Source organism: Oncorhynchus clarkii, chromosome 15 (genome assembly GCF_045791955.1).
Source record: "Oncorhynchus clarkii lewisi isolate Uvic-CL-2024 chromosome 15, UVic_Ocla_1.0, whole genome shotgun sequence".
NCBI lineage: Eukaryota > Metazoa > Chordata > Actinopteri > Salmoniformes > Salmonidae > Oncorhynchus > Oncorhynchus clarkii.
This window is the reverse complement of record NC_092161.1, coordinates 20,167,140-20,295,318: the sequence shown is the minus strand read 5'-3', so window position 1 is coordinate 20,295,318 and position 128,179 is coordinate 20,167,140. Positions and strand designations below refer to the sequence as shown.

Below are 128,179 nucleotides of genomic sequence, written 5' to 3'. Positions count from 1 at the left end.
TTGTGCGGAAAGCCTCGCGATACTGCCGGGCACGCGCCCCGCCATATATATTGGGGTGTCCAACTTTTTTACTGTTACACTTTCTTACTTGTGGGCCAGGTTGGACAGTATCCAGTGGAAAATGTCGCAGTATTCTGGAAAGGTAAGCAGCATCTGGGTCAACCTGCATTCACACAGCATCAGGTTGGCTAACACTGGGACATTACTGACTGGACAGGGATCCCTTGGAAAAGAGTTCTTCCGACCTCAACAGGACTGCCTGGTTAGAGAGAACTCCAGTCAATAAACACATAGGTTTGGGAGTGTATGCATTTCCAGGTATTTAGTGCAGGTGTGACTTTGGTTTGGTTTGGAAGTGGAACATTTACTTTTCTCATACCATCATGAGGTTAGGTATTCAACAAACAGGTGTTTTTTTGTTTTTCAATTCAACACTCAATAAAATGTGGAGGCAATCCCTGGTGAACATTTTTAGATTTAGAGATTATTCTAATCAGAGCAATTACTCAGTTTGTCTTGCTAGGAGAAATACAGTTAAATCTGTTACAGGAGTTGAAAGCGAATGAATGTCATATTGTATCGTGAATATTTGGAGAAAGTTTTGAGTGCATTCTGATTCTGCTCCTAGTTCTACCGTCAATCTTGTGTTTGAGCAAGCAAGGTCTAGGAAAATTGTATTTATTTATTTTATTTTGAATAAACTATCAATGGCAGGTAGGGATAATTAGTTGGTGGCTGGCCAATAGGAGTAGACATAGCATAGTCTTGTATCCATACTTCTAGCCAACTGCAAGCCAACTCTAATCTTCTATTCTAGTCTTCTATTCATCTATAGTTGGCTTCAGCATATATACTGTACAGATCAGTGGAGGCTGCTAACGGGAGGATGGCTCATAATAATGACTGGAACGGAGCAAATGAAATGGCATCAAACACATGGAAACGTGGAATCAAACACATGGAAACGTGGAATCAAACACATGGAAACGTGGAATCAAACACATGGAAACGTGGAATCAAACACATGGAAACGTGGAATCAAACACATGGAAACGTGGAATCAAACACATGGAAACGTGGAATCAAACACATGGAAACAAATACATGTGTTTGATGTATTTGATACCATTCCACCTATTCCGCTGCAGTCATTACCATGAACCCATCCTCCCCAATTAAGGTGTCACCAGACTCCTGCGCTATGGACACAAGTCTGCATGACAAAATGTATTTATATACTGAACTGACTACACCACGCCAACACATACAAATCCACACCTACACTCCAGTGACAAAGTATCCACATGTCCGTCCAGCCTCTAGCCTGGGATCCAAAACGCTTTGCTCTGGACCATTTCACTACGTTTTGAGTCATGAACTGGATGCAATATAGTTAAATTGAGCAATTGAGTTTGTATCCCACCAGGACTTAGGTTCAAATATGATTTAAAATCTTTCAAACACTTTAAGCATTTGCTTTAACCTATCTGGAGTGCCAGGTGGGTTTGCACTTTTGCAACATTTATATTGGTTAAATTGCAACAGAAAAGCTCAATCAAACCCACTGAATCTATAATGATGACAAATAGTATCTGAACCCAGGTTTGTTGGATACCACACTATCCTACCTCCAACTCCCCACACTAACTAATGAACTATGGTGTTAACCTCCTCCTGTCCACCCACCCACCGATCACAGATCACCTTCTACGAGGGAAAATGCTTCACTGGCAGGCAGCTGGAGGTCAGGGGCGACTGTGATAACTTCCAGGACCGTGGCTTCATGAACCGCGTCAACTCCATCCGTGTGGAGAGCGGCGCCTTCCGCTGCTTCGACCACCCCGACTTCAAGGGACAGCAGTACATCCTGGAGCACGGCGAATACCCAGAGTTCCAGCGTTGGAACAGCCACAACGACCACATGGGCTCCTGTAAGCCCATCAAGATGGTGAGAGACGGGGCTAAGGGTTAAGAATCGAAAGGATAGGGGTTAGAGGTTAAGATGATAGCTAGTGAGGATGAGGAGAAGTTGATGTTATACAGACATTTTCTGCTTTAACTTAAAGATACTTTAGATCAATACGGGGGGTGAATGACCAAAGCACAGTTTGGGTGTAGTGTTGTCAATTTGTAAACGGACCTCAAATGTAATCTCCTCTCTTCTTGTCTCTCATCTTCTTCATTATAACAAAACTTGTGTTTTCTCCAATCCTCTCCTGTGTCCTGCAGCACGGTGAGCACTACAGAATGGAGCTGTTCGAGGCCTGTAACTTCTCCGGCCAGTGTGTAGAGATCTGTGATGACTGCCCCTTCCTGCAGAGCCGTGGCCTCAGCAAGAACTGCATCAACTCCATCAAGGTCTATGGAGACGGAGCGTAAGTAGTACACCTCTAGCCTAAGTTTCAGACTGCAATCACACACACACGCACTGACAAACACACAGGCACTGACAAACACACACATGCAGGGGCGCACAAAAACAGACACACACAGCAATTGGCAAAACGCAGAGATGAATTCATAGTGATTCAACTTTTGGATCTATTTTTGTTGAGCCAAGACATCCAACCTTTTAGCATATGTTATGGTGTTAATTAAGTTGGCACATAATTGGAACACAGATGCTAATGATCTAGCTGGTAAATCATAGACACTGCTGAAATTCTAAATAACTTTAACACCACTAATCACACCTGTGGTCCCAACAGTTGTTTTCCAGGAGGGAGTTAAATATTAAAGGGGAAGTTCAGGATTTTACAGCTTGATGTTAGATGTTTCCTCATTACTGTTATTCCATCTGCTCTAAGTGTGTGAAGTGAGCAGGTGTGTGACCATTTCTAACCTGTGTGTGTTTCCTTCTGTAGCTGGGTGATGTATGAGGAGCCTAACTTCCGCGGCCGCATGTACATCGTGGAGAGAGGAGACTACTGCAGTCACAACGAGTGGCAGGCCCAGAACCCCAACATCCAGTCCATCCGTAGGGTGGTCAACTACTTCTAAACCTCTTCTCCTATCCTGCCCCAGACCTCGACCCTGGCATGGACAGTGACTTTTACCATTACCGCTCTAGAAATGTTCAATAAAAAAAGACACCCCCAAAAAAATCACACAAATTTATTTTGATCAAAGACTTGGCGTGTTCTCCTTCTGTGAGTTACTATGAAGTGTATGAGGGTCTATACAGAGCAGTGGTTTTCAACCTGGGGTACTAGTACAATTCTGAAAATATAGTTCATCAAGCAACCAATTACTTCACACTGGAGAAGTTAAGCTACACTAAAGCTACCCTTAAGACAAATATACACTGAACAAAAATATAAACGCAACATGCAACAATTTCAATTTTTTTACTGAGTTACAGTTTTTATAAGGAAATCAGTCAATTGAAATAAATTCATTAGGCCCTAATGATTTCACATGAGTGGAAATACAGATATGCAGCTCTTGGTCACAGATAAAGTGGTGCAAAAAAGTATTTAGTCAGCCACCAATTGTGCATGTTCTCCCACTTAAAAAGATGAGAGAGGCCTGTAATTTTCATCATAGGTACACTTGAACTATGACAGACAAAATTAGAAAATAAAATCCAGAAAATCACATTATAGGATTTTTAATGAATTTATTTGCAAATTATGGTGGAAAATAAGTATTTGGTCAATAACAAAAGTTTATCTCAATACTTTGTTATATACCCTTTGTTGGCAATGACAGAGGTCAAACGTTTTCTGTAAGTCTTCACAAGGTTTTCACACACTGTTGCTGGTATTTTGGCCCATTCCTCCATGCAGATCTCCTCTAGAGCAATGATGTTTTGGGGCTGTTGCTGGGCAACACGGACTTTCAACTCCCTCCAAAGATTTTCTATGGGGTTGAGATCTGGAGACTGGCAAGGCCACTCCAGGACCTTGAAATGCTTCTTATGAAGCCACTCCTTCGTTGCCCGGGCGGTGTGTTTGGGATCATTGTCATGCTGAAAGACGCAGCCACGTTTCATCTTCAATGCCCTTGCTGATGGATTATACCCCATTTATACCCCATTCATTCTTTCCTTTACACGGATCAGTCGTCCTGGTCCCTTTGCAGAAAAACAGCCCCAAAGCATGATGTTTCCACCCCCATGCTTCACAGTAGGTATGGTGTTCTTTGGATGCAACTCAGCATTCTTTGTCCTCCAAACACGACGAGTTGAGTTTTTACCAAAAGGTTATATTTTGGTTTCATCTGACCATATGACATTCTCCCAATCTTCTTCTGGATCATCCAAATGCTCTCTAGCAAACTTCAGACGGGCCTGGACATGTACTGGCTTAAGCAGGGGGACACGTCTGGCACTGCAGGATTTGAGTCCCTGGCGGCGTAGTGTGTTACTGATGGTAGGCTTTGTTACTTTGGTCCCAGCTCTCTGCAGGTCATTCACTAGGTCCCCCCGTGTGGTTCTGGGATTTTTGCTCACCGTTCTTGTTGTCATTTTGACCACACGGGGTGAGATCTTGCGTGGAGCCCCAGATCGAGGGAGATTATCAGTGGTCTTGTATGTCTTCCATTTCCTAATAATTGCTCCCACAGTTGATTTCTTCAAACCAAGCTGCTTACCTATTGCAGATTCAGTCTTCCCAGCCTGGTGCAGGTCTACAATTGTGTTTCTGGTGTCCTTTGACAGCTCTTTGGTCTTGGCCATAGTGGAGTTTGGAGTGTGACTGTTTGAGGTTGTGGACAGGCGTTTTTTATACTAATAACAAGTTCAAACTGGTGCCATTAATACAGGTAACGAGTGGAAGACAGAGGAGCCTCTTAAAGAAGAAGTTACAGGTCTGTGAGAGCCAGAAATCTTGCTTGTTTGTAGGTGACCAAATACTTATTTTCCACCATAATTTGCAAATAAAGTAATTAAAAATCCTACAATGTGATTTTCTGTTTTTTGAAAATTACAGGCCTCTCATCTTTTTAAGTGGGAGAAGTTTTAATTATTATTATTTTTTTTACCTTTATTTAACTAGGCAAGTCAGTTAAGAACAAATTCTTATTTTCAATGACAGCCTAGGAACAGTGGGTTAACTGCCTGTTCAGGGGCAGAACGACAGATTTGTACATTGTCAGCTCGGGGGTTTGAACTTGCAACCTTTCGGTTACTAGTCCAACGCTCTACCCACTAGGCTACCCTTGCACAATTGGTTGCTGACTAAATACTTTTTTGCCCCACTGTACCTTTAAAAAAAGGTAGGGGAAAACCAGTCAAATCAAATCAAATCAAATCAAATCAAATTTTTATTTGTCACATACACATGGTTAGCAGATGTTAATGCGAGTGTAGCGAAATGCTTGTGCTTCTAGTTCCGACAATGCAGTAATAACAAGTAATCTAACTAACAATTCCAAACTACTGTCTTGTACACAGTGTAAGGGGATAAAGAATATGTACATAAGGATATATGAATGAGTGATGGTACAGAGCAGCATAGGCAAGATACAGTAGATGGTATCGGGTACAGTATGTACAAATGAGATGAGTATGTAAACAAAGTGGCATAGTATAGTATAAAGTGGCTAGTGATACATGTATTACATAAGGATACCGTCGATGATATAGAGTACAGTATATACGTATGCGTATGAGATGAATAATGTAGGGTAAGTAACATTTATATAAGGTAGCATTGTTTAAAGTGGCTAGTGATATATTTACATCATTTCCCATCAATTCCCATTATTAAAGTGGCTGGAGTTGAGTCAGTGTCAGTGTGTTGGCAGCAGCCACTCAGTGTTAGTGGTGGCTGTTTAACAGTCTGATGGCCTTGAGATAGAAGCTGTTTTTCAGTCTCTCGGTCCCAGCTTTGATGCACCTGTACTGACCTCGCCTTCTGGATGATAGCGGGGTGAACAGGCAGTGGCTCGGGTGGTTGATGTCCTTGATGGCCTTCCTGTGACATCGGGTGGTGTAGGTGTCCTGGAGGGCAGGTAGTTTGCCCCCGGTGATGCGTTGTGCAGACCTCACTACCCTCTGGAGAGCCTTACGGTTGAGGGCGGTGCAAATGCAGTCAGTATCTGGTGTGACCACCATTTGCCTCATGCAGCGCAACACATCTCCTTCGCATAGAGTGGATCAGACTGTTGATTGTGGCTTGTGGAATGTTGTCCCACTCCTCTTCAATGTGGGCTTTGCGAAGTTGCTGGATTTTGGCGGGAACTGGAACACACTGTCCTGTTTTTGTTTGTATTTATTAGGATCCCCATTACTTCCTGCCAAGGCAGCGGCTACTCTTCCTGGGGTCCAGCAGCATTAAGGCAGTTATATACAATTTAAAATACATGACATTTCATAACATTTTACCCAATAAATGTGCTGTTCCCTCAGGCCACTACTCCACTATCACATATTTACAATACAACTTGATGTGTACGTGTGTAGTGTGTGTCTTATCATGTGTATGTGTGTCTGTGCCTATGTGTGTGTTTTCACATTCCCCACTGTTCCATAAGGTGTATTTGTATCCATTTTTAAAATCTGATTCTACTGCTTGTATCAGTTAGCTGATGTGGTAGAGAGGTCCATGTAGTCATGGCTCTATGTAGTACAGTGCACCTCCCATAGTCTGTTCTTGACTTTGGGACTGTGAAGAGAACTTTGGTGGCATGTATTGTAGGGTATGCATGTTTGTCCGAGCTGTGTGCTAGTAGTTTAAACAGACACCTCGGTGCATTCAGTATGTCAACACTTCTTACAAAAACAAGTAGTGATGAAGTCACTTTCCTCTACTTTGAGCCATGAGAGATTTAAATGCATACTATTAATATTAGCTCTCCGTGTACATTTAAGGGCCAGCCGTGCTGCCCTGTTCTGAGCCAATTGTAATTTTCTGAGGTCTCTCTGTGGCACGACTGAACAGTAGTCCAGGTGCAACAAAACTAGAGCCTGTAGGACCTGCCTTCTTGATAGTGTTGTTAAAGACTTCTCCCCATCTTAGCTACTGTTGCCTCAACATGTTTTGACAATGACCATTTACAATCCAGTGTTACTCCAAACAGTTTAGTCACCTCAACTTGCTATATTTCCACATTATTTATTACAAGATTTAGTTGAGGTTTAGGGTTTAGTGAATGATTTCTCCCAAATACAATGCTTTTAGTTTTCAAAATATTATTCCTTACCACCCATTCTGAAACTAACTACAGCTCTTTGTTACATGCACTGATTTCACTAGCTGCAGTAGCTGACGTGTATAGTGTTGAGTCATCCGCATACATAGACACATTGGCTTACTCAAGGCCAGTGGCATGCCATTAGTAAAAAGTAAGGGGCCTAGACAGCTGCCCTGGGGAATTCCTGATTCTACCTGGATTATGTTGGAGGCTTCCATTTAAGAACACCCTCTGTGTTCTGATAGACAAAACTCTTTATCCACAATAAAGCAGGGGTGTAAAGCCGTAACACATACATTTTTCTATCAGCAGACTATGATCGATAATGTCTAAAGCCGCATGGAAGTCTAACAAAACAGCACCGACAATCTTTTATCATCAATTTCTCTCAGCCAATCATCAGTCATTTGTGTATGTGCTGTGCTTGTTGAATGTCATTCTCAATAAGCATGCTGAGTCTGTCAATTTGTTGACAGTAAAGTAGCATCGTCTCTGGTCAAACAAAAATCCAAAAGTTTACTAAGGGTTGGTAACAGGCTGATTGATCGATTATTTGAGCCAGTAATGGGGGCTTTACTATTCCCCGGAAGCAGAATTACTTTTGCTTCCCTCCAGGCCTGAGTGCACACACTTTCTAGTAGCCTTAGTTTGAAGATATGGCAAATAGGAGTGGCAATATTGTCAACTATTCTCCTCAGTAATTGTGCATCCAAGTTGTCAGACCCTGTCATATATCTTAGTTTCATAGTGTAGTTTCTTCTTTTTATTCAGTTTAGTCACATGATTTCTCAATTTGCAGGACGCTTGCCAATCTTCTGTATTTACACATCAACATAGGAATCACTACAAAACTCTTATACACTATATTAGGCCTAGCCTTTGTAACTTTGGTTTTCCTAGATATGGCTACTATATTGTGATCACTACATCCGATGGATTTGGACACTGCTTTAAAGCAAATTTCTGCAGCATTGGTGTTACGAATCCCTTTTGGCCCGACAGTCTAGGGGGGGATGGTAATGAGACCCGTAACATATCTCATGCAAATTATAGTTGTGACAAAGTGTGAACGAAATAACCACGACAACTGAAATAATACCGTCAAACTCAGGGTTTATTTATAAACACACGGTAATGGGGGGAGCAGGAAAAGGGGCTGAGCTGGACCCAAGGAAAGACAATAAATATGCAAAAACACCCCTAAGCTAGACTAGCCTACTTTAACAGCTAACTAACTAACCAAAAATACAGTGGGTGGTCCGCCCAGTTCTAACTAGTGTATTTAACAAAGTTCACCTACGGGTAGTGTATGCCCATGGGCAACTTGTCTTGGTTTCTCCCTTTTCCCACCAGCAACAAACACCATAACCAAAACAATACTCACAAGAGATGACAAAGTGATTTGGAGGTGCTCCAACAAAAGAGAGGTTAAGACACAAAGAGAGTCGAAAAACAGATCTACAAACATGGCATTTACAAAGAGATTGAGCTACTGAAATCTATGAAGAACAGAGATCTACAAACATGGCATTTACAAAGAGATTGAGCTCTAGAGCAAACAAATGATTTAGTTTTTAAACCATGGGGAAGGAACTGTGATAGGGTAGGAAACAGGAGGAGGTGTGTCTTCTGATTAATGGGTTGATTGTTGACTGATTGGGGAGTGATGATTTTCACCTGTGAGGGGAGACGGAGAGAAAATAAACACACACAGGATACACACACACACACAGGATAATGGTATCCGTAACAATTAGTAAAGATGTGATCAATACATGTTGATGATTTAATTCCTGTGCTGTTTGTAACTACTCTGGTAGGTTGACTGATAACCTTAACCAGGTTGGAGGCACTGGTAACAGTTAAGTTTTTGGGCAGCTTGATGAAGCCAGACAATATTTATATCACCATGAAAATATACCTCTGTTGATATCACATACATTATCAAGCATTTCACACGTTATCCAGATACTGACTGTTAGCACTTGGTGGTCTACTGCAGGTTCCCACCAGAATGGGCTTTAGGTGAGGCAGATGAACATGTAGCCATATTACTTCAACAGTATTCAACACAAGATCCTCTCTAAGCTTTACATGAATGTGGTTCTGAATTTAAAATGGAAACACCTACCCATTTGGCATTTCTGTCTTTTCTGTAATGTTATAACCATGTATTGTTACCACTGTATCATCAAATGTATTATCTAAGTGAGTTGTGCATGTCTATCCAGAGCATCCCAAACATGCTCAATGGGTGACATGTCTGGTGCAGGCCATGGAAGAACTGGGACATTTTTAGCTTCCAGAAATTGTGTACAGACCCTTGTGACATGGTGCCATGCATTATCATGCTGAAACATGAGGTGACGGCGGCAGATGAATGGCACGACAATGGAGCAGGTCAAGACCCTGGTGAGGATGATGAGCTTCCCTGAGACAGTTTCTGATTTCTGACAGGTTGTGCAAAAAGTTTCAGCAGCTGTCCGGGTGGTTGGTCTCAGATGATCCCCCAGATGAAGAAGCCGGATGTAGAGGTCCTGGGCTGGCATGGTTATGCGTGGATGCACTGACAAATTCTCTAAAATGATGTTGGAGGTGGCTTATGGTAGAGAACATTCATTTATCTGTCTACAACTGGTAGACATTCCTGCAGTCAGCATGCCAATTGCACACTCCCTCAAAACATGAGACATCTGTGGCATTGTGGTGTGACAAAACTGCATATTTTAGAGTGGTCATTTATTGTCCCAAGGACAATATGCCACACACGTCAGGTGGATGGATTATCTTTGCAAAGGAGAAATGCTCACTAACAGGGACATAAACAAAATTGTGCAGAACATTCGAGAGAAATAAGCTTTGAACATTTCTGGGATTTTTTTGTTTCAGCTCATGAAACATGGGAACAACATTTTACATGTTGCGTTTTATATTTTGGTTCAGCGTAGTTTACTTAACTAAAGTGACTTTGTAAAAAAATTGTTCCCTACCGCCACACTACTTAGTGATAGATATGATAATTTAAATCTCAAATGTCAGACTATAAATTGCAAGAAAAGCTCACTGGAGATATGTTAACAGAATGTGTAATTTAGCCTATTAAAAACTAAGTGCAGTCATCTATTGTCATATTGGCAATCAAACTCCATAGAATATATATTTTTAATATAAAAAACATTAAATCAAACTTAATCAAATTCCATTAAAAAGGGATCTCAAACATAAACCAGAGCATATACAAAAGTAGAACAATATTTTACACAAGCAACCAAAAATCCCTTTACCATACAATTATAGGCCTCAAATTCTAAATTCTGTGTTGAAATCTCAAACATGAACCTTCAAATAATCAAATGTGTCCTCTGTAGCTATTAAGCATAGAGCAATAACAATGTTTATCTACTAAATCTTAATTTGTTAAATCCTCTTGTCTTTAATCCATGTCAGTTTATTTCCTTACAAATTATAGTCAACCAGCTTCAAACGTTTGTGTTATTAAACTCAATTAATAACACTTTAGTACAAAAACAGAAGATACAATTTTCAATATATTGCTTGTGGAGGAGAGAAAAACAAACCTAATTTGGGGCCTAAAAAGACTCAAATCAAACACCACACATACACAAGTGGAAGTGCTTTCAAAATGGCTGCTGGCTGGACAGTACTTTAGCTGGAGGAGGCACAGTTCTTGTAGAGGTAGGACTTCATCTTGTCTATGACCTCGCTCTCCTCCTCCAGGGTCAGGTCCAGGTAGTCCTCTTCGTGTATAGGGATGTCCTCCAGGACCTCATTCACCAGGTCGACGTCCGTAGGGGCCTCCCCTTGGCTCCCAGAACCTGGAAACACCATTGGCAACAGTGTCATGTTCAATTAGGGCTCTCCTTTGCCGATTTGGGTATAAAAGGCATCCTGGAGCCTTAAGTATCAGCAGCATATAGACACTGAATACCTCTTTCTCACATACGTCTTAATTGTATTCCCACAGTAATATGCGTGTGCATCCATCTGTCTATCTGCTTGCCTATATGCTTCTGTGTGTACATACGTGCGTGCATGCGAGTCCTACCTGCGGACTCGTAGGTGGTGCTGGGCTCCTCGGACAGTGAGGAGGCGGGAGAGGGGGACAGCAGTTCTGGGGGCAGCACCACCTGGTTGTCAAAACCTGGGTATGTCAGCTATGGCGAGGAAGGGATTTAGGCACCATCTACATACACCACTGTGATAAGCAGACTTTTTACATAGACATAGTGACTAGAGAGAGAAAGAGGTAGAGGCTTGTTACCTGCTCAACCTTTGATTGACTTATGGGGAGCTCTGTGTTGTTGGTTCTAGCAGCAGAATCTAGAAGCATCTAGAGGAAACAAGAAAACAAGGATAAAGTGGAGGGGAAAAAACACATATTAGCAAAGTACGCTAGCTAGCTCCTACACTCTTCTGCTAGCTAATGTAAGGTTGCTTCATGGCTCTGGTTATGGTAACATGTGTTTTTGCAGTGGCGATGACAGTCTCTCACCCTGTAGGCTCCGTCCATGTCTCCGTCTGTCTGAAGGAGGGCCCAGGCAGCATCTTTCTTGGAGTAACCCAGCGCTCTGAGGGTAGCCAGGCCCTCCACACACATCCTCCTCTTCTCACTCTCCTTCTGTTTCATCTCCTCCCTCTCCTGACAGGGACAGACAAAACCATAGAATTACACTCAATATGGCCAACGGTCCAACCATCATGGGACACTGACTTGAATGGGAATGTTTGTTTTAGTAATTATATTTCTATGACTAAAACAGCTCTGATAACTTAAGCAACATGTCCTAATAGCACCTATATCAAGTGAGTTGACACCTTTATTCCACTATGAGACTTACTCATAGAAATATAGGACATCCCCATTCAAGTAAACGTTGTGTAGTTCTATTGCTATGGGGACACACCTGTCTCCTATGGGTGATGTGCAGCGTGGCCTCGCCTACGTTGCCATGGCAGGCCCTCAGACCCAGACGGGCTTCCTGTTCAGAGAACCCCAGATCCTTCAGCACTTTTATCTCCCCTGGGTCCAGACACAGACGCTCATAGAGATCTTGCGCCTAGAACACAGCAGGGGTTAAAGGTAGAATCAGTAATATTACATCATTATACAGACGTCCATACAGATCCTCCACCTAGAACACAGCAGGGGTTAAAGGTAGAATCAGTAATATTACATCATTATACAGGCGTCCATACAGATCCTCCACCTAGAACATGTCAGGACACAAGAGGATCTGGAAACAGGGCTATAATGATGTACTACACCTGCTTAAGCTTCTGTGTGGCCTGGCGCTCGTTACCAACCATGTGCGCCAGTATGCTCTGCAGGAGGTACAGCCTGAGGAACAGCACCTCCTCTCCTCTGGTGTTTCCCTAAAAACAAAATCAATTCATTAAATTAAGTACATTCAAACGATTGTGAAATTCAGATCTACATTAGTGTCTAGTGCGTCGGTTGTTTGTGAACGAAGTCATAGACCAGTGCCATAGACCACCTTGATCTTCATGAGCCTCTGCTGCTGGTCTCCGTAGCAATTGTGGAAGCAGTCCTCGGCAATCTGCAGCCTCCGCTTGCCATCATCCAGATAGGACAGGGCCTCCAAGGCTCGGTAGCACCACACGATGTCCAGCTGCAGTACTGCATAGTTGTCCACTGTGTTCAAGAGCTTGGAGCCACACTTACTGTAGAGACACACAAGATAATCAATGTGTTTGACAGGATCTAATTCCTCATGGACAGGAGCACGTAACATACACTCCCCTCTGTATGTATTTGGACAGCAAAGCTAAAAATATTGGCCCTACACTCCAGCATTTTGGATTTGAGATCAAATGTTTCATCTGAGGAGACAGAACAGAATGTCACCTTTTATTTGAGGGTATTTTCATACATATCTGTTTTACCATTTAAAAAACAAAGCACTTTCTATATCTAGTCCCCCCATTTGAAGATGTCATCAGTATTTGGACAACAATCACTAAGTCTATTAAAGTAGTCAAAATATTAGTATTTGGTCCCATATTCCAAGCACGCAATGACTGCTTCAAGCTTATGACTTTACAAACTTGGATAAATTTACAGCTTGTTTTGGTTGTGTTTCAGATTATGTTTTGCCCAATAAGAAGTGTATTTTGAAGCTGCAAATGCATCCAATGAGTGTGTAGCATCACAAGCTTGATGTGGTCCTTGCATGCTAAGAATATGGGACCAAATACTAAACTTTTTACAACTTTAATACAGTATCAGTGAATTTTGTCCAAATACTTGCTTTCCTTTCTCAAAAGGTAAAACATATGTTTGAAAATACCCTCAAAAAAGGTGACATTCTATACTGTCACCACAGATGAAACATTTGATTTCAAATCCAAAACGCTGGAGTTTAGAAACAAATTTGTTATTTTTGCGTCGCTGTCCAAATACATACAGAGGAGAGTGTACATGGTACCGTAGTCCTCAGTCTAGTATATTTTCTAACACATCTCCCCCCCAGAACTCTATGGAGCTATTACGCAAGACTTTAGTTCTGGATTTCCATGATTACATGGGATCAGACTGAGCAATGTGAGGCACAGAATCACTAATCTTGATCACATAAGTAAGTAGTTATTTGAGATGCAAGGTGATTTCGTGGTGGAACGTAGAGTAGAGCTGGGACAATAAATGGAAAATGAGCGACAGACCACTTATCACAGGCATTTTTATATTGTTCATTACGATAAGTAGCCTATAGTAGAGAAATGAAATAAGTTTGCTAATATAGGTGATTGTTAATGGGACAATTAATGGCTACAACCATCAAACTAGTAGTATTTCAAATCAAATCTTATTGGTCGCATACACATATTTAGCAGATGTTATTGCAGGTGTAGCGAAATGCTTGGATAATAAATGAATAATATTATTTTCCCCCATATTACCTAACTCTTAACAGAGTACTGTACATTCAAAATGCAATCAAATAGTCATACAACAATACAATGATCTAACATGCCAATCATACAAACATATTTGAATCAGAAATGGACTGGGTGTTTTGATGTGATTAAGAGGAAGGTTTTTTTTTTACACAAACTGGTCGTCAGCTTGCACCAGGTGGCCCAGAGCAGTTTCATACTGTTTCCTCTTCATCAGAGCACGGCCTTTCTCATGGAACCCCATGGCTAAAATCAGAGCCTTAGGACAACAATCACACAGCATTAGAAATAGTCAGTGGAGTTTGAATTCACACAGGACATGGCTAGAACCATACTTACCATTCAAGCCATAAGTTGTGTGAGCTTGCCACCCACTCATACTGCTTACCATGACAGTTATGAATATAATATTGGTAATATGTTCATTAGTCCTTTGTCTAGACTACCTTTTTTTTACTGTGAGGTATTTTCAGGGGGTTCCCCTTCTGATCAGCAATCTCTAGGAATGGAGTCGTGGCTGGATCATCGGTGCCATCTAAAATGACAGCCAAACCACAGAACAACCATAAAATAACACTCCTAAAATAACACTTAAATACAGAGAGTTGTGATTGGAGTTCTACACAGTACGAGGGTCTAACTGAAAGGATCTGGAAGCCTAACATGACAACCAAGTCACAGAACATCCAAAAAAATACTATTCATGTAGCATTGTGATAACATTGTTATTGTGTTTAAAAGCAGTGAGGGTCTAACTAACCTCTCTCTGATAGGATCTGGAAGCCCCTCTGGGTTCTCTGGACACTCTGGTCCTGCGTTTTCTTCTCCTCCTCCACCTCCAACATCTGTTTCTTGCTCTCTGGCACGCTCACCCGCAGAACCATCATCTTACTTTTGTTCTTCACATTCTGTTCATCCAGACGCTTCTCTGTAAAGAGAAACTATTTCAATGCAAAGTTGAAATGACCAAACATTGATTAGATGAGTGTTGTGGCAACTAAACGGAAACGTACCAGGAGTCAGTGTCTTCCCTTTAAAAATTAACTGGATGTATTTAAGTCCATATTGTTCAGTAATCCTATACAAAAGTAGAAAAAAAAGTAGCACCTTTCAATTTGTGACTTTGGTAGACATAATAATATGAGATTTAAGTGACAGGGCATCTTCACTTCACATTATAAAAGACTGACATTGCACTGGCCATTTTCACTTACCTATCCATGATATCTTGAGCAAGGACATCCAGTTGTGTCTCCAAATAGTTATTCTTCTTGGTATACTAAAGGAATGGGTAACAATGTGGAATTACTTCATTTTCTGTAGGCTGTGTCAGGGCAAACACACCCACCCACATACCTTTTTCAAGTCTTTAGGCAGAAAGAGTTCCACACATGTCTCTCCGTAGGTCTTGTTCCCCATTCCACTCTTTACTGCCTGGGATCGGAGGCTCTCCAAGGCACTGGCCACTTCAGACACAGAGATGCACACAATGGGGGCATAGTTCACTGCAAGCTCCTGCAATGACAACAGTGACAGACAGAGTAACAAATTATCCCTATCTCACAAAGGTGACTCATAGTCAGGTCACAGACCAACGAGCTCAATGAACATCAATACATTTTGAATGGCTATAACTGTTGGTCACCTAGCAAACTAACTTTACCTGAAGAGATTGCTGTCCTGCCTCGCTGTCCTCTGTTGTGTAAGGTGGATTCCTGAGCTGAATATTACCTTGATTTAAAAGATTTACCAGCTTTTCCTGAATATGTAGCTCCGCCATTCTCGAAACGGTGGAAAAACATGTAAGGAAAAGTGAAAGTGAACAGCCAACAAAAAGGGGAATTCCACAGAATGAGTAGAGACAAAATTACGTTGCACTAGTTACGCAGTCGCAGAAGACTACACCAACGACTAGCTAGCTACATCCATTGTTGTTTTCGGTTTCTTTCAAGATATAACAAATTAATGACTCACGTTTGAAGTGCTGTTAACATTGTCGCCGTATTGTTCTGATAGGAACATTTCTGAACCGAGAATGTTGTTTATCTTCTCTTTCACACTAGGATAAGTCACGTGGGCCAATTTGTCATCGCTCTAAAAACACAGAGAACTTCTGGAAAGTGGTTATGTTTCACTATATTGGCTCGCTCCAATATATTTGTATCACTCCTCGGCGGAGGAATACATCCGATGTGAGGATTTACTCCAGTGGACACCTGTGTCACGGCTGGGGTCTGCCCCTATATATAAACCCCATGGCCGCATCACACGACTGACATCAATCAACAATAGAGTCAATCATTGGCCAGAAGTTCATCAACAGAGCCACTCACAACCCATCAAATACAAAAAATACAATAATTTGTGTGTGTATGAAAATGTGTAGATATATGTGAATGCACTCCTTAGCGCCCCCACCCCTCTGCCCCTGCACAGTTGTGAGCTATAATTTTAATGAAGTTTTATATCCCTTATTTTAAATGTTTTACTTCTATTTTATTTTTAAAGTAAAACACCACGAACTCATGTTGGGAAAAGAAAAAAAGGCGAAACTAATCTACGCCCGTTCTGATAAAAACCTTAGGGCATCTAGCCTCGAGGGATGCATTGTTTGACCACACCCTCCTTCCTTGCTCATGGCCTGCCCTGCCTCTTCCACCAATCCATTTGTTTCTTATGGACAGAAAAGAGCAGAAGCTCTGAGCTGTCTGATCAGGTCCATTGTTTACTGAGCGACACATGTTATCTCTTTCATTTTCTCGGTGGACGTCCGTATGGATTGAGGTACAAACTTTCCGAAGTTCACTTGGTAAGTCACTGGTAAGTGTAATATCTTTCGTGGAAGTATATTCACTGGCTGTTTGCAGCCTGGAGCAGCTGGCCACATGGCCAGCCCCTTTTGAGAACTCTGGTTTGTCGTGCTTGTGTTTCGTCAGACTTACACTACGACACCGTGTGTATCCATTAATATATTGGTGGCTCTTGCTGCCACAAACTGTATTTTCCTTACACAACTTGCCGACTGGCTTGTTCTGTGTATGTTGTGATTTTCTTTAACATGCCATTAACTGCTAATTACCCTACATTATTTTTTTTATTGGTCTTTCCCCTACAGAATGTAGGAGTATTGTGGTGGGCTTCCACTACGTTGAGACATTTCACTTTGGAGTTATTCCATCATATGGCGCTGTTTTGTTTTCCGCTGATTCTCAACACTGGGGCCCCACAAGGGTGCGTTCTGAGCCCTCTCCTGTACTCCCTGTTCACCCACGACTGCGTGGCCATGCACGCCTCCAACTCAATCATCAAGTTTGCAGACGACACTACAGCGGTAGGCTTGATTACCAACAATGACGAGACGGCCTACATGGAGGAGGTGAGGGCCCTCGGAGTATGGTGTCAGGAAAATAACCTCACACTCAACGTCAACAAAACAAAGGAGATGATCGTGGATGCTGGGAAACAGCAGAGGAAGCACCCCCCTATCCACATCGACGGGACAGTAGTGGAGAAGGTAGTAAGTTTTCACAGACAAACTGAAATGGTCCACCCACACAGACAGCGTGATGAAGAAGGCGCAGCACCGCCTCTTCAACCTCAGGAGGCTGAAGAAATTCAGCTTGTCACCAAAAACACTCACAAACTTTTACAGATGCACAATCGAGAGCATCCTGTCAGGCTGTATCACCGCCTGGTACGGCAACTGCTCCGCCCACAACCGTAAGGCTCTCCAGAGGGTAGTGAGGTCTGCACAACGCATCACTGGGGGCAAACTACCTGCCCTCCAGGCCATCTACACCACCCGATGTCACAGGAAGGCCATAAAGATCATCAACGACAACAACCACCCTAGCCACTGCCTGTTCACCCCGCTATCATCCAGAAGGCGAGGTCAGTACAGGTGCATCAAAGCTGGGACCGAGAGACTGAAAAACAGCTTCTATCTCAAGGCCATCAGACTGTTAAACAGCCACCACTAACATTGAGTGGCTGCTGCCAACATACTGACTCAACTCCAGCCATGGGACTTCGCTGCTGGCTGGCCAGGTCCCTCTAGCACTGACTAAATCTGGTACGGGTATTCCAATATATTGGAATGATCCAATATAGTGAAACATAACAAACGTATGTAACCATGGTTATGTGAGCTATGTGGATCACTCCAATCCTCTGTGGTGCTAGAGGCGCCTCAAGTGATGTAGAGAATGTGTGTCGTGGCCATTGGGATCTACGTATAGGGGCGGACACCAGCCGTGACACAGGTGTACACAGGAGTAAATCGAAATCCTCACCTCGGATATGTCCCTCCGCTTCGGAGTGATACCAATATATTGGAGTGATCCATATATTGTAGCTCTCATAGCCGTGGTTACATACTTAACCTTCGTTCTTTACTAAAAATACATATCCTGCTTGCTGGACGGGGGGAGGGTGAGGATACCAACATCATAAAATCCCAAAATAAAATGCATCCAAAAATCCCCGCTCCTTTAGTGATAATCCACATTACATCCCTACACAGGCTCACCTGCCTGTGTGGATGCAACATTCATCAACAGGATTCCTTGCAATGCCTTTGCTGTAAAATTCCTGAGTCCTCCAAAAAAGGTCAGCCGCACTCAATAACTATTTTCTCAGATTTCTGGAAAGTGCTTGTCACTAGTTACAGCCATTTTGACTTTGGCTGTGGTATTGTACAAATTATTTTTTGTGTGTTTTTTTTGTTGCATTTTGGTCTTAATTTAAGGTTAGGCATAAGGTTAGCAGTGTGGTTAGGGTTAGGTAAAAAATCTGATTTTAAGAAACATTGTAGAAATATGTGGGATATAAGACTTTGTGGTTGTGGTAATTAGTGACTACTCTAGAAATCCCTGTAGTCAATACACAACAGCCTGTCCTTATGATTATTAGGAGTCTGCTGAGGGGAGGGTGGCTCATAATAATGGCTGGAAAGGAGTGAATAGAATGGACATTAAACACATGAAACTCCGCTCCAGCCATTACCACGAGCCAGTCCTCCCCAATTTAAGTTAGCACCAACCTCCTGTGTTTTTAATTTAACCCTATCAGTCCAGAAACCCCAGCAAAAGTCACATTTTCATTTATCTGACTTTTATTTATCTGCATGTCCAGCCCTTATATTTAACCTCACAATTAAGTGTTTTACCATTTTCCTTTCAGGACAAGCAGGGCTACAAGTAGAACACAAATCAATTTGACATAAACAGTTGTATTCATGAGTTTGATTGACAAATGTCCAACAACAACAACAAAAAAGTCAGCCAAAGCAAAAACCTGATTTAAAAATGAATTTTACACTACCGTTCAAAAGTTTGGGGTCACTTAGAAATGTCCTTGTTTTTGAAAGAAAATCACTTTTTTTTGTCCATTTTTAAAATAACATCAAATTGATCAGAAATACAGCGCAGACATTAATGTTGTAAATGACTATTGTAGCTGGAAACGGCTGATTTTTAGTGGAATATCTACATAGGCGTACAGAGGCCCATTATCAACAACCATCACCCCTGTGTTCCAACGGCACGTTGTGTTAGCTAATCAAAGTTTATCATTTTAAAAGGCTAATTGATCATTAGATCAGTGTTTGCACAGCTGAAAACTGTTGTCCTCTAGTTTGAGAAACAGACTCCTCACAGGTCCTCAACTGGCAGCTTCATTAAATAGTACATTCAAAACACCAGTCTCAACATTCACAGTGACGAGGCGACTCCGGGATGCTGGCCTTGTAGGTAGTGTTGCAAAGAAAAAGGCATATCTCAGATGGGCAAAAGAACAGACACTGGACAGAGGAACTGGCCTAAAAGACCAGCATCCAGGAGTCGCCTCTTCCCTGTTGAAGTTGAGACTGGTGTTTTGCGGGTACTATTTAATGAAGCTGCCATTTGAGGACTTGTGAGGCCTCGGTTTCTCAAACTAGATATTAATGTACTTGTCCTCTTGCTAAGTTGTGCACCGGGGCCTCCTACTCTTTCAATTCTGATTATTCTATTCTGGTTAGCGCCAGTTTGCTCTGTTCTGTGACGGAAGTAGTACCCAACATTGTACGAGATCTTCAGTTTCTTGGCAATTTCTCGCATGGATAGCCTTCATTTCTCAGAACAAGAATAGACTGACGAGTTTCAGAAAGAAGTTCTTTGTTTCTGGACATTTTGACCTTGTAAACGAACCCACAAAAGCTGATGCTCCAGATACTCAACTAGTCTAGAGAAGGCCAGTTTTATTGCTTCTTTAAGGAGAACAACCGTTTTCAGCTGTGCTAACATAATTGCAAAAGGGTTTTCTAATGATCAATTGGCCTTTTAAAAGTATAAACTTGGATTAGCTAACACAATGTGCCATAGTAACACAGGAGTGATGGTTGCTGATAATGGGCCTCTGTACGCCTATGTAGATATTCCATTAAAAATCAGCCGTTTCCAGTTACAATAGTCATTTACAACATTAACAATGTCTACACTGTATTTCTGATCAATTTGATGTTATTTTAAAAATGGACAAAAAATTTGCTTTTCTTTCAAAAAACAAGGACATTTCTAAGTGACCCCAAACTTTTGAACGGTAGTGTATATAAATGCTGTAGGTACAGAAATCGTTTGCACACTGGGAAATTAATATCCAACTAGTCAGTGACAACTGTTTGGCATTTGTGACAAACTGAGATTATTCAGTATTATAGACATTACGTCCTGGGATTTCCTATGATCTTCTATGTAGAACCCCTTCTAACAACTTTTGAGCAAAACATGTGCTTGTTTGTGAAAGTCTGTTTTTCATAGATGGCTTTTAAATGTGTAGCTCAAACCATACGGACTCTACAGACGTCTTTGTAAAAAAGACCCTGCTCCTTCGGGACCCGCCTTTGTCTCTCAGACACCACTCTCAGCCCCTGTTAATCACACATACTAGCAGTTGGTATGTGCAGATACAGAAGAAATAGACAAATCCAAAGGGAAAAGGGAATGCCTAGTCAGCTGTACAACTGAATGCCTTTTACTGAAATGTGTCTTCTGCATTTTACCCGGTGCGGGGGGCTGCCTTAAATCGTCATCCACGTCTTCGGTGCCCGGCACAACCCATGTAGCTCCAACATACAATGTTTAAAAGGGGATAGAAGTCCAAAACGTGCCTGCGTTACGGTGGGACTCATTGGGTTAATGTAGCTAATACAATGTTTACTTATATTTTATTCCACCTGTTAACACCCTAACAATTTGTAAGTGGACTCTTGCATATTGTCCTGGGATGAATGCTGTAATTAAAAACAAAAGTGCACCATTGTCTGTAGCCTAATCATGTGCCTTGTTTCAGCCCAGAATTGCAATCCTTGTATTGACAATATACTAAAATCTTCAGTAGGCTTTTCAACTCTGCAATAACAATGCTCCAATGACAATGCATAATAAATTGTGCACACAAGCTTTATCTAAATGTTTGGGGTCAGATTAGGAGATGGGCTCCGTCCTGAGACTATGAAGCTGACAACACTGAGTTTACAACACGTGCAGAGACTGACACGTGACAACACACCGTCTAATAGAGGGAAGAACATCAAAATCATGGTAGGGCCTACCTTTTAAAATGACTCATACAAACCGTTGTGATGTGATTTTAAAATGTTCATTATGTATTTAGTAGTACTGTATACAGGCTACCATATTTAATTAATGCATCATGTCTTCACATTCCATATGTATTGCTGGGATTCATCTTATTGTATGACAATAAAATGCACACCAGAGAATAATCAGTCATTTTCAAGTCACATATTTGTTCAGTGGCAACAGCCTGTCATTATTTCCAGTGGAGGCTGCTGAGGGGACGACGGCTCATAATAATGGCTGGAAAGAAGCAAATGAAATGGCATCAAACACATGGAACCCGTGTATGTCATGTCTTTGTTATCATTCCATGTATTCCGCTCCAGCCTTTCCCACAAGATCTTCCTCCCCAATTAAGGTGCCACCAACCTCCTGTGTTTTTACCCTATCAGTCCCGAGACACCAGTAAAAATCGTCTTTTCATTAATCAGACTTTTATTTATCTGCATGTCCAGCCCTTATATTTAACCTCACAATTAAGTGTTTTACCATTTTCCTTTCAGGACAACCAGGGCTACAGGTAGAACACAAGTGAATTTGACATAAACAGTTGTATTCATGAGTTTAATTGACAAATGTCAACAAACAAAAAAGAAGCTCAGCCGAAGCAAAAACCTGACTAAATTAATTTATGTAAATGTTGTAACTATAGAAATTGTTTCCTCACTGGGAAATGAATATCCAACTAGTCAGTGACAACTGTGTGGTGTTTGGGACAGAAACTGTGAGCTTATTACAGTATTATAGACACTATGTCATGGGATTTCCTTAGATTTTCTATGTACAAGAACCCCTTTACCTTCTAATGACTCTTGAGCAAAACATGTGCATGTTCGCGAGAGTCTCAGTTTTTCATAATGGCTTTTAAGTGTGTAGTTCAAACCATACGGACTTTACAGACATTTTTGTAAAAAAGACCCGGTCCCCTTCAGGATCCGCCCTTGTCTCACAAACACCACTCTCAGCCCCCGTTAATCACACAGACTAATGGTTGGTATGTACAGATACAGAATAAATAGACAAATCCAATGGCACAACCCATGTAGCTCAAACACACACTGTTTAAAAGGGGTTTGTAGTAATAAAAATAATGCCTGCGTTATGGTGTAACTCATTGGGTTAATGTAACTAAAACATTTAAATGTTTACTTATATTTTATTCCACCTGTTATTACCCTAACAATGGTCTGTAAATGGTCTCTTGAATATTTTCCTGGGATGAATGCTGTAATTAAAAACAAAACATCGCACCATTGTCTGTAGGCCTAATCGTTTGCTCTCTGGGAAAAATAACGTTTCAAGACATTGAGTATTTCACTCAATGGGTGGAGATGGATCCCCTTCTCAGCTGGGATGAAACCCGAACGTTAACATATGATCCTATATAGGGCAAGGCACGACATCTTACATTATATTATTTGCATGGCTGCATACCAAATGTCCTTTATAGCAACAACAAGATTAGTTTAATTCTGCAGAAACATAGAAAACATTCTCTATTGCACTATAGACTGTAACGGACTCTTTCCCTCTCCTATAATCTGATCAGAATGATGAGTACATCCCAAGTCTCCTAGCAGCTTCCGACTTCTTGGGCCCTTTTCTTTGGGGGAAGGGGTAGTGGTGATGGGGGCAAGAGGAGAGAAGAGGCGGCCGCTGCCCCCCAAAACTCAGTTGTCTGGACAAAATGGCTGGGGCTGAGAACTTCCGGGAGCCTGAACTGCTGTTACTGGTACTCAACTCTACAGGATGGATAGAAATAGAATCCCCCAAGTCCTTCTCACTGGACGTCTCAGGAAAGTCTTCAGACAGCGAAGTAAAACTTGAATTACTGCCCGTGATTGTGGGGTTTGTATGTGGTGTTATAATGACATTGGCCTGTCGGTGGATACCCAAGGGTTTGCGCCATGGGGCTCTCTCCAGGTCCCCAACAAAGTCATTCTCAGACTCTGAGACCGACCTCTTCCTCTCGTGTTTGCTCTTCATCTCCTGGTTGACTGGGACTACATTGACCAGGGCTTGCCCACTGATTTCTGCTGCATCATCAGTTGAAACTGTTAGGAAATAGAATGGAAATGTACAGACAGGTTTACACAGTCATCTGCAATCAACCTTCCAGCTCAATGGAAAAGTACTGTAACAAAAATATTACTTCTGTTTGAATGACCACATTTCCAGTATAGCCTACATGCAGTATAACTGTATTTTGTTGCTCAAAGTAGGCTAGCAGGAAAAGCTTTTGCATGAAGAAAAAAAGTACCAAAGACCAGTGCTGCCATGTGTGTCCACAAGGACTCAAATTCACGTCATATAAATCAATTACTGCTACTTTGTTGCAACATGACCTTGAGGATGCACAATATTGTCTACAATTTAACAACTTGTTGCCAGTGCCAAACTGTTCAGACAACTGGGCCATGTTACGTTACCAAACGTTATTGAACATTGCAAATAGAAATTCCATGAATAAAGCCAATGTGATTCTTTATTCTACATGTCAGATAGGCATGTAAGCATCCTGCTGAACGCGACCCCGGTTGGGTGCGTGCCAAGTTCTCGCAGCACTCTTGGAAAGCGATGTCTACCTTGTCTGAATAAAACCACCAGGGTCTGGCGCTTTTGTTTCTCTTTAGTCAAGTTGTACTGTTCCGTCAAAAGTGCAATGTCCATCCTGGTTAGGTCCGCCACAATTTCGCTTTGGTCCGCTTCCTCGACCAAATGATTCACGTCGCCGTTGGCGGTTTCACTGCGACTCCGGGATCTTATCTGTTCCCAGGAACACGTCGAATTGGAACAGCAGCACGACAACATCCTGTTTGCATTGATAACCAATTTGGATTTTTATTTCCCCAATCAAAGAAGGCACAGCTGATAGAATGATAAGTAGTTATCCACCTGCTGCCGGCAGTATAGCCTATACGGCACTGTCTACATCTCAGTAGGTGTAGTGTAGGCTAGTCTAAAGTGGTTCAAAAGTTTGAGTGATGTGCAAACAATTGAGAACAATTGAAGGTTGCCCTTTTCTTTTACTGTAGACCATGTAGGTGTATGTGTAGTGTAGTTTTAGTGAAAACTGCTTATGTTTATGATAGGCTAAAGTAAAATAGGTGAATAGGTCAGTATATTATGAAGGAAAGTTCCAAACATAATAATGAAGGAAAATTCCAAACATAATACATGGCCTACAGTAAACTAGGCTAGACACACATCAAGTTACTTACATCTTCATACTATAGAATCCAGTTGTCTTTTATTATCTGTAGGCCTAACAATCAACATTGATTTACATGTTCATATATTATGTTCTGGAAAAATGTGTTGAATGACCCAGTTGTTACTTGGGCTGGCACTGACACAGTATGTTGACACAGTGTTGTTGAAGTTGTGGGTGAGTCCTGCTTTGGAGGGATGACTTAAATGGATGACATGGTGGTGCTGACACATCTAGCAGGTGTACCTGCGCTGCAAAAAAACTCACAGAAAATTAGCCCTTAGTTCAATGCTTTGTCAACTCGGGAGTCCAATGCTTAGGGCTCCTGAGTGGCACAGCGGTCTAAGGCACTGCTTCTCAGTGCTAGAGCCTGGTTTGATTCATTCCAGGCTGTATCACAACCGGACATGACTGGGTGTCCCATAGGGCGGCGCACAATTGGTCCAGCGTCGTCAGGGTTTGGCCGGGGTTGGCCATTATTGTAAATAAGAATTTGTTCTTAACTGGCTTGCCTAGTTAAATAAAGGTTAAATACTCACACATCACTCCTTTGCCTCAACATTATTGCCTGACACGTTCTCCTTACTAAAGCAGGGAGGCCTGTATTTCAAAGATATCATTACCACAGGGATTTTCTATGCAAACAGTCCCACTTCCATGAATTGTTTGTGGAGACCTGTGGATTTCCTGTTTCTGAAAAGTAAGCAATGAGCTGCTGATAACTCATGCAGCAAATTAAATGACAAAATGGATCTCTGTCTCTCTCTCTCTTCCCTGTCTTTCTTCCTGTCAGTCTGTCTGTCTGTCTCTCTGTGCGCATGAGTGTTCATCATGAACATTTAAATGTCCAAATAATAATAGCCATGGGTGGAGCATCTGAACCTAACTGAATGTCCTACCTTTTGCAACATTAGACCTAATAGACAATAAGGAATATATACTGAACACTGAGTTACAGTTCATATAAGGAAATCAGTCAATTGAAATAAATACATTCATTAGGCCCTAATCTCACTGGGCACGGGCACGGGCACAGCCATTGGTGGGCCTGGGAGGGCATAGGCCCACCTACAGGAAGCCAGGCCCAGCCAATCAGAATGAGTAGTTCCCCACAAAAGGGCTTTATTACAGACAGAAATACTCCTCAGTTTCACCAGCTGTCTGCGTGGCTGGTCTCAGACGATCCTGCAGGTGAAGAAGCCAGATGTGGAGGTTCTGGGCTGGCGTGGTTACACGTGGTCTGCAGTTGTGAGGCCGGTTGGACGTAGTGCCAAATTCTCTAAAACAACATTGTAGGTGGCTTATGGTAGAGAAATTAACATTAAATAATCTGGCAACAGCTTTAGTGGGACATTTCTGCAGTCAGCATGCCAATTGCACGCTCCCTCAACTTGATATATCTGTGGCATTGTGCTGGGTGACAAAACTGTACATTTTAGTTGCCTTTTATTGTCCCCAGCACAAGGTGCACCTGTGTAATGATCATGCTGTTTAATCTGCTTCTTGATATGCCACACCTGTCAAATGGATGGATTATCTTGGCAAATGAGAAATGTTTAGTAACAGGGATTTAAATACATCTGTGCACATAATCTGAGAGAAATAAACTTTTTGTGCATGTAGAAAAATTTAAACTCATGAAACATGTGACCAACACTTTACATGTTGCGTAGTAGTTAGTTAGTTGTAGATGTTTATGACGTTTGTCATGAAGTATTCAAAAAGCCACTCACCAGATCGTATTTGATTAAATAAAATGCAACGTAGGCTATATATAGCTAGAAGAGTTTGAGTCTTTAACTGCAGCCTATATTGCATTTTTGGAGTGCGCTGCACCTTTAAACATGAACCCTGTGTGCACTGTTCAGTAACAGCGATACTGTGCTGCACTTCCAGTTTTGGAACCTATAATTATGTGTTGACTGCAATGGCTGCGTCCACCGAGTCATTTTACCTGGGGTTTGATTTCAGCACTCAACAAGTAGGTTCGGATTATAATGCATGCTTTACGTCGTTCTGTTTGCAATATTGCCTATACGCACGCGCGTAGACTTTGTGTAACACGGAAGAAGAGATAAAACGATGAATCAGCGGCTACAAATGAAGGCTCATCTGGAACATTTTACATAGCATAGGCCTACCGGAAGATAGCCTTTCAAATAACCCATGTGTACCATAGTATATAAGCAATATTATAAGCAATATTTAGTGGTTCTGGCATTCATTAATAAATTAAATGCGCGTGACATGTTTTTTCCTTTCATTCCACTGGACTTCGGACTTAGCCTAGACAAACATTGAATTGCTTATTTCATAACATTTTGCCATTCTTCCTACTACATTGGCTGCAAAGCAGGCACTTCTATTGCTTTTCCTGTATCCTACTGTAGCTCCTAAACGTACTCAACCCATTTCCCCAATTTTGTGTTCAGCTGAAGGTGGTTGCTGTTGATGGGAACCTAAGTGTTGTCCACCAGGACAATGTGCAGTTTGACAGTGAACTGCCAGAATTCGGGTAACACAAAATCAAAAAATACATTTCATAATGTGTAGGAGGATATGTACTGACAACTGATAAATAGCTATGTCCTGACTATCACAGCACAATTCCAAGGCTGGCAAATCCTACACCCTTGATAGTAGGCTAGGCTACACAGTTTGGAAATAGTCAATGCAACTGACTTCTATCTTTTCATATCTCCCCAGGACTCAGGGAGGGGTCCATATCCATGCAGACAGTCTGACTGTCACTTCTCCTGTGCTCATGTGGGTAAAGGTAGTCCACCATGAATACTTTACTACTTATTAGTGCACTGCACAGTGAATACTTCACTAGTACTCAGTAAAAGTACTAGTAGCTCAGTGGTCTGCTCACTCTCAAACCATTGCGTAGCTGAAATACTGAATTAACTTCCATATAAGCTGTTATTCCGTTGAGTTCAAAGGTAGGGCCTACAGCAATAACGTTCCCAAAAGTGTTGTAACACTGCATGAAACTGTAAGGTTGATTAAACTACTATTATTAAACAGCAGTTCATTCTAATTTGGGGAAGATATCTCTCTTTGTAAGTAACTCCTCACTGTTATCTTCAGCAGAAATACACAACACTTTGAATCAATACCTCTAGAACACTTTGAATCAATCACCTAGATCAGATTCAAGAGCAATCTATGCGTAATAAGGATGCCATTGGCAGAGCTGAGCGTGTTTTAGTTCTGTGATTTTTAACTGAGCAATTCCATGATGATTTCCCAGGCACTTGACCTGATCCTTGGCAAGATGAAGAATGCAGGATTTGACTTCTCGCGTGTGAAAGCCCTATCTGGGAGTGGCCAGGTGTGTGGACTATTACTAGTACTCTATTACAGTGCTCCATTGTGTATTTTGAATACAGTCAGGCATTACATGTATTGTATTTCATCATTGCCTTGTTTTTACAGCAACATGGCAGTGTGTATTGGAGGAAAGGGACCAACCAAGTTCTCAGGGATCTCCAGCCAGGAAAAAGTTTGCATGAACTTCTGAAGGTACAAGGCATACAAGGCAGTAGCAGGGAGAGATTCTATACTCTCTGGTTGTCCTTTCTGTCTATTACTACAGCAGAGTAGAGTGCATGTTTGCTAGTGACATGCCAGATAAAACAATTATCTCCCATTTTTGATAGTCAACTTCATCGTCAAATCAAATCACATTTATTTATAAAGCCCTTCTTACATCAGCTGATATCTCAAAGTTCTGTACAGAAACCCAGCCTAAAACCCCAAACCGCAAGCAATGCAGGTGTAGAAGCATTTCATTTTGCACATACAGTTCAGTATCAGCAACAAGCACAAATGACATGCACCACTTGATTTGAAATACAGTGCCCTGCTTTTGGCAAATGTCAAATAGGCGGTGTCCGCCTGGTTAAAAGTTAATACATTACCTTCCTCGTGTGGGTGAGAAAAAAACACATTTGCCACAGCCTTTGATACATTGCAGGCACAGCCAACCCTATAGCCCAATGTTTATTCATTAATCCAACAGTACAATCAAACCCTGAGGATTATTCAGTTAATACTAACCTGAAGGGCCTCCTTTTTACATCAGTGAGTTTGCAAGTCTAAAAGGACCATGAAAAGGTGTTTCTATGAACATTTAGTCTCAAACCTGGTTGTCTCTTCCAAATTAGTTCTTATCTTTGAATGCCTTGATATATATTTTGAGAGTATTACAGTAGTTAGTTGATTAGTAGTTGTTTTGATTCATTCAAACACTTTTTTTTTTTGAATAGATTTTAGTTGTGCACATTCCACTTCTATTAAGTGATTCCATGGATTGCAATAAATAAGCTAGTGTCTTGTCATCTGATTTCTCATTTTGTATATTGATACATTATGTCTGTACTTGTGCCAACAGGGTGGTTTTGCAGTGTCAGATAGTCCAGTGTGGATGGACTCCAGCACTACAGAGCAGTGTCAGTACCTGGAGACAGCAGTAGGTGGCGCTCAGAGAGTTGCAGACATCACGGGCTCCCGGGCCTATGAGGTGAGGAAGACTAAGTTTCCTTGACTGGATGGATTTGATGGATAGACTTACTTGACACTTACTTTACTCATTGTTTACAAGTAACTGACCTTTTTTTTAATCAATTCTATAACATTACCTTTCAGCGTTTCACTGGAAATCAGATTGCCAAGATTTACAAGGCCCAACCAGAGAAGTACGAGGACACAGAGGTGAGGTGACATGTGCCCATTTTACTTGTCTGCTATCACCATTCCCCATTGTCTTACGTTAAATCCAATGATTTATATGCACCATTGGTAAACTACTCTAGGTCACATATCTGTCTGAATTCAATACATTAAGGTAAATAGGGCTCTAAAAATGCCAGATAATTCTGCTCTCTTTGTGGAACATATTCTGTGTTGATTTAGTAGGAAAGATCAATAGAATTTTAGATAGAATTTCACTAGTTCTGTAATTGTCTGAAATATTTCCCCCCTTATTTTTTTGCTATTCATTTCAGAGAATCTCATTGGTCAGCAGCTTTGCTGCCTCTCTCTTCCTGGGCAGCTATGCAGCTATTGATTACAGTGACGGTAAGATAATGGTTAATGATGATTTGTTATCGGGTAGTACTTTATTGTATGGTACAGAAATTACTACACAATAGCAAGCTATGCTTCACTTTTTTGTTTCTCTTTGGGATTTATTAAAACAAATATGAGTACTGCATGCACAATTTGTTATCAGTTTAGTTACCACTTAGCACAAGAATGTACCTATTGGTAGCACATCATTTCATTGTAAATACCTGTGAAAACATTACCCTAATATAAAGTTATCCTGCATTATAACATGTTATAATATAACATTTAAGTACAACTACTATGGAACAAATACCTTGGGAGTGAAGATCCTCCTTAAACAGTTTTATCTCCATCTCTTCATTCAAAAACTCAATCATGGAGACTCTGACTGACATTTGTGGCTGCTTTGCGTGATGTATTGTTGTCTCTACCTTCTTGCCCTTTGTGCTGATGTCTGTGTCCAATAATGTTTGTACCATGTTTTGTACTGCTACCATGTTGTGCTGCTGTCATGTTGTGTTGCTGCCATGCTGTGTTGTCATGTGTTGCTGCCTTGCTATGCTGTTGTCTTATGTCTCACTTTATGTAGTGTTCTGTTGTCTCTCGTCGTGATGTGTGCTTTGTCCTATTTTTGAATATTTATTTTTCTTTATTTAAATCCCAGCCCCCGTCCCCGCACGAGGCCTTTTGGTAGGCTGTAATTGTAAATAACAATTTGTTCTTAACTGACTTGCCTAGTTAAATAAAGGTTAAATACAAAAACAAACTAATCCTTAAAGAGTTAGCTGTTTCAGACCATATTACTTTACCCCGGCATGCTAGAAACATCACCTACTATGGGAACACAGGGGGTTAACTCTCCAAGTTGGCTTGAACTTATCTCTGACACTTACTTCATTACACTGTTTTTACCTGGCAGAACCATTCTTTTAAGGTCTGCTGGATAACAATCATCATTGTGTTTGTGCAATAAGGTCGCCAAGGGATTTTTCTCCCATCTGTTATCAGCAGCACTGAAACCAGGTTGACATTGTAATCAAGTCATGTAGCCTGCTTTTCGCCTGAATTTCGTTACAATATACAACAGGGCAATATGAGGGAAATGTCTTGTTTATCATACAGGAAGATTACAGTAGTTGTGACAATTTGCACATGACATTCTAGTCTATCAGCACAATGATACATAGAAGTATACCACAGTGCTGTGATAACATACATTACAGTTTATGAATAACATAAATTCATATTCAGATTAGTGAGATTGGATTGAGTTAATAAAAACATGTATAATAAGACAATATAAATATTTATAAATGTATAGAAATAATTAAATACTTATGCGTAGAAAGTGTATTAATAGTTTATTCATGATTTTTAATGAAAGTCATTATTAAGAGTTACCCAAACATTTGTTACACTCGGTTCTGAGATCCGCATTTGAATCAAATTGACTTGCATTGAGGTGCACTGTATATTCTATGTTCTTTGGATTGGCTTGATCAGTCGTTCTGATTGGTGACATGTTCATTCTTCTCCTTTATTAAGGTTCAGGGATGAATTTGATGGACATTTTCAGCAAACAGTGGGCAGACTCCTGTCTTGAGGCTACTGCTCCTCACCTGGAGGAGAGGCTGGGAGCCCCTGTGCATTCTTCAGCTGTCTTGGTGAGATACCCCTATATGCAGTATCATGGTTCTTGACCATGTGTTGCTATTTTTTTGTCTATTCTCCTGGTTGGGCAACTGATAAGGAATGCAAATCAACTTTTGACTTTTGAATGGGCTGTGATTTCATCTCACATGGAAGGTTGTTTTACATTTTCATTGTAAAATAAGTACGTTTTTGGTGAATTCTTCAGTTGCAAGGCCTTGGGTCAGGTCATGTAGGCTACATAATATCCATCGTATCACCTCATATTCAAATGTTTATATTTGAAGAGTTGTAGGTCAGCCTGAGGGCTCCGGCAATAATTGGATAAAGAACTGGGGCCATCAAGGCTTTCGTCCCAGCTCCACTTGTTTGTCTTTGGATCCTCGTAACACTTAAACTGCCTGGCCTCACTACCCCCGTACTACACCAATGAACAGCCATTCTGACTGTAACAGTCTAATAAATTAATTTCATATATACTATCGGAAAACGTATCCTTTGGGTGTGTTTATGAAGGTCTTGGGTAACATTAGAATACAGATTTTTTTTTTTAATTCTAAGAACAAAAGCATTTTCCTTAGTTTATGTTACTGTAGGCGATCTGCTACTGCGTGCTCATGTGTGGAGCGCACAGGAACAGCGGATATTCTTAGACAAATATATATATATTTTTAAATAAGAGCTAATCTCTTCAATTTTGAGAGTTATTTGGCAAAGCTACGTGTTTTGGAAACCTCAATCTATCTGATACTACCTTACCGTGAAATGCTTACTTACAAACAAAAGTAAAAAAAATATTTAAAAAAATGTAATACAATAACAATAACAAAGGCTATATGCAGGGGGTAATTTGTATATGGAGGTAGGGGTGAAGTGACTATGCATAGATAATAAACAGCGAGTAGCAGCAGTGTTCAAAACAAATGGGGGGTGTCAATGTAAATAGTCCGGTGGCCATTTGATTAATTGTTCAGCAGTCTTATGGCTTGGGGGCAGAAGCTGTTAAGGAGACTTTTGGTACTAGACTTGGCGCTCCGGTACCACTTGCCGTGCGGTAGCAGAGAAAACAGTCTATGACTTGGGTGACTGGAGTCTGACAATTTTTGGGGCTTTCCTCTGACACCGCCTAGTATATAGGTCCTAGATGGCAGGAAGCTTTGCCCCAGTAATGTACTGACATAGTAGAGATATAATCCTGATTTTATTTATGCAGTAAAATACAAGTAAGGCATGTGATGTATCAGAAATTGTGTAATATAATTATTGTCAACCTAAAATATTATCATATAATTCTAAATACAGTTTATATGGTTTTATACACTTGTATATATAGCCTTAAAATATATGTAAACAGACCATAAATGTTTCAATGTAAATGTTTGGGAAAGTTGTGAGTGCTATTATATGATACAATATCAGTACTTTTACAACTTGTCTACAGTAAATCCTATCATCAACTGATTTTAGCCAATGTGTGGCTGTGGATTGAGTGCATTTGTTTGAATGGTATGTTGGCATATTGGCATTTCATTTGAAAAATTAACAGAATCATTGCTCTAAAACTGGTGGCTCGCTAACAAACATAGATGCGGTAAAGAGGTAAATCGAACTCGACCAAAACAATGGAATTGCCATGGAAACGCGTTGGGGAAAGGGCCATGGGGGTAAGATCCCGAGTCTCCTCATTGCCATCCAGCAAAACTTTCCCACATTTAGTCTATTGTTTACATGTGTATTTCATGTTGAGGTAAAAATCGGAGTATAATGCTTGTATGGATGTCAACCCCAACACATGTTCATGCCATCGTTGCCAATCAACTGCATTACAGTTTAAAACCAATTTGACTACCACCAGCAATTTCTTTATGCTAGTTATGCTAACCAGTTTATACGAGCGGGAGTAAGCATTTAGCTGTCACTTCTTCAAAACTTGAAAAGGCACAACTTCTAAATGTCATGACGGATTTGACGAATATCTATTTTGTTAGATCAGATTTCTTGAATGTGTGCCAATCTGGTCAATGGAATGTCTGCGTTTACCGCATCTATACCGTGCAGATAAATGTCTGACTTTTATCCCACCTTAGATGGTTCATGTCTATTCTAGTTATTGAGGAAAAGTCAAGGACTGATTGCTGTGCACAATATCCATAGGAAACGCTGATGACTGTTGAACTGCTAAAGCTAACATTGGACTGTTCACATCTCTTTATTCTTCATCCTCTTCTATAAACCCTAACCTCACCTGGTTCCCCTCCACAGGGCCTCCTCTCTCCTTACCATGTCACTCGTTATGGCTTCCCAGAGGACTGCAAGGTGGTGGCATTCACTGGGGATAACCCAGGTAAGAGCTTTATCATGCTCTGATGCTGTCTTTGTCAGGGGCCTCTGTTTTCTATTTTCCGTCATCTGGCCACTGGGTGGCAGTAGCACTGTACTGACTGCATTGATCTGCTCCAGTGATCCTCCTCCGTGCCTCCACTCCTCCTATCCTACACGTGGATGTTGTGTAGATTCTAATGAGAGTGCATGGCGGCGGTGGTCACATGTTCGCCCTCCGCCCGGGCATCTTGATATAAACCTGATGAACGGAGAGAAGAGCTGGCCCCTTGCCAAGCAAGCAGCACTGGTTTAAAGGGATAGTTTGGGATTTTGGCAATGAAGCTCTTTATATACTTCCTCAGAGTCAGATGAACTCGTGGATACAATTTGTTATGTCTCTGCGTCCAGTATGAAGGAAGTTAGAGATAGCATTGGCTCGCAAAACGAACTAGTTTATTTTATTTTTGGGTACAGCTCATCGCCAAAAGTCCCAAACTATGCCTTTAAGACTATCGCCATGCGACTTGTGCCATGTGCTGCCCGTGTTTGTAGACTAGAGGTGGTGACTCTGTGCTTTTCCAATGAAATGCCGCCGCGGCCAGCTGAACGTAAACACTGAAACAAGCCTAGATCGCTCTCCTCTCCGCTAGTCCGCTCAGCAGTGTCATCTGCATAAAAGGGGCTTTACGACCAATTAAAAGGCGGGCGACGCCCAGACGGTGGTTGTGTGAGGGAGTCTGGCACAGTCGGTTGAGATTTAGCTCTTTCAGCACAGCTCGGTTTGAGCAGCCAAACAATAGCCAATGGACTAATTGATACCGTTTTGAAATTGCCTGGATATAATGAAATATTATCCATGGTGTGATAGAGTAGATGAAGGGGAGGCAGGATACACAAGGAGTTGGTTATGAATGCATAGACTAGACAGTGAGATGGCTGTCTTCAAATTTATACTAGTTGATCATTGTAATAATTGATGAGGCTAGTTGATCAGTGCAGGGCTTATGCTAAGATTTGAAGAGCCATGGTGCATTCAGTAATTTAATTCAAATTGTTTGTTGATTGATATGTAGATAAGAGTATCATTAATAGTTATCATGTATGCAAAAAACTCACTTGAATCATTTTCTGAGATATGAAGGGACAGAAGTATTGAGGTTAACTAGATGCCCATGACCGCTGTGTCTTGCCTAAACAAGCCCTAATATTTTCATCCAGATTTGAGAATGATTTAGTAGCTCAGGGAGGTATATGGATTGTATTAATTCTACACATTAATACATAAAGATGTCGGCTTATCAATCTATTTATACTACTACATTCCAATAAATCATCGCAGCAAACCATTTTTTAAGGTCAATGACAGATATGAAATTCTCAAAATTATTCCTAAGCTTCAGACTTGAACGCCGATGAAGAATTGAAATGAGAATCCAGTCCGAGGACCATTTTTCTTGGGACTGTCGTCCTTTCAGGGGCCTGCGTGTGTATGCGTCACAGCACGGGAAAGATTGATTTAACGCTCTATGCAAGGTCACCAAGAAATCCAATAGACTGGAATTAATAAATCTTTCCACCAGGTCCGCCCTCTGAAGCCCCCAAAATTAAAACATGTAAAAGATCTGCCCAGCAACTCCCAACTCAACAGCAGAAAGTTGGGACTTGTTATGGGCCATACCTTTATACCTCGTTATGGGCCATACCTGTATACCTCGTAATGGGCCATACCTGTATACCTTATTATGGGTAATACCTGTATACCTTGTTATAGGCCGTACCTGTATACCTTGTTATGGGCCAAACCTGTATACCTTATTGTCCATACAGAACAATGACAATACACAGTATATACACCCCATAGGATAACCCTTTTTGGTTCAAGGTAGAACTCTTTTGGGTTCCATGTAGAACTCTACCTGCAACCAAAAGGGTTTTACATAGAACCAAAGGGGGTTCTTAAGGGTTTTCCCATGGGGACAGCCAAGGAACCCTTTTTGGTTTCAGATTGCACCTTATTTTCTAAGAGTGTACCATAGGTAACCTTAGGTCACAGTCTGTGGATGAAATTGAAGTTAAACGTCTCAATACGGTATGACATGTTCAGTGACTCAAGTAGATCTGAGAGAGTCTATGTTGTGTCTGTTGTACAGACACATCCCATTTTAAAGGACCAAGGCAAGAGAGATGAATGGAACGTGGGCTAAAGGGAACTAGACTTTCTTACTGGCTTTCAATCTTCAATTAGTGTGTTTCAAGTATGAATGCTGTTTTCATTTCTTATTCCAGGGTCCCTGGCTGGGATGAGGTTACAGGAAGGAGACATAGCCGTAAGACCTTTCTTTCTTTCTTTCTTTCTTTCTTTCTCTTTCTTTCTTTCTCTCTTTCTTTCTTTCTTTCTTTCTTTCTTTCTCTCTTTCTTTCTTTCTTTCTTTCTCTCTTTCTTTCTCTTTCTTTCTTTCTCTCTCTTTCTTTCTCTCTCTCTCTCTCTCTCTCTCTCTCTTTCTTTCTCTCTCTCTCTCTCTCTCTTTCTTTCTTTCTTTCTGCACAAGCACAGTACATCATATCATAGCCAATTAAAGGGTATAGGGCTCAAATGTTATCAAGTTGCAGTTCAGTGCTTAAAGAGGTACAGAACTTTTGCTTCTGAAATTACCTCATTGGACACAAGGGCACACCTCCCCAGACCCATGAGCAAGGATGTTGTGGTTTTAGGAGATAAGAAATTGATTAATATTATTGAGGTGAACAATTTGCAACTAAACTTCCATACAGCCTCTTTAGCTGCAGCAGTAGAGTAATATGGTACAAGGAAGCTATGTTAAGGGACCACATGGAGGTTCCATGGCATTAAAACATCATTCATGCCAGAGTTCCGCCGTTGTCCGACGAGGAGAAATTTCAAGCTGTTTTCATCATCAAACGGAACACTTGGTAGAATCAACGCATTAAACGCATTTACAGCTCTCGATTTGAACTTCACCTAAATGAGGGAATCACACATTTTTCAAGATGCGCTTTGACTACCGGGTTCCAAATTACTTCAGAAACCTACAACCAAGTATAATTCACTTACTCTAATCAGATTTTGTTTTGCATGTCTTCACTTAAAGGCTCATTGCAGTCAAAAACGTGATTTCCTATGTTTTATATATATTTCCACACTAAGAGGTTGGAATAATACTGTGAAATTGTGCGATGGAGTTTGGCCTGTCTGGTGTCATCACAAGGTGGTAAATTAGTTATTAGAAAATAAGAAAAGTTCAACCAAAGTTCCAATCCTCTGCCAATAACAGCTAGTTTTCAAATTTTCTCTCCCCACTCAGATCACTCCCAGACAGTCCTAGCAAAATTCTTGCTTGAGAAATTGCTCTTTGCTAAGAAGCAACCCACTGGGCAAAAACTGGTTGAATCAATGTTGTTTCCACGTAATTTAAACCAAAAAATGTAATGTGATGACGTTGAATCCATGTGGGAAAATGATTGGATGTGAAAAAAGTCATCAACGTCATAGCCGCGGGAAGTAGGGGTGCCGAGGTTGCTGCAGCACTCCCTGATAAATCACAATGAACAAAAAAATAATAATATTGTTGTAATTGACTTTTTACCAAATGATTGCACTTTCCATTTAAAGATGCATTATGCAGAAATCGCTCTGCCATTTGCTGGTTGCAAATTGTTTTATAGTTAATTTCAGTTTGTGACAAAACAAGTAACTATAGTGTAGAGAATCATTGTACCATCTAAACCGCTGTGAAAAATTATTTTCAGCTGTTTGAAACTTGTGTTCAAAACCAAAAGTAAAAGATGCAAAAACAAAACTTAAGCACGAGAATCATAGAAATAGTGCACATAGAACAGATTAGACTTCTTAGTGATTAGGCTTCTTAGACTTGCTTTCAATGAGAATGACAGATCTATAACTTTGGTTTGTTTGCCAAAAAAGTTATATATTGCAGCATTAATACTCCTGTATGAGCAGACGAAGAGAGCAGGGAGAAATCCCCCCCCCCCCAAAAAAAATAAACATCTTCCCGCGGCCATAAACAGCGTAAGGGAATTTCGTATTTTGTTTACCCAACTTGGCTGGATATCATTTGGGTGGTGTACAATTATTGATACACATGAGAAACTGTTGAGTGTGAAAAACCCAGCAGAATTGCAGTTCTTGACACATTCACTTTCTGAATGGCACACATAAACAATACATGTCCCAATTGTCTCAAGGCTTTAAAATCAAAGGATTTTCTCTTGCAATTTAGTACAACAAAAAAAAGCATGCAAAAAAATGACCAAAAAACACAGCTGCCAGACATGAAAGGAAGTATTGCTTAAGCAAGACATGGGACAAGAATAGAGCAACAGTGACAGTTACAACAACAGTAAGAGTTCCTAGTCAGTGTTCACAGTCAGTCTCTGTCCAGACCGTCCAGAAACAGACCCCAAACCTTGAGATATCTGCTGGAGGAGTTAGTCCTGAAAAAACGAATATTTTACAAGTTAATGGTGTTAATCATTTCTGCTAACCATCTATGGAAGCAAGGGGAGGTGGGTGACTTCCATTCTGTGAGGATATTTTTTTTGCTGCCACCATTCCAAACATCAGAGCCTGTTGTTCCTCATAGGACGATCTTAGAACAGACTCTGAGCAGCCAAAGAGAGTGAGTTCTGCATCAGGGTCAATGGCCCTCTCATATACCTTTGAATACCAATCAAAGATTTTCCTCCAAAAATGATTAAGTAGGGGGCAGAGCCAAAAAAGATGAGTTAATGAACCCTCTGAGGCTTTACATTTGTCACATAGTGTCACACAGTGGGGAGACCTGGGGCCTTTGGTTTTGGAGTAGTGAAGTCTATGTCTGACTATATATTGTATCAATTGATATCTGGCATTGATGGAGCAGGAGTGAATTGTAGACAGGGATTCTCCCCATAGATCATCTGAGATCTCAATATTTTACTCTTTACCCCAGGTCTTTATGTATTTGGAGAAAAGGGTGACAAACTGTGAGATGAGGTGTGTTGAGTTGGGAGGGCGATGTAGCAAAGGGAGGCTGTCAACATTTAGAATGTTCCCTTTGATGTAGTGTCTGTTAAAAATCCTTCTTTAACCCGTCTCCTCCTCTTCACCTACACTGATTGAAGTGGATTTAACAAGTCACATCAAAAGGATCATAGCTTTCACCTGGTCAGTCTGTCATTTTAAGAGCAGGTGTTCCTAATGTTTTGTACACTCAGGTATATTTTATATAAGTGGTTATATAAGTTGTTCCTCCTTCCGTCTTCCTATCTTCCCCACTCCCAGGTGAGTCTTGGCACTAGCGACACAGTCTTCCTGTGGATCAAAGAGCCGAGGCCCACAGTGGAAGGACACATCTTCTGCAACCCAGTGGACCGGCCCTCCTATATGGCTTTGATATGGTAAACATCTCCCACACTACCCCCACGACTTCAGAAACAAAGTAGTTCCCCCGCAGTTCACGTTAGAATGGTATACTTTTAACAAATGGCGAAGAAGCACCACATCCCGTCACAATAGATCTAGAGCCAATACGCTCTGAAGACTTACATAAGCAGAAACAGTATGGCTTTGCAGAAACAGACCATGGATGTTGCAGTAGGACTATAGAGTAGGGTTTAGACTAAGCCTATAGACTCAGTTCCCTTAGTGAAGTATAATTTAATGAACAACTTAGCTCTTTCTCTGAGGCATTCAGGTACAGTGCATTCGGAAAGTATTCAGACCCCTTGACTTTTTTCACATTTTGTTACGTTAGTCTTATTCTAAAATGTATTAAATATTTTTTTTCCTCATCAATCTACACACAATACCCCATCATGACGAAGCAAAAACAGGTTTTTAGACATTTTTGCACATTTAAAAAAAACAAACAGAAAAATCACATTCACATAAGTATTCAGACCCTTTACTTGGTACTTTGTTGAAGCACGTTTGGCAGCGATTACAGCCTCGAGTCTCCTTGGGTATGACGCTACAAGCTCTGCACACCTGTATTTGGGGAGTTTCTCCCATTCTTCTCTGCAGATCCTCTCAAGCTCTGTCAGGTTGGATGGGGAGCGTCACTGCACAGCTATTTTCAGGTCTCTCCAGAGATGTTCGATCGGGTTCAAGTCCGGGCTCTGGTTGGGCCACTCAAGGACATTCTGTAGCCACTCCTGCATTGTATTGGCTGTGTGCTTAAGGTCATTGTCCTGTTGGAAGGTGAACCTTCACCCCAGTCTGAGGTCCTGAGTGCTCTGGAGCAGGTTTTCATTATTAAGGATCTCTCTGTACTTTGTTCCGTTCATCTTTCCCTCGATCCTGACTAGTCTCCCAGTCCCTGCCACTGAAAGACACCCCAACAGCATGATGCTGCCGCCACCACCATGCTTCACCGTAGGGATGGTGCTAGGGTTCCTCCAGAAGTGACGCTTGGCATTCAGGCCAAAGAGTTCAATTTTGGTTTCATCAGACCAGATAATCTTATTTCTCATGGTCTGAGAGTCTTTAAGTGCTTTTTGGCAAACTCTAAGTGTGCTGCCAACCCTTTTACCGAGGAGTGGCTTCCATCTGGCCACTCTACCATAAAGACCTGATTGGTGGAGTGCTGCAGAGATGGTTGCCCTTCTGGGAGGTTCTCCCATCTCCACAGAGGAACTCTGGAGCTCTGTCAGAGTGACCATCAGGTTCTTGCTCACCTCCCTGACCAAAGCCCTTCTCCCCTGATTGCTCAGTTTGGCCTGGCGGACAGCGCTAGGAAGAGTCTCCATTTAAGAATGATGGAGGCCACTGTGTTCTTGGGGACCTTCAGTGCAGGTACCCTTCCCCAGATCTGTACCTCGACACAAACCTGTCCCGGGGGCTCTACCGACAATTCCTTTGACCTCATGGCTTGATTTTTGCTCTGACATGCACTGCCAACTGTGGGACCTTATATAGACAGGTGTGTGCCTTTCCAAATCATGTCCAATCAATTTAATTTACCACAGGTAGACTCTAATCAAGTTGTAGAAACATCTCAAGGATGATCCAGCAAAGGGTCTGAATACTTATGTAAATAAGGTATTTTTGTTTATTATTTTAAATACATTTTTCACCTTGTTTATGGGGTATTGTGTGTAGATTGATGAGGAAAAAGAATAATTGAATCAATTTTAGAATAAGGCTGTAACGTAACAAAATGTGGGGCAAAGTCAAAGGGTCTGAATACTTTCTGAATGCACCGTACATGATTCATGACAAAGATTATTTCCACTGTACTACAACTGACCTGGTAATAGAAGCATGTTCTAAATGGCATACATGTACTCCCCTAACCTGGACGACACTGGGCCAAACCCTCCCCTAACCTGGACGACACTGGGCCAAACCCTCCCCTAACCCGGACGACACTGGGCCAAACCCTCCCCTAACCCGGACGACACTGGGCCAAACCCCCCCTAACCCGGACGACACTGGGCCAAACCCTCCCCTAACCCGGACGACACTGGGCCAAACCCTCCCCTAACCCGGACGACACTGGGCCAAACCCTCCCCTAACCCGGACGACACTGGGCCAAACCCTCCCCTAACCCAGACGACACTGGGCCAAACCCCCCCTAACCCGGACAACACTGGGCCAAACCCTCCCCTAACCCAGACGACACTGGGCCAATTGTGTACCGCCATATGGGACTCCTGGTCGGGATCCAACCCCAGGCTGGAGTGACGCCGTAACACTGCGATGCAGTGCCTTAGACCGCTGCGCCACTCAGGAGGACCTTTATGTCCCTAACATTAAATTAAAACTGAAACTAAATAATATAAAAATGAAATATCTGTTTTTAGAAAACTTAAACTAAATAAAAACTAGTAAAGTGGATCTGAAAACTAAATCATAAATAACAAAACAAAATAAAAACGAATATAAAAACACAACTGCAATAACCTTGGTACCTAATGCTAACGATCGTTATGTGGCATTGACATTTAATTGAATTCCTTGAGACTTTGTTGAACTATAACTCTGTCACATACAGTCCAAAACAAATTTGCCACTTGTCATTGTGCCACTGGTAACCTTGCACAAGTGCACAAACACACACACACCAAGTGACATTGACATCTTTTACTAATCATTATCTTCTGTCTGTATGACTCCTGTTCCATAATGTTTTAATCTACGATAAAATAGAGTATTATAAAATAAGTGGTTTTACTCATAATAGCTGATACACAAAGGAGATTAAAATCGGGAAGGATGCTCAGGCTTTTACTGTAGATGGCTTGCTTTGAATTCAATTATACTAAATGATGGTATGTCAGCCCAGGTAAATGTGTGTGTGTGTGTGTGTGTGTGTGTGTATTTATATGCCTCCTGCCAGCTATAAGAATGGCTCCCTGACCAGAGAGAGGATCAGAAACAAGTGTGCTGGAGGGTCATGGGAAGTCTTCTCCTCGGTCCTGAGGACTACACCAATAGGGAACAACGGGAACATAGGTGATGAAGTCAAACATGCTGTATCTATCAGTAGATTTGTTTTAGTCATCAAGTTGGATTGATTTAGAGACTGTAGGCCACAGATTTATTCAGATAATGGCAGGGTTTTCAGATAACGGCTTGATTTTTTTTGATGTGGTGCTGACTGATTCTGAATGGGCTGGCATCTAACGTTCTCTCCCAGGGATTTATTTTGATGTGGTGCTGACTGATTCTGAATAGGCTGGCATCTAACGTTCTCTCCCAGGGATTTATTTTGATGTGGTGCTGACTGATTTTGAATGGGCTGGCATCTAACGTTCTCTCCCAGGGATTTATTTTGATGTGGTGCTGACTGATTCTGAATGGGCTGGCATCTAACGTTCTCTTCCAGGGATTTATTTTGATGTGGTGCTGACTGATTCTGAATGGGCTGGCATCTAACGTTCTCTTCCAGGGATTTATTTTGATGCCATGGAAATCACACCGTCTGCAGTCGGAGTTCACAGATTTGACAAAGAAAATACGAAGGTCAGTGCAAAGACTCTGCTGTGTATTGAAAGGAAGTCAAATTATGGATGGGATTCTATTTGCAATTCAAATGAAAAACTGGAAACGGTAGTTCTCTGTTGTTTCCATCTAAATGAAAAGATGTACAAGCACATAAGTAATTCATAAGTAAGAGATTAATGCATGTAGTTTTTTTATCAATCAATGTTTTATTGACCAATGAATGGTTTCAAAACAGCAACCGGAGCCCTTGTCCAAGACAGACAAAGATAAGTCACGCGAGGCTACAGTATCGCTGTCACCCGCTTTTCCTTATCCTTGTGAACTCCTTCAACGGGGCGGTGAAGCCGGAGGATTAGGAGACGTCATACAGGGTGATGTGAGGAGAGAGGTCAGAAGGGGTGGGGACTTAGCCCAGTGGGAATGAGGCTCTCCATTCCCCCAGTCAAAGAAAGTTCTGTAAGGGCAGGAATCTCCCATCTACTCCCCTGCTCCTTTGCCTGCGTTCCAAAAGCCTCTCTTTGTGTTCCCCATCCCTGTCGTCCCGCTCAGGTAGCCGGCTTCTCCGCCCAGGGGGAAATCCGAGCCCTGGTTGAGGGACAGTTCCTGGCAAAGAGGGTCCACGCCGAAAAGCTGGGTTATAAGATCAGTGAGTGGATGCAGTTCCTTTCTCCTCTCTCTTTCTCCTCTCTCTCTTTCTCCTCTCTTTCTCCTCTCTCTTCTCTTTCTCCTCTCTCTCTTTCTCCTCTCTCTCTTTCTCCTCTCTCTCTTTCTCCTCTCTCTCTTTCTCCTCTCTCTTTCTCCTCTCTCTTTCTCCTCTCTCTTTCTCCTCTCTCTCTTTCTCTTCTCTCTCTTTCTCTTCTCTCTCTTTCTCCTCTCTTTCTTTCTCCTCTCTCTCCTCTCTCTTTCTCCTCTCTCTCCTCTCTCTCTTTCTCCTCTCTCTCTTTCTCCTCTCTCTTTCTCGTAGTCATTTTTTGCTTCCCTCCTAACTCATTATAGTACATTGACTTTCTCTCTCTCTTTTCTTATCTTCTACTCGCTCTTTATTTTTTTACTATTTTCTTCCCCCTGGCATTTCCTTCATCTATCTTCTCTTCATCTCTCTCTCTCTCTCTCTCTCTCTCTCTCACACACACACACACACACACACACACACACACACACACACACACACACACACGTATCTCTGTCCCTCTCTCTCCACAGTGGTCAGTATCAGTAGTCTTTTAGCATAGTGGCTGGATGCAGTTTCACTCAAAAACCCCCGGAAGGGAACAGAATGCCTCAAAGATATTGAAGCATGAGGACTGAATAGGCTACCCCTCGCACTCACTTATCACAGCTATTTGGCAGACTCAATTTTGGCTCTATATTGGTCCAGAATATTAGTGATTAATCAAAGGCGGTGATTTTGCCTTGAGGACCTCGTATCGAGCGGCAGATTGTTTTTTTTAGCCCCCCATAAAAGAAGTCCATTATTGCAGTCAAATTTGCTGAAGGAGAAAAAGAACAGAGTAATATTGTGATCCGTTAGGATATTTCTACTAACTGCTACTGTATGGATCTTGGCAGATGATGCTAGTTCAATTAAAGCACATTGACTACTGCCAAGGCGGATATTTTAAATTAGTCCATGAGGGATCTGTTTGTCTGTTGCCTTCATACAAAGCAAGCAGTTTGGTCCATCTGTCATCATTGGAATCACTCTGGGCCACATTGCTATTTCTCAATGCATCCTTTCAATTCAAAGCCATTGCAAAATGAAATGCTCAAATGTAGACTTTTCCCAGAGAGTTTCAGGAGTCAGAGCCTACCAGGTTAGATAGATACTGTAGACAGGCAGGTTTGTGCATCGATTGATGCTGATTTCTCTTATGACGTTTGGGGCTGGTCCTATATGTGTGGGCATGTGTAGCCTGGCTAAGCTGAAATCTCACTCACTCGTCACCGAAGGTCAACATTCTGCCAGAGAATTTAACTTCAAATAAGACCCTCACTGGCCATCAATAGTAATGAATAATGTATTCACATACTGACAGATCACTCTTTATTAAAAGGAAACCCTCTTATTGACACTATAGGTATTTTTTAACAGTATTTGAGTGTGGGAAATGCAACTCAACTACATTATGTTCTCTGTTGTCCTAGAATGACCTATCAGACAAAGTAAGTTAAACTGATTTAATTCTATAGATTTAGCTACACACAGAGAGTGTCAAGGGATGATGCTGGAGAGGCGAAGCAGATACGGGGAGTCAAACATTTTAATATGGAACGAGACAGGAACAGCGTCAGCACACGGGTAACACAGACAAATAACAATCACAATATGGAACAATGCGGACACAGGAAACACAAACAAGGAACAGACAGAGTGAAGGATTCCAGGGGAGTCCAATGAGCGCAGCTGCGTGTGTTGTTGGTAACAGGAGTGTATGATGACGGGTAGCCTGGCGCCCTTGAGCGCCAGGGAGGAGGAGCGGGAGCAGGCGTGACAGAGAGAGAGGTTACGTTATATCCACCTCAAATGGAATATTATGAACGAGCATGTTGCTTTACATCCTGGAGAAGTGATTTGCTGTTGACTGGGACACCCGGGTTACAGTTTATTAAAGAGCACTGTGTTCTGCTCTCTCTTTTTCTCTCTCTTTCGCTCTCTCTCTGGTCCTCCCTCTTCTCTCTTTGTCTCTCTTTCCCTCTGTACTCTCATTCACTCTCTTTCTTTCTTTCTCTCTCCCCTCCTTCTCATGTCTCTTCTCTCTCATGTCCCTTCCTCTCTTCTCTCTCATGTCCTTTCCTTACTTCTCTATCACCTCCTCATGTCCTTTCCTCACTTCTCTCTCTCCTCCTCTCATGTCTCTTCCTCTCTTCTCTCTCCTCCTCATGTCCCTTCCCCTCCTCTCTCTCCCTCTCCCTCTCCGTTCTTGAATCCTTCTTTAAATCTAGTGACTATTTCACTATTTCACACGCTAGTCATCTTGTAAGCTTGTAGATTTATGTCCTGCTCAGCACTGACCAGTTCTCTCTAAAGGATATGGATTAATCACAGAAAAAGGAGAGGACTGACTTAAATGTCACCTCTGACCTCAAGTAAAGCAAATGATTGTGAAGATGATGACGGGGGTAGTGATGATAATGGTAGTGATGATAATGGTAGTAATGATAATGGTGGTGGTGGTGGCAGTGATGATGATAATGGTGGTGGTGGCAGTGATGATAATGGTGGTGGTAGTGCTGCTGCTTTTGATGACAGTGGTAATGATAATAATTGTGGTAATGATAATATTAGATATGAGTGGTGATGATGATGTCAATCAAATCTAATCAATTATGCCTAAGGCATATCTTCTTCATACAGTCTCTTTGAGGGCCTTTATAAATGAATCTCCCTGACCGCTAAGGAACATTGATTATCCAGCCAGACATGGTGTTCTCCTTGAATTATTTACTTCCTCCTTCGATCCAGCCATCCTGTTCCTACCATGTATCCCCCTCTTTTCTTCTCCCCCTGCTTCTTGCCTTTGATACGTTCCAGCCAGGGGGAGGAAGGCATTGGCTACTTTAAAGAGGACAAGCCACTGAGGAAACATCGATAGAGTGGATGGATACTATCAACATGCATCCTTTCTTCCTTGAAGAAATCCCTGATCTAGCATTGCTGGATTGGTGAAAGCTGTGTGATAAAACTCAATCAATCAATCAATGAAATGTATTTATAAAGCCCTTTTTACATCAGCAGATGTCACAAAGTGCTTAGACAGAACCAGCCTTAAACCCCAAACAGCAAGCAATGCAGATGTAGAAGCACAATGAATAGGAAAAACTCCCTAGAAAGTCACAAACCTAGGAAGAGACCTAGATAGGAACCAGGCTCTGAGGGGTGGCCAGTCCTCTTCTGGCTGTGCCGGGTGGAAATGATAAGAGTACATGGCCATTAAGGCCAGATCGTTCTTCAAGATGTTCAGACATTCATAGATGACCAGCAGGGTTAAATAATAATCACAGTAGTTGTAGAGGGTGCAGCAGGTCAGTACATCAGGAGTAAATGTCAGTTTGCTTTTCATAGCCGAGCACTGTTGTTTACGCCTATCTATTTGTGTTACAGTAAGTCAGTGATAACTTCAAGGAAAGGAGGAAGGAACAATGTGTTTTTAAGGTATTCATTTACGGCCTTCATGTTTTGTTGTGGCACATTCCTTTAAGATGATGTCCTCCGATCAGGAATAGCTATACAAGTTACGATGTGTAGTGTAGTGCTTTGACAGCATAGCTTCATTTTCTGAAGAATAGTGGCTATTATTTTTTATACACCGGAGCCTTTCTTTCAAGACAAACGGATTCTGTCATCATCTGTAACGCCATGTAGGCTACTGTTGTAGTGTTACAGCTCTGCACTGTACTTACTGACAGATGTACAATTCTCATGTAACTCAAGTGATTGTTCCATCTAGCAACTCTATTTGGAAAATATATATGCCGTTTTTTTCCCACAGAGCGTTTTACTCTGGGTTGGGTCTATAGTCTTTGAGTGCATGCTTGTGTGTGTGTGTGTGTGTGTGTGTGTTTGTGGGTCTGTGTGCGTCAGTGCGTGGGCACACACGCGTGCATACTTATGCAATTGAGGATGTATGTGCCTTTATGTCACATATATACAGTGGGGAGAACAAGTATTTGATACACTGCAGATTTTGCAGGTTTTCCTACTTACAAAGCATGTAGAGGTCTGTAATTTTTATAATAGGTACACTTCAACTGTGAGAGACGGAATCTAAAACAAAAATCCAGAAAATCACATTGTATGATTTTTAAGTAATTCCGTTGCATTTTATTGCATGACATAATTTGATTTGATCACCTACCAACCAGTAAGAATTCCGGCTCTCACAGACCTGTTCGTTTTTCTTTAAGAAGCCCTCCTGTTCTCCACTCATTACCTCTATTAACTGCACCTGTTTGAACTCGTTACCTGTATAAAAGACACCTGTCCACACACACAATCAAACAGACTCCAACCATGCAAGATCTCACCTCGTGGGGCATCAATGATCATGAGGAAGGTGAGGGATCAGCCCAGGTCATTGACACGGCAGGACCTGGTCAATGACCTGAAGAGAGCTGGGACCACAGTTTCAAAGAAAACCATTAGTAACACACTACACCGTCATGGATTAAAATCCTGCAGCGCATGCAAGGTCCCCCTGCTCAAGCAGGCGCATGTCCAGGCCCATCTGAAGTTTGCCAATGACCATCTGGATGATCCAGAGGAGGAATGGGAGAAGGTCATGTGGTCTGATGAATCAAAAATAGAGCTTTTTGATCTAAACTCCACTCGCCGTGTTTGGAGGAAGAAGACGGATGAGTACAACCCCAAGAACACCATCCCAACCGTGAAGCATGGAGGTGGAAACATCATTCTTTGGGGATGCTTTTCTGCAAAGGGGACAGGATGACTGCATCGTATTGAGGGGAGGATGGATGGGGCCATGTATCGTGAGATCTTGGCCAACAACCTCCTTCCCTCAGTAAGAGCATTGAAGATGGGTCGTGGCTGGGTCTTCCAGCATGACAACGACCCGAAACACACAGCCAGGGCAACTAAGGAGTGGCTCCATAAGAAGCATCTCAAGGTCCTGGAGTGGCCTAGCCAGTCTCCAGACCTGAACCCATTAGAAAATCTTTGGAGGGAGCTGAAAGTCCGTATTGCCCAGCGACCGCCCCGAAACCTGAAGGATCTGGAGAAGGTCTGTATGGAGGAGTGGGCCAAAATCCCTGCTGCAGTGTGTGCAAACCTGGTCAAGAACTACAGGAAACATATGATCTCTGTAATTGCAAACAAAGGTTTCTGTACCAAATATTAAGTTCTGCTTTTCTGATGTATCAAATACTTCTGTCATGCAATAAAATGCAAATTAGTTACTTAAAAATCATACAATGTGATTTTCTGGATTTTTGTTTTAAATTCCGTCTCTCACAGTTGAAGTGTACCTGTGATAAAAATGACAGACAGACATGCTTTGTAAGTAGGAAAACCTGCGAAATCGGCAGTGTATCAAATACTTGTTCTCCCCACTGTATACATATATATATATATATATATATATATATAGATAGATAGATATACACTACAAACCAACCAAAAGTATGTGGACACCTCAAGAATTGCATTTGGCGAAAGGCTCACGCATACTCAGGCTGACTGGCTCTTGCTCAGGCAAATGAGAAATAAGTGCATTCAGGCTATCCGGAAGGCCACAAGTTAGTTACTTTAAGGAGCAGAAGTTCTGGAAAACGGTTAAAGGCCTGGAGAATTAACCCTCCTCCTCACAGCTGCCCATGTCCCTTAAAGTTAATGATGTGGTTGTTACTGACAAGAAGCACATAGCTGAGCTCTTTAATCACCACTTCATTAAGTCAGGATTCCTATTTGACTCAGCCGTGCCTCCTTGCCCGTCCAACATTTACTCATCTCCCACCCCTTCTAATGTGACTCCCCGATGCTTCTCCCTCTTTTTCCCCTGCCCCGCGACAAAGTTTCTCCCTGCAGGCAGTCACTGAGTCCGAGGTGATAAAAGGCTCCTTAAACTTGACCCCCCCCAAAAACATCTGGGTCAGATGGTTTAGACCCTTTGTTCTTTAAGGTTGCAGCCCCCATCATCATCGCCAAGCCTGTCTCTCCTTTCTGGGTAGGTTCCCATTGCTTGGAAGGTAGCCACGGTTCGTCCTTTATATAAAGGAGGAGATCAAGCTGATCTAACTATTATAGGCCTATTTCTATTTTTCCCTGTTTATCAAAAGTGTTGGAAAACTTGTCAATGATCAACTGACTGTCTTTCTTGATGTCTATAGTTTTCTCTCTAGTATGCAATCTGGTTTCCACTGAGGTTATGGATGTGTCTCTGCAACCTTAAAGGTCCTCAATGTTGTCACCATTGCCCTTGATTCTAAGCAATGTTGTGCTGTTATTTTTATTGACTTGGCCAAAGCTTTTGATACGGTAGACCATTCCATTCTTGTGGAGTATTGGTGTCTCTGAGGTGTCTTTTGCCTGTTTTACTACCTCTCTCAAAAAGTGCAGTGTATAAAGTCTGAGAATCTGCTGTCTCAGCCACTGCCTGTCACCAAGGGAGTACCCCAATGCTCAAACCTAGGTCCTACGCTCTTCTCAATTTACATCAACAGCATAGCTCAGGCAGTAGGAAGCTCTCTCATCCATTTATATGCAGATGATACAGTCTTATACCTAGCTGGCCCCTCCCCAGATGTTATGTTAAATGCTCTACAACAAAGCTTTCTTAGTATCCAGCAAGCTTTCTCTACCCTTAACCTTGTTCGGAACACATCCAAAACATAGGTAATGTGGATAAGAATACCCCTATCCCCACAGGTGTGATTACTACATCTGAGGGTTTAGAGCTTGAGATAGTCACCTCATACAAGTACTTGGGAGTATGGCTAGACGGTACACTGTCCTTCTCTCAGCACATATCAAAGCTGCAGGCTAAAGTTAAATCTAGACTTGGTTTCCTCTGTCATAATCACTCCTCTTTCACCCAGCTGCCAAACTAACCCTGTTTCAGATGACCATCCTACCCATGCAAGATTACGGAGACATAATTTATAGATCGGCAGGTAAGGGTGCTCTCGAGCAGCTAGATGTTCTTTACCATTCAGCCATCAGATTTGCCACCAATGCTCCTTATAGGACACATCACTGCACTCTATACTCCTCTGTAAACTGGTCATCTCTGTATACCCGTCGCAAGACCCACTGGTTGATGCTTATTTATAAAACTCTCTTAGGCCTCACTCCCCCCTATCTAAGATATCTACTGCAGCCCTCATCCTCCACATACACCCGTTCTGCCAGTCACATTCTGTTAAAGGTCCTGAAAGCACACACCTCCCTGGGTCACTCCTCTTTTCAGTTTGCTGCAGCTAACGACTGGAAGGAGCTGCAACAAACACTCAAACGGGATAGTTTTATCTCAATCTCTTCATTCAATGACTCAATCATGGACACTCTTACTGACAGCTGTGGGTGCTTTGCGTGATGTATTGTTGTCTCTACCTTCTTGCCCTTTGTGCTGATGTCTGTGCCTAATAATGTTTGTACCATGTTTTGTGCTGCTACCATGCTGTGTTGTCATGTGTTACTGTGTTGTCTCTCTTGTCATGGTGTGTGTTTTGTCCTATATTTATTATTATTCCCGTCCCCGCAGGAGGACTTTTGTCATTTGATTGGCTGTCACTGTAAATAAGAATTTGTTCTTAACTGTCTTGCCTAGTTAAATAAAGGTTCATTTAAACCATTTAAAAACCTGCTAGTTGAACATCTCATTCCAAAATCATGGGTATTAATATGGAGTCAGTCCCCCCCTTTGCTGCTATAACAGCCGCCACTCTTCTGGGAAGGCTTTCCACTAGATGTTGGAACATTGCTGCGTGAACTTGTTTCCATTCAGCCTTAAGAACATTAGTGAGGTTGGGCACTGATTTTGGGCGATTAGGACTGGCTCACAGTCGGGCGTTCCAATTCATCCCAAAGGTGTTCGATGGGGTTGAGGTCAGAGCTCTGTGCAGGCCAGTCAAGATCTTCCACACCGATCTCGACAAACCATTTCTAGACCTCGATTTATGCACAAGGGCATTGTCATGCTGGAACAGGAAAGGGTTCTTCCTCAAACTGTTGCCACAAAGTTGGAAGCACAGAATCATCTAGAATGCCATTGTATGCTGTAGCGTTAAGATTTCACTTCACTGGAGCTAATGGGCCCGATCCATGGAAAACAGCCCCAGACCATTATTCCTCCTCCATCAAACTTGACAGTTGGCACTATGCATTCGGGCAGATAATGTTTTCCTGGCATCCGCCAAACCCAGATTTGTCCGTCGGACTGCCAGATAGTGAAGCGTAATTCATCAGAGAGTCCAATGGTGGCGAGCTTTACAACACGCAAGCCGACGCTTGGCATTGTGCATGGTGATCTTAGGGTTGTCATCAAAACCCATTTCATGAAGCTCCCGACGAACAGTTTTGTGCTGAAGTTGCTTACAGAGTGTTGGAACCTAGGACAGATGCGTTTTTATGCGCTTCAGCACCCGGTGGTTCCGTTCTGTGAGCTTGTGTGGCCTACCACTTCACGGCTGAGCCGCTGTTGCTCCTAGACATTTCCACTTCACAATAACAGCACTTACAGTTGACTGGGCAGCTCTAGCAGGGCAGAAATTTGAGGAACTGACTTGTTGGAAGTCACTGAGCTCGTCAATAAGGACATTCTACTGCCAATATTTGTCTATGGAGATTGCATGGCTGGGTGCTTGAGGTTATACACCTTCCAGTAATGGGTGTGGCTGAATTAGCCGAATCCACTCATTTGAAGGGGTGTCCACATACGTTTGTATATATAGTGTCCATGCACAAGGAATGCAAGCGGCCTTCATTAATATTTGATGAATGCATATCTATACAGATAGATCTTAATCAGATCCCTATGTGGCGAGCAGAGAGGAGTAGAGCGGGTGTTATTTACATACAGTCACCGCACAGGCAGGAGAGCAGCAGGCATATAGGTGGGGGAACCCAGTGCCCTGCAAATGCCAGACTTAGTAACGCCCACTCTATGACAAGGGCCAAGGTCGTGTGTGTGTGTGTGTGTGTGTGTGAGAGAGAGGGAGAGAGAGACTGTGTTTGTGTGTGTCTGTTTATGCAACAGTGTATTGATCTGTGAGAAGACCGGTGCAGTGATGCAGAGTGTAACATGCTAAGGAAATGGATGTGCCAATACCTCACTGACAGGACATGGGTGTTTTCTGGTTTATGCTGTACTTCACCTGACTGAGAGATGCACTATTCAACATGTTCTACCCAATGACGCCCCAGGTGTTCCAAGACATTGGTGAGGAATGATTGTAGAAAATGTCATTATAGATTTTAGACTACACTTTTCCTCATAGTGTTACGGTGCTTCTAGCAACCCCTTGTCATAGATAAGAAATGCGCATGAAGAAAAACGCAAATGTATCTTCGTTATAGCCTGACATCAAAACAGATTTTTCCCAGGATTCCGTATGGTTTAACCAGGCTTTCTCTCTTATGTAGTGGGGGAAAATCACTACATCAAAACCCCTGCTGCTACTGTCATTTTAGACGCTTTTTGGCGCTTAGCCTATTTCCCTTCTCCCCCTCTCTCCATACTTTGAGTTGCTTTATTTTCTACACATCCGACCTTCAGTACATCTCGTCATTGAGGGAGGCAAAACAAAGCAACAAATCAATTGGGGAAGGCATACTGGGGATCCATTTCATTCAGATTGACACCCCAAGGCTAACATCGGCCGGCGTGACTGTTTTTAATGGTGTACACGGGAGAGCCAATTCCGTCTCACCACAGTATATATTATAATAATGCTCCAGTAAAACCACCTGAAACAAAGATTGCTGAACAAATTTCAATTTCACGCTGTTAACACGTTTCATGTGGAGCCTTATGGATATAAATATATATATATATATTGTGGTCATGTATTGCGTATTTGCATGAGTTTCGACACCCACGATGGGAAAGATGTCATGCAGTACAGGCTACTGTATAAATGGTCCCACCATAAACTGAACAAATAAGCTAATGAGCCTTTCTAAGGCCTCTATAGATGTTTTAGAAATGATGCATAAGTCAATGTCATGCTATACAAAGGGTTGCAAACACTTGTGCCACATTTGACCAAGGAACAGATATTTCATAACACCCTTTGTGTAGTATAATCAATAGTGCTTATGAAGATTTTATGAATGCTCTATAAAGCCTTTATGTGTTGTTGGACAGAGGAGTATGCTCCAGTAAATCTTCATATGTCGTTGGACAGAGGGGTATGCTCCAGTAAGTCTTTATATGTTGTTGGACAGAGGGGTATGCTCCAGTAAGTCTTTATATGTTGTTGGACAGAGGAGTATGCTCCAGTAAGTCTTTATATGTTGTTGGACAGGGGAGTATGCTCCAGTAAGGATCTCTTACTCAGTTTCTGGAGGTCTGTAGACTTTCACTCCAATTGCAATGAACCTACTACCCTTCTACCCTGTTGTGATGAATCTTGCTGGAACTGGTATTGAATTAGCACTCTCTTTCATTTAGTATAGATTAGAAGATCACAATGCACGAGTGAAATACTGTAGACTCTGGAACAATAGACTGGAACAATTGATGAAATGTCTATTTGAGGCTCTGGGTCAACTATACAGATCCTATAGATGGGTTGGCTGACAACGCGCATCGTTGGAGCTGAAAGCCGTGTGATGTTATGATTATGAACGGTCAGATAACTAAACAACAATGACAAAAAGCTTCAATGTGGGGAATCTTAGGTGGCTCATTTCAGCTAGTTCTTGATACCAGCAACATAACAATGTATTTGAGAGACAACAATTGCTCATTGTGCAGAGTTATGTTTTCAAAAAACATTTGGAGACGAAATATACTTTACATGTTGTCAACAATCTAAGCCAACCCCTTCTGTTTTGCCGCTAAACAACCAACCCGTCTATGGAACCTTCCTGCAAAGATATTAGAAACGGAGGAGATAAGAATCTCAGCGGGAAATGTATGGAGAAATGTATAACGCTCTGCCCAGCAAAGTTTCCACAAATAACGTTGTCATGCTGTGTCGCGCGGTTGCTAAGCTAATCGTCACGCAATACTTTCTAAAATTCAGGTTATGAGTCAAGAAGGGAATTACTCTTTTCACGGTGCAATACTGAAGTAACTTTTTTTGTAGCAGGTTAGGAGTACTTACACAGCAGTAAGTAAACCTGATATTTTACTTAATGTAAGGTTTAGCTTCTTCACGTAATTCGTTCTCATGTTTTGTTTTTGTGCTAGCGCCCAATTAACTCCTTGGAGAGATCTCCTTGTCGGAGTGTACCCAGAATGCACCGAGCAGCCCATTGACGATATAGGTGGCAACGTAGTTTCCCATCTCCTCAAAAGTGTCATCCTCATCTTCCAATTGACCTTTTGCTAAGCCCCCCTTCTATGTCCCCCTTCTAACCACTGGCAAAATCCACTCACAATGATCGCAAACTGTTTTTAATACGCAATTACATTTAAATTAAACACAGACTATCCCTACTTAATCAGGAAACTCTTGGATATGTTGTGGTGGACTGTCATTGGAATTGCTTCACGGGAACCTGCTAAAATTGTTTGTAATGTGGCTAGCCAGTGTCAGCATGTAGTCAAAGCTAGCTGCAACCACTTGTGGAGTAAACTAGTGCTCTCAAATCCTTTTCTGATGACGACAGTAGATGGGAGTTGTATTAATAACATGGCTAACATAGCTAGCTAGCTTTAGCAACGTTTGGTGGTCAATGATGTCTGAGCTAGCAAACCATGTAACAAATTTATAATTTCAGATTAGAAAAATACTGCCAACAGGCTCTGCATTTTAGGAATCACGGTAGCAAGTACTCCTGTTGCACTGTTCAATTATTTAGCCATTAAAAAATAAATAATTATAATTAAGAAAATGATCCGTTTTTCCCACTTCCCTTACTGCTTTCATGTGTTTCAAACATGAGTTTCAGCTTGCCTGAGGTGTCAGACTTGACAACAGTTGCTGTCAATTGGAGCTCTAGATTGGTTGGCCAAAATTCTGTGTCGAGGCTAAGCGAAGGGTCCATTGGCCCATTATACTCTCCATGTTGGGGGAGAGAGAGAGGGAATGCGAGAGAAAGAGGGTTTATTGAACATGTTCTGATCTCACAAATAAATCACTGTTGGGAGCATATCAGTTGCGGACATTGTTTCATATTTTTCAGTATTCTCAGTTCTCTCTTGACACTTGTGAAGAGCTCTTTTGAGAGGCCAATTTCAAGTCGCATAAGAAAGTACAAAAATGCATGACAGTAGTATTTCAAGTGCTTATGTTCAATAAAACCTCTTTCTCTTGCATTCCCTCTCTCTCTGCCTCTAAACTCAACATGCAGTCAAACATCAACGATTACTCACTGCTGCAGTAGCAAAACTTCTGTCATAAATGTCTCATCAGCGGTGTCACTGATGTCAGAATTCTCTCTTCAGTTCCAGGAACTCGAGTGCTGGCCACCGGAGGGGCTTCTTCTAACAAGGACATTCTGCAGGTTGGTGGTGTTGATAACCGTCTCATGTTTTTATAAACTCTCTTTTTGGCTTTTTCTATCCCCTACAAATGGTTTATTTATAACCCCTGTTTTTCAAAGGCGCTATTGTGTGGTTTGGATCAAAACGCGCACACACACACACACACAGTAGCTGATTACAGTATGTGTGCTGTCCTCAGTTTGCGGCGTGAAGCTAATGCCATCTGACTGCCATGTCTCCTGCAGGGCCACACAGCTGTGTTTGAGGCCTTGTGATTCGTGTAACCCCGGCTGACCTCTCTCTCCATACATTAGGCCCTGTGTGTGTTCTCATGGTCCCTTTGTTGTGCTCAGCCCAGCACACCCCATGCATTTACATTGTGCTCCCCCTCGAGCAAGACACTTGGCTACAGTCCCTTCACTATATTTGTGTGGGTGTTGTGGGCGGCATGCTCAGTTTCAATGATATTGACATGATGCAGTATTGGAAATGGAGCCATTAGAATGCGTTGCCATGCCAAGCCCCTGTGGAACAGACATTTGTTATGTATTCATATTCTCTCTGTGATGATGATGTTACATGTTAGAAGTATTTTGACGCTACAGATGTTTTGTTTGCCGTCTAATTATTTTTTTATTACAAAACATAATGTTGTATCGCTTCACGCCTTAACAAGGTTATTCCCTGATGAGTGGCAAGGTAATGAAATTAGAGCGCTGCAAAATTGTGTATGTTTTACACTCTAAGTGAGTGGAAATGGAATCAATCGGCCTCAAAACAGGAAACAATAACTATGAGGAAACTGTATGCTCTTTTGTTCCTTTGTTTCGTTTCTTGTTTCGAGTGAAATGGATGAAAATGATAGCCTTCTATCCTCTCTGCAGTGTTTAGAGATCTTATTTAAGCCACCACTAACCTGTGTAAATACAGATACAATCCACAGTATAGAATTCAGTTCAGGTATGTGTCATTAGACATTTCTTTCTATATTACGGACAGTGACTCATAGTGTAACATTTGCAGACAGTAATATTTCCAATAGCATGCGGTCCCATTCCTCTTCTCTCCGTACTCAGGTGCTATCTGACGTGTTCGATGCTCCCGTGTACACCATTGACGTGGCCAACTCTGCCTGTCTAGGCTGTGGCTACAGGGCCCTGCAGGGTGAGTAAGGCTGACGTATACAACAGAGTTTCTCCAATGCTGGCCCCGGAGAGCTGCAATACTGGGTGTGCAGGTTTTGTTCCAGCCCAGCACCAATACCCCTGCTTTAAATCATCAACTAATCTTGGTCTTTGGTCTGAACCATAATAGCGGGTTCAGCTGGTGTTACTGCAGGGCTAGAACAAAAGACTGCACTTGCAGTAGCTCTCCAGGACCGGAGTTGAAGAACGCTGCTATAGGAACCCTTATGGAGATACATGTACAGAATGACTCATGCTGTTATTCAATATAATTTCCTGCCTACTTTGTTCCTTTGGTATATTAGCATTCTTTTGTGTTCAGCCGATTCCTCCATCTGATGGAGTTTAGAGGGCACCCATGTTGGATATGTTTATGCTGGTTTCGACATTAAAAGGATGTCCAGTAATTCACTCACATGTTCATCTGGAAGTGTACTAAATTAAGACAAATGAAAACATTTTCCTCAGTGAATTCTCTTGAACTTTGACACTTCAAAGGCTTAAGCCAGCATGGAACCGTCATACAGAAAAGATCAAGCGGTTAATAATTCTAAGAGCCGATTTTTTTTGCAGCATCAATTAATCTGAAGAAGTCTTTGCTTCTAAGTGTAAAATAAACAATTTTGGCATTTCAAACACTAGGCAGGGCTATATCATAGAAGCTGCATTCAAACAGTAAGACAAATGTGTGCATTTCATTGAATATTTGGATTGATGTTCTGTTTGTGCAGCTGACATGTTTTGTCATAATAAATTGATTAGTCTGATTCATGGGGATTTTTGGGCATGAATTTTGTCATCTGGAAGTTTGATCAATGGGATCGATTGGCTCTCATTGCCCCATTATCATAAAGATGAAATGGTATTTCCTTCCCCAAAATCGAATGTATGTACAGTAGCAGACCTGGGTTCAAATACACTAGCTGCTCTTGATTGAGCTCACCTGAGGAAATGGACCCAATGGAATATTCCCAAAAGTTCAAACCCCGCCCATCTGGCACTCCAGGCAGGCGCAATCAAATACTCAACGTAGATTAAAGACTAGTACTATTTGAATCCATGTCTGAAACATCTGACGTACAGCAGGAAAGAGAAAAGACAGTCAACACTTAGTAATCCTTTGTCAGTTGGTCACAGCATTTAAATGTCAGCGAGAGGAATTTAATGTCTTAGCATTTAATAAATGGCATTGAATCGATGGCTTTTTAGAGATTAGCACTCCTAAATTAGGCTTTAATTATTATTTTATTATGCATACTTGTTTTGCGGTCTCACCTTTCACCAATGTTTTCCCGGTTTCCATAAACACTGCTTATGCGCCTCGAATACATTTTAATGGAAGTCAAAACTCGCAAGTGGAATGCATCCGCTTGGTTGTTTTCCCTTCCATTGTGTGAGTGTGTTTTCCTCAGAACGTTCATGTATAATCATGCATTCACATAGATCGTCAATTATACTTAATGAAAACCTATTAATGTTTCAACCAGACTTGGATGGGTTGTATTATTATTAGTTTTTTTCCAATACTTTGGGTCTTTGATTGAGTCTGCCTAGAGTGCCGGATGGGCAGGGTTTGCACGTTTAAGATGATTCCATTGGTTCGGTCATGCCAGGCAAGCTTAATGGAGCGCAGCTGAAGTACGAAAGAAAGTGAATACCATCTGAACCCAGGTGTGGTTTCAATGTACCAATCCACAGTGTGAGGCAATTACAACACTGCTCAAAGATCTAGTTTGTGTTACAATGGCCAAAACACGAAACAATTCAACACTGAAGGCTTGAATCTCCTCATTAGCGATACTCTATATAGAGATTATGAATGAGGGAGGAAGATATATGATTTATGAGTAGCTTAGAGGCAGATAGACAAAACAGTATAACAAAGCCAGAGAAATGTACGGCATGTGTTTGATTAATCAGGCCTTTTGCTTCACCACCAGTCTAATCATTAGATCTTGTCATAAGTTGCTCATAAAAAAAAAATGCCTGCGGAGATGATGTTGACGAGAGCTCATCTCTTCACACTGTTAATTAAACAATAAAGAATGAAGTGTCTCTGCGTCCTCCCCTCCCCCACTTCGCAAACACCAGGCCCTGTGCGACGCAATGCATGGTCTGGGGGGAACAGAGACAGAGCCGCTGTTCTAGGTCCTACGACGACAAGTCCATTTTCATTACATGCAGTGCTCAGTTTCAATCGCTTGTCATTGTTTATTATATTCCAGAGGTGGGAAGCAGGGCGGGGGTGGAGGGTCTGAATCTGGGGGATTGTGGTTGGGTCGAGCAGGTGGGGGGGGGGGGGGGGTAATGTGCTTCTCCAGTGTAATTTCTATGCTGAGTGATCTCATTAATATGAGTATTTCTGTCATGTTTTAGGGTGACGGGGGAGACAGTTCCTGTATGTTGTTGACAGGCCAGGCTTTTTGGCCTCATTTTAGATTCCACGCCAGGGACCGAGGCTTAGAAACTAACCAATAAATACGTCTCTAAAATGTAGCCCGGATGGAACCTGACTTCATTCAATAAGTCTGCCAAGACCAATTGCCTCCTCGTCTTCGGGACGGTTGAAATGAAGCACTCTGTCTTTTTTGGCAGAAACACATGCAAGTGCATGTGTGCGCGCGCACACACACACACACACACACACACACACACACAAATGAAGCCTATCGAGTGGAGAAAGGAATTGTTCTATGTCGTGTTTTGGCTTGAGTCAAATGTTGGATGTCGTGCCAAAGTTTCTCAGCCATGGCTCACTAGGTACAGCTAAGTAAATACATGGATTTTTGATTACCAGCCTATGAGTGAACTGGGTCTGGGGCTTGGATAAGTAGCACTTAAGCACAGCAGGCCTCCATAATTCTTGCATAAATGTCATGTGACTTGCAACATAAATATTGACTTAACGAAGCATTCGCCCCAATTTTCATTGACCCACTTAGCCATCCATGTTGAATCATGTAAACTAACTGATGTAGAATAATGCTATATATGTATGATGCATATAATGGCCCATAAAATACGCCACAGCAATATTTCCATCTTGCCTTCCTTACTTAACTACAAATGTCAAACAAATTTGACATACGTATTTGATGTTTTTCCTTTCATAAGTGACATATTATTTGGAGATTGCGTTGTCAGATCTGAGCTGAAAATGTCAGTTTCAATGATGGAAGCGAAAATAAATTGAGTCTGGAAAGCCACAGTGATTATGGCATTGTTCTACACAGCCTAGACCACGATACGTTAAAACAATATCCCTGCACCCAATAACCTGGCGTCAAATGTCAAGAGTATTCAGAGTCAACAGATATCGTAGAGACAAGCTATTCGACTCCTGCAGAAAAGGTCAGCGTTGCCGTAATGTCTTACGCAAGCGACCGCTGACATCGTGACCAATTTAGACCCGAAACCTTTCTTCCTTACACCTTCACTGAACTTAAACACAAACTATAGAGCTTCTTCTCTTCATACAGTGTCCTTCAGAAACAATGAGCTTAAACACTAACTATACAGCTTCTCTTCAAACAGTGTCCTTCAGAAACACTGAGCTTAAACACTATACACCTTCTCGTCACACAGTATCCTTCAGAAACACTGAGCTTAAACACTATACACCTTCTCGTCACACAGTGTTCCTTCAGAAACAATGAGCTTAAACACTAACTATACAGCTTCTCTTCAAACAGTGTCCTTCAGAAACCCTGAGCTTAAACACTGAGCTTGGGCTCCCGAGTGGCGCAGCAGTCTAAGGCACTGCATCTTAGTGCTAGAGGCGTCACTACAGACCCTGGTTCGAGTCAAGGCTGTATCACAATCGGCCGTGATTGCGAATCCCAAAGGCCGACGCACAATTGGCCCAGCGTCGTCCGTGTTAGGGTTTGGCCGGGGTTGGCCGTCATTGTAAATAAGAATTTGTTCTTAACTAACTTGCCTAGTAAAATAAAGGTTAAAAAACAACAAACAAAAAAAAACACTATGTAGCTGCTTCACACAGCGTCCTTCAGAAACACAGCTTAAACACTATACAGCTTCTCTTCACACAGTGTCCTTCATAAACACTTTACAGCTTCTCTTCACAGTGTCCTTCAGAAACACTGAGCTTAAACACTATACAGCTTCTCTTCACACAGTGTCCTTCAGAAACACTGAGCTTGCAATCATATTACAAGCTTTCTCATCCATTTATGTGCAGATGATAGTCTTATACTCAGCTGGCCCCTCCCTGGATTTTGTGTTAAACTCTCTACAACAAAGCTTTCTTAGTGTCCAACAATCTTTCTCTGCCCTACAAAATAAAGGTAATGTTGTTCGGTAAGAAGAATGCCCCCCTCTCCCCACCGTTGTGATTACTACCTCTGAGGGTTTAGAGCTTGAGGTAGTCAGTCACCTTATACAAGTACTTGGGAATATAACTAGACGGTACACTGTACTTCTCTCAGCACATATCCAAGCTGCAGGCTAAAGTTAAATCTAGACTTGGTTTCCTCCAACATAATCTCTCCTCTTTCACCCCAGCTGCCAAACTAACCCTGATTCAGATGACCATCCTACCCATGCTAGATTAAGGAGACGTAATTCATAGATCGGTAGGTAAGGGTGCTCTCGAAGAGCTAGATGTTCTTTACCATTCTGCCATCAGATTTGCAACCAATGCTCCTTATAGGACACATCACTGCACTCTATACTCCTCTGTAAACTGGTCATCTCTGTATACTTGGCGCAAGACCAACTGGTTGATGCTTATTTATAAAACCCTCTTAGGCCTCACTCACCCCTGTCTGAGATACCTACTGCAGCCCTCATCTTCCACATACAACACCTGTTCTGCCAGTCACATTCTGTTAAATGTCCCGAAAGCACACACCTCCCTGGGTCGCTTCTCTTTTCAGGTCGCGGCTGCTAGCGACTAGAACGAGCTCCACAAAGCACTAAAACTGGACAGTTTTATCTCCATCTCTACATTCAAAGACTCAATCATGGACACTCTTACTGACAGTTGTGGCTGCTTCGCCTGATGTATTGTTGTCTCTACCTTCTTGCCCTTTGTGCTGTTGTCTGTGCCTAACAATGTTTTGTGCTGCTACCATATTGTGCTACCGTATTGTGCAGTGTCACTACCGTGTTGTTGTCATGTTGTGTTGCTACCATGCTGTGTTGTCGTCTTAGTTCTCTCTTTATGTAGTGTCTCTCGTGTCATGATCTGTTTTTTGTTCAACATTTACATTTTTTATAAAAAGCCCCCGTCCCCGCAGGAGGCCTTTTGCCTCTTGATAGGCCGTCATTGTAAATAAGAATTTGTTCTTAATTGACTTGCCTCGTTAAATATAGGTAACAAATATTAATAAGATGACATGTGGTCGAAGCGACCTAACCTTTTCCTTGATGATTCCCTATTGATGTTCTAGCATTTATACAAATCTATCTATCATGACATAAGGCGAGAACCAGATGCAGATGGTCGGAGTCTTACAATATGTATTAATCCAATAGGGGAAGGCAAGAGACTTGTTGTGGACAGGGAAAAGGGTCAAAACCAGTTCAGAGTTTAAAAGGTACCGAAGGCCAGGCAGAATCAAGGTCAGGGCAGGCAGAATCAAGGTCAGGGCAGGCAGAATCAAGGTCAGGGCAGGCAGAATCAAGGTCAGGGCAGGCAGAATCAAGGTCAGGGCAGGCAGAATCAAGGTCAGGGCAGGCAGAATCAAGGTCAGGGCAGGCAGAATCAAGGTCAGGGCAGGCAGAATCAAGGTCAGGGCAGGCAGAATCAAGGTCAGGGCAGGCAGAATCAAGGTCAGGGCAGGCAGAATCAAGGTCAGGGCAGGCAGAATCAAGGTCAGGGCAGGCAGAATCAAGGTCAGGGCAGGCAGAATTAAGGTCAGGGCAGGCAGAATCAAGGTCAGGGCAGGCAGAATCAAGGTCAGGGCAGGCAGAATCAAGGTCAGGGCAGGCAGAATCAAGGTCAGGGCAGGCAGAATCAAGGTCAGGGCAGGCAGAATCAAGGTCAGGGCAGGCAGAATCAAGGTCAGGGCAGGCAGAATCAAGGTCAGGGCAGGCAGAATCAAGGTCAGGGCAGGCAGAATCAAGGTCAGGGCAGGCAGAATCAAGGTCAGGGCAGGCAGAATCAAGGTCAGGGCAGGCAGAATTAAGGTCAGGGCAGGCAGAATCAAGGTCAGGGCAGGCAGAATTAAGGTCAGGGCAGGCAGAATCAAGGTCAGGGCAGGCAGAATTAAGGTCAGGGCAGGCAGAATCAAGGTCAGGGCAGGCAGGATGATCAGGCAGGCGGGAAAGAAGTCTAGAGTCAGGCAGGGGTCAAAACCAGGAGGACTATCAAAAAGAGAATAGCAAAAGGAGTACGGGAAAACACGCTGGATGACTTGACTAACATACAAGACGAACTGGCACAGAGAGAAAGGAAACACAGGGATAAATACACTGGGGGAAATAAGCGACACCTGGAGGGGGTGGAGACAATCACAAGGACAGGTGAAATTGATCACCTTTGGCACTTGAAATGTAATTCTCATTTTTCGGATGTGGAAGCAATATATCCCACCTCCTAGAATAAATGTTTCCATACATACGATTACACACACAAACAAGCACGCATAATATACATACATGCATGCATACATGTATACATACAGTACCAGTCAAAAGCTTGGACACACCTACTCATTCAAGGGTTTTACTTTATTTTTACTATTTTCTACATTGTAGAATAATAGTGAAGACATAAAAACTATGAAAGAACACATATGGAATCATGTAGTAACCAAAACAGTGTTGCCACATATGCTGAGCACTTGTTGGCTGCTTTTCCTTCACTCTGAGGTCCAACACATCCAAAACCACCTCAATTGTGTTGAGGTTGGGTGATTGTCGACAGGTCATTTGATGCATCACTCCATCATGCTCCTTCTTGGTCAAATAGCCCTTACACAGCCTGGGGGCGTGTTGGGTCATTGTCCTGTTGAAAAACAAATGATAGTCCCACTAAGTGCAAATCAGATGGGATGGCATATCACTGCAGAATAAATAAATCACAGACAGTGTCACCAGCAAAGCACTCCCACACCATCACACCTCCTTCTACAAGCTTCACGGTGGGAACCACACATGCAGAGATTTTTCCGTTTATCTTCTCTGCGTCTCACAAAGACATGGCGGTTGTAACCAAAAATCTAAAATGGTCTAATGTCCATTGCTCGTGTTTCTTGGCCCAAACAAGTATCTTCTTATTATTGATGTCCTTTTAGTAGTGGTTTCTTTGCAGCAATTTGGCCATGAAGGCCCGATTCACACAGTCCCCTCTGAACAGTTGATGTTGAGATGTGTCTGTTACTTGAACTCTGTGGAACATTTATTTGGACTGCAATTTCTGAGGCTGGTAACTCTAATGAGCTTATCCTCTGCAGTAGAGGTAACTCTGTGACTTCCTTTCCTGTGGTGGTCCTCATGAGAGCCAGGCTCATCATAGCGCATGATGGTTTTTGCGACTGCACTTTCAAAGTTCTTGACATTTTCCAGATTGACTGACCTTCATGTCTTAAAGTAATGATGGACTGTCATTTATCTTTTTTGAGCTGTTCTTGCCATAATATGGACTTGGTCTTTTACCAAATAGGGCTATCTTCTGTTTACCACCCCTACCTTGTCACAACACAACTGATTGGCTCAAACGCATTAAGGAAAGACATTCCACAAATTAACAAGGCATACCTGTTCATTTAAATGCATTCCAGGTGACTACCTCATGAAGCTGGTTGAGAGAATGTCAAGAGTGTGCAAAGCTGTCAGGGCAAAGGTTGGCTACTTTTAAGAATATCAAATATAAATATATTTTTTGATTTGTTTACACTTTTTTGGTTACTACATGATTCCATATGTGTTATTTAATAGTTTTGATGTCTTCACTGTTATTCTACAATTTAGAACATTTAGAAATAAAGAAAAACAATTGAATGAGTAGGTGTATCCAAACTTTTGACTGGTACTGTACATACAGTTGAAATCAGAAGTTTACATACACTTAGGTTGGAGTTATTGAAACTATTTTTTTCAACCACTCCACAATTTTCTTAGAAACAAACTATAGTTTTGGCAAATCGGTTAGGTCATCTACTTTGTGCATGACACAAGTCCTTTTTCCAACAATTGTTTACAGACAGATTATTTCACTTATAATTCACTGTATATACAGTTGACGTCGGAAGTTTACATACACCTTAGCCAAATACATTTAAGTTTACATACACTCAATTAGTATTTGGTAGCATTGCCTTTAAATTGTTAACTTGGGTCAAACATTTCAGGGAGCCTTCCACAAGCTTCCAACAATAAGTTGTGTGAATTTTGGCCCATTCATCCTGACGGAGCTGGTGTAACTGAGTCAGGTTTGTAGGCCTCATTGCTCACACACGCTTTTTCAGTTCTGCCCGCACATTTTCTATAGGATTGAGGTCAGGGCTTTGTGATGGCCACTCCAATACCTCGACTTTGTTGTCCATTTTGCCACAACTTTGGAAGTATGCTCGAGGTCATTGTCCATTTGGAAGACCCATTTGCGACCAAGCTTTAACTTCCTGACTGATGTCTTGAGATGTTGCTTCAATATATCCAAATCATTTTCCTGCCTCATCTATTTTGTGAAGTGCACCAGTCACTCCTGCAGCAAAGCACCCCACAACATGATGCTGCCACCCCCGTGCTTCACAGTTGGGATGGTGTTCTTCGGCTTGCAAGCTTCCCCCTTTTTCCTCTAAACGTAACAATGGTTATTATGGCCAAACAGTTCTATTTTTGTTTCATCAGACCAGAGGACATTTCTCAAAAAAGTAAAATATTTGTCCCCATGTGCAGTTGCCAACCGTAGTCTGGCTTTTATATGGCGGTTTTGGAGCAGTGGCTTCTTCCTTGCTGAGCGGCATTCCAGGTTATGTCGATATATGACTCCTTTTACTGTGGATATAGATACTTTTGTACCTGTTTCCTCCAGCATCTTCACAAGGTTCTTTGCTGTTGTTCTGGGATTGATTTGCACTTTTCGCACCAAAGTATATTCATCTCTAGGAGACAGAACGCGTCTCCTTCCTGAGCTGTATGGCGGCTGCGTGGTCCCATGGTGTTTATACTTGCATACTATTGTTTGTACAGATGAACGTGGTACCTTCAGGCGTTTGGAAATTGCTCCCAAGGATGAACCAGACTTGTGGAGGTCTACAATTCTTTTTCAGGTCTTGGCTGATTTATTTTGATTTTGATTTTCCCATGATGTCAAGCAAAGAGGTACTGAGTTTGAAGGTAGGCCTTGAAATACATCCACAGGTACACCTCCAATTGACTCAAATGGTGTCAATTAGCCTATCAGAAGCTTCTAAAGCCGTAAAATAATTTTCTGGAATTTTCGAAGCTGTTTAAAGGCACAGTCAATTTAATGTATGTGAACTGGAATTGTGATACAGTGAATTATAAGTCAAATAATCTGTCTGTAAACAATTGTTGGAAAAAGTAGATGTTCCTACCGACTTGCTAAACTATAGTTTGTTAACAAGAAATTTGTGGAGTGGTTGAAAAACAAGTTGTATTGACTCCAACCTAAGTGAACCTAGGTGAAATATTTACTTCGGCTGTCTCCTGAGTGTGTGTGGGGTACGTGACCGTTAGTGTTTCTCTCACTTTCCATGCTTTTAACAGGTTTATGTGATAGATATGTTCCGTGGGCCGTTGGATCCAATAATTAACTTCTCCTGTTCTCTCCAGTACTTCATATGGTCCTTTCCATGTGGCTAGTAGTTTGAACTCTGTTGTTGGGACCAGCACTAACACCTTTTCTTGCGGTTGAAATTCCCTAAGGGTAGCCTGCCTGTTATAAGTTTGCCGCTGGTGCCCTTGTGCTTGTCTCATGTGCTCTCTGACGATTGGCATGACTGTGGCTATCCGGTCTTGCATTGCCGTGGCATGCTCTATAACACTAGTATACGGGGTGGATTGGTGCTCCCAGGTTTTCCGGGCGATGTCTTAAGATTCCCTGGGGGTGCCTCCCATATACCAGCTCAAAGTGGGAAAACCAGGGTGCAGTTCAATCTCTCAACTTGCCTGTCCATCTGAGGATGGTAAACCGATGTCAACTGTTTCACCTGCCACAATTTACAAAGGTCCGCCATACGGCGGGACATAAAGGGGGTTCCCTGGTCAGTAAGAATCTCCTTTGGAACCCCTACCCTGGTGAACAGGAGCACTAATTCCATGGCAATATTTTTGGAAGCCATCGTCCGAAGGGGAATGGCTTCTGGGTAGCGAGTGGCATAATCTAGAATGACCAGAATGTATTGGTGCCTTCTGGCGGAATTGGGTAGTGGGCCCACTATATCCATCGCTATCCTCTCAAATGGTGTTTCGATTACTGGGAATGGTGCTAGCGGGCTTCTAACAGCTGATCGGGGAGCTGTTAACTGGCACTCCGGACACTCTCTGCCGAGCCACTTCAGCCTGAATTCCTGGCCAGTTAAACCTCCTTACAATCCGGTCTCAGGTTGTATCGATACCAAGTTGTGCCCATGAGTTAGATCCAGTACTGTCCTCTGGTACCGGATTGGGACCAACAACTGCTCCACCACATCAACCCCTATTTTTGACACTCTGTACACCAAACCCTTTTTCATGATGAAGTGGGGAAAACTATTAGGCATCGTTCCATCATTTATGGGAGTACCATCTATGTCCTGCACATCTGCTCTGGCTTGCTGCAGGGTTGGATCCTGGTTTTGGGCCGTCCCGCCTTTGGGTATTTGCAGCTGGTAAATGAGCTCTAATTTGGTCCTGTGATTCCCTTTAGGCCTCTTAATTAACTCCCGGGTGTTTCTCTCTTGCTCCTCTCTGAACAGCTGGTTGGTGTGGTGCTGGACCTGTAATGTGTCCTGATACATTCACATTGTATCCTGATGAGCTATTTGTTGAGCTCTAGTTGCCTCTTGTTGGGCGGCCACCGCTTGTAACAGGGCCTGTATGGCTCCCTCCATACTCATTTTCCCCGAGCAATCTGTCCGAACCAAACAAAGCCACAAAAAAAGCCTGACTCCCCTTTGGAGTGCTAACTGAACATTTTTTTTCCTCTACCTAACCAGCGGTATGGTTAGTCCGTATGCCCGCATTCTCCACCACATGTGACAAACCTCTTCAAGATTAGGAGAATTTGTCACAAATTAAGCGGGAAACCGTCACCAAAATCACCCGAAGAATGAGAGGACTTTAGAACAAGACGGTACCTGTGTGTTTGTTTCTCCGTCCTGGTCCACACAGGCCGCAGGCGAGGTCAAGGGATAGCGTTCCCCTTGCTTCTGGAAATTGTAGTTTTGTCAGCCGGCCATTTTGTGATCTGTAGTTTTGATCGGGGTGGCCATTTTAGTGAGAGGCCAGAGCCTGTTTATTAGTTCTGCTCTCACATATCTGCCATTTATCACTCGACCCCCTTCTTTTCCACATTAGTATTACATGTTTAATACCCAACGGATAAATACAGTATCTATGATGTACCCATTTTCAGCAATTCTTTGCCATAAGTTTATTTACCTAGGTGATACACATTGTATTGTGATGTACCCCTTTTCAAGGATTGGTTGCCATTTGACTAACTTTTAACACGGGGGTATTTGATGTTTTTTGTAAACTGAATCCACTTTTTGTTTGCCAGGACTTGTTGCTGAATCAGGAGTGTCCTTCGCTGAGGCGGTGAGAAAAGCCCCAGAAGCCCAGCTAGCAGTGACCCCAACACCTGGAGCTGACAAGGTACAGCAGCACAACCCAATACAGCTCAGCAGCTCTCTCACTCTCTCTTTCCTTCTCATTCTCTCTACCGCTCCCCCTCCCTCTCGCTAAGTCAACACCGCGTCTTGGTTGTGATCAGCATTTATTCATATTGGGAATCTGTGTCTAAATATGGCCTCTTGCATATACAGTGGCAAGAAAAAGTATGTGAACCCTTTGGAATTACCTGGAATTCTGCATAATTAGTCATACAATTTGATCTGATCTAAGTCACAACAATAGACAAACACAGTCTGTTTAAACTAATAACACACAAACAATTATACTTTTTCATGTCTTTATTGAACACACTGTGTAAACATTCACAGTGCAGGGTGGGAAAAGTTTGTGAACCCTTGGTTTTAATAACTGGTTGACCCTACTTTGGCAGCAATAACCTCAACTAAACGTTTTCTGTAGTTGCGGATCAGACTTGCACAATGGTCAGGAGAAATTTTGGACCATTCCTCTTTACAAAACTGTTTCAGTTCAGCAATACTGTTGGGATGTCTGGTGTGAACCACTCTCTTGACATCATGCCACAGCATCTCAATCGGGTTGAGGTCAGGACTCATATTTCTTCTGTTGAAGCCATTCTGTTGTTGATTTACTTCTGTGTTTTGGGTCGTTGTCCTGTTGCATCACCCAACTTCTGTTGAGCTTCAATTGGAGGACCGATAGCCTCACATTCTCCTGCAAAATGTCTTGATAAACCTGTGAATGTCCAGGCCCTGAGGCAGCAAAGCAGGTCCAAACCATGATGCACCCTTCACCCTACGTTACAGTTGGGATGAGGTTTTGATGTTGTTGTGTGTTCCTTCCAAACAACTCAACTTTAGTTTAATTTGTACACAGAATATTTTGCCAGTAGCGCTTTGGAACATCCAGACGCTCTTTTGCGAACTTCAGATGTGCAGCAATGTTTTTTTTACACAGCAGTGGTTCTTCCGTGGTGTCCTCCCATGAACACCATTCTTGTTTTGTGTTTTATGTATTGTAGACTCGTCAACAGAGATGTTAGCATGTTCCAGAGATTTCTTTAAGTCTTTAGCTGACACTCTAAGATTCTTCTTAACCTCATTGAGCATTCTGCACTGTGCTCTTGCAGTCATCTTTGCAGGACGGCCACTCCAAGGGAGAGTAGCAACAGTGCTGAACTTTCTCCATTTATTGACAATTTGTCTTACAGTGGACTGATGAACATCAACACTTTTAGAGATATTTTTGTAAACCTTTCCAGCTTTATGCAAGTCAACAATTCTTAATCTTGGGTCTTCTGAGATCTCTTTTGTTCGAGGCATGGTTCACATCAGGCAATGCTTCTTGTAAATAGCAAACAACATTTTTTGTGAGTGTTTTTTATAGGGCAGGGCAGCTCTAACCAACATCTCCAATCTCGTCTCAATGATTGTACTCCAGATTAGCTGACTCCTGACTCCAATTAGCTTTTGGAGAAGTCATTAGCCTAGGGGTTCACATACTTTCCCCAAACTACACTGTGAATGTTTAAATTATGTATTCAATATAGACAAAAAGACAATAATTTGCGCGTTATTAGTTTAGGCACACTATGTTTGTCTGTTAGATGAAGATCAGATCTAATTTTATGACCAATTCATGCAGAAATCCAGATAATTCCAAAGCGTTCACATACTTTTTCTTGCCACTGTGAGTAATACTTTGTGAAGGCATTTCAATAAGTTTTCCAAATGGATTACATACTATTTTAAGGTAAGGCATGTGAATGAGGGATACATATGCTAAGGAACTAGCTGTCTGTGCCTCAAAGGCAATGGCTCCAGGTCTACATTTTCTGTACAACATTTCTTTGATCGCCTCTTTGATCTTTCTGAATGGTTTTAATGTCCCGCTGTTAGCTCAGGGCAGACAGCTTGGATGTAACGTGCCGCCTAAACAATACTATTAAGTAGCACCGACAGGATTGGAAAAGTGCTTAGCAATGTGACCAATGAAATCACAGTGTCCTAATGAAGTGACCAATGAAATCAGTGTCTTCGCCATTTCCCGGCCTACCTCAAATGTCACAGAGCTCTACTGTTTAACAGTGGCAGCGTCACAGGGGGAACATGAGGATTGTGTGAGTGACGGCTATGACTACAAGACGCTTTTTTAGCCACTGAACTCTCCCCTCAGATTCCCCTCAGTCTCCAGACTTATCGGCTGCCGAATAGCCTACTTTTATGAGTCACTGCTTCTTCATTAAATGCTTCATCCCCCTTTGGTGAAGTGATTGTAAAAGTGAATTACATGCCATCCCCTCTGACCGGTGGTAGAAATACATGGGGGTCACGCAGGGACAGACGGTGGTTTGCTATCTAAATGGGGCCAGATACTTTGTGTGTGTGTGTGTGTGTGTGTGTGTGTGTGTGTGTGTGAGAGATTGAGAGACTTTTACAGAAGGAGATTAATGGATGGGGGAAAGCTCAGTTCTAGTTAAAATACATGATATTTAGCCCAAATAGGCCAATAAGGAGCTGTGTGAAATTGAAGTGACATTTCTGGGAATTAGTGGGCGAGGCAGCCATTGTGAGCATTTGTAAGAGATGCAGCCAATGCGACAGTGGACTGATCAAGCGGCATCTTTGATAAAACACAGCGAGGTAATTGGGGTCGGTGACTCTGCGTCATTGTGAACGGCCACTGCTGGGCTGCTAGTATGTGCAAATGGAGGCTTGAGCGATGTTGTTAACCCTCTAGAGTCTAAGCTGGGGAGAACTGTTTTATGACGGTCATACCAAGGATCATTCAGCTATTTGATCTAGAATTTTAGGACCCCTTTAGGTATCCCCCGAAAAATAACAGATGAATGAATAACAGATTAATTCATAGAAAAACAGATAGTTACAGTTGAAGTCAGAAGTTCATATACACTTAGGTTGGAGTCATTAAAACTCATTTTTCAACCACTCCACAAATTTCTTGTTAACAAACTATAGTTTTGGCAAGTCAGTTAGGACATCTACTTTGTGCATGACACAAGTAATTTTTCCAACAATTGTTTACGGACAGATTATTTCACTTATAATTCATTATTTCACAATTCCAGTGGGTCAGAAGTTGACTGTGCCTTTAAACAGCTTGGACAATTACAGAAAATTATGTCATGGCTTTAGAAGCTTGTGATAGGATAATTGACATAATTTGAGTCAATTGGAGGTGTACCTGTGGATGTATTTCAATGCCTACCTTCAAACTCAGTGCCTCTTTGCTTGACATCATGGGGAAAACAAAAGAAATCAGCCAAGACCTCAGAAAAAAAATAGTTGACTTATTCAAGTCTGGTTCATCCTTGGGAGCAATTTCCAAACGCTTGAAGGTACCACGTTCATCTGTACAAAGAATATTACACTAGTATAAACACCATGGGACCCCACAGCCGTCATACCGTTCAGGAAGGAGACGCGTTCTGTCTCCTAGAGATGAATGTACTTTGGTGAGAAAAGTACAAATCAATCCCAGAACAACAGCAAAAGAAGATACTGGAGGAAACAGGTACAAAAGTATCTATATCCACAGTTAAACAAGTCCTATATCGACATAACCTGAAAGGCCGCTCAGCAAGGAAAAAGCCACTGCTCCAAAACCGCCATATAAAAGCCAGACTACGGTTTTCAACTGCACATGGGGACAAAGATTGTACTTTTTCCTCTGGTCTGATGAAACAAAAATAGAACTGTTTGGCCATAATGACCATTGTTATGTTTAGAGGAAAAAGGGGGAGGCTTTTAAACAATTTAAAGGCAATGCTACCAAATAAAAATTGAGTTTATGTAAACTTCTGACCCACTGGGAATGTCAAACAAAAGCTGAAGTAAATCATTCTCTCTACTATTATTCTGACATTTCACATTCTTAAAATAAAGTGGTGATCCTAACTGACCTTAGACAGGGAATTTTTACTAGGATTAAATGTCAGGAGTTGTGAAAAACTGAGTATACATGTATTTGGCTAAGGTGTATGTAAAACTTCAGACTTAGAAAGATATTTGTATTTGTAACTATTTGTATTTTTTTCACACATATTTACCCCCTTTTTTTTAGGTACTTAACTACTTACATATATATACTTCCATTCATTTATATTTTTTACTGGTAACGGCGAGTCATGTGAGGCTTGTGGGCATAAAAGAGCAAAACCTTTCCATAGAGGGGTCATAATAGTGTGAAGGCCAGTCAGTACAGACACTACAGATGTTTTTGTGAGAAGACCAATTTCCTGGATGTCTCATGGTCTGACAAATACCGCTGTATCTCGGCCACCTTCCAATGCAGATGGGATGTCTCCTGGTCTGACAAATACCGCTGTATCTCGGCCACCTTCCAATGCAGATGGGATGTCTCCTGGTCTGACAAATACCGCTGTATCTCGGCCACCTTCCAATGCAGATGCGTAAGGCCGCAATTGGCAGATGTGGTGAATTGAGGCGCAGCCCATGCAAAAAAAACCTGATCTCTATCTTAAACTGACAAATTTTGATGGGAATATTTTTATTATGCTAATTCGATTTCCACGGGGCCACTGAAATTGACTCAAGAGGGTCAACTGAGGTATATAGGTTGATCTCCCTGTGTAGGAATGGCCATTTTTGACACACTGGTGTTTTCATGCTCTTATTGAGACTGTAATTTCTATACGAGGAAAATGTACTCGCAAATCATCCTGCTTTACATTGTGAGAGCAGCTCACTCACTATTCACATTGCACAAGAGTTCATCATATTTATTTGACATATGAACATATCATAGGCATGGAAACCTATATATGTCTAGGACAAAACCATAAGGCCCAAGAGAGAACACATGTGCAAATACTGTAGAGAGTTAGTATGTGTGTGCTTGTGTGTGTATCTGTGTGTGCCTGTGCTTACAATTCATGAAGCGCAGCAGGAGTGTGTCGAGGTGAACAAGTTCTTCCTATGAGGTGAAGGTATATAGCAGGCAGTACCCATTAGAAAAACCCACCGCACATACCTATAGATGACGTGCGTATATGTGTGTGTGTGTACAGTTCACAAAGCATTACACAGCAGCACAATGTCCCGAGGGGAACAGGTTCCTCTGACGTGGAAGTAAGTTAAGTTGTGCTCTTTTAGCCTCTGTAAGGGCTTAATTATGGGATAAGGGATGTGGGAGCACTGTAGGTCTAGTTAATTAACATTGTCTAGGCTTAAAATAAGAGGATCCTGGGATGATTGACAGTTGTCACAATGTTATGAAATGTACTGGTTTTGTACTCCTTAGTCCAGAAGTTAAAAAGCAACATCAACAGTCAGGGTTGTAGTTGTACGTACGGTGTCCATATTTGGACTTGTTCAGAGTCACAAGAAGTTGGTGTCAATAGTTAACGGGAATATATGGGAATGAATGAGAATATATGGTAATTAACGCAAATATATGCGAATTAATAGTAATACTTTTTAAATGTAGATGTTTTTTGCATTGGATATATTTACCATATCATATGGAGATAGAAACAGAGACCTTTTACCTTATCATAAGTACACATAATAATTTGTAATTAAGTCCTACCAATAGAAATAAAAAAAAACAATTTAGTTAAGAATTTAACTTTAATTAAATGAGTTGACTCTTCACATGGGATGATTTCACTGAACAAACAAACAAAAGAAAGGGAATATCGAATGATCCCCAATGATCCATCGCATCTCCCAAAATGTTTTCAACGTACATACAATTATAGTCTACAAACTACAGCTTTGGTTGTCTTCCTCTCAGGCTTCCATGTTTTCTCCTTGGACCTCCTCAATGTCCACCTCTTGAACATCAGACTCTGAGGCCTCATCTTCACTGTCACTTTCAAACCTTGTTGAGGATGGCTCGTTGTCAGGCTCAAAAAGCCTCAAATTTGCCCGGATGGGCCAATTTTTCAACCCTTGTATTGGTCAGCCTGTTGCGTGCTCTGGTGTGTGTGTTCCCAAACAAGGACCAGTTGTGCTCTGATGCGGCTGATGTTGGTGGGATTTGGAGGATGATGGAGGCAACAAGGTAAAGAGCCTCAGATCCACAAAGTCCCTTCCACCAGGTCGCTGATGAGATATGTTGGCACGACTGCCATATTGCATCTCCATCCCAAAGCCCTTGCTTGGAAGTGTACTTCGCCAGACTGCCAAGAACCTTGCCCTTGTCCAGGCCAAAGTGGCGAGACACAGTAGTGATGACACCATAGGCCTTGTTGATCTCTGCACCAGACAGGATGCACTTGCCAGCATACTTGGGGTCCAACATGTACACTGCGGCGTGTATGGGCTTCAGGCAGAAGTCTTTTTGATGTATTTCAGAACTGCAGTTTCCTCTGCTTTGAGCAACAGTGAAGTGTGCAGGGCAGTACGGATTTATTCTCTTACATCTGCAAGCAGAGTCTGAACATCAGACAGGATGGCATTGTCTCCATCAATTTGTGCAATGGCTACTGCTATAGGTTTCAGGCTGCTTACCACTCTCTCCAAAATAAATAATCCAGGAGGATCCTCTTGATGGGGCTGTCCATATCGATATGGCCAAACTCCTTCCCCTCCAGGAGACTGTTAAACATGATGACAACACCACCCCAACGGAAGTTGCTGGGCAGCTTCAATGTGGAGCTCTTATTCTTCTCACTTTGCTTGGTGAGGTAGATTGCTGCTATAACTTGATGCCCCTTCACATACTTAACCATTTCCTTGGCTCTCTAGTAGAGTATATCCATTGTTTTCAGTGCCATGATGACCTTGAGGAGCAGATTCAATGCATGAGCAGCACAGCCAATGGGTGTGATGTGAGGGTAGGACTCCTACACTTTAGATCAAGCAGCCTTCATGTTCGCAGCATTGTCTGTCACCAGTGCAAATACCTTCTGTGGTTCAAGGTCATTGATGACTGCCTTCAGCTCATCTGTAATGTAGAGACCGGTGTGTCTGTTGTCCCTTGTGTCTGCGCTCTTGTGGAATACTGGTTGAGGGGTGGAGATGATGTAGTTTAATTATTCCTTGCTCACAAAAATCTGACCACCCATCAGAGGTGATTGCAATACAGTCTGCTTTCTCTATTATTTGCTTGACCTTCACTTGAACTCTGTTGAACTCTGCATCCAGCAAATTAGTAGATAAAGCATGTCTGATTGGAGGAGTGTATGCTGGGTGAAGAACATTCAGAAATCTCTTCCAATACCCATTGCCAGTTGCATACACAGCTCGAGCAAGACATTCATCAGCATTTCTCTGACTACGTTCCTCCATTGAGTCAAAAAAAACTTCTGATTCCAGGAGGACCAATAGCTGTTGCTATCGATAAAGTGTCTGATTCATCATTTTCACCTCAAATAGAAGTAAAGGGACTTTTGTCAGAGGTTGCTTGTTGTGAGCGCTGAGGGAACTTTATGCACATGGCCAGATGATTCTGCATCTTTGTTGCATTCTTCACATATGATTTGGCACAGTATTTGCAAATGTACACAGCTTTTCCTTCTACATTAGTTCCAGTGAAATGTCTCCACACATCAGATAGTGCCCGTGGCATTTTCCTGTAATTAGGGAAAAATTATGTTAAAAAAACAACCAATACAATTCCATGTACAGATAAATAGTTAAGCAGTTAGATTAAACAACTGCTTTGTAAGATAAAAGTTTTAAAATGAAACGTATGGAAACAGGTGAATTAACACTCCTCAGTTATCAGGCTCAAGCAAGCTAAAACCCACATGGTAGCAATAACTATCTAGCAGAAATTGTTAACAAGTAAGAAATTATATAAACACACTTTGCTGTAGGCTACTATTTACTAGTTAACAAAAAATAATGTATGTCATATAAGATATATTCACCCCACCCAGTATTGTAATCAAAACTTACCAGAAAGCATGTAGTCCTTGGCTCAGACAGTGTAGTAGTGTGGTAGTGTGGGGAAAATTCTGGAAATTTGCCAGAAAGTTTCGACCTTTTGCAACCATAGTCAAGAGTCACGCTCCTTCTCAGTTATGTTTTTTGCAGCGTATTTGGTGGTTCTTCAAAAATATTTTGGCATAAAAGCCTTCTCCTAGCAGGTGTGTCCTTCAGAGCACATCAACAGATTGACAGTACTATTATGTCAACAATGAAACAAGTAGTGAGGAGAAGGGGGAAAAAACGCTTTTAAAGAGAGATGTTCCAAATGTGGGCTTAAACTTCAACCTTGATAAATATTCATGAGCTAGGACTACGACAGCTTAATGGCAAACATCTTAATATTTTTTTAGCTTTTGTCTTTATTCCCGCAATCACTCACTCCCCCCCCCCTCCCTTCCCTTCCCTCAAGGTCATCTATGTAGGCTGTGTGAAAGAAAGACAGTAACGATGTGGGCCGCTTGCTGTTTCTTAATTTGGAGTTTGACAGAAACATCACAGTTCAACAATTGTCTCATTGTGAAGGATTCTGGGAGGAAAAAGCTTAGTGCCTACCTCCCTCCTTAAATCCGACATTACCCACCACAACAAAGGCACATTAACATGGCGACTGGTATGATTTGGGGTCCCAGAAAAAGGGAGACGGTTTGACATGTCTAATATCTCTCATATCTTTGGCATGTTGAATTTCTCTGGAATCACTGACATGTCGAATATCTCTTATCACCCAGTCCTGAAGAGTAATTCTAATGGCGAAGGCATGAATAACAACAATAATGCATATTAGATATCAGTCCTAATGTTTTGTGTGTATGGGATGCAAACAGTGGTCAAATTAGACTGCCATTGATTTGGAAGGGTATTTTTTTGGAATGGGGAAATATTGCCAAAGTTGATATCAAACGTGTACCTTTCTGTCATTACAAACTGACAATACCATGTGAGATATAAATACACTTTTATAATGCATTTATATCACATGAAAAATTCATGTATTTAAAATATTTTACAAAAGGAACGTATAAGATACATTTAGCTACGAAACTGGCTGGGTTTCTTAAGATGATACCAGTATTAGTTAGGAGATGTTTTGCAGGTTTTTCTCATGATGTACCTTTAAATAATTCAGTATACTTCATAAATAACAATGAGAAATTTCACAACTGCTTATTACATGCGTGATGTAGCACATCGAACAGGGTTTCCTCCTGCAGCGCTATAAATTTAGATGCCTTTGATTATTATACTGTTTTGCGAGACAGCGTGTGGGACCCATTTCACACCCAGTGAATGACGATGTTCTTCGTAATGAGACAGCAATGTAAATGATGTGTGTTAATTTTCCATTAATTGGCCACCAATCAAAAAATAAAGTGTGTTGTTGCCTGGTCTGTTATGTTCCCATACACAGTAGTCTAGTATATGTTCTGAATGAGCTGAAAGTCATACATGTTGTTTCTCCTCTCCGTCCCTCAATGGGCCGAGGTTACTGAACATGACACACACACACAATATTGTTTGTATTCCTAAAGATAGAAAATGACTGCTTTGAAATGTTATGAAAGACACAGTTGTTTTGCCCTCATCTCTTTCATTGTCTGCAGAAGATGAGCTCTGGACCTGTACAGGTGTAGGGTCTTAATTTGAGCCATTTTGCTACAGCTGGAAAAAAAAGAATCCTGAAGCAACAGGAAATGTGAATTATTATTTGGATATTTTTGTAGGAGTTTTTCGTAAGGGAAAATCAAATCAGAAATATTTAAGTGGAAATTACAACCTTCAGAAGCCTTTTAAAACCTCAAATACACTACAAGTTTGACATTTTCTGCATTTCAAGAAAGTTCTCCTGTAACAGGGTGATCAAATTAAGATCCTACAGCTGCCTTACAGGTTGAAAGAACCAGGGAACTTCATGTACTGTATGGAGATTACATGATGTACTTTATGTACAGTAGCTTATCTTTGTGTTGTTAATAGACCTTTCAATCACTTTCACGTCACTATAGCCTACCTATTGAGCTTTAAAGTGATGTTGTCTCAGTCGGTTTCACAATACATTAACAACGGCGCTGCTTCTCTGAAGTGTGCCTTTTGTTCTAGCTTCTCGGCAGCTAATCTTTGAATGTGGTCTGAGGGACCGAGGAGCACTATGTGTTTGTGTGTGATATTAGAATGCTCTATATTTGCTAGGCCCCGGTGGGAATTCATTGCAGATCACGTGTCAGCCCCTGTTGGGCGGGAATACGTTTAGCTGTCAGGGCGGCGGCGGCAACCTATTAAGGAGATGGCAGGAATCAGACATGCCGGATTACTGTTCATTGCACTTTTATGCAAACCCGTCGAACATCCCCCCTCCATACTAACAACAGCTACTTAGCTACATGGTGTGGCTGGGAAAAGCAGAAGTTTTAGACTAATTTTACAGCACCCTGGACAGTTTTACTAAACTATAAAAAGGAATTGAATGATTACAAAGCCTTGTCCTTCTTAATGTTAACTGCTAGCATGCTGATGTTGTACAATGTCAGTTCTGGTCAGGGATTTGTAGGCTAACAGATAGCTAACACAGCTTTTGAAATAAACCTTCACAGTTTATTGAGAGCATAAATCAGTGTGTGAATATCCCTTTTTTAGCCTAATACTTTCGGTCCTTTTTATCGACATAAGAAATCATGGATGTGCATAGGCCTCTCTGAGATTTCTCTCTGAGACCTGATTGATGTGGCCCATAGAAGGGACTACCCTGCCAAAAGGAGAGGTGTGTTAGTGTACCACCCTACCCACTGTCCTCTGGGGCATCGGGGTGTTGTTGCTGTGGAAACGCTGGGTCTTTATCTCCCTTCATAGAGATTGTCAGAGGTCAGCAGAGACTACACTATTCAGAGGGTTCTTTAATTGGTGTTTACCTTACACACACACACACGTTTTGTTCTTCTATCCTCGGGGGACCTAAAATTGATTTCTATTCAAAATCCTATTTAACCTAAGCCTAACCCATAACCTTAAACCTAACCACTAACCCCTAATTCTAACCCTAAACCTAACCCCTAAGCTCATGGGGTCATTGGAAATGTCCCCAGGAGGGAGAATTTTCCTTGTTTCACTGTTCTTGTGGGAACTTTTGTGGATTTTAGGTCCCCACAAGGATAGAAAAACCAACCACCACGCACACTAGTTTATACTAAATGTCTATTACACTTTCCAAATTGAGTGTGCTGTTGACATGTACAATACAACACAATTCTGTTAGTATGCCCCCCAGGGATAGACTGCTATTGCCAGAGCACAACAGTAATGGATGGTGTCAAGGGGGCAGAAAGCTATTTTCTTAGGGATGGGGCACAGGCTGGCAGAGGAAAATATCTTTCACCCCTCCTTTTTTCCCCAAAATATACTCTCCCGCAATGCAATCTCTATAGACTCGGGAGAAGTAACTATGGCTCCGGAGAAGAAGGCTGACGTTTTACGTGTCCCTAACCGATTGTGTTTTTTTGTTCATTTATTTGCGTTGTTTGTAACTCATTTTGTACATAATGTTGCCGCTACGTCTCTTATGACCGAAAATAACTTTTGGACATCAGGACTGCGATTACTCACCACGGACTGTCAGAATATTTTTTTTCCTTTAAAGATTCTGACGAGCCCGACCCGAGTGATATACTGCTTTCTCGGGAACAGGCCCAGATCCCCGTGATTTGCGTGAAGAGGAGGCAGAGAAAAGGGGGCCAGAGGGCGGGCTGCCTTCTGAGAATTTGTAGGCGATCGAATAAACCCCCACTTCTGCTAGCTAACGTGCAATCTTTGGATAATAAAATTTATGATCTACCCGGAAGATTAAACTACCAACAGGACATTCAAAACTGTAATATCTTATGTTTCACGGAGTCGTGGCTGAACGACGACACCATCAACATACAGCTGGCTGGTTATACACTGCACCGGCAGGATAGAACAGCAGCGTCTGGTAAGACAAGGGGTGGCGGACTATGTATTTTTGTAAATAACAGCTGGTGCACGATATCTGAATCAAATCCAATTTTATTTGTCACATACACATGGTTAGCAGATGTTAATACGAGTGTAGAGAAATGCTTGTGCTTCTAGTTCCGACCATGCAGTAATATCGAACAAGTAATCTAACAATTTCACAACAACTACCTTATACACACACAAGTGTAAAGGAATGAATAAGAATATGTACATAAAAATACATGGATGAGCGATGGCCGAACGGCATAGGCAAGATGCAGTAGATGGTATAGAGTACAGTATATACATATGATATGAGTAATGTAGGGTATGTAAACATTATATAAAGTGACATTGTTTAAAGTGGCTAGTGATACATCTATTACATCCCATTTTTAATTATTAAAGTGGCTAGAGATTTGAGTCAGTATGTTGGCAGCAGCCACTCAATGTTAGTGATGGCTGTTTAACAGTCTGATGGCCTTGAGATAAGATGTTTTTTAGTCTCTCGGTCCCAGCTTTGATGCACCTGTAATGACCTCGCCTTCTGGATGATAGCGGGGTGAACAGGCAGTGGCTCGGGTGGTTGTTGTCCTTGATGATCTTTTTGGCCTTCCTGCGACATCAGGTAGTGTAGGTGTCCTGGAGGGCAGGTAGTTTGCCCCCGGTGATGCGTTGTGCAGACCTCACTACCCTCTGGAGAGCCTTACGGTTGTGGGCGAAGCAGGTGCCGTACCAGGCGGTGATACAGCCCGACAGGATGCTCTCGATTGTGCATCTGTAAAAGTTTGTGAGTGTTTTTGGTGACAAGCCAAATTTCTTCAGCCTCCTGAGGTTGAAGAGGCGGTGCTGCGCCTTCTTCATCACGCTGTCTGTGTGGGTGGACCATTTCAGTTTGTCCGTTATGTGTATGCCGAAGAACTTAACTTTCCACCTTCTCCACTACTGTCCCGTCTGTGGATGGGGGGGGGGGGTGCTCCCTCTGCTGTTTCCTGAAGTCCATGATCATCTCCTTTATTTTGTTGACGTTGAGTGTGAGGTTATTTTCCTGACACCACACTCCGAGGGCCCTCACCACCTCCCTGGAGGCCGTCTCATCGTTGTTGGTAATCAAGCCTACCACTGTAGTGTCGTCTGCAAACTTGATGATTGAGTTGGAGGCATGCATGGCCAAGCAGTCATGGGTGAACACGGAGTACAGGAGAGGGCTGAGTACACACCCTTGTGGGGCCCAGTGTTGAGGATCAGCGGGGTGGAGATGTTGTTTCCTACCCTCACCACCTGGGAGCGGCCTGTCAGGCAGTCCAGGACCCAGTTGCACAGGGCGGGGTCGAGACCCAGGGTCTCGAGCTTAATGGTTTGGAGGGTACTATGGTGTTAAATGCTGAGCTGTAGTCGATGAACAGCATTCTTACATAGGTATTCCTCTTGTCCAGATGGGTTAGGGCAGTGTGATTGCGATTGCATTGTCTGTGGACCTATTGGGGCAGTAAGCAAATTGGAGTGGGTCTAGGGTGTCAGGTAGGGTGGAGGTGATATGGCCCTTGACTAGTCTCTCAAAGCACTTCATGATGATGGAAGTGAGTGCTACTTCTTGGGAACAGGAACAATGGAGGCCCTCTTGAAGCATGTGGGAACAGCAGACTGGGATGTCCGTAAACACACCAGCCAGCTGGTCAGTCTGGGCCGGCAGCCTTGCGAGGGTTAACACGTTTAAATGTTGCTCGCCTGAGGTAGAGTATCTCATGATAAGCTGTAGACCACACTGTCTACCTAGAGAGTTTTCATCTGTATTTTTCGTAGCTGTTTACATACCACCACAGACTGGCCACAGACACCACAGTCTGGCACTAAGACAGCATTGGCGGTGTCAAAGGAAGGCCCTAAAAATGGTCAAAGACACCAGCAACCCTACTGCACGGCAAGCGGTACCGGAGCGCCAAGTCTAGGTCCAAAGAGGCTTCTAAACAGCTTCTACCCCCAAGCCATAAGACTCCTGAACATCTAATAAAATGGCTACCCAAACTATTTGTATTGCCCCTTTCCCCCTCTTTTACACCACTGCTACTCTCTGTTGTTACTGCATTGTAAGTAAGGTCTACCTGTTGTATTTGGCGTATGTGACTAATACAATTTGATTTGATTTAAATTGCAAGAGGATTAGATTCACGGAAGGAAATGTGGAGTGAGATGTATCTGATTTTTCACCTAAGCTGCTTATTGGGTCGTTCATCCATATTCGAACCCCATTACTTTTCCCACATTTTGTTACATTACAGCCTTATTCTAAAACGGATTAAATTATTACTTTTTTTTCATCAATCTACACACAATTCCCCATAATATCAAAGGGAACCTGTGGTATATTCAATTAATTGGACATGATTTGGAAAGGCAAACACCTGTCTCTATAAGGTCCCACAGTTGACAGTGTCAGAGCAAAAACCAAGCCATGAGGTCGAAGGAATTGTCCGTAGAGCTCTGAAATAGGTAATACTCCTAAGTATTCAGACCCTTTACTCAGCACTTTGTTGAAGCACCTTTGACAGCGATTACAGTCTTGAGTCTTCTTGGGTATGACGCTACGAGCTTGGCACACCTGTATTTGGGGAGTTTCTCCCATTCTTCTCTGCAGATCCTTTCAAGCTCTGTCAGGTTGGATGGTGAGCTTTGCTGCACAGCTATTTTCAGGTCTCTCCAGGGATGGTAAATAGGGTTCAAGTCCGGGCTCTGGCTCGGCCACTCAAGGACATTCAGAAACTTGTCGTTGTTCTGTTGGAAAGTGAACCTTCACCCCAGTCTGAGGTCCTCAGCGCTCTGGAGCAGGTTTTCATCAAGGATCTCTCTGTATTTTGCTCTGTTCATCTTTCCCGCAATCCCGACTAGTCTCCCAGTCCCTGCAGCTGATAAACACCCCCACAGCATGATGCCGCCACCATCTTTAAAAAAAAATGTAACCTTAAGAGTGGCTTCCGTCTGGCCATTGTACCATAAAGGCCTGATTGGTGGAGTGCTGCGGAGATGGTTGTCCTTCTGGAAGGTTCTCCCATCTCCACAGAGGAACTCTAGAGCTCTGTCAGAGTGAGTGACCATTGCTCAGATTGGCTGGGCGGCCAGTTCTAGGAAGGGTCTTGTTAGTTTAAAACTATATATATCTTCTGTATACCACCCCTACCTTGTCACAACACAACTGATTAGTTCAAACGCATTAAGAAGGAAAGAAATAGCACAAATTAACTTTTAACAAGGCACACCTGTTAATTGAAATGCATTCTAGGTGACTACCTCATGAAGCTGATTAAGAGAATGCCAAGCGTGTGCAAAGCTGTCATCAAGGCAAAGGGTTGCTATTTGAAGAATCTCAAATGTAAAATATATTTAGATTTGTTTAATACTTTTTTGGTTACTACATGATTCTATGTGGGTTATTTCATAGTTTTGATGTCTTCACTATTATTCTGCAATGTAGAAAATAGTAAAAATAAAGGGAAACCCTTTAATGAGCAGGTGTGTCCAAACTTTTGACTGGTACTGTGTATTTACCCCAAAATGTGTGGGGTATTGGAAATGATGGAAGGTACAGTCTATCCGCAATATTAAAGCTGATCTACCCCTACATCTTTTTGTTTAAAAGCCTAGTCCATGGATGGGCAACTTTGATGGGGGTGGGGGCCTCAAAAACATCTGCATACCCACATCCATACACACACATGCAGTCAGAGGTTCATTTCCTGCAATTCTACAACCATCGCCATGAAGAGTGGAGAAAATGTTGCAGTTTTAAAGCAAGTTTGCTGCAATTCTACACATTTCACCATGGGGCGGAGAGAAGATTTTGTGTGCTACCACACTCCCTCCAGCAGTGTTATGTCAATCTAATTTCCTGAGCATTGCACAGCGTTGGTGCATGGTGGCCCTGGCCAACTGCTGACACTGGTGTGATTAGCCACCCTGCTCTGGCATGATACGCTGTGGCACCATGGAGCTCTGGCCTAGAGCCAACACTCCACCGAGGAAGGGAGAGGGGTGGGTAGAGATGGGGAGGGGCATTGGAGGTAGAGGGCTGGAGCAGTGTGAAAGGGGGCAGGGGTATGGCAGACAGCAAGCAAGAGAAAGGAGAGAGTAGAAACTCTGAGGATAACAGAAACAGATGAAGATAGAGAGGACCAGGGGAATGGAGTCAGGGTGATAGAGAGGACCAGGGAAATGGAGTCAGGGGGATAGAGAGGACCAGGGAAATGGAGTCAGGGGGATAGAGAGGACCAGGGAAATGGAGTCAGGGGGTTAGGCAGGACCAGGGAAATGGAGTCAGGGTGATATAGAGGACCAGGGAAATGGAGTCAAGGGGATAGAGAGGACCAGGAGAGTAATGGATGTGAAATAAAAAGGTTTCAGACTGGAGTTGAAGACTCAATCAATATCAATATTCTTCTCACTGTACGCACGCGCACATACATTTGTTTAACTATCTTTGTGGAGACCAAACAATTGATTCCCATTAAAATTCCTATTTTCCCTTAACCTAAACCTAACCTAACCTCTAAGCCTAAAAAAGCATTTTTGTCCCCACTTGTCAGTATTGTCCTTGTTTTACTATCCTTGTGAGGACTTCTGGTCCCCATAAGGATAGTAACCCCCCCCCCCCCCCCCACACACACACACACACACACACACACACACACACACACACACACACACACACACACACACACACACACACACACAGGGTTCTAAGGGCAGACAAACAGTGTCCTGGCTGACTGTGACTTTTCAAAGCAAAATGACTGATGGTGTCCACAGTGTATTTTCAGAAGAAAGGCCATCCTGGCTCGGCGTCTGCTACTTTGCCCTGCTCTTAACCACTCAACCATGCGTGTCCATTCACCACAGGGGGAGAAAATAACCCAATTTTCTGGCCTCTGGGCTGGCAAACCACTTTATTTGGACTACTTTTCAGACCTAAAAAGAACTCTAAGGTCTGGTAGCCTTTTCATACCTCTGAGCCGAGCCAACTTATACTGGGCTGGCTGGTTATACATTCAACCGTATACCACTTTTCACACTACTGAGTTGAGACGAGCCGTGCTGATCTGATCTGGTTACACATCCACCATATACTCTTTTCACAGAAAGGAAAGGACAATGTAAATAAGAAATATCTGAGCCAGTAAACGGGGCGTTTAGGGTCGGATTCAGAAGTTCAAAAGTAGTTCTAAAATGGTATCTGTAGAGGAGTGTTATTCAGCATTGTCCGCTGATCACTTTACCACATAGCGCTAATGAAATGGATATTCAATTCATTTTTGTTTATATAGAACATTTAGGTTCTCACTGGGATTTCTTTGTATTTTTTGTTTCAGGTGTTTGCTCCCCTGTTGAGGCGTTATGCTGAACTGGAGGAGAGAGTGCTCCAGGAATCAAAGCAGTGACTGAACACTGGCAATTATTTCAATCAGCACATTTCTCCATGGTCTGATGAGCAAATAAGAAGGACTTGCAAACCTGTGCCTTACACGTAATTCCAACCTCTTTAGTTTGACTTTGTAAAACACCTTAAATATTATTTTTTTACAGGTAATTTTTCATGAATGTATCTGCAAGTGACACGACCCTCTTCAATTTGTTTAGTTGTGATGACACTAAGAAAGCCTCATTTTCTTTGCATTCTTCGCTTCTGTCTAATTGTGTATTCAGCAACCAATCTCTGTTGTCATGCCATGATCATTTCAATGGGCATTTAGATAGTCAAACAAGTATTTTTGGAAGTATGAAAGTTCCATAAGGGAATTGTCTTCTCACTCAGAAATAAACTGAATAATGTTGTTCTCATGGGAATTCTGAAAGATCTACAGTATTATGAGTATTATGAATATTCAGTGATCTACTGTGCTGATGCCCTCAAATTTCTTCAAACAATAAAATATATTGAACTTTTCATGACAACCCATGTCATTACTGTGATTAATCACATTGGTGAAGGTGACTGAGACAGTCTTTTCTTACAATGAGATATTTGTATCTGTTTCTCCTTTGCTGATGTTCTGACTGGGGCTGTGTCCTACTGGTCTATTAATACCCAGCATTCCTAGCAGCGCATACACACACACACACAGGCCCCACGATTTCCACTCCCAATCAATTGTTCATTATTCTCCTCCAGTCCAACCAACATCTGTGCGCTTAAATGATCTCCATAGTTGTGTTCATTAGGCAACAAACTATAATACCATCGGTATTTTGACAAACATACTTTTAGATCAGTTAGATTGTGTTAGGGAGGGAACACACTCAATATACCTTAAAATGACTAAAACCAACTGGAAACTGTATAGAAATGAGAATGGACCTACATTCATACAATCTCTTTACTGTGTCCAGCTGGATAATAATCACAGAAATGAAAGCTAGACAGTGGAGAGCATCGAAAATTCCAAAAACTATGGATATGTGGCCCCAAAGGCAAAATGACTTTGACACTCCTATTCTAGATGGCAAACATATAGGATGTTGAGGCGAATGGTTCTCTTGTCACTTTTTGTTTTGGCACGTTACACTGTCAACGTGACAACGTTCCCTTTTTGATCAACCTCCAGAGGATCTGAATTTGAGGGTGAACGTGACACTGTGCTGGGTGTAACCGGGGGGGGGGGTGACAAGTGACGAGAAATTTCTCCTTTATTGTTGGGAGGCACAAACGCAAAGGAAAACCTTGCTAGTGGTCTGTGGGCCTGCGATCATCCACAAAAGAAAGAATAAATTTACTATTTATAGGAATAATCCTAAGAGTAATGTAGGGCACACATATACATCCGAGATGGCATAGCAGTCAGACGTCCTTTGTCCTCGTCTTGTCGTGTCCCGTATATATATATATATATTTACAACTTTCTTCGCATACCTTTTTATATATATTTTTTTTCTTTTCCATAAACTCAACTTCAAAACAGTCCTGCAACCCGCCTCACCAATTTATATATATATAAAAAAGAAAGTATTATTTACCTCAATCTGTAATCCTCCTTAGAAGCTAACCAGAAGCTGGCCAGAAGCTAACCAGCAGCAAACCAGAAGCTAATCAGAAGCTAGCCAGAAGCTAGTTAGCTTCTTTACTGGCTAATCGTTAGTATTCAGCTAACCACGGTTTGTGGTCATCAGATCTATCGCCAGTTTTGTACAGCGCGGCTCGGACGGGAACATACCGGACCTATTTTTCTCCCCATGTCCCCGGATTTCAACCGCCAGCTCTGGACATTTATACCTGGATCTCGCAGCTAGCTAGCTGCTATCCGTGTGATTATCGGCTTACGTCGATCCCGGAGCAAACATCAATTATTCCGGAGCTAGCCAGCAAAAGAGTTCCATCAGCCACTCCTGGGCTACAATCACCTATCCGGACCCATTTTACTGCCAACGCGGAGCCCCACCGGTCCTTCACAACTGGACTACCGATGTTATCTGCCCGAGGGAGTTATCCAGCTGGCTCCTCCGTCGTGACGTTACCTGAACGCCCATCTGCGGCCCTCTAATCGTTAGCTGATTTATCGGCTGCTATCTGAAGAGATCTATCGGACAATTTTTTCTATTTTTCTTGGGCCTCTATAACTATATCTATTTTTTTTTTTTGCGAATTGGATTGATCCCCTCTACCACACGGAACCCCACTAATCCTACCGACGGAAACGCACGAGGTGGATAAAAACAGACCTCCATCCTATGCTAGCTTGCTACCGATGGTCCGGCTAGCTGTCTGAATCGCCGTGACCCCAACCAACCTCACAACTCACTGAACCCTTTTGATCACTCGACTAAGCAGGCCTCTCTTTAATGTCAATATGCCTTGTCCATTGCTGTTCTGGTTAGTGTTTATTGGCTTGTTTCACTGTAGAGCCTCTAGTCCTGCTCACTATACCTTATCCAACCTATTAGTTCCACCACCCACACATGCGATGACATCTCCTGGTTTCAATGATGTTTCTAGAGACAATATATCTCTCATCATCACTCAATACCTAGGTTTACCTCCACTGTATTCACATCCTACCATACCTTTGTCTGTACATTATACATTGAAGCTATTTCATCGCCCCCAGAAACCTCCTTTTACTCTCTGTTCCCAGACGTTCTAGACGACCAATTCTCATTGCTTTTAGCTGTACCCTTATCCTACTCCTCCTCTTTTCCTCTGGTGATGTAGAGGTGAATCCAGGCCCTGCAGTGCCTAGCTCCACTCCTATTCCCCAGAGGCTCTCTTTTGATGACTTCTGTAACCGTAATAGCCTTGGCTTCATGCATGTTAACATTAGAAGCCTCCTCCCTAAGTTTGTTTTATTCACTGCTTTAGCACATTCTGCCAACCCGGATGTTCTAGCTGTGCCTGAATCCTGGCTTAGGAAGATCACCAAAAATTCTGAAATGTTCATCCCTAATTGCAACATTTTCAGACAAGATAGAACTGCCAAAGGGGGTAGAGTTGCAATATACTGCAAAGATGGCCTGCAGAGATCTGTCCTACTATCCAGGTCTGTACCCAAACAATTTGAACTTCTACTTTTAAAAATCCAACTCTAAAAACAAGTCTCTCACCGTTTCCGCCTGCTATAGACCTCCCTCTGCCCCCAGCTGTGCTCTGGACACCATATGTGAACTGATTGCCCCCCATCTATCTTCAGAGCTCGTGCCGCTAGGCGACCTAAACTGGAACATGCTTAACACCCCAACCATCCTACAATCTAAGCTTTGATGCCCTCAATCTCACACAAATTATCAATGAACCTACAAGGTACCTCCCCAAAGCCGTAAACACGGGCACCCTCATAGATATCATCCTAACCAACTTGCCCTCTAAATACACCTCTGCTGTCTTCAACCAAGATCTCAGCGATCACTGCCTCATTGCCTGCATCCATAATGGGTCAGCGGTCAAACGACCTCCACTCATCACTGTCAAACGCTCCCTGAAACACTTCAGCGAGCAGGCCTTTCTAATCGACCTAGCCGGGGTATCCTGTAAGGATATTGATCTCATCCCGTCAGTAGAGGATGCCTGTTTTTTTTAAATGCCTTCCTAGCCATCTTAAATAAGCATGCCCCATTCAATAAATGTAGAACCAGGAACAGATATAGCCCTTGGTTCTCCCCAGACCTGACTACCCTTAACCAACATAAAAACATCCTATGGCATTCTGCATTAGCATCTAACAGCCCCCGTGATATGCAGCTTTTCAAGGAAGCTAGAAACCAATATACACAGGCAGTTAGAAAAGCCAAGGTTAGCTTTTTCAAGCAGAAATTTGCTTCCTGCAACACTAACTCAGAAAAGTTCTGGGACACTGTAAAGTCCATGGAGAATAAGAGCACCTCCTCCCAGCTTCCCACTGCACTGAAGATAGTGTTTCCTGTCACCACTGATAAATGCACTATAATTGAGAATTTCAATAAGCATTTTTCTACGGCTGGCCATGCTTTCCACCTGGCTACCCCTACCCCGGTCAACAGCACTGCACCCCCCACAGCAACTTGCCCAAACCTTCCCCATTTTCCTTCTCGCAAATCCAGTCAGCTGATGTTCTGAAAGAGCTGCAAAATCTGGACTCCTACAAATCAGCCGGGCTAGACAATCTGGACCCTTTCTTTCTAAAATGATCTGCCAAAATTGTTGCCAACCCTATTACTAGCCTGTTCAACCTCTCTTTCGTGTAGTCTGAGATTCCCAAAAATTGGAAAGAAGCTGCGGTCATCCCCCTCTTCAAAGGGGGGGACACTCTTGACCCAAACTGCTACAGACCTATATCTATCCTACCCTGCCTTTCTAAAGTCTTCGAAAGCCAAGTCAACAAACAGATTACCGACCATTTCAAATCTCACCATACCCTCTCTGCTATGCAATCTGGTTTCCGAGCTGGTCATGGGTGCACCTCAGCAACGCTCAAGGTCCTAAACGATATCTTAACCGCCATCGATAAGAAACATTACTGTGCAGCCGTATTTATTGATCTGGCCAAGGCTTTCGACTCTGTCAATCACCACATCCTCATCGGCAGACTCGACAGCCTTGGTTTCTCAAATGATTGCCTCGCCTGGTTCACCAACTACTTCTCTGATAGAGTTCCATGTGTCAAATCGGAGGGTCTGTTGTCCGGACCTCTGGCAGTCTCTATGGGGGTGCCACAGGGTTAAATTCTTGGACCGACTCTCTTCTCTGTATACATCAAGGATGTTGCTCTTGCTGCTGGTGAGTCTCTGATCCACCTCCACGCAGAATAGACCATTCTGTATATTTCTGGCCCTTCTTTGGACACTGTGCTTAACAACCCCCCATGCAAGCTTCAATGCCATACAGCTCTCCTTCCGTGGCCTCCAATTGCTCTTAAATACAAGTAAAACTAAATGCATGCTCTTCAACCGATCGCTGCCTGCACCTGCCCGCCGTTCAAACATCACTACTCTGGACGGCTCTGACTTAGAATACGTGGACAACTACAAATACCTAGGTGTCTGGTTAGACTGTAAACTCTCCTTCCAGACCCACATCAAACATCTCCAATTCAAAGTTAAATCTAGAATTGCCTTCCTATTTCGCAACAAAGCATCCTTCACTCATGCTGCCAAACATACCCTTGTAAAACTGACCATCCTACCAATCCTCGACTTCGGCGATGTCATTTACAAAATAGCGTCCAATACCCTACTCAACAAATTGGATGCAGTCTATCACAGTGCCATCCGTTTTGTCACCAAAGCCCCATATACTACCCACCATTGCGACCTGTACGCTCTCGTTGGCTGGCCCTCGCTTCATACTCATTGCCAAACCCACTGGCTCCATGTCATCTACAAGACCCTGCTAGGTAAAGTCCCCCCTTATCTCAGCTCGCTGGTCACCATAGCATCACCCACCTATAGCACGCGCTCCAGCAGGTATATCTCTCTGGTCACCCCCAAAACCAATTCTTTCTTTGGCCGCCTCTCCTTCCAGTTCTCTGCTGCCAATGACTGGAACGAACTACAAAAATCTCTGAAACTGGAAACACTTATCTCCTTCACTAGCTTTAAGCACCAACTGTCAGAGCAGCTCACAGATTACTGCACCTGTACATAGCCCATCTATAATTTAGCCCAAACAACTACCTCTTTCCCTACTGTATTTATTTTATTTATTTATTTTGCTCCTTTGCACCCCATTATTTGTATTTCTACTTTGCACATTCTTCCACTGCAAATCTACCATTCCAGTGTTTTACTTGCTATATTGTATTTACTTTGCCACCATGGCCTTTTTTTTGCCTTTACCTCCCTTATCTCACCTCATTTGCTCACATCGTATATAGACTTGTTTCTACTGTATTATTGACTGTATGTTTGTTTTACTCCATGTGTAACTCTGTGTTGTTGTATGTGTCGAACTGCTTTGTTTTATCTTGGCTAGGTCGCAATTGTAAATGTTAACTTGTTCTCAACTTGCCTACCTGGTTAAATAAAGGTGAAATAAAATAAAAAATAAATAAACATGATATACCATTAGTTACATACAGTGCCTTCTGAAAGTATTCATACCCCATAATGTATTCTACACTTTGCTGTGTCTTACCCATCTACACACAGTACCCCATAATGACAAAGTGAAACTGTTTTAGAAATGTTTGCAAATGTATTGAAATTTAGATACAGAAATATCTCATTTGCATAAGTATTCACACCCTTGAGTCAATACTTTGCAGAAGCACCTTTGACAGCGATTACAGCTGTGAGTTGTTCTGGCTAAGTCTCTAAGAGCTTTTCACACCTGGAATGTGCCATATTTGCCCATTGTTCTTTTCAAAATTCTTCAAGCTCTGTCAAATTGGTTGTTGATCATTGCTAGACTACCATTTCCAAGTCATTTTCAAGCAGATTTAAGTCAAAACTGTAACTCGGCCACTCAGGAACATTCCCTGTTTTCTTCATAAGCAACTCCAGTGTAAATCTGGCCTTGTGTTTTAGATGAATTCATCTCCCAGTGTCTGGTGGAAAGCAGACTGAACCAGGTTTTCCTACAGGATTTTGCCTGTGCTTAGCTCCATTCCGTTTATTTTTTATCCTAAAAAAACTCCCCAGTCTTTAACGATTACAAACATAACCATAACATGATGCAGCCACCACTATGCTTGAACATATGGAGAGTGGTACTCAGTAATGTGTTGTATTGGTTTTGCCCCAAACATTTTGCATTCAGGACAAAAGGTTAATTGCTTTGCCACATTTTCTGCAGTATTACTTTAGTGCCTTGTTGCAAACAGGATGCATGTTTAGGAATATTTTTTACAGGCTTCCTTCTTTTCACTCTGTCATTTAGGTTAGTATTGTGGAGTAATTACAATGTTGTTGATCCATTCTCAGTTTTCTCCTATCACAGCCATTAAACTCTGTAACTGTTTTAAAGTCACCATTGTCCTCATGGTGAAATCCCTGAGAGGTTTCCTTCCTCTCCGGCAACTGAGTTAGGAAAGACGCCTGTATCTTTGTAGTGACGGTATATTGATACACCATCAAAAGTGTAATTAATAACTTCACTATGCTCTAAGGGATATTCAATGTCTGCTTAACACATTGTTTTTTAATCCATCTACCAATAGGTGCCCTTCTTTGTGAGGCATTGGAAAACCTGCCTGGTCTTTCTGGTTGAGTCTGTGTTTGAAATTCACTGCTTGACTGAGGGACCTTACAGATAATTGTATGTGTGGGGTAAATATATTAGGTAGTCATTCAAAAATAATGTTAAACACTATTATTGCTCATAGAGTGATGTGATTTGTTAATAATTTTTTTTATCCTGAACTTATTTAGGCTTGCCATAACAAAGGGGTTGAATACTTATTGACTCAAGACATTTCAGCTTTTTTAATAATAAAAAAAAAAAACATAATTCCACTGACATTATGGGGTATTGTGTGTTTGCCAGTGACAAAAAAGAACTACATTTAATCAATTTTAAATTCAGCCTGTAACACAACAAAATGAGGAAAAAGTCAAGGGTGAAGCAGATATAATATTCTCAATAACATAGAGAACAACGTCAAAATGGAAAATGTTCTTCTTACTGTCTGTCTGTCTTTTAATCGTTGGCATAAGTGGTTTCGATTCACTGCTCCCACATTGATTTTGACTGCCAGACTTTATTTTATTTCACTTAAAGAAAATGCTTGTGCTTAACTGAGAGAATTCCAACTTCCTAGGAATCTCATCACCACGATGTGGAAATTACGCTTTAATTAAACAAATTGGCTGTTCAGAGAACATTTGTGTCTTTTTCAAGAACATAAAAACACAGTAATTAAAGGAGACAATGGAGTGGAACCCTTTTGCGTGTAAGGAGCTGCAAGTGATACGTTATTCCGTTAGACTCAGTTAGGATATTAGGAAATGTAATCTTGTAAATCTCAAACGAAGTTCGATGAACTCTTTATATCCATGGCTCTGCTTCTTTTTTAAACTATCAAAAGGTGAACTGGTAATGGACTGGAATTACACTATGTTACATAAAATTGTAAGATAATGTCTTTCATTATCAGTCTTTCAGCTGAAGAAATTATCATTGATATGTCAGATGGCACTGTGATCACAATTGTAAATGTGTGTCTGGTATTAACACTTGGGGAAATGTAACCATTTTCATGAAATGTCTGTTGAACAAAGCATCTATTACCTCAGAAGGTGCTGTGTGGCCTGAGGAGTGTTCTGGTAAGTTTGGCAGGCAGTTAGGGCTGTGTGAGTGACTGTCTCCCTGCATTTGTCCAGTTTGTACCCACCCTGAAGGTAGCAATTGAGATGTCACAAACCCCTGAACCCAACAATCTCCTCTAAGGCTCAGCTCAGAGAACTTCTCCACCTCTAACGTCACGTTGGGAGCAGATTTGTTTTGGTGAACCCCGCTTGTATGGCTACCTTGCCAGAAACCTGAAGACTTGTGTGAGCTTGCAGTGTTTAGGTGCGCAGGTGGGTTCGATAGGGTATGCAAACATTGATTCAGTGGCTACTTGGGACTCTAATTATTATTCATTCCAACAAGTTTCAAGAATAAGGTTTTCTTGGGTTCAGGTTGGCACTCAACTACACAAAACACTGCTTTAATGGCAAACCAAAAAGAAAGTCTGTTTATTTTCTGTGCAGAAGGAGTTTTTGTTAAACTTATCCTGGAGTGCCAAAAAACAATTTCAACAGAAGAGGGCTCTTGCTGATATGCATGTACCTTTTCTTTCCAAAATCATCACCTTCCACTCATTAAGCCAAGAGCATAAATACAGTATCACAACACAGACCGAAACAATAATACACTCAGGGTTTCAGGCAAAGTTAGAAAGATACATATAAATGACACTAACAGTGCCCTAAAGACCTTGTCTATTTTGGCTTGCCGTTGTGCATCACAGGATCAAATAATAGGCCAGCTCTTCCAGGGGGATGTTTTTTTCCTGACACTAATTCCTGTAACACACAACAGCTCTGAGCCACAGGAACAAAGAGACCGCAGATTAAAGATGGGAAAGCATTGTGACAAATCCCTCCTTCCACAGAGCTCCTGGATCAAACATGTTTAGGCAGTGAGATGCACTCTGGGAGACGCAGTTTTTTTTTAAACTATTTTTTGTACATTTCTGTTTGTTGGCGGTTGTGTGTATATGTGCACTTGAGTGTTAGGTTGTCAGAATACACTGAACATGTGTGGGCTATAGTATTCACTCTTCACTCTGTCTCTGTCTTCTCTCCTCTGAGACACACTCCCCTACCAAAACCTAATATGACAGTTGTTTGCGTAACCTTTCCAAAGCTCAGAAAGCATTTGTGACCATTTGATGCACCTGTCACCCCCATGGCAGTGCCGTGCATTTGGAGTAGTGTGTCAGGCGATAATGCGAGAGGCTGAAGCAAAAAAAATAAAGGATTACGCTGAAGAAAATGCTCCAGGAGGTTGAACTCAAAAGGATGAATAAAATGAAGCTCTCGCTGTGAATGAATCCGGCTATGATTTTTAAATTTTTTTTTTGAAAAGGTTAGTATGCACTTGAGACCGTTAGCTCATTTCACATTAGATCATAAATGTCGCACCTTTTGGAACAAAATGGAGTTCTTTGACTAATGCCGTGTGGCAGGATGAGATAGAATGTGGTTCAGATGAGGATATATGCTGATAGACGAGCAGCAGGGAAAATGTGGTTTTCCTTATGTGACTTGTCATGCCTGGACAAGACATCATGTGCATGGTTAATGCAATGTTGACACAAAAGCCTATGTGGCTTCTTTACAAGCACTCTCCCACTGTTTGTCTAGCTGTATTGTTTTATTTGTTTTGTATGACATTTAAATATTTTGCTTCAATTACTAAATGCTATCAGTTATGGAAAGAAAAACAACATCCTCCAAAAGGGAGACAATATGAGACAAACTTGTGTTTATCCAACACCACAGAATGTAATGAATTAGGATGCCTCAAATAACCTTAATTAGTTACAGTGCAACAGCAGAGAAAGAAATGTAAAAAATACATCAAACAGAATGGTTCAGTGAAGCGTTTGAGGATGAATAAGTATAATCTGAAAATATTTGTTTCATTGAGTCATTGTCGTGTACTCCAGACTTTTTGGGTGTTGATAGTTCAGTCAGATTTTTACTTTAGAACTTCCTGTGTTCTGTTGTCGAGGCCATGATGAGAACTTCCTGTGTTCTGTTGTCAAGGCCATGATGAGAATGGCACCGAGGTGCAGTGGTAGAGGCTGTTAGAATGTTTGAATACATTTTATCCATGCTGCCACTTTTTAACTATTTATTTTTCTGCGTGTGTGCAAGTACTCTAATTAAAAAATGTTGTCATTTAGCAAACGCTCCTATCCAGAGGGACAGCAGTGAGTGCATAGACTTTCATACTTTTTTGTGCCGGTCTCCCATAGGAATCCAACTCACAACCCTGGCATCGCAAACACCATACTCTACCAACTGAGCCACACTTGTAACTGTGTTACAAGTTGTCCGCACACCACTGCTGACAACTTCCTGGCTTGTTTTCTACCGGGTAGAAAACAGTTAGACCTGTGAGTTGTCTTCCTCAAGTAGGCCTGTGGGTGGTAAGTCATCTTCCTCCTCAGACACGCTGGGAGCATAGGAAGCCCTTGATGTTCTCCAGATGTGGAGGGATACCCCTGCCTCTGTTTAGTCATGTGAAGGAAAGATGGGGCTACCATTGCACCCATTACTTCCAGCAGTCTGGAGCTAACATTAAAAGCAGCTGCTGTTAGCAGTTCCAAGCTGGCCATTTTGTCTCAGTAACTCAACTAGGTTTTATGGGGCGACTGGGTTTCACCTGAGCTCCTTCCCAGATGTCTGGGAAGAGGGGCCGGTGTTTCAACCCTGAGGGCAGTCGGCCAGTCACACATGGCCTTTCACTGTGTGGTGTAAGTCAGACATTTTGGGTGGTCCGGGACTTTGTAGTGTAGCCTGCGGGACGGGAGGTGGTGTGGGAGTTTAGAGAGCTCTGATGGAATTTCGGAAGACCTGTTTATAGCCTACTGGAGAGGCAGAGCTCTGACTGCAGTCAGTTCTGAGAGTGAAGCTTTAGTAAGAATTACTGCTCTTGGTGGAAGGCCAACAGTCATAAAGCATGAATGAACTGCAGCACAGATATTCTCATCATCAAAGATGATCTGTGTCTAGAGTATTGCTCCGGAATCCATATTCAACAAAGCAATTTGAACTGTCATCTGGAAAACCACACAGTACTCACAAGTTAATCATGTCATTGAGCTTTTTCAAACATTGCTGTTACTTTGGTGCATCCGAAGTTCAATTCACACAGCCCTGTATCCTCCTCACTACTTCCTCCCTATGACTCCCGGAATACTTTAAGCTGTTGTGAGCCGGTCAAAACGTAGCCTACTTACTGTTCAAGGAGACAATCGTTCTTTCAATTGGTTTCCAGCAATTTCCTTTACTGCTAGCTATACATTGCCTAGCAGTAGCAGAGGGAAAAAGAGAGTAGACAGAAATAAATCCAACTGCTGCAAGAGTGCAGCTCTGTTGGTTTGTCATTCTGCACATAGTCACAGCACGGTTTTAGAGTTAAGAGAACTCTCTGTGCGAGTGAAAGGCTTGTGAAATCCAACTTCAACAACACAGAAGGCTTTAGTTAAAATACTCAAATATCCTGGTTATGCAACACTTCAACAAAAGTGCAATGTCCGCTGCCTCTTCAATAATGCATGCAGCCATTTTGTTTCCTCACATTAAACTTCCTTTTGCCAGATGAAAGAAGAAAAAAAAGGCTTTGAATAATTGCTAACACAATGTGGGTGGATTAACCTAGTTGTTTTTTAGGGAAGGTAGATGAGGTCTTTCTGCATAATGTGCACCCTTGTCAATTCCTCTGTGGACATAGCATGAGACAGGGCTGCCACAGTCCGTTTGTGTCATGGTGCATCTCTGGCATGTGTGTAAAAACATGTTTCTGGAATGGAGCAGACTTTGTCCTCTGGCTAGGCCTTATACGACCCTGTGTCCAGGTACCTTTAGTACCTAAGGAGTGAGGCCTAACATCAACAGAAGACGTGTTAAAGCAGGTGTGGGGTGTGATTTCATCATATGTAACCAGGAACATAAAAAGCGACAGGAGACCTGCTTCCTCATCTCAGGGTAGAGGAAGGCTGATGCTAAGACAATGGGTTTTGACAGGTGTTCTGGGGTACGTTTTAGGACACTGTTAGCCTCAAGCCTCACACTGAGGGTAACCTAAAATGTACACAGGTACTGTCCCCAAATTGACATCAAGGGTTCTAGCTAGCATTTGGCCACAAAGGGAGAGGGAACACTTGATTTGATCAATTGGAGTTGTATTGAAGTACTGTTTATAGTTATAATATCTGTGAGAGGTTTGACAAGTTCTGTGCTGAAGCCCCGGCTTCTAACAAATCAAATCAAAGTTTATTTGTCACGTGCGCTGAATACAACAGGTGTAGTAGACCTTACAGTGAAATGCTTACTTACAGGCTCTAACCAATAGTGCCAAAAAGGTATTAGGTGAACAAAAGGTAGGTAAAGAAATAAAACAACAGTTAAAAGACAGGCTATATACAGTAGCGAGGCTACATACAGACACCAGTTAGTCAGGCTGATTGAGGTGGTATGTACATGTAGATATGGTTAAAGTGACTATGCATATGTGATGAACAGAGAGTAGCAGTAGAGTAAAAGAGGGGGTGGTGGGTGGGACACAATGCAGATAGCCCAGTTAGCCAATGTGCGGGAGCACTGGTTGGTCGGCCCAATTGAGGTAGTATGTACATGAATGTATAGTTAAAGTGACTATGCATATATGATAAACAGAGAGTAGCAGCAGAGTAAAAAGAGGGATTTGGATAAGTGCACCGGTAGCAAAAAATGACACCACAACAGGAAAATCATTCCCAAATTGAGGAATATTACAAGACTATGTTTACAGCGTGGTGTAGAGAGAAACGGAGCCACACTGCGATTGTAAAATTTGCAGTGAATGTGTCTTTGAGTGACTTATTTTATTTATTCATGAGAAAAGCCAAGTCTGTTACGTTATGCTTCCTGTCCTGATAGTGTTTGGGTGAAAGTCACAGGGGGACACTCACACATGCTTCTCAAATAGAGGTAATATCTTGTTTTGTCAAATGGAAGAAGTAAAGTTGGATTCCCACAGAGCCTGTTTTAGATGGTTCTCAAAACTCAAAATATTGAAAGAATTCAGGACAGCAAACACCCAAAGAAATATTTCAGACATTTCTGGTGAGGTATTTATTTTGAGCGTTGCTATAGCCCATTAGTATAGAAACAAGTCCATTGGTATAGTTATAACGATTGGGCATAGCATTCATTTTTCAAAGGTATTGAGGGTGTTGTGTAGCTCTGGTATTTAAAGTGTGACAGTGCAAACAAAATGAAAGACATTGGGCTTGTGTGGGTGTATATTGTTAAGGGTACAAGGTCCTCTGTGCATCAGTGCTCTATAGTCAATATATGTTTTGATAAAGAAGATGGTGAACATCTGCTTGGTTACTTTCCTTATGCCTTGGCTTTTCAATTTTGACTGATGAAAAACTGAACGCATTCCTAATATTGAGTTGCACCCGCTTTTGCCCTCAGAACAGCCTCAATTCATCTGGGCATGGACTACAAGGTGTCGAAAGCATTCCACAGGGATGCTGGCCCATGTTGACTACAATGCTTTCCACAGTCGTGTTAAGTTGACTGGGTGTCTAACGGCTGGTGGACCAGTTCTTGGCACACTCAAACCAGAGCGCCTGGCACCTACTACTATACCCAGTTCAAAGGCACTTAGATTTTTTTGTCTTGCCCATTCACCCTCTGAATGGTACACCTACACAATCCATGTCTCAAGGCTTCAAAATCCTTCTTTAACCTGTCTCCTCCCCTTCATGCTGCCAAACATACCCTCGTAAAACTGACTATCCTACCGATCCTTAACTTCGGCGATGTCATTTACAAAATAGTATCCAACACTCTACTCAGCAAATTGGATGCAGTCTATCTCCAGGTCACCTATATATCTTTGCTAGGTAAAGCCCCGCCTTATCTCAGCTCACTGGTCACCATAACAACACCCACCCGTAGCACACGCTCCAGCAGGTATATTTCACTGGTCATCCCCAAAGCCAACACCTCCTTCGGCAGCCTTTCCTTCCAGTTCTCTGCTGCCAATGACTGGAACGAATTGAAAAAGTCACTGAAGCAGGAGAATTATATCTCCCTCACTAACTATAAGCATTAGCTGTCAGAGCAGCTTACCGATCACTGAACCTGTACACAGCCCATCTGTAAATAGCCTACCCTACTACCTCATCCCCATATTGTTTGTTTTTTTGCTCTTTTGCACTCCAGTATCTACTTGCACATCATCATCTGCACATCTATCACTCCAGTGTTAATGCTAAATTGTAATTATTTCGCCACTATGGCCTATTTATTGCCTTACCTCCCTAATCCTACTACACTTGCGCACACTGTATATATATTTTTATATTGTGTTATTGACTGTACGTTTGTTTATTCCATGTGAAACTCTGTGTTATTGACTTTGTCGCACTGCTTTGCTTTATCTTGGCCAGGTCACAGTTGTAAATGAGAACTTGTTCTCAACTGGCCTACCTGGTTAAATAAAGGTGAAATACATTTTTTTTAATTTTTATGTATCAACACTGATTGAAGTGGATTTAACAAGTGACTTCAATAAGGGATCATAACTTTCACCTGGATTCACCTGGTCAGTCTACAGTATGTCATTGAAAGAGCAGGTGTTTTGAACACTCAGTGTTTACAATGACATAAAATACAATACAATATAGTAAAAAACATTTCCACAAACATGAGCCCTATCATCACGATATGAAGATAATAATATATGATGTTGTCAGGATCAATAGCCATTTCTGAGTAAGAATCGTCATTTCCAAATACCTCACGTTGTAGCCTATGTCTCTTTTTCTACAGATGCTGCTAAATAGCTAACTACAGGGTAAACGCAGTACTTTCAAACCGCATTTGAAAAGCTTTAGAACACACTCTGGAATTCTGTTTTCTGCATTTCTTCAAGGCCAGAAGACCATATTCATAAATGCAGGCGTCTGAACCTCATAACCCCTCATGGTATACTACACAGCATGTGTGTACTTCAGTTCAAAGATAAATCCTCTTCCTCACCCTGGCAGGCATATTCCCAGTTCCAGGCATCTTGAGAGATCAAGACATTGGTGAACCAACAAGCACACACAGATGGGGCAACTGGGCCCACTTTCAAGTTCCTCAAACCATCAAGTGTGAATTAATTATTCTGTTTTACATAAGCATTCCACATTCATACGCATCACACTTTGTACCCTTGCATGTTTAAATAGCAGGATGTCCAGCTAGCCACCTCATACATGATCAAGTTTTTTGATCTCAGACGAGATTCATCACGAGAGTGGGGTTCCGAAACCTCCGTTACACAGGGATCATGGCACCACGACAAATTCTTGTTTTTTGGCGATTTAGTGAAAAACACCTGAAAGTGGGACTAGATTTGAAACAGCTGTGTTATTTTAACCTCTTCATGACCTTAACAATGATTGTTATTTGTTTCTGTTGATATTGTACTGGGAAATTATGCTGATTACACCATATGAATCCAGCACTAGCTTACATTTGCCAACAAGGATTGGAAATAGGCAAAAGGCGTCGTTAGTGAGGCAGGCCAAAACTATCATACATGGGAGGATTAAATTACGAGGAAAACCAGCGCTCCGAATAGAAGTGTGTCACAAAACAAACAATACCTCACAATGACGGGGTGCAAAGAACTGAACTAAATAGTGTGTGATACTGACATACAGGTGTGTGAACAGGTGATCAGAATTCAGGTGATTGGGATCTGGCGAGTGAGCTGTGCTCAGGGGATCTATGTGTTAGAGAGTGTGAGCTGGAAAGTGGGCTGGAAAGTGAGCTGTGTTCAGGGGATCTATGTGTTAGAGAGTGTGAGCTGGAAAGTGGGCTGGAAAGTGAGCTGTGTTCAGGGGATCTATGTGTTAGAGAGTGTGAGCTGGAAAGTGGGCTGGAAAGTGAGCTGCGTTCAGGGGATCTATGTGTTAGAGAGTGTGAGCTGGAAAGTGGGCTGGAAAGTGAGCTGCGTTCAGGGGATCTATGTGTTAGAGAGTGTGAGCTGGAAAGTGGGCTGGAAAGTGAGCTGCGTTCAGGGGATCTATGTGTTAGAGAGTGTGAGCTGGAAAGTGGGCTGGAAAGTGAGCTGCGTTCAGGGGATCTATGTGTTAGAGAGTGTGAGCTGGAAAGTGGGCTGGAAAGTGAGCTGTGTTCAGGGGATCTATGTGTTAGAGAGTGTGAGCTGGAAAGTGGGCTGGAAAGTGAGCTGTGTTCAGGGGATCTATGTGTTAGAGAGTGTGAGCTGGAAAGTGGGCTGGAAAGTGAGCTGCGTTCAGGGGATCTATGTGTTAGAGAGTGTGAGCTGGAAAGTGGGCTGGAAAGTGAGCTGCGTTCAGGGGATCTATGTGTTAGAGAGTGTGAGCTGGAAAGTGGGCTGGAAAGTGAGCTGCGTTCAGGGGATCTATGTGTTAGAGAGTGTGAACTGGAAAGTGGGCTGGAAAGTGAGCTGCGTTCAGGGGATCTACGTGTTTGTGAGTTGGAAGCAGACGTTATAACACTGAGCAGAAATGTGCTTTCATATCATATCCCTTTACACTTGTGTGTATAATGTAGCTGTTGTGAAATTGTTAGGTTAGATTACTCGTTGGTAATTACTGCATTGTTGGAACTAGAAGCACAAGCATTTCGCTACATTCACATTAACATCTGCTAACCATGTGTATGTGACAAATTCATTTTGATTTGATATCAGCCATGTGCAACAGCTATGGTAGGTCAATACAGATTCAGTTGGCTCGCAAACTGCCTCATGATTATATTGGGTTTTCTGACACAACAGTGGTGCAGTTGATCTGTCAAACTTCCTGAGCGGTTTCAAATGCTCCACAGAAGTTAGAAAATGATGTCCAGGACTACTACATTACCTATTTAAAGCAAAATATGAGTTTCACTGTGCACAACCGTCATAATTTGTCTGTTAAGGTCCTTAACATGTATTTTCTTGCCCTACATTGGGTCTAAATGTCATGAAATCTCATCTAATTGCACTCGTGTTGCTTAACAAATTGACATATTCCAAAATGGCGGAGTGGTAAGGAATGGGTAACGAATAGCCAAGCAGCGGATGCTTAGCAACAACAACAACAAACGCCATATTTCTCATCGATGTACAACCTTATCCAACTCCCTGAAAATAATCGGCATACGAACACACACAGTTCTACGGAATGGATGTCATAAATAAACAAAGACAATAGCCCATGTCATCAATTAAGATGCATAATACTTACCTGCAATGAATGTATGGGTCCTAGGGGGCTTCAGGGGAGCAAATTAGTTGAGGAGGGACTAATTAGTATGATGTAATCGGGCTCACAAAGCATGATGCTTGGTGCTGTAACATGGCCCATTTAATTTAAGTATCTCGTTAATTAATCGTGGGGTGAAATTGACTGATGAGATGCCAGCGTGAATGGAAGATGAACCGGGAGGTGTGTGCGTGTCCATGTCCGTGTGTGCAGTCGTGGCCAAAGGTTTTGAGGATGACACAAATATACATTTTCAAAAAGTTTGCTGCTTCAGTGTCTTTCGAAATTTTTGTCAGATGTTACTATGGAATACTGAAGTATAATTACAAGCAAGTGTCAAAGGCTTTAATTGACAATTACAGTGGGGCAAAAAAGTATTTAGTCAGCCACCAATTGTGCAAGTTCTCCCACTTAAAAAGATGAGAGGCCTGTAATTTTCATCATAGGTACACTTCCACTATGACAGACAAAATGAGAAGAAAAAAAATCCAGAAAATCACATTGTAGGATTTTTTATGAATTTATTTGCAAATTATGGTGGGAAATAAATATTTGGTCAATAACAAACGTTTATTACAGGCCTCTCTCATCTTTTTAAGTGGGAGAACTTGCACAATTGGTGGCTGACTAAATACTTTTTTGCCCCACTGTACATGAAGTTAATGCAAAGAGTCAATATTTGCAGTGTTGACCCTTCTTTTTCAAGATCTCTGCCATCCCCCCTGGCATGCTGTCAATTGACTTCTGGGCCACATCCTAACTCATGGTAGCCCCTTCTTGCATAATCAATGCTTGGAGTTTGTCAGAATTTGTGAGTTTTTGTTTGTCTACCCGCCTGTTGAGGTTTGACCACAAGTTCTCAATGGGATTAAGGTCTGGGGAGTTTCCTGGCCATGGACCCAAAATATTTATGTTTTGTTCCCCGAGCCACTTAGTTATCACTTTTTCCTTATGGCAAGGTGCTCCATCATGCTGGAAGAGGCATTGTTCGTCACCAAACTGTTCCTGGATGGTAGGAAGAAGTTGCTCTCGGAGGATGTGTGGGTACCATTCTTTATTCATGGCTGTGTTCTTAGGCAAAATTGTGAGTTAGCCCACTCCCTTGGCTGAGAAGCAACCCCACACATGAATGGTCTCAGGATGCTTTACTTTTGGCATGACACAGGACTGATGGTAGCTCTCACCTTGTCTTCTCCGGACAAGCTTTTTTTCCGGATGCCCCAAACAATTGGAAAGGGGATTCATCAGAGAAAATGACTTTAACCCAGTCCTCAGCAGTCCAATCCCTGTACCTTTTGTATAATATCAGTCTGTACCTGATGTTTTTCCTGGAGAGAAGTGGCTTCTTTGCTGCCCTTCTTGACACCAGGCCATCCTCCAAAAGTCTTCGCCTCACTGTGCGTGCAGATGCACTCACACCTGCCTGCTGCCATTCCTGCTGCCATCATACAAACTGAGGCAGCAGACTTAGTGAAAATCAATATTTGTGTCATTCTCAAAACTTTTGGCCACGACTGTATGTGCATGCGTACATGTGGAAATGGTTTTGGCCTTCATTCCCCTCATTCAAAGTACTGTATATAGATTGTACTGTAGCATTGCGGGTTCATCGGGTTGCTAATAAAGATTTAGTGTTTCAAAGTGCTTAACATTTTAACCTCAAGATGGGTTCAGGGACCCTGATTTCCATGTGTTGTACTTGTACCAACGACTGTCCTACAAGGTTGGCAGAGCTGAAAGACATTTTTATGGATTGAACGTCAGAGGACGACATGTACTCACTGATAATGGATGTATCCTACAGACCCCGTTCAGATGGAATGGGTATACTGACAGAATATAGAAACATTCAGTACTGCCTAGAACCTATTTAAGAAAATCACTAATTGGTTTTCTCTTTTATTCCACGTTTAATCTTTACTTTAATCATTCAATAACTTTTGATAATTTGGGGTACAACAAGTCATTGACACACATGCCATCTCTCCCAAGGCCTTCCTACTGGGCAAAAATCAGTTTAATCAACGTTGCTTCAATGTAATTTTTCAACGAATTGTGATGCGAAATCTATGTAAAAAACTGTAAACTGTTGTTTTGAGGGTAAAATTTCAACCACATGATTATGCCATTATTGTAACCAATTTTCACCAAAGACACACCTATAAATAACTGTTGAATTTGTACCTTTGAAACAATGTTGGAGCTTCAACATAATATCCACTATAAGAAAAAACCTATTGGCTGGACAGCACCTCCTACTGGAGAGTTGATCTATCTTCAGCTATTCATTTGGTCTCCCATCCAGGGTTTTAATTAACCAAGCCCTGCTTAGTTTGATATTTGTCACTGAGTATTACTAATGTTCTATAGTGGGAATGATTATTATTGAGAAATCTCCACTTAATAGATTCACTGTTGCTATCGAAGTCATTCCAAAGTGTTGGTTCAACAGAGCAAATGAAATGTAACCAACTTTATCAATCATATATCATGAATGATGCTTTTTAAGCCTATATAGAATTTGTGATGTCATCAACAGCTGTTATTTAAATTCAGCCCAGGATTCAACAATAAATAGATAACGCATATAGGCCTAGAGCTTCAACATTTGGTTGATTTCAAATGGAATCTACAAGTTAATAATAAATATCCTGAATACACGTCTCCATTAAAGACTATGATTCAATCAAATCAAACTGTATTTAAAGTGCATTTAAAGTTTGATTTGTTTTGATTTAGTCCTATGCGTTCATTTAGACTTTTGGTTGAAATGGAGATGTGAATTGAACATATCAATTATAAATGTGTAAACTGGAATTAAAGCCAGACACGGGGGCTCAGATGGAACTATCCAAGCAGAAGATACATCTCCTTCAAAAGTTCATATTTGTTGTGTTGACAACGAAACACAATTCAATGTTACCTTTGTAAGACAGTAAATAGCCCAACGTTAAGGCTATCTAACAAATTAATGTAGCAGTATTTATTCAACCTTAAAATGGTTACTCAGTAACCTCAAAATGTGGCCATGGACGTGTTACTCATTTTTGTAACAATACATATATTTTTATGTAATCATAGAAAGCGTGCACGTTCAAGGTCACATGTCTGTGGAGAGTTCTACAATTGCTGTAATAATCTGCACAGAGTATTGAACAGCATTGATCACTTGCACCATGTGCTTTAATGTAATCTCAATTAACTGCAATCCAGGTCATTTGGTTCTGCTGTTAGATGAAGCACAGTGATAACACATTCATCTGTTGTATAAATAAACAAAATATCTGACATTGTATTCCCTTCTGCACTTTACTGTGCTTTTAAATGGTTGAAAGTGCAATGATAACACACAAGGTAATTCAACAAACTTTTGGCTGTCTTTTTGAGTGGGTGAAAATAGGTTGGAATCTCATTGATTAACATGTCTACCAAATTTTACCCAATTCTCTACGTTGAAATGTCATAGTGTGCCTAGTGGGGTTTGACCATCATGTGATGGTAGACTATATATTTTATCTCCCCGGAAAAATAATGCATGTCCTTGCATTCCTCAATTATTCATTTGGAGATCAATTAAAGTGTCAGTTTAATTTGATTTCAATGAATTACCATGTCATTGCGGCTGTGTCTCTGACAAGCATAAATCACTGTCATAAGAGCTGCTGACACCACACATTATATTGTCATGCTGTCAGACTCTTAAATAAGGCAAAGCACTGAATGAGGGAACATACTGTACAGCCACTAAATTGCAAACTAAGTATCAGGCTGTTGCGGCTGTTTAACTCTAATCATGTTTTAAGTAAGAGTTACCAAGCGAGCAAAACTGGTTGTCAAGACACCTCAGCTTTGACCCCTGGGGAGTTTATCTTGTTTACATGGTATAATTCTGAATGTTTTTAAAAGGGCATATGTCACCACCGAAAATATGCATCAATACAATACACACCCTATTCTGTGGTGCTGGCATCTTCATTGGTCCCCGTGGTGGTGGCAAACCTAACTATACTCTGATATCTGTGGCTGGTAGCAATGTTCAGTTGCTCATAGACAACATGATCCTCAGGCTATTTCATCCATACAAATTGTTTCACTTTCTCGCCCAGGATCTTTCCTGTCACATAATATGCTCCATGCCATTTGCTTTGATAGCACAACATTACGATCAAAGGAAGTGCATAGGGAGTGTTTTTTAAATGAAAATGTGAGTCTATGAAATGCTAGTCTGAAATATGGACTGTTGCCTCCTGTGTTCCAGATACCTGCTGGACTGGAAAGGTCTGAGTGGAGAGAAAGATCCATCTCACTCAACCTGCTCCCTTTAGTCTTGTCCTATGCTCTTGCGCTAGCAATCTACTGAGACAAACTGCCTTGGTTGTAGTCTTGGCTATACCTCGACTACTAACCTTACATCAGCACTTCAAAGTCAACCGGTCATACCACTCCAGTGACAATCATGCACATAGTACATTTGAAAGCATGTTTGTGTGTCGTGTGCCTCTGTCACCAAGGACATCAAGGACATATCAGCAGTGCAGTATAGAAACCTAGACAAAGCATTTCTCTTATTATGTCCTCTCCCACCTCAACCTAACCTGCTGGTGTTGGGCTTGTGTGGTCACAGCACTGCAGGCGACACAGTCTTCAGGTGAGAGTGGTCACGGCTGACTCATAGGTGGCTGTGATGTTTTTTACCGTTCATTTTCACAGCTCTTATTACAAAACTTAAAACCGATCATCAAAAAGGCAGTTGTTTCAAAACTCTAAGCACATTTTCAATTGACTGAGTACAACAAACAAAATCATACAGTCACTTTTTCACCCAACTTAATCGGTGTTTCATCTATCATATACATGTTTCACATTGCAATACATGTTCATATAAAGTAATTGCCTTTCACAATGCAATGCTCACATGACTTTTGATATGATTCTCTTCTCTTTTGTTAAAATACATTTTACTATTCCTTAATCCGACTGCTCATAATTGCTGATAATTTAAACGTTTGGTAAACCTAATGATTTTACATGTCAACTGGTTTGACTACTACAGATTTTGAGAACTACTTAATAAAAATGTATATCTCTAAAGCAGAAACATAACACGTATGACATATACTTGAATGTACTACTATGATTTTACTTCTCAGTAATTTAAAAAAAAATGATATTGACAAGATCAGAGATGTACTGTACGTAACAAATCAAATCAATATTGATTGGTTACGTATACAGATTAGCAGATATTACAGCAGGTCCAGCAAAATGCTTGTGTTTCTAACTCCTACCATGCAGTAATACAACATCAGTACAATACAAAACCAATAAGCAAATAATCCAGGAAGTCCAGAACAAGAAAGAAATGCATCCCCTTTACAGTAAACATGTATCCAAAATTAAGTTTCTGGGGTCCTTTTAATTATAATTTTAAAAGGCTAATTGATCATTAGAAAACCCTTTTGCAATTATGTTAGTTCAGCTGAAAATGGTTGTTTTGATTAAAGAAGAAATATAACTGGCCTTCTTTGGACTAGTTCAGTATCTGGAGCATCAGCATTTGTGGGTTCGTTTACTGGCTCAAAATGGCCAGAAACAAGAACTTTCTTCTGAAATTCATCAGTCTATTCTTGTTCTGAGAAATGAAGGATATTCCATGTGAGAAATTGGCAAGAAACTGAAGATCTCGTACAACGCTGTGTAATACCCCCTTCACAGAACGGCGCAAACTGGGTCTAACCAGAATAGAAAGAGGAGTGGTAGCCCCTGGTGCACAACTGAGCAAGAGGACAAGTACATTAGAATGTCTAGTTTGAGAAACAGACGCCTCACAAGTCCTCAACTGGCAGCTTCATTAAATAGTACCCGCAAAACACCAGTATCAAAACACCAGTCTCAACCTCAACAGTGAAGCGGCGACTCCGGGATGCTAGCCTTCTAGGCAGAGTTCCTTTGTCCAGTGTCTGTGTTCTTTTGCCCATTTTAATCTTTTATTTCTGTTGGCCAGTCTGAGATATGGCTTTTTCTTTGCGACTCTGCCTAGAAGGCTAGCATCCCGGAGTCGCCTCTTCGTTGAGACTGGCGTTAATGAAGCTGCCAGTTGTTTCTGTTTCTCAAACTAGAAACTAATGTACCTCTAGCCTTTTAAAATGATAAACTTGGATTAGCTAACACAACATGCCATTGGAACACAGGGGTGATGGTTGCTGATAATGGGCCTCTGTATGCCTTAGTAGATATTCCATATAAAATCAGCCATTTCCAGCTACAATAGGGGCGGCAGGTAGCCTAGTGGTTAGAGTGTTGGGCCAGTAATTGAAAGCTTGTTAGATCGAATCCCCGAGCTGATAAGCTAAAAATCTTTCGTTCGGCCTCTGAACAAGGCAGTTAACCCACTGTTCCTAGACCGTCATTGTAAATAAGAATTTGTTCTTAACTGACTTGCCTAGTTAAATAAAAAAATTGTCATTAACAATGTCTACACTGTATTTCTGATACCACGCCCAGAAATCTGCTCCTTTTATTCTCTGTTACCAACGCACCAGACGTCCAGTTCTTATAGCCTTTAGACGTACCCTTATCCTCCTCCTCTGTTCCTCTGGTGAGGAGGTGCCTCCAGCACCACACCTATTCCCCAGGCGCTCCCATCTGTTACTTCTGTAACAGTAAAATCCTTGGTTTCATGCATGTTAACATCAGAAGCCTCCTCCCTAAGTTTGTTTTATTCACTACTTTAGCACACTCCGCAAATCCTATTGTCCTAGCCGTGTCTGAATTCTGGCTTACGAAGGCCACCAAAACATCTGACATTTCCATCCCCAACTACAACATTTTCTGACAAGATAGAACTGCCGAAGGGGGTAGAGTTGCAATCTACTGCAGAGAGCCTGCAGAGTTCTGTCATACTATTCAGGTCCGTGCCCAAACAATTCGAGCTTCTACTTTTAAAAATCCACCTTTCTAGAAACAAGTCTCTCACCATTCCCGCTTGTTATAGACCTCCCTCAGCCCACAGCTGTGCCCTGGACACCATATGTGAATTGATTGCCCCCCCATCTATCTTCAGAGTTCATACTGTTAGGTGACCTAAACTGGGATATGCTTAACACCCCGGCCGTCCTACAATCTAATCTAGATGCCCTCAACCTCACACAAATTATCAAGCAACCTACCAGGTACAACCCTAAATCCGTAAAAATGGGCACCCTCATAGATATCATCCTGACCAACTTGCCCTCTAAGTACACCTCTGCTGTCTTCAACCAGGATCTCAGTCCGTAATGGGTCCGCGGTCAAAAGACCACCCCTCATCACTGTCAAACGCTCCCTAAAACACTTCAACGAGCAGGCCTTTCTAATCAACCTGGCCCAGGTATCCTGGAAGGATATTGGCCTCATCCAGTCAGTAGAGGATTTCACTTTGGATGAATTGCGTGCCCATAGTGAACTGCATCCTACTCTGTCCTAGATTGCTAATATATGCATATTATTATTACTATTGGAAAGAAAACACTCTGAAGTTTCTAAAACTGTTTGAATTATGTCTGTGAGTATAACAAAACTCATAGGGCAGGCAATCTTCCAAACAAGAAGTGAAATTCTGAATGCCGGTCAAATTTGACGTCATCGCCCCTTCCTTTCCAAACAAGATATGGATCTGTTAGCACTTCCTACACCTTCCACTAGATGTCCTCATTCAGTAGAATGTGGAATGGAGCTTCTGGTGTGAACTTTGACCGAATGGGAGGGGAAATAGTCACGGTCTTGGCAGAATGCAATTTCCCTGTTGCGCATTTCTCTGTGGGTGCCACCGTCGTTCCATTTGGCTGCAGATGAAAACGTATGATCCGGTTGGAACGTTATTGGATATATATGAAAATAACATCCTGAAGATTGATTCTCTACTTAGTTTGACCAGTTTATTCGACCTGGAATATATATTTTTGAAGTTTTCGTGCGAGTTGTCCTGGACCAGCGTCAGCTTTTGGCCACGTGAGCTGAAAGTGCTAGCAAATGCAGCTAATTGGACACTAGTATTGGACATTATGGAACAAAACAACGATTTATTGTGGAACTAGGACTCCTTGCACTGCATTCTGATGAAAGATCATCAAAGGTAAGGGAATATTTATTCCTGTTGACTCCAACATGGCGGAGAAATACTTTTACGTCTGAGTGCTGTCTCAGATTATTGCATGGTAGGCTTTTTTTCGTAACGTTAAAAAAAATCTGACACAGCGGTTGCATTAAGAACCAGTGTATCTTTAATTATATGTAGAACATGTATCTTTTGTCAAAGTTTATGATGACTATTTCTGTTATCTGGCGTAGCTTTCTATAATTCCCCGGATATTTTGGAGGCATTTCTGAACATGGCGTCAATGTAAACCGAGATTTGTGGATTTAAATATGCATATTATCGAACAAAACATAAATGTATTGTGGAACATGTCATATGAGTGTCATCTGATGAAGATTTTCAACAGGTTAGTGATTCATTTTATCTCTAATCCTGCTTTTGTGACTTTATCTTTGGCTGGAAAAAATGGCTGTGTTTTTCCTTTGATTTGGTGGTGGTCTAACATAAATATATGTTGTGTTTTCGCTGTAAAACATGTTAAAAATTGGACATGATGGGTAGATGAACAAGATGTTTATTTTTCATTTGCTGTATTGGACTTGTTAATGTGTGAAAGTTAAATATTTCTAAAGAATATTTTTGAATTCCCTGCGCCACCTTTTCAGCTGAATGGGGGGGTGGAGTTCCCCTCGGGGATCGCCTTGCGATAACAGATTTTAAAAGTGCTTTCCTCACCATCTTAAATAAGCATGCCACATTAAAAAAATGTAGAACTAAGAACATATATAGCCCTTGGTTCACTCCAGACTTGACTGCCCTTGACCAGCACAAAAACATCCTCTGGCGTACTGCATTAGCATCGAATATCCCCTGCGATATGCAACTTTTCAGGGAATTCAGGGACCAATATACACAGTCAGTTAGGAAAACTAAGGCTTGCTTTTTTAAACAGAAATGTGCATCCTGTAGCACTAATTCAAAAAAGTTTTGGGACACTGTAAAGTCCATGGAGAATAAGAGCACCTCCTCCCATCTGCCCACTGCACTGAGGCTAGGAAGCAATGTCTCCACCGATAAATCTACGATAATCGATCATTTCAATAAGCATTACTTATGGACCTATATCCATCCTGCCCTGCCTTTCTAAGGTCTTCAAAAGCCAAGTTAACAAACAGATCACCGACTATTTCAAATCCCACAGTACCTTCTCCACTGTGCAATCTGGTTTCCGAGCTGGTCATGGGTGCACCTCAGCCACACTCAAGGTCCTAAACGATATCATAACCACCATCGATAAAAGACAGTACTGTGCAGCCATCTTCATCGACCTGGCCAAGGCTTTTGACTCTGTCAATCACCCCGATCTTATCAGCAGACTCAATAGCCTTGGTTTCTCAAATGACTGCCTCGCCTGATTCACTAACTACTTCTCAGGTAGAGTTCAGTGTGTCAAATCGAAGGGCCTGTTGTCTGGACCTCTGGCAGTCTCTATGGGCGTGCCACAGGGTTCAATTCTCGGGCCGACTCTTTTCTCTGAATATATCAATGATGTTGCTCTTGCTGCTGGTGACTCTCTGATCCACCTCTACGCAGATGACACCATTCTGTATACATCTTGCCCTTCTTTGGACACTGTGCTAACAAACCTCCAAACGAGCTTCAAAGCCATACAACACTCCTTCCGTGGCTTCCAACTGCTTATAAATGCTAGTAAAAATAAATTCATGCTCTTCAACCGATTGCTGCCCGCACCCGCCCGCCCGACTAGCATCAATACTAAGAATGTGTGGACAACTACAAATACCTAGGTGTCTGGTAGACTATAACCTCTTGGATCTCTAGGGGCGCTATTTCATTTTTGGATAAAAAACGTTCCCGTTTTAAGCGCAATATTTTGTCACGAAAAGATGCTCGACTATGCATACAAATGAAAGAAATGAAAGAAGCATTTTAATTTATGTTTGATTTATTTCACCTTTATTTAACCAGGTAGGCCAGCGAAGGTTCACCTTCCAACAGGACAATGACCCTAACCACACAGCCAAGATAATGCAGGAGTGGCTTCGGGACAAGTCTCTGAATGTCCTTGAGTGGTCCAGTCAGAGCCCGGAATTGAACCGGATTGAATATCTCTGGAGAGACCTGAAAATAGCTGTGCAGCAACGCTCCGCATTCAATCTGACAAAATTTGAGAGGATCTGCAGAGAAAAAAGGGAGAAAGTCCCTAAATACAGGTGTGCCAAGCTTGTAGCGAGACTCAAGGCTGTAATCGCTGCCAAATGTGCATCATCAAAGTCCTGAGTAAAGGGTCTGAATACTTATGTAACTGTGACATTTTTATACCTGTTTTTGCTTTGTCATTACGGGGCATTGTGTGTAGATTGATGAGGAAACAAGTATATTTAATATATTTTAGAATAAGGCTGTAACGTAACAAAATGTGGAAAAAGTCAAGGGGTCTAAATACTTTCCTAAGGCACTGTGGAGGCTTTCTCCTTGAGGAAACCTATTGGAGAAATACTAAAGGAAACAGCTAGTTCAGAACATCTGCTCTCTTCTTTTGCCTGCGTGGAACACAATATGGTTTATACATGCTATTTAAATTCAGCAAAAAAAGTATTGTCCTCTCACTGTCAACTGCGTTTATTTTCATCAAACTTAACATGTGTAAATATTTGTATGAACATAACAAAATTCAACAACTGAGACACAAACTGAACAAGTTCCACAGACATATGACTCACAGAAATGGAATAATGTGTCCCTGAACAAAATTAACAGTCAGTATCTGGTGTGGCCACCAACTGCATTAAGTACTGCAGTGCATCTCCTCCTCATGGACTGCATCAGATTTGCCAGTTCTTGCTGTGAGATGTTAGATCTTTGAAATGGCGCCGGAGGAGATGGCCGCCGTTTTACAGTCTCCTAACCAATTGTGCAATTGTGTTTTTTTTTGTGATATTTGTAAATGATTTTGTACATAATGTTTCTGCAACTGTATGTTTCTGCAACCGTATCTTACGGAAGAAAAGAGCTTCTGGATATCAGGACAGGGATCACTTCTTCAACAACAACAACAAGCAGGACTCAAACTACATTCTCCAAACACCCCACAGGGCAGACATCCCAATTATTCGCAAAAGGAAGTGACGAATAGGAAGAAGAGCTGGATGCCTCGTCCGGAGCCGCAGAAGACGAGTAGGAAAGCTGCCGTTACCGTCAATATTACTCGCCAACGTGCAATCATTGGACAATAAACTAGACGAGGTACGATTACGAATATCCTACCAACGGGACATCAAAAACTGTCTGTAAGCTGTTAGTGTCTTAACGACTGTTCCACAGGTGCATGTTCATTAATTGTTTATGGTTCATTGAACAAGCATGGGATAAACAGTGTTTAAACCCTTTTACAATGAAGATCTGTGATGTTATTTGGATTTTTAATACACAAAGAATCTTTTTGGAAAAACTGAGCATCTGCTATCTAACTGAGAGTCTCCTCATTGAAAACATCAGAAGTTCTTCAAAGGTAAGTTCTTTTTATTTGAAGGCTTTACTTGTTTTTGTGATAGTTGCCTGCTAAATGCTAACGCTAATGCTAACGCTAAATGCTACGCTAGCTAGCTACTGTTACACAAATGATTGTTTTCCTATGGTTGAAAAGCATATTTTGAAAATCTGAGATGACAGTGTTGTTAACAAAAGGCTAAGCTTGAGAGATAGCATATTTATTTCATTTCATTTGCGATTTTCATGAATAGTTAACGTTGCGTTATGGTAATGAGCTTAGGTCTATAAATAGAATCCCGGATCCGGGTTTGGTCGTCGCAACAGGTTAAACTCTCCTTCCAGACTCACATTAAGCATCTCCAATCCAAAATTAAATCTAGAATCGGCTTCCTATTTTGCAACAAAGCCTCCTTTACTCATGCTGCCAATCATACCCTCGTAAAACTAACTCTCCTACCGATACTTGACTCCGGCGATGTCATTTACAAAATTGCATCCCACACTCTACTCAGCAAATTGGATGTAGTCTATCACAGTGCCATCCATTTTGTCACCAAAGCCCCATATCCTACCCACCACTGAGACCTGTATGCTCTCGTTGGCTGGCCCTCGCTTCATATTCGTCGCCAAACCCACTGGCTCCAGGTCATCTATAAGTCTTTGCTAGGTAAAGCCCCGCCTTATCTCAGCTCACTGGTCACCGTAGCAACACCCACCCGTAGCACGTGCTCCAGCAGGTATATTTCACTGGTCATCCCCAAAGCCAACACCTCCTTTGGCCACCTTTCCTTCCAGTTCTCTGCTGCCAATGACTGGAATGAATTGTAAAAATCACTGAAGCTGGAGACTTATATCTCCCTCTTTAACTTTAAGCATCAGCTGTCAGAGCAGCGATCACTGTACCTGTACACAGCCCATCTGTAAATAGCACACCCAACTACCTCATCCCCATATTGTTATTTTTAAAAAAAAATTGCTCTCCAGTGTCTCTATTTGCACATCATCATCTGCACATCTATCACTCCAGTGTTAATGCTAAATTGTAATAATTTCGCCTCTATGGCCTATTTATTGCCTTACTGCCCTAATCTTACTAAATTTGCACACACTGTACATAAATAGTTTCTATTGTGTTATTGACTGTACATTTGTTTATCCCATGTGTAACTCTGTGTTGTTGTTTTTGTTGCACTGCTTTGCTTTATCTTGGCCAAGTCACAGTTGTAAATGAGAACTTGTTCTCAACTGGCCTACCTGGTTAAATAAAGGTGAAATAAATCAAACATAAATTAAAATGCTTCTTTCATTTCTTTCATTTGAATACATTGTGAAATATGTCTTCAATGATCAGACCTTTGATCACACATGGGATAGAAATGATTGAAATGTTATGTTCAGTACATTTTTATGGGTAGTGCAAGCGTTTTGCCTGATGTGAAAACAGTGTAATGTACTGTAATTTACTGTACTGTAATATACTACATTCAAAGAGCAATTTTGAAACGTGTATCTTATTTTTTTGTTATTAGATTAACTGGTTGTTAAAATAACTAAATTGAGTAGACATCATTATGTTGTACTTTGGCGATTAAACCAGTTTACTCATTATTTTTCACAGTAAACTTATATTTCGGATCAATGTTTGAGTGGTGAAGATGTCTACAAACAAAAGGAATGAAAGTTATTGAACGTAAGACTGACTGCGTTACAAGTGTTACCAGTTTGGAGTTTTGTACTAAGAGTTGAAAATTCACCACATACATTTTACTTGTGAAAATAATACCAAAGTGATTAAAAAAAACTGTAACTCACAGGTCAATACAAAACCTCTTGTTCTGTAGCCCCTGGATACTTCCAGGGATAGAATGACAGAAATTGATTGGAGAGACTACATTATTCACACTGTAAAGGGGAGGGGTGCACAGGCGTGTGTGTGCGCACATGCGCGTGCGTGTGCGCGTGTGTGTGTGCGAATAAAGGAGGGCGAAAAATAGAGAGAAACTGAGGTAAATAGAAGGGTGTGTGAGACAGAGAGAGACAGAGACACACGCACACATAATGAGAGAGAGGAAGAGATGAGAAATGGAGAGACAGAGATTACAGGAATGAGCACTTTAAATTGCAGGTTGTGCCTACATGGAAGTAGCTTTACCAGTAGAGCCTGTGCATCACTGCTGTCAGAAACAAAGCAGGGAAACAGAACATGGTAGGAATTCAAACAAGCACCTGAAGACAGAGTAAAAAGGCACATTAAACTCTGTGTGATGTGGAAAAACGGACTCTAAACTGACTTTAGAAAATACTCTATGTATATCATATGTGCCACTACTGCCCATTTAAAAAATACTACATTATACTATGGTCTAAATACTGTAGGATTACTATATTTCTATACAATAGTATTCATTGTAGTGTTTTTGCTGACTTAACTGTAGCATTTATTGTAGTGTTTACAGTTAACTACAGTATAAATACTGCAGTGAAAGAACTGTAGTATATACTATAGTAATTAATGTATTGTTTTTGTGGATTGTAGTATTCCATAGTATTTACTGTAGTGTTTTTGCGGCCATTACTGTAGTATTTACTATAATGTTTTTGTTTTATTATCTTTTACTTACAGTGCCTTCAGAAAGTATTCTGACCCCTAAAATGAAATTAACAACATTCCTCATCAACCTACACACAATATTTCATAATTAAAAAGCGAAAACAAGTCTGTAGAACTGTTTGCAAGTGTATTAAAAATAAAAAACAGAAATACCTTATTTACATAAGTATTCAGACCCTTTTCTATGAGACCAAAATTGAGCTCAGGTGCATCCATTGATCATTCTTGAGAAGTTTCTACAACTTGATTGGAGTCCACCTATGATAAAGTCAATTGATTGGACATGATTTGGAAAGGCACACACTTGTTTTTAAGGTCACACAGAGGCCCAGATCTGGGGAAGGGTACCAAAAAATATCTGCAGCATTGAAGGTCCCCAAGAACACAGTGGCCTCCATCATTCTTAAATGGAATAAGTTTGGAGCCACCAAGACCCTTCCTAGTGCTGGCCGCCTGGCCAAACTGAGAAATCGGGGGAGAAGGGCCTTGGTCAGGGTGGTGACCAAGAACTTGATAGTCACTCTGACAGAGCTCTAGAGTTCCTCTGTGGAGATGGGAGAACCTTCCAGAAGGAAAAGCATCTCTGCAGCACTCCACCAACCAAGCCTTTATGGTAGAATGGCCAGACGGAAGCCACTCCTCAGTAAAAGGCACATGACAGCCCACTTGAAGTTTGCCAAAAGGTCCCTAAAGACTCTCAGACCATGATAAACAAGATTCTCTGGTCTGGTAAATCCAAGATTGAACTCTTTGGCCTCAGTGCCAAGCGTCACGTCTGGAAGAAACCTGGCACCATTCCTACGGTGAAGCATGGTGGTGGCAGCATCATGCTGTGGGGATGTTTTTCAGAGGCAGGGTGACTAGTCTTAATCGAGGAAAAGATGAACGGAGAAAAGTACAGAGATATCCTTGATGAAAACCTGCTCCAGAGCGCTCAGGACCTCAGACTGGGGCGAAGGTTCACCTTCCAACAGGACAATGACCCTAACCACACAGCCAAGATAATGCAGGAGTGGCTTCGGGACAAGTCTCTGAATGTCCTTGAGTGGTCCAGTCAGAGCCCGGAATTGAACCGGATTGAATATCTCTGGAGAGACCTGAAAATAGCTGTGCAGCAACGCTCCGCATTCAATCTGACAAAATTTGAGAGGATCTGCAGAGAAAAAAGGGAGAAAGTCCCTAAATACAGGTGTGCCAAGCTTGTAGCGTCATACCCAAGAAGACTCAAGGCTGTAATCGCTGCCAAATGTGCATCATCAAAGTCCTGAGTAAAGGGTCTGAATACTTATGTAACTGTGAAATTTTTATACCTGTTTTTGCTTTGTCATTACGGGGCATTGTGTGTAGATTGATGAGGAAACAAGTATATTTAATATATTTTAGAATAAGGCTGTAACGTAACAAAATGTGGAAAAAGTCAAGGGGTCTAAATACTTTCCTAAGGCACTGTGGAGGCTTTCTCCTTGAGGAAACCTATTGGAGAAATACTAAAGGAAACAGCTAGTTCAGAACATCTGCTCTCTTCTTTTGCCTGCGTGGAACACAATATGGTTTATACATGCTATTTAAATTCAGCAAAAAAAGTATTGTCCTCTCACTGTCAACTGCGTTTATTTTCATCAAACTTAACATGTGTAAATATTTGTATGAACATAACAAAATTCAACAACTGAGACACAAACTGAACAAGTTCCACAGACATATGACTCACAGAAATGGAATAATGTGTCCCTGAACAAAGGGGGGATCAAAATTAACAGTCAGTATCTGGTGTGGCCACCAGCTGCATTAAGTACTGCAGTGCATCTCCTCCTCATGGACTGCATCAGATTTGCCAGTTCTTGCTGTGAGATGTTAGATCTTTGAAATGGCGCCGGAGGAGATGGCCGCCGTTTTACGGTCTCCTAACCAATTGTGCAATTGTGTTTTTTTTCGTGATATTTGTAAATGATTTTGTACATAATGTTTCTGCAACTGTATGTTTCTGCAACCGTATCTTACGGAAGAAAAGAGCTTCTGGATATCAGGACAGGGATCACTTCTTCAACAACAACAACAAGCAGGACTCAAACTACATTCTCCAAACACCCCACAGGGCAGACATCCCAATTATTCGCAAAAGGAAGTGACGAATAGGAAGAAGAGCTGGATGCCTCGTCCAAAGCCGCAGAAGACGAGTAGGAAAGCTGCCGTTACCGTCAATATTACTCGCCAACGTGCAATCATTGGACAATAAACTAGACGAGGTACGATTACGAATATCCTACCAACGGGACATCAAAAACTGTCTGTAAGCTGTTAGTGTCTTAACGACTGTTCCACAGGTGCATGTTCATTAATTGTTTATGGTTCATTGAACAAGCATGGGATAAACAGTGTTTAAACCCTTTACAATGAAGATCTGTGATGTTATTTGGATTTTTACAAAATATCTTTGAAAAACAGGGTCCTGAAAAAGGGACGTTTCTTTTTTGCTGAGGTTAGGTTTCTCACTTATGGGTGGCACAAATTGGGATATGAGGGAGGTGAATGGGCAGAGTATATGCAAATTAAATACTGTAGTATTTATTATATGTAACGGTATTCTTGGTGAGAAGGAGAGTCGGACCAAAATGCAGCGTGTAGATTGCGATCCATGTTTATTGAACAAACGAAACACGAATCTAAATACAAACACTACAAAACAATAAACGTAACGAATACCGAAACAGCCTATACTAGTAAAAACTAACGCATAGACAGGAATAACGACACATAGGACAATCACCCACGACAAACTCAAAGAATATGGCTGCCTAAATATGGTTCCCAATCAGAGACAACGATAAACACCTGCCTCTGATTGAGAACCACTTCAGACAGCCATAGACTTCGCTAGAACACCCCACTAGCTACAATCCCCATACATACACACCACATACAAAAACACATGCCACACCCTGGCCTGACCCAATAAATAAAGATAAACACAAAATACTTAGACCAGGGCGTGACACTATATTTAAAAAAGTAGTGTTTTTACGGACATGTTTTTTTTCTGTATAATACTGTAGTATTTACTATAGTATTCTACAGTATAATACAACATTCTATACTAAGTACTGTAGTATTCTATAGTAAACTGTAGTATTTTTTCATGTGGGTGTAATAAGTTTGATACTTATACAAAATAGAGATAAATCCCAATTGTGTATGTCTGTTGACTTTCTCCTAAAATGCTATTAAGTACTTTAAAATGAACAACATGGTGTAGAGTGGGGCAAAAAAGTATTTAGTCAGCCACCAATTGAGCAAGTTCTCCCACTTAAAAAGACTATGACAGACAAAATGAGAAGAAAAAAATCCAGAAAATCACATTGTAGGATTTTTAATTTATTTATTTGCAAATTATGGTGGAAAATAAGTATTTGGTCACCAAATCTTTAAGAGGCTCCTCTGTCCTCCACTTGTTACCTGTATTAATGGCACCTGTTTGAACTTGTTATCAGTATAAAAGACACCTGTCCACAACCTCAAACAGTCACACTCCAAACTCCACTATGGCCAAGACCAAAGAGCTGTCAAAGGACACCAGAAACAAAATTGTAGATCTGCACCAGGCTGGGAAATACTTTTTTGCCCCACTGTTTATTCCCACTGGGCACACACTGGTTGAATCAATGTTGTTTCCAAGGAAATTACGTTGAACCAATGTGGAATATAAGTTGAATAGACGTCTGTGCCCAGTGGGTTATGTTATGATTATCAAATTAATTCCGTTTTTTTTTTGCCTGTTTTGTGATAACCCAAAATCTTATGCTTCATACAGACGAACTGTGGTAACGAAGTGTATTCCAGTGGATGTTCTGTTATTTCCACATGGCATTAGGCTCTTCAACAAGGTAGTTATGGTACATAACACAGATTTCTCCTAACTGAACGCTAATGGACACCTTCCAATGATTGTGAACCAGACCTCTCCACAGCACTTTATAAAACAAATACGACTACTAGTGAGAAAGCATTACTTCTTAACTGCCTCCACTATCATGCTCTCTAAATAGGTCTGTACAACAGTGTACTTAGCCCACTAGCCTTCTGCATACCTTACTCATGGCCACTGTGCTTAAATGAATGCAAACAGCAATTTCTTACTTTCCTTAAGCGACATCATTTCTCCAGAGCCATTGGTGGAGGATTTAGGTTGGACTACATCCGTGCTGATGTCTATGCTGTCATTAGTGTCCGTTAGCATCAATGTGGATCTTGTGTCTTGGATGGTCTAGCATGGCGGTTGGAGCCGCCGACTACAAATCAGTCCAACCAGTGTCGGTGTGCGTTCAAATCCGACCAACTGCCGATGTTACAAACTCCTACCTTACCTGCTCTATCTGTAGAAATATACGAAAGATACAACGAATGAACATGGACCTCGTAGGTTGAAACCCCCCTGACATAGCATTCGCTATTTCTGTTATCTGCCTGCAGACTTTTCTAGGGTATAAAAAAATAATTACTGAAAATGTTGGAATGGACTTGAGTGCAGAAATACGTTGTGCACTAAATAATGTAAAACATCTAAGTGCCACTGGAGGGGGCTGGAGAGGGTGATTAGATAAGAATAGGTTGGCAAGCTCCAGGCTGTGTGGGTGGGATGGTGTGTGTGTGAGAAAGCGCGAGCTTGTGTGTGTGCGTGTGTTTTCCTATACGTGTGTGTGTGTGTGTTACAGACTCGCGGCGTAGATCACACCCTCAAGACGGCGGAATAACAATTCATCCTGGCCGACCTGTGTGCTCTTGTCATTGAGTTAAAACCCAGATAATGCTATAAAATGCTATCTGAAGTCTGTGAATTTGCATTTGCCTTCTTGGGGGCAGATATATAAATAATGCATGTTGTTTAATTCATGCTTGTGCCAAGGGCTTTCAGTGATGCCAGTGCACAGTCCTTATAAAATAATTACGGCACAACATTGTGCTTACTCAGACAAACAAATACATCTTTTGGAGCGGTGCCGACCTCTTTTGGCGATTTGAAAGCTGGTTGGGAATATACACTTTTATTTAGAACCTGAAATATGACAACATGGCGATGACACAACATACTTGATTTTATTTATATAATTTGTTTCAAGTAACCACGGCGCTTTGACCTATACCAGATTCAGTTGCATCCGCCAAAAACATTTTTGAGGTAATGGCATCTTGGATGGAACAGTGGTATTGTCACAAGATATGAAAAACACTGTGTGGTCCTGTTTTGCTCAGTTGGTAAGAGTGTGAAACGAACAATGTCAAAGTTTGTGCTTATTAGAATTGTCAGTGTTTAGTGCTTTTGACAGTGTAATAAAATCACGGTAGGACTAAACTCTCTCATGGAGAGGATTGACCCTGGAATCAAAATGGTCAATGATGTCATACAGATAGCAGGTTTCTTGGCTACACTCTTAGAAAAAAAGGTGCAATCTAGAACCAAAAGGGATTCTTCAGCTGTTTCTTCAACCCTTTGAAGAACCCCTTTTGGTTCCAGGTATAACCCTTTTGGTTCTAGGTAGAACCCTTTTCGGTTCCATGTAGAACCTATTTTTAAAAAGGGTTCTACGTGGAACCAAAAAGGGTTCTCCGATAAGGACATCCGCAGAACCATTTTGAACTTTTTTTTCTAGGAGTGTATTTGAATTCATATTCAACAGAAACTGAGATTAAACCACATGTGGTAATGATGACCAAAAACGTCTCTGAACCACAATGCAGAAATCCGGTCACAAATAAGTTGACAGCGGATCATGAAGACCTTGTATTGGACCATGTGGTAACATGAAGACCTTGTATTGGACCATGTGGTAACATGAAGACCTTGTATTGGACCATGTGATAACATGAAGACCTTCTATTGGACCACGTGGGAACGTGAAGACCTTGTATTGGACCATGTGGCAACATGAAGGCCTTGTATTGGACCATGTGATAACATGAAGATCTTGCAACCACTTGGTTGCAGTGTTTCACTCCAGGACATCGTATCCTCCAACAAAGTATTCCATTATAAGCATATCAAAGAACATTTAGTTAAATAATGTCAAATAACTGGCCGTGAATAGTAAATTAAATAAAATCAAAGTTTATTAGTCACATGCACAGGATACAGCGGGTGTAAACGGTAAAGTGAAATGCTTACGTGCAGCTCTTACTCAACAGTCCAAAATAAACAACCAGTAGCAAAGCTAATCAACAGACAATAAGTAGATCAGAGCAGAACCGAGCAGAACAGTCGGTAAACAAGACAAGGTCATTTGTCCTTATATATATTTTTTGCAGGAATGCGATGGTAGTAGGTGAAGTGTAAAGAATACATATAATAAAAAGTAGCAGCGATGAATGGTGTATGGTGATTGTGTGTGTGTGTGTGTGTATTTGTGTGTGTGTATTTGTGTGTGTGTGTGTGTGTATGTGTCTATTTATGTGTGTGTGTGTGTGTGTGTGTGTGTGTGTGTGTGTGTGTGTGTGTGTGTGTGTGTGTGTGTGTGTGTGTGTGTGTGTGTGTGTGTGTGTGTGTATTTATGTGCGTGTATGAGTGACTATTGAATTCTGTTGAATTGGAAATATAAACGTGGAATACATGAATGCAATGATAAGAAGAAACACCTTGGAAGAGAAATGTAAAAACGTACATAAATGTATCTAAAGAAATTGAAAAGATGTCCTGAAGGATTCAGATTTAATCAAGTATCAGACTTGATCGTTTGTTCTTCAATAGCCAGATGGAGATTATCGGTCTCATGACTTTTAACCTTTCCGATTCAAGCACTTCTCAAGTGGAATCACTAACTTGGATGTAGAACAACGTTTACAATATTCTAACCGCAGGCCAATGTCACTGTTTCTAACTCTTTAGAAAACATATCAAGGGTGTTGTGGAATAAGAAATATTTATATTCTGTGACTAGTTATACCATAGAAAACCGTGGAACAAAGGCAATAGATGTAATAGAAACATAAGAATAGTTTCTATAGGAGAGAGGCCATGAGGTCTAGTCGAGTTCTGGGAATCAGCTGTTGGCTCCGCTGTAGTCGTGATAGTGGTGATCTCTGGCAAATGGCAGCTGCTCCACCTTTTGTTTGCTGGGGCCTGGTGCCCATGAGAGAAGCAGATCAATCTTCTCGGGAGTTAGTAACACACCACTCAAGTTATAGGTCAAAAACCCTGTTACGAATAGCCACTCATCCATTTTCTTAAAATGTTTCGCTTTCGAGTTCAGCAGGGATAGTCAGAAAAGTTGATGTATGAAATGTAGTTTGTTTATCCCATAAGAGATGATCAAGAGTACAATAACTCAAGTTATAGGTCAAAAACCCTGTTACGAATAGCCACTCATCCATTTTCTTAAAATGTTTCGCTTTCGAGTTCAGCAGGGATAGTCAGAAAAGTTGATGTATGAAATGTAGTTTGTTTATCCCATAAGAGATGATCAAGAGTACAATGCTGATGAAATTTGCGGTTGCATAGCACATGGCAAGATCCAGCAAGATGACACAACTATTTATTTTGTGAGAGATGTGTTGATTTTCTGCATTAGGCTTTCAGGGGATAAAGGAATATGATGAAATAATGAATGTTGGTGTGGGTGTGGGGTACGGCACCAGTAGTGTGGTGTGTGGGTAAAATCACTGAGGAAGCCAAGCCACTAAAAAAGCCATATTACAACCTGTTGTGATGATAGTGTTGTTTGCTCTTTAACCCATTCGTTCATACACCACTGTGAGGTAGCCTAGTGTTTTGGACTAGTAAACGAAAGGTTGCTGAATCGAATCACCAAGCTGACAAGGTAAAAATCTGTCGGTCTGCCCCTGAACAAGGCAGTTAACACACTGTTCCCCGGTAGGCTCTCATTGTAAATTATAATTTGTTCTTAACTGACTTGCCTAGTTAAATAAAAGGTTACATTTTTTAAAAATACAATAAGGCTGTGACAACAAAAAGACAACAGTCACACAGTGGTGGAATAAATTCAACTACACACACGTTTGTTTCATCACAAAAGTGAAGAGCAACATCTACAGTGCCTTGCGAAAGTATTCGTCCCCCTTGAACTTTGCGACCTTTTGCCACATTTCAGGCTTCAAACATAAAGATATAAAACTGTATTTTTTTGTGAAGAATCAACAACAAGTGCGACACAATCATGAAGTGGAACGACATTTATTGGATATTTCAAACTTTTTTAACAAATCAAAAACTGAAAAATTGGGCGTGCAAAATTATTCAGCCCCTTTACTTTCAGTGCAGCAAACTCTCTCCAGAAGTTCAGTGAAGATCTCTGAATGATCCAATGTTGACCTAAATGACTAATGATGATAAATACAATCCACCTGTGTGTAATCAAGTCTCCGTATAAATGCACCTGCACTGTGATAGTCTCAGAGGTCCGTTAAAAGCGCAGAGAGCATCATGAAGAACAAGGAACACACCAGGCAGGTCCGAGATACTGTTGTGAAGAAGTTTAAAGCTGGATTTGGATACAAAAAGATTTCCCAAGCTTTAAACATCCCAAGGAGCACTGTGCAAGCGATAATATTGAAATGGAAGGAGTATCAGACCACTGCAAATCTACCAAGACCTGGCCGTCCCTCTAAACTTTCAGCTCATACAAGGAGAAGACTGATCAGAGATGCAGCCAAGAGGCCCATGATCACTCTGGATGAACTGCAGAGATCTACAGCTGAGGTGGGAGACTCTGTCCATAGGACAACAATCAGTCGTATATTGCACAAATCTGGCCTTTATGGAAGAGTGGCAAGAAGAAAGCCATTTCTTAAAGATATCCATAAAAAGTGTTGTTTAAAGTTTGCCACAAGCCACCTGGGAGACACACCAAACATGTGGAAGAAGGTGCTCTGGTCAGATTAAACCAAAATTGAACTTTTTGGCAACAATGCAAAACGTTATGTTTGGCGTAAAAGCAACACAGCTGAACACACCATCCCCACTGTCAAACATGGTGGTGGCAGCATCATGGTTTGGGCCTGCTTTTCTTCAGCAGGGACAGGGAAGATGGTTAAAATTGATGGGAAGATGGATGGAGCCAAATACAGGACCATTCTGGAAGAAATCCTGATGGAGTCTGCAAAAGACCTGAGACTGGGACGGAGATTTGTCTTCCAACAAGACAATGATCCAAAACATAAAGCAAAATCTACAATGGAATGGTTCAAAAATAAACATATCCAGGTGTTAGAATGGCCAAGTCAAAGTCCAGACCTGAATCCAATCGAGAATCTGTGGAAAGAACTGAAAACTGCTGTTCACAAATGCTCTCCATCCAACCTCACTGAGCTCGAGCTGTTTTGCAAGGAGGAATAGGAAAAAAATTCAGTCTCTCGATGTGCAAAACTGATAGAGACATACCCCAAGCGACTTACAGCTGTAATCGCAGCAAAAGGTGGCGCTACAAAGTATTAACTTAAGGGGGCTGAATAATTTTGCACGCCCAATTTTTCAGTTTTTGATTTGTTAAAAAAGTTTGAAATATCCAATAAATGTCGTTCCACTTCATGATTGTGTCCCACTTGTTGTTGATTCTTCACAAAAAAATACAGTTTTATATCTTTATGTTTGAAGCCTGAAATGTGGCAAAAGGTCGCAAAGTTCAAGGGGGCCGAATACTTTCGCAAGGCACTGTATCTGGTGAAGTCCACAAAGCCAATATTGCATGTAACAAACAGTTATATCAACTGTAGCATGGTCAAGGAAGTACATATTTTTTAGACAGTTTACTAAACTACTACTGATTTAGAACCAAGGAGTTACCACAAGTCAGCACAAACACAACAGGAGCACTGCCTCCGGTATTCCAGCACCATTTCAACTTAAAAATCATCAAATCAACAAGACAATATATGATTCATTTATACAACGAAAAACAAACTTAAAGATACCAAAACAATTTAGTCCAATCAATGTTGCTTAATATCATGTGGCTGGCCATTGTACTGATGTGTGCTTGTGCGTGTGAGTGCCATTAAAACATTTTTTGGACTCACCCTACTTGTAGACTAGTTGAATGTCAATGCCATCCTCCTATCTTTCATGTTGGCAAAACGGTCTATGACTCTGTCATACAGTACACTTTTAGTTTTTGGTTGTCATATCTATCTAGCTAAAAAT

The 128,179-nt window shown here is 41.7% G+C and overlaps 3 protein-coding genes across 6 annotated transcripts in view; 2 read left to right on the top strand and 1 right to left on the bottom strand.

Moving 5' to 3' along the window:
- LOC139366730 (gamma-crystallin N-A-like) overlaps positions 1-3,112 on the top strand; it is a 3,270-nt gene extending 158 nt beyond the window's left edge. The window contains exons 1-4 of the mRNA XM_071104420.1: positions 1-142; positions 1,700-1,948; positions 2,230-2,375; positions 2,865-3,112. The exon at positions 1-142 is cut by the window's left edge and continues 158 nt beyond it. Of these exons, the coding sequence (XP_070960521.1) occupies positions 1-142; positions 1,700-1,948; positions 2,230-2,375; positions 2,865-3,000 (673 nt within the window). The 3' untranslated portion in view covers positions 3,001-3,112. The remainder of the gene's footprint in view (positions 143-1,699; positions 1,949-2,229; positions 2,376-2,864) is intronic.
- Positions 3,113-10,280: 7,168 nt separating this feature from the next.
- LOC139367027 (NEDD8 ultimate buster 1-like) lies at positions 10,281-16,191 on the bottom strand. 2 transcript variants are annotated; one of them, XM_071104916.1, is made up of 15 exons: positions 16,048-16,191; positions 15,737-15,854; positions 15,430-15,588; positions 15,288-15,352; positions 15,087-15,151; positions 14,834-15,001; positions 14,520-14,608; positions 14,226-14,332; positions 12,654-12,840; positions 12,424-12,531; positions 12,063-12,215; positions 11,651-11,797; positions 11,420-11,488; positions 11,204-11,312; positions 10,281-10,973 (listed from the first exon to the last, which is right to left on the bottom strand). In XM_071104916.1, exons 1-15 carry the CDS (start codon positions 16,065-16,067, stop codon positions 10,804-10,806), a joined length of 1,734 nt encoding a protein of 577 aa, XP_070961017.1. In that variant the 5' UTR covers positions 16,068-16,191; the 3' UTR covers positions 10,281-10,803. The 2 variants fall into 2 exon arrangements, with proteins under 2 accessions (XP_070961017.1, XP_070961018.1); XM_071104917.1 differs by lacking the exon at positions 16,048-16,191 and having other exon boundaries at positions 15,737-15,873.
- Positions 16,192-26,746: 10,555 nt separating this feature from the next.
- On the top strand, positions 26,747-86,828 carry LOC139367026 (xylulokinase homolog (H. influenzae)). 3 transcript variants are annotated; one of them, XM_071104912.1, is made up of 20 exons: positions 26,747-26,884; positions 27,336-27,418; positions 27,610-27,679; positions 28,160-28,240; positions 28,345-28,431; positions 29,303-29,431; positions 29,557-29,622; positions 29,916-29,988; positions 31,525-31,643; positions 33,892-33,973; positions 36,238-36,278; positions 39,254-39,369; positions 42,313-42,428; positions 42,865-42,938; positions 43,156-43,308; positions 43,470-43,566; positions 55,991-56,049; positions 57,106-57,193; positions 68,906-69,000; positions 86,246-86,828. In XM_071104912.1, exons 1-20 carry the CDS (start codon positions 26,831-26,833, stop codon positions 86,312-86,314), a joined length of 1,752 nt encoding a protein of 583 aa, XP_070961013.1. In that variant the 5' UTR covers positions 26,747-26,830; the 3' UTR covers positions 86,315-86,828. The 3 variants fall into 3 exon arrangements, with proteins under 3 accessions (XP_070961013.1, XP_070961014.1, XP_070961015.1); XM_071104913.1 differs by lacking the exon at positions 43,156-43,308; XM_071104914.1 differs by lacking the exon at positions 26,747-26,884 and having other exon boundaries at positions 27,341-27,418; positions 27,610-27,669.
- The last annotated feature ends 41,351 nt before the right edge of the window (positions 86,829-128,179 follow it).

Bases quoted from the DNA above. Each gene is read 5' to 3' on its own strand.
- LOC139367026 (XM_071104912.1), top strand. From the start codon at position 26,831: ATGGCTGCGTCCACCGAGTCATTTTACCTGGGGTTTGATTTCAGCACT. The intron at 27,419-27,609 runs GTAACACAAAAT...ATATCTCCCCAG, and splicing joins AGTGAACTGCCAGAATTCGG to GACTCAGGGAGGGGTCCATA. The intron at 36,279-39,253 runs GTAAGACCTTTC...CCCCACTCCCAG, and splicing joins TACAGGAAGGAGACATAGCC to GTGAGTCTTGGCACTAGCGA.
- LOC139367027 (XM_071104916.1), bottom strand. From the start codon at position 16,067: ATGTTAACAGCACTTCAAAC. The intron at 15,589-15,736 runs GTAAAGTTAGTT...TTGTCATTGCAG, and splicing joins CAGGACAGCAATCTCTTCAG to GAGCTTGCAGTGAACTATGC. The intron at 12,841-14,225 runs GTAAAAAAAAAA...GTGTCTCTACAG, and splicing joins CAAGCTGACGACCAGTTTGT to TAAGTGTGGCTCCAAGCTCT.